At 40.1% G+C, this 132782-nt stretch overlaps 3 protein-coding genes across 4 annotated transcripts; 1 reads left to right on the top strand and 2 right to left on the bottom strand.

Annotated features, from left to right (window-relative positions):
- Positions 1-461: 461 nt before the first annotated feature.
- LOC101486462 (polycystin-1-like protein 2) lies at positions 462-45016 on the bottom strand. Of its 2 annotated transcripts, XM_076875368.1 has the most exons (40): positions 44278-45016; positions 43570-43728; positions 43300-43485; positions 35911-36021; positions 33431-33578; positions 29685-29914; positions 29335-29525; positions 27600-27816; positions 26832-26974; positions 25187-26687; positions 24260-24405; positions 23998-24159; positions 23254-23391; positions 22861-22992; positions 22559-22683; positions 21381-21501; positions 21127-21258; positions 20366-20479; positions 19708-19822; positions 19422-19612; positions 19108-19338; positions 18542-18643; positions 16131-16309; positions 15661-15807; positions 14623-14822; positions 14319-14530; positions 13942-14128; positions 12619-12859; positions 10640-10880; positions 10372-10468; positions 10158-10280; positions 9790-9975; positions 8372-8702; positions 8104-8237; positions 7770-7897; positions 6544-6704; positions 6210-6420; positions 4947-5048; positions 4693-4824; positions 462-978 (listed from the first exon to the last, which is right to left on the bottom strand). In XM_076875368.1, the coding sequence occupies exons 1-40, from the start codon at positions 44558-44560 to the stop codon at positions 775-777; spliced, it is 8094 nt and encodes a 2697-aa protein (XP_076731483.1). In that variant the 5' UTR covers positions 44561-45016; the 3' UTR covers positions 462-774. The 2 variants fall into 2 exon arrangements, with proteins under 2 accessions (XP_076731483.1, XP_024661069.2); XM_024805301.2 differs by lacking the exons at positions 43300-43485; positions 43570-43728; positions 44278-45016 and adding an exon at positions 38455-41421.
- A 14609-nt stretch (positions 45017-59625) lies between these two features.
- tmem163a (transmembrane protein 163a) lies at positions 59626-122633 on the bottom strand. The gene is made up of 8 exons (XM_004566005.4): positions 122101-122633; positions 115317-115436; positions 77499-77542; positions 76355-76446; positions 71803-71899; positions 65167-65278; positions 62651-62792; positions 59626-62470 (listed from the first exon to the last, which is right to left on the bottom strand). Exons 1-8 carry the CDS (start codon positions 122300-122302, stop codon positions 62410-62412), a joined length of 870 nt encoding a protein of 289 aa, XP_004566062.1. The 5' UTR covers positions 122303-122633; the 3' UTR covers positions 59626-62409.
- A 627-nt stretch (positions 122634-123260) lies between these two features.
- On the top strand, positions 123261-131688 carry acmsd (aminocarboxymuconate semialdehyde decarboxylase). Its single transcript, XM_004566004.4, has 10 exons — positions 123261-123505; positions 124449-124493; positions 127861-127957; positions 128047-128096; positions 128269-128505; positions 128646-128739; positions 128908-129003; positions 129177-129349; positions 129567-129665; positions 130046-131688. Exons 1-10 carry the CDS (start codon positions 123449-123451, stop codon positions 130106-130108), a joined length of 1011 nt encoding a protein of 336 aa, XP_004566061.2. The 5' UTR covers positions 123261-123448; the 3' UTR covers positions 130109-131688.
- The last annotated feature ends 1094 nt before the right edge of the window (positions 131689-132782 follow it).

Genomic DNA, 132782 nt, shown 5'->3' with positions numbered 1-132782 from the left:
TCTTGTTGACCCTGCAGCTTATGTTACATTTAAGACTTTTGCTTTTCTGATTTGCCTAATTTATGTTACCTTGAATTTACTGGTTAGTTTTATGCACCAAAAACTTTTTGGTTAGGTTCATGAAAAGTGGTTGGAATTTAAATATCTCAAAAGTGCATGAAAATGTCTTTTAAACCATCCAAACATGACAAGTGAGAAATGAGATCCATCACTGATGTCAGAACCTGACAGTCTGCAAAAGACGAAGCCTCTCCAATGATGCCTGCGTGTGTTTGGCTGCGATCTGCTTGGTGATGGACTCTCATCTATTTTGCAGTGTCTGTGGATACTGTGTGAACAAACCAGTTTCAGTAAGCTCGACCTGCAAGGACAGCGTGTTTTAGAGAAATCAAAGCTGTTTGGGGGATATTAAATGAATAACAGTGGTTATTAGACACAAACACATGAATCACACACATGAATGCATTTTTCTCTTTATTTTAAAGCTGAAACATTGATTGTATGATTACGAGACACATACAAACTATATACTTACAATATATGTATGAAATACTCATATAGTTCTTATGTTTTTGGCAACCTGAGTATCATCGTTGCAATAAAAACAACACTGAGTCCAACATGCTCTAAACATCTTATTTATCTCAACAAATAATGTATTTCTGTGTGTTATGATAAGCTATTACACATATTCACAAAACAGTGCAGCATGCTCTCGAGAAGAGGGAAAAAAGGATAGGAGAGAACACCGTGGAATAAAAGTACAGTACGTCCTTAGAGGTTTACGTATTTGTCAGACATCTGAAAAATGTTGGAATCAGGAGAAGTGCTTAAGATATTTCTGCTGTTATTTTGGGCCAAGCCACATCCGCCGCTCACGTCGGACTCCCGGGTGTCTTTTGCATGTTTACGTTTGATGCCAAAAAGACTGTAGATTTTCATCAGCATCAGGTCGACAATCTCCTCCTCTTCAGAAGGCTGGGTAAGGAAGCACAGATTCAAAATCCATAATAAAGTACTGCAGATGGCGAGAGCTCTTTTGACCATTTGCACATATTCGTGCAAGTTTGAAATACAAATCCTAAAATGTGGGTGTACAGTTCAGCTCCTACGGTTATTTTGTAACAATAAAACCGCTGTGCTTCCTCACTTACATCAATGTTTTCCCTTTGTAAAAGCATATATTTTAAAAATAGAAATAAATAAATAAACCATGCTGGAACTGAACTGTTGCTGTGACTCCTGTTTAGGAGTCCCACTCAGCGACTTAGAAAACCATTAAAAGTTAACAGAATGGACACTGTCTGAATGCAGAACGCTTTAATTAACACTGAGAATTACACCTCAGGTCGAAATCGAACTGGCAGAAACAGCCTGCTGGCCTGGAGGCAATTTTTGGTCAGTTTGATTCTGCAGAATATTTTTAACCTGGAATCCTTAGTGAAAGATTTGATTGCATTCTCTTAGCTGTCTCAGTTAAACTGTGCAAACAAGTATCACTGACTACTGAATTATGTAATGTCTCTTAATTGCCACCAGTGAAATAGATCATTAAAAGCTTTTACAACCCTCCAAAGTGCCCTGAGTTAATCTGAATAATTGCAGTTATGTAACATTGCACTTAAAAAAAGAACATGTCGGGTTCAATAGTGGACAGTGGTTGCATACAATTGTTTTGCTTTGGCAGAAACTTAAACAACTAAATTACAGCAACACAACTTATTCATATTCAATAAACCTGTGCATTTTGTGTCGATAAAACATGATTGAAACATGTTTAGATGACGTAAGATGAGGTCTTGGAATATTTTAATCCTTCACATTTTTGTCACTTTATTCCAACACTATTCACTAACTTTTATCCTAATACTACTTGGTCACTTAAATACTACATGTTGTATGTTCAATGTTCAACAAAGTCTAGAGCAGGGGTCTCGAACTCCAGGCCTCGAGGGCCGGTGTCCTGCAGATTTTAGATCTCACCCTGGGTCAACACACCTGAATCAAATGATTAGTTCATTACCAGGCCTCTGGAGAACTTCAAGACATGTTGAGGAGGTAATTTAGCCTTTAAATCAGCTGTGTTGGATCAAGGACACATCTAAAACTTGCAGGTTTTAGATGTGTCCTGGAGTTCGAGACCCCTGGTCTAGAGTCTGGTTAACATAAGACGTGAAGGGATTTACAACAACTTCCACCCTTCTATCTTTATCTGGGCTGCAGGGGCATAACCAAGAAGTGATAGGGTAAGAGGAGGGTACACTCTGGACAGCTCACCAGTCTATCCCATAGAGACAAACAACCATTTGCACTCACATTCACACTTATGGGTAACTGTGGGAGGAAACCAGAGTGCTCAGAAGGAACCCACTGCAAACTAGCCAGATTGTGGATTTGAACCCATGACTTTCTTGCTATGAGGCCACAGCACTAACCACCACGCCACCAATCGAGGTTTAGCAAAAGTAGGAAAGCTATGATTTCAAGGCTTGATGCAGAATTTTCTGTACCTTTTTATCCTTGACAGGTTAAACCACAATAATTAGCAATAGCACACATGGTGTGTTTATAGTTGTCTGCCTCTTATAACTCCAACGATTTTCCTGCAGTTTGAAATCTCATGTGATCTTGTGACTTTCGTGACAAGTGAGAAACTCTTACTAGATCCTATCGTGTCATCTCAACAAGAACAAATTAAGCTGTTGAACTTCATGCAGATACTACATGATTTAATTACGTTCACCATAGAAACATGAAATTATTTTCTTCAAATCACAAGTTAGACTTTTGTAAATGTAACAACCACTCAATTGCATTTTTTTCAGTGCATTTAAGCAGAAGCTGCAGAGTTCACAGTCTTTCCTGAATAAGAAGTCAGTACTCTTCCTGAGATAAATACACATTTCTATCAAAAAGGACAGGAAGCAGACAACATGAACGATGGTGGAAATAATAAAATTCACTCTTGCACTCACAGATTACGGGATACTTTGATGTCATTACCTAAAGCTACTGGCTGCTGCTCTCGACTTCTGTGTAAAGACTAAGTTGTGTTTTCAGGAACCATATGGGCTGTCTTACTCACAAAGTGACAACTTTAGAAATGTAATCTTAGCGTTTTCAGATAGCGAGCCAGACGGTTCCTGCCTGACAATATCAGCATTATCTCCAATCCCATCAGTGCACACAGCAGGCTGCTTCTGTCTAACAAATACCAACAAACAGTCTGGACAGCAAATTGTAGCTTAAACTAGAGTACAAGGAAACCTTTTACAGGAATTATTGCTAATTAGCATCATAAATATATATTTCTCAGACATTCACAATCATACTTTTAAACTGACTTCACTTTTTTTGTCGTCTTTTAGCTGTCGGGTCTCTGCTGATGAATAAATGTTCTGTCACAGAAGCAAATTCTCTTAATAATTACTCTACGAGATCATGGTGCACTTTACTGACACGACAAAGCGTTTGCCTTCTCTGCTTTTACATAACTGACACCCATAAAAATGGAAGCAACACAGCCAAGTGTTAGGAATTTGTGGCTGTTCCAGTTTGGTTTCATGACTTTAGTGTTTTATATTTTGAGTTTGACTTTTAATTCCTCAACCTTTCAGTTTGCGAGTTACAGCGCGGTTTGTATTTCATTTACTGTTAAAAACTCACACACAGAGACTTCTGATTGGATAATAAGGAAGTCTGCTTCTTGTCCACTCAAAACCTGAATGTAATGATTTTGTGAGGTGCACTCGTCTGGCTTTTAAGCTTAAATTTCAGTGAAGTTTGCCCATGTGCTTAGGAGGTGCATGACTGGGTAAAATTTTGTTGCATTTAGATTTTTAAAGAAATGGGAGATGGTTGCTGCCTGTGGCCTGGAAACAGCTGGAGTAAAATGTGGATATTTGCAAAGTAAACTTAAGAAATCACACAACAGGAAAAAAAGTGCCAAGAACAGACTGACAGTGTCAAACCTGCAGCTTTTTGTAGGACATGTCATCTTTTCTCTGGGTACACTTTACACTGGGAACCAGAGTTTATTGAAAATAAGCAAATGTTACTTCTTTTTCTTCTTTTGGCACCTCAGCCTATCGCTTCTATGCTCTTGTGACACATCAACCCTCTGAACATCCTCCTTCACATCTATGGGCCTATTTTTCAGGTGTTCCTCATGGCAGCTCCTTGCTGCTCTGATTTAGTCTGAACCAAAGTTCCATCCATCCATCCATCCATCCATCCATCCATCCATCCATTCGCTTCCACTTATCCTATCTATACATTTCTTTAGATCCACAAAGACACAGTGAAGCACAAAAAGGCACCTGTGCTTTTTTGTGGCATGAAGCCACACTGCTGCTCACCGATGATCACTTCTCCTCTTAACCTAGCTTCAGCAACTCTCCTATGTGATCAACTTTATCCCTGTGTAGTTACAACAGATCCTCTCATCCCATTTATTTTGAGAACTGGTACACTTCTTTTCCTATTTTCCTCTCACTCGCCAATATTGTCTCAAAAAACCTGGTTAAAAAGTCCATTGGGCCAATGCTCAGCTTTTATTCCTCTAGAGCAACAATATCAGCTGAGTTATTCAGTAACATTTAAAATGCGTGAACAACTCAACTGCTACTGAATGATTAAAATTGTATGGTGAGGATAACTAAAACACAGAAAAATGATCCTGATTTTTGTTACCTTGTGGTATTTTTGCTCCTGATTGAATGCCATGAGGATCACCGAGAGCAGGAGATTGAGCACCACGAATGTCACAAAAACTATACAGGAACCAATGAGTAACCCACCAAGCACAGGATTGCTGGCCAGGACCTAGAAGATAGTGCCTCAGTTAGATGTTATTACCACTTTGAAACTAACTGACCAAATTGGAAATGACAGAAAAAGAAAAATGTTGACTTAATGTGTGCAAATCCTGAGACGATCATTCTCACCTCATCATAGTTAAAGATGCCTATCTGCAAACCGATGAGAGTCATGAGAGCATCCATGAAAGTTTTATAAGAGGATAGGTTCCAGCCATAAATCACGTTACACTGAAGGAGAGAAATTACCATTAGATCAGCAGAAGGACCGCTGAGCTCATTCCTGCCCATCATGGATTTCAATTTTCATTAAATAATCTCGGCGATAATGGAGTGAGGTTACTTGATTGGTATTTCACGCACCGTTTAAAGCATAATGACACTGTACTATAACAGAATAATTAGTTTAAATTTACGAATGTAATGAACACCACCTGCCCCGGCTCTCCAGTCAACGCTCATCACTATTCAAGTCCTCTAATGCACACAGTGGAAAAGATTAGCATCAGCTGTCCTTTTGTTTTGGACTTTTATGTAATTTATCAAACTACTGGATGGTTTTAATTTAAATTATATTGATTAGAGCAGCGGTCCCCAACCTTTTTTGCGCCACGGACCGGTTTATGCCCGACAATATTTTCACGGACCGGCCTTTAAGGTGTCGCGGATAAATACAACAAAATAAAACTAGTACCGGTACCGAAAAAAGAAGATTTATTCATAACACACGTGAAAAGACCCAGGAAAACCAAGTTAACGATAAAAACGATAACAAAATGACGCTGAAAACCGATAAAAACCCTGAAAACCATACATTTTGCACCTGAGCCTCAACTCTCGCGGCCCGGTACCAAACGACTCACGGACCGGTACCGGTCCGAGGCCCGGGGGTTGGGGACCACTGGATTAGACAAAGTCAGATTTTTCAGTGTTTCCAAAGAGTTGAGTTCTTGACTTTTAAAACATTGTTTATTTTACTAAAAAGTGTATTTTCTCAAATTATTAAGATAAATTAATCTTTTTAATTAATTTTCAGAATAGATATATTTTTTAAATCTTTGTATTAAAGGCTTTAGAGAACATTTTTTTGCTTTGACTGAGCAGCACCGTTAAATCTGAGAGAAGTTCTCTTTTCAAGTTGTCCAAAGTGTTATAGTTTTCTCCTCAGATACAAGGTTTTGAACAAGCATTCCCCATCTTATCTTAAAGACCTCAGAGTACTCTTCAGTGGAACCAGATTCAGGAGACAGACACTGTCTCTACTTTTAAGATTAGGCTGTAATTAATAACCCTCCCGACCGCCACCAAAAAGCGTTCTGTTCTTGTCCATGTAAATACAAAATTATTTATTTGCGAGGAGTCAAGATTTGGTCAAAGGAACCAGATACTTACTGCAATGGAATAAGCCAGCAACATGATCACAATGCTCAGAAGAAGACCGCTTATGCTGGTCCAGGCTCGCTGCAGTGCAGCTGTGATCATGTTCATCTTTGGGTTAAGTCTAAGCAGGTGCCACAGTTTGACAGTGGCGAGCAGGACCAGGAAAGCCATCAGATATTGAAAAAGTGATTCTGATGTGCCTGTCTGGTAAAAACTGACAAACCTATAAAAACAGGAAAGATGTGGAGTAAAAAAAAACAACCCACCAAATAACACCAAGCATGGGAGAGGCATGTTTTTGCAGTTAAACAGCTAAAATTAAAGCAGAGTTTTACGTTAATCTCACTTGTCGTTGTGGTTTTGGTAGTATGCTATATCACGGTTCGTGATCAGAGTCCTCTGGATAAAGGCGGCCACGGCACTCCAGCTCAGCAGGATGATAGAAAGCTCCAGAAGGTTCCATTTGTTCTTGAAGTAAAGCCAGCGCTGCTGCTTCATTAATTTCCCCTTTCCAGGAAAAGAAGTGAGAGCAACAGCTCTTATGTAATCCAGCAGGGGGTTGTCTGCATGCTCATGCATTTGTTGAGGTTTTAGCAGGAACACCACCAAACATATGTTGACAATTTGCACAAATAAAAGTGCTGATTTGTCCCATGATGTCCAAATGCATGTGAAAATAATCTGATCATATTTAATGAAAGTCTCAGTGCTCACATAAGAGGTTTTTAAGTATAAGCATTTACTGTATACTGTTTATCTAACCCTAAAAATCTTTATGAGAGAGCAATACAAAGATAGATAAAAATAGCACATTTATGGATATTTAGGCTCCTTAATAATTGAGATTATATGTTGTCTAAAGCTCTTACTGTAGTTAATTTAACATGCAGTCTTTGGGACTTCCAGGTGAATTTCAGAGGGGGTGTAGCTACATGACATCTTGACAGATACAGAAAAATAAGCTGTGTGCTTATGTCACCATAATAATCTTAAGGGACTGCAACAAAGGGCACACAATAGGAGCTTATTGGCTCAGAAATTACAGTTAATGGTCGACACCCACGATCACAATGAGCCTGAATGAAGTGAAACGACGTGATTAACATGTGACTCAGTGATGCACTAAAAAGCAAAAGGATTATTACGAATGACAAATAAGATTAATGCTATTATATCAGCATCAACTTTGTAATTTCCTCGTAATTACAGTACAGTAGAGCTGCACAGCATTTGACATGCTCTGATTTAGCTGCTAATTGCTTCTGGATTAACAGGCAGTAACGACTTAATAAAAAATGATTAATAGAAACATGCAGAGTGGCTTCATTGACTGTTCAGCCTCACGACACTCGTAGTTAATCCACGTTAGACTAATTCTTGCCGATCACAGTAACAAACAGTAACTGCTCACTCTCAGGAAAATAATGGTCAGGAAACCAAAAAGTGATGATGATGCCATTCTAAGTTTGTTTAAACCTCATTGGCTAAATGAAGTTAGTCTATTTAACTGGATACATAGAAAACAATATTTGGAACTAGATTCCATTATGTATTAATAATGTTTGTATTTACCTGATTGAACATGTAATAGAGGATGAAAAGCATATAAATGATCTCAGCGGTCATAATGCAGATGTGGAGGCCGTCACCTGGCAGGTAGAGATGAACACTCTGCATTTCACTGTTTAACTGAAAGGCTCCTGCAAAGTCAGAGAGAAGACTTCACTTACATGCGTACAGCTTAATGTGATCTCAATCATAGGCTGTCGGAGTTCTCAGTATGAAGGTGTAAAAAGGGAATAAATGTAGATTGGAGTTACATATGAAAAGTAATAAAGTCTGATGTGTTATCCATTCTACAGAGTCTTCTTTAACAAAGCTTTAGATGCATTACAGTTCTCCTTACCTACAGCAGGGGACTCCAGCAAAAGCGTGACAATGCAGAGGAGATTCACATTTGCATTATAAACAGTGAACTCAACAAAGATGGCCCGCGTGTAAACATCGAACCACATATTGTTGAACAGATAGTCGAGGGTGCTGTGGATAAATATTAAAGAATTAATGTTGTTAATATATTCCATATGTTCATTTTAAAACCAACCAAGAAGACTATTAACTCTCAGACAACACAGCATCTTGGGTATTCTTTCGATTTTTCTTAAGGTAGAGACCTGGTTGCAGTTTGTAAATCTGGGCCGAGCTCCACTGAAAAGCCTCCCCCTCTGTAGAGCGCCAATTCTCCCCAGACGGGGTAAGCTCTGAGTTGAGAGTGTGTCTGGTACGTCCAGGGACTGGAAATGCTTGCAGAGATGTTATTTCCAACAGACGTGTTCCAGCCAGGTCCGTAGGAGCCCATGTCCTCCGCTTCCCATGAATATGGAGCGCTACAGCCTGGCACCATCTTTAGCATGGGGCCTGCAATCTCACACGAGTTCTTCTTCACTCTCAGTTGACGAAGACGTGCATTTCCCAGAAGCTTCGAGTTTCCATCAGTGATGAATCCTGGAACAGTATTTTACATTTCACTCTTATTGTCATTTATTTTTCATTTGAGTAGGCTACGGTCTTTTTAGGTCGTACCTACACGCACCTGCCCAGCTGCAAAGATCATTGCAGTTCAGGATGAGAAACCTTTGTGTAGCATGTATATATTTATAGATTTAGCTAAAAGGTTCAAGTCAAAGCACTCTAACATACGCTGGGAAAACTGTCATGTGTCTTGTGTTGACAAGATTACAAAAAAAAACTAGACCTCTGACCTTCACCTCAAGATCTGAATGTGTGTAATCCTTTTAGTTGATGCACCTATTTGAAAGTCCTAGCTTATCTTGTTCTCAAGTTATCGTGTTTACAAAGTCGGGTGTCCACGCTGCCTGCCCGACCACCTGGCAGGGTGACAGCAGTACTCCACCAACCTTTAACGGCTGAGGGATAAAAGGGCACATGTAAAAAAGAGGCAGGAAATATAGAATAATAGATAATAATAATCTGTACTTCCTGCACCAAAGTTCAGATTTGATATCACTGCAATCTCAGTGAAGACTTAAGGCACAATATTTAAAATAATACACAGATATTAATGAAATGACACTTGACACAAAACAGTTGCTTTGACATAAAGCTGGATTAATCTGTTCATGTGTTCTGCTTTAATAAACAAAAAAGTCTTCTAAAACTTTTATGAAATAACAAAACAAACCATCGAATCGAACCTCGAACGAATTCACCTGTTTGTGTAGATATGGTTATATCCCTTCTGTATGTTCTGCTATTGGAACGTTCTAAAAAAGGTTCAACACTAACCCTTAAAAGTAAGAACACAACTACACAGTGAAGCAGAACAAACAGCTTTAGGTCAGAAATCATGACTCCTTGTTGAAAGTCATCAAATGCTTTCCACTTCCACTCTGATAACATCCTTGTATGGACTTTTGTTGCTCTTTGCAAAACCATTTCTCCCATAGTCCTTTGATAACAGTCTACTGAGCCTGCAGATTAGAGGAGGTGGCCAGTAACTGGCAACGTCTACAACAGAGATAAAAGCGAAGCCCTGTCCTGTTTGACTGTCCTTTTTGTAACAAATATTTACCTGGATATTGTCCAAAGAGGTTACTGAGTAGAGATGTCTTGGCCCAGTTGAATACATCTTGAATTGCCATGGTGGCTGGGGCGTTTCCACAGAAGCTTTGTTTAATGTGTGTGTTTAGGTAAAAAGCATTTGGATCTCTCTGGCCATGTGCCACCAGCAGCAGCATCCACAGGAACCCCATGTAGACTGAAACATACAGGGGGATTAAGTCAAACCCAGCATTAATTTCAGGTCAGACTTACAACATCCCTGGAAGATAAGTTGTAGTCAAAATTATTATATTTTTTCTGCAGTTTCTGTCATTGATGAAGATTTCCTTCAATTTGTTTTAATCAGGTTAATTCGCAGTTCTTTGTGTGTCTACTTACTCAGTATCTCCTTGATTAGAGCAAAGGCTTTCTGTTCCAGCATCCTGTTCCTCCTCATTTTTTCTACGTCTGCCAGAGGCGGCGGCTCATAAACACTGCCATAGCGCACAAACATTTGTTCACCTGTGGATGAAGTTTGTTGCCAAAGAAATGTTCAGTATTTAAACAAAAGAGGAAGAAAGTATGCTTTCTAGAGTTTTTCTTGATATTTTACCGATATTTCTGTGGTTTCTTTCAAATTGAACATTTTGAAAATCTTCCTCGTCGACTTTTTTAATCACAAGAGCAAAGAAGATTGCAAAACAAAGCACCTGTTTTGAGAGGCATGAATAAATGCAGTGGTTTATTTCGAGTAAATATTTAAATTTACAAAAAATTATCTATATTAGAAACGTTAAATTATAAGAAAATTGTGTAACTGAAATTTTAACTGTGCAGGAAATCTTAAGGGTATGTATATAACAGACAAATGTTCTTCTCACCTTCAGCGGCTGAATAAGGAGGACACTCTGAAAGAAGGAAATAACCATGGATACCAACCAACTTATGGAGCGCGGTTTTCCAAATTTCAAGCCATACAGCATTGTGAAATAGCCTGATACGACACTGGTTGCGATCACCAGCAGCCAGCCAAAAAAAATAAACCACCAGGGTAGACCTCCGTGACAGCACGTCCTTTCTTTCTCACCGCCATCGCCATCAGTGCTGTCTGACGGACTGGCCCTGTAAACACGGAGCGACAGAACAGCAAGTAAAATTACATTTCCTTTCACCAATATGAATTTCAATAGCATTAACATGTAACTTTACAGAGCAACGAGTAAAAATGTTTTTGCAAAGTAATAGGCCATTATCCTAACATCGTGTATACATGTTTAAATCAGTACTGCTCTCCATATTATACTACTTTAGGGCCTTTACCATATAAAGCACCGTGAGGTGACTGCTTTTGTGATTTCCTTCTATATAAATAAAACTGAACTGAAAAATTGAATTGAATATGCTCAATAATGCAGAGGTAGGAAGTACAACTATTTTGTTAGTCAAGTACTTGAGTATTTATGTTCAGCTGTTAACTTTTACTCTCTACATTTTTACCCAAATATTTATACTTTTCACTCCTCACATTTTCAAACCAGGCTCATTACTTTAGGTTTAAGACAACTGAGGGAAGTTTTTATTTCACAGCTGCCTTCAAACATCTGAGTGATCTGAGGCTAAATGGTGGAAACAGTAACAAAGAAAAGTAATCCTACTGTTGTATCTATCACTGGGGCTTTACACATACAAAGAGATCAAAGAAGCAAAAGCTTTTGATAACTCATATTTTTTGCATCATTCATCACGCTATAGTCAGGGGTTAAAGTGGGCTGGAGCATTGCACAATTCCTGGCTGCAGGAGCGAGCATAAAGGGAAAAGAGGAAAACAGAACAGGAAGAAGAGGTTCATGCTCAGAGTTAGGTTACATGAAATGTAGCAGAGATGAATTTGAATTTGAGCTGATGACACATAGATCCATCATCTGAAACTGATCGAGTAATAGCACAAAGTTCATTTAGCTTTGCATAAAAATACTTGATATAAATGTGCTTCAAAGAGCTACTTTTTACTTTCTCACTTTGAGTACATTTCAGAGCCTTTTTTTTTTTTTTCATCTTTTACTTGAGTAAAGAAGTTGAGTCAGCTTTTTCTGGAGTGTACTTAATACTTTACTAGTATTTTTTTAAGAACCTGTACTTGTACTTTGGCACTTTTTCTACCTCTGCAGATCAGCAATTCGACTTCAGTTGTTTCACTCATAGAACACCCATTTTGATGATTTAAAATTTAAAGTCACAATCTTGAAACTCTCATAGATTTTATTGTTTATTTTTGAAGTTTTTTAATAGCTTACTGTGCAGGCTCATGCATATTTTGACTAGTGAAATTTTGTGCTCTAGCTCAACGTATTTTAATGATTGAATTGTACTCTATTTTGATTTACTGTGAGTTTAAAAATGGTGTTTGTTGGTCCTTTTTCTCATATTGCTTTTGTAGTTTCTTTGATAATTCTTACAGAACATTGCTGAGGTTTTGTTATTGCTTTGATATGTAGGGACGTCTGTCTTTTTAAAATACTTTGCACACAGGTGCTGGTTGAGTGCGAGCCAGGGTATTTAATCTAGGCTGTGCATGTGTCAGTCCCTGAGGAAGACTTTGAGTCGATACACGTTGGTGTGTTTTGCTTGCTGAGAACAAATTTGTTATATGATTTTATCCTCAGAGTGCCTCAACAACCCCCTTCTTTGTGTTGAGTTTTAATTTTATCAATTAAAAGCGTTGCAGTGACTATAATAATTAAAACAAAGACATACAGCAGCTATAACTGCAGTTAATTCCTCCAAGATAAAATAAAATGTTCTAGATGGATGTGACATCTAACTGCACCAGCGCGGTCCTCTTACAGAGTGACTTTCATACGTTTTGTTGGTGGGTTCATCTGGAACGCCTCTGTTGGATGCAACGAGTTGATCTTCAAGCAACTCCTTCGTGCTCTGGACTTGCTGCAGCGCCTGTTTGTAGCTGTGTGGATTCGGGAAGCCTGAGGGACCCAGCTGACTCAACTCACTGTCGATGCGACACAGTTGTCTGTACAGATACTGGCTTTTGTTTCTGTTCTTTTGAATCACCCCCTCTGCCGATGCTGGATAAGCGCTGCTATCTGAAAATGTACATATGTTATTACTTGGAAATCTCAAGGAAGCACATGATATGATGTGTTCAGAAAGCAAAAATTGCTTTGTTTGCAGAAATGTGATTGTTGGCAGCGTTTTCAAATTCTGTCTTTATTTGTTTCAAACAACCACTTTGTCATATAAGCAAGTATCTTCTGAATGATTTCAGAACTCTGCAGTGTCCGTCCTTTCAGGCAAATTTTCATCTTTTATGCCTCTTTGAATTAACAGCTGATTAAAAACAACGTCCATCAAATTTGTAGCACGCCACTTAAATTTGCTTTGCATGTTATTTAAAAGCAAAAGAACTGACACCAAACTGTTTGTGAGACCTTCTGATATGTAAGTACTAATTTGACCCTTAATGCGAGAGCTGTGATCATAAAGTTGTCTGACTACACTTGTGAAAAGTCCAAAGGTCGAGTTAGCTGATCTCCCCTCTGGTTTGTATCCAGAGGCACTCGAAGACATGAATCCTATTCTACGCACTCGTATGTGGTGCAGAGTTAACATGTAAAAAATTTGTGTCCAACTGACCCCGGCTTCAAACCAAAGTACTTCTCAGTAGACCTCACCCCAATGGCAAAGCATCGCTCGAGGAAGATGCAGCATTCACCATAAATTCATTTTCTAGGCTCAGACAGTCAGCGTGTTCTAAGGTAACATCCTAAAGAGCCATGAAACCGAGAAGATTTGCTGTACACTGCTTCAGTGTGGTGTGTGCTGATACTCAGTGGCACGCACCACAGTTGAAGAGGCAGGTGATTTTGGCCTCAGCAGCACAATCATTCATCAGCAGGCGCCAGATTTGGCTCCCTGCAACTTTGCTCTTGTTTTTAGAAAGCTACTTGCACTTCAGTGGCCACTTGATCTCCTCCAGTGTGTCACGATGTCCGTGCTTCAACTTTATTTTTGTTTTTCTGAACAGTATAATGTTGAAACTGATATAGAAGTACCCAAGAATATGTTCTTAACGGGCAGGTCGCGCAAACTTAAATAAGATGGGGGTTTGGGGCAGTGTTGCAGCACTTTTAGTTGATCATGATCAATTATTAACACGAGAACTCACCTGATAGCTGAGGCTGTGTTTCTGTCTCGATATTTTCACTAGCTGTGTTATTCTGTGTGATTAAGTCTTTCAACACAGAAAGTATAGCATTGACATCATTTTCTTGTCCAGGTACAAACTTAATCTCCTTGCATGCGACGTTGCTTTTCATCGTCTTAGAGAGCGAGTGGGCAATTCTTGTGATGTCCTAAGAGGAAGCACATTCAATACCGAATTTTGATACCAAATGAAGTGTATGCACATTAGAGAAATTCTTCTAAACCCACAAAACCATCAGTATTTGTAACACGTACAAAAAGGTTTGTCATAAGGCTTGGGTGCCAGTTTAGCAGCACCTTAATATTAAATGCAGAAACACAAAAACAGGAAACACCTACCTTAATGATAACATCTAAAGACACTCTGTTAGTCATGTCCGTTGTGGCAGAAGAATCTTGTGTGTTCTTTTTCTTTTTTTTGCGCTGGCAACAAGAAAACTCCCGAGGACGAGTGAATCTGAAAATACTGACTATGAGGATATTGACGGGAAACATGATGAGGGAGCTCTGAACTCCAATCATGAACTGCTGCCAAGTAAACTCAAAACTTCCTGAAAATACAAATGGGAAATAGATTAATTAGATTTGGACTTTTTTACACTTTTTTAAAAGTAAATTTAATGGCAATACATTTTTGATGTACCTAGGTCCATTACTTGGTCAGAGGGATCTTTTGGGATCCCATAAAACATGATACTGGTTAACATGGTACAGAGCAGCAGAGAAAAACAGCAGGACACTCTCTGCACACAGGTGAAGTGGCTGCTCGGTGGTCGACTGATCACCGAAATCCAGAGGTGTCCGTCATTGAAATCCTTTGTTGTCTTTGTGAAGAACAAATTACTGAAAGATAAAAGCAACATTGTAAAAATCAAATGTTTTAAACCTTCATAAACAGCTAATTAGTGATGGATTAGCATCACATTTTAATCTTTTTCTAATTCCTGTAAAACACTATTGTAGATCTGAAGCATTTGGAGGTTTTAGAGCCTAAAGAAAAGCGAATAATCCCCACTAAATCACCAGATCAGCGCTTAAACCAAATATTTAGCTACTCAACTGGGATGAGAAGAAAGTGGCAGCTTTTACTGGGTTTCATTTCGTCTTTGGAAATTCAGCTAAATTCAAATAAAACAATAAATTGTTCTGTAGTCACATTTTTTTATTCTTTCAGCTGGTTCCCTTAGTCACCATGGTAGATCATCTGCCTCTATCTCACCCTATCCCCAGCTTCTTCTGTCACACCAACCCACTGTATGTCCTCTATCACATCATCCATGAATCTTCTCTGTTGTTTTCTTCTTTTTCTCCTGCTTGGCAGTTCAGCATCCTCTGTCCAGTGTGTCCACTCTCCCTCCACCTTGCATTTTAATCATACCTGGGCCTAATAATTTCTTTCTGGTAGCCTTGTGAAAGTCCACAAGCACTGGTAGATTTTTCAACGAGTTGAAAAGTAAATTCTGGCTGCTGCTTTGTGAAAGTGAATTTCATTAAAAAAAAAAATGATAGTTTACCCTGCCTGCTGCAAACATAACATTATCCAAATGGAACTCCAAACCATGAATTCGATTGAATTTGCATTTGATCAGTACTCCCAATCTGAGTTTCATGTTCAGCCTCTAGACAGAGTGCTTGTACGTGTAATTCTGCTACCAAACGTACCACCAGGCTTTGCGCTTACCTGAACCTTTTTAGATCCATCTCTGTTGCAGCAGGAAATATTTTATCGAGGGAACAGTCATCAATGTCTACCGACAGCCAGGAATTACATAGAAAATGCCATTTCTCCTCTGTCTGTAAATCCTGCACCATGACATTGCCTACATACCTGAGAAAAGGCAAACAATGTAAATGCAAGATGCAATCATGTGACCTCTGCTTTGCTCCACGTGACACCCACAAAAGTCAGTAGAAGACATATTACTTAAAATGACAGCTGAATTGCATTTAAAGACCATGTTTTCCTTAAAAAAGCAACAATAATTATCTTTAAGATCAGTGTAATTGGGACCGGATTCACACTGTATTCACCTTAATGTCCAATCATTGTGGTGTTCTTGGTCAAACAGTATGTTTCTAATGACTCAGAAAATACCATAATTGTCGAGATGCCTTTCTTTTGTGTGGTTGTGACATTTCTTTTTTTCCTACCAGGCAGAATGGCTTCCTGAATTGTTGTGCCATAGTCTGATGCCCTGCAGGTCTCCCAGGGAGAAGGGCGTAGTTAGCAGGAACATGTCCACTGCTCCCCTTTCAAACACACGTTTCTTTGAATCTGTCAAGTGGTGAGGCTCGCTGTGTCCTTCTGTGCCCAGCAGAGTAACTGTCACCTAAAATAATCAATTTTGTGCATGAAAAGTATAAAACTGAAAACAATACCATTCTGATTCCATATATGAGAGCAATGGTAGCGCCTTAGTACTGGTTTAAACTGTTTCTGGCAATATATTAGGGAAAACTTCAAATAGTAATAGAAATACGGACTTGATCAATTTTTGTCTGTTTCATACAGTTAGAATAACCACTGTAAAAATAACAATTAAGATTTCACTGTGTGTAAGTGTGAGAGTCTGTGTGCAGTGCATATGATACACACAGTGCTGTGCATGTATTTATATTTTGCTAGGAAACAGGTTACAGAATTTCATTAAACATGAGCTCGTAACATGCTAACATGCTAACAAGCTCGTAGGTCAGTGTTAACAGCAAGAAAAACATCCCCGACGTTAAGACACACAATGTTTTACCATCATTTACAAAACTGGTAAGATGTTAGCAACAAGTAGAAAAGTAAGAATTTACCAAAATACTTCTATTCAGTCTGTTTTATTAGTTTCTTTACTTTCCATCCAGAGGAGTTGCCACCGGTTGGACATTAAAAAATGCATGTTTAAGCTCCACTCTCGTTAACTTTCTTCTTCTTCTATTCTATCTGATGAGATAGATATTAAAGCATGTGCATGTGCCTTTTCTTTAATATGTAATTGCATACATCAGTCTGGGAATACAGAAAAGAAAAGACACAAAGAATGTACTTTTTCACATAAAGTTACTGAAAGAAAAAAAAATCACTGAAAAGTTAGTACAGACAGAAAATACGAGTGATGAGATGAGCAGCCTAAGTGATCAGTACAGAGCATGTGCTGAAACCCAAGTGCAAATCTGCCTGTAGCTTAGTGTTAGCAGAACATGCTAAAAAAACACATATATTATGGGGCCTAATGTGTCGGCAGAAAGAGCAGGTGTATGAAGCCCACCACCTAACGAAAGCTGAGTATTCACAAGCCTATTTTAGAACTCGCCCTTAAGATGGAGCTGATGGAGCAACCCCAGAAGTCTTTGGTTATTGAGTGCTTCACGGTGTTTCACTGCCAGCGAAACATGAAGAGTTGCTGAATGGCGTATTGTGTGTTTGGGTAACACAGATGAAAAAGTTCTTGTTTGTGGTGAACAGTGTTGATCAAGTTACTTGAAAATATTAATTAGTTACTAATTACTGATTACTTCTCCAAGATGTAATCCTGTTACTTTACTGATCACTTGTTTTCAAAAGTAATTAGTTACTTTATTACTTAGTTTATAAAAACATGAGACACAACCTCAATACATAATAAAGCGAAAGACCTTTCAGCCCAGTTCTTTTTCTGCATAATCCATCATTATGTAAAATGTAATCAAATGAAAAAGTCTCTCTTTAAAACGTGTTTTATTGGTTTTAATCTTTTAACTTTAAGCATCAAGCAAAAATTTAATTATATGGAATATTCTCTGTGAAATGTGTTTAACATTCAAACCTATTTTCTGCATATTCCAGCTTATAAAATAAAATAATGTTTTGTGTTTGCACTCACTCTTTCAAATAAAATCTAAGACTCAGCGGCACTGGGTCCTGTGGCTCTTAAATCTATTTTCATCTATTTAGCAGGAGTGGGGCGGGTGGAGGTTTGCCCGGTGCCTCAGCAGTCATGTCAGTGGGAGGATCCGGGGATTTCTCTGTGAATTTCACATTCCCGTGGTGGTGTGCTCGGTGCTTGCTCAGATTTAATGTTTAATTTTTCGCTGTAGAAAGAAGTTTTTTTTTTCCACGCAGAGTGAACAGCAAACGCTAATGTTTTTGTCACTTACAGAATCAAACTCAAAGTAATGCCAGTACTTCCAAGCTTTAAACGCCGCATGGTCGTACCTTCTCTCCTGCACTCCATATTATTCATTGTTGATCTGCACATGGACGTTGCTGCCACGGACGTCGCACGCTTGTACGTCCTTGTCGTGAGACACGCTCACAAACAAAATCACGGTTTAGTAACGCAGTAACGCAGGGTGCTTATGGGAGAAGTAACAGTAATCTAATTGCTTTTTTGGCAATAGTAATCCCTTACTTTTCTCATTACTTGAAAAAAGTAATCGGATTACAGTAACGCTACTGCCCATCTCTGGTGGTGAAATTGTAAAAAGATGAGCTGCTGATAAGCAGACTGAAAACAGAGAACGTGCATCTCATGATGTTTCCACAAGTCTAAAGTAACTTTGTGATAAGTGTGACTTTCACTGAACACATGTACCTGAGAGGAAGTGGAGGCTCCTATACGATGCCCGGTGCAGACACTCAACAGGTAGCGATACTCATCCATTGGATCATTGTCCTCCAGCTCTGTCACCTTTACCTGTTATTCAGCCAACAAGCAAAAATATTATATGGACATGAGATGGAGACGCTATTCCCAAACAGAAAAGCTGTTCACATATTAGCGTTCAACTATCTATCTAGAAACTATCTATCTATCCAGAGAGAGAGTTCATGTAAGAATATAGAAGATGCAGAGAGATACAAGTGTGTATTTTAGAAGTGGCTGAAATGACCTTAAGCTTCAAGGATCAAACAGATGAGAAGTGAGCTACAAAGTCTTTCTAGCTATTTTCTTTATTCTCTAACTCATACACCTCCAGGTTTTCACAACATCAAGCGTCCCCTGGAGCCTAAAACACAACTGTTTCCACAGAAAACACCTCAGAACAACTAACATATAAGTTGTTGTTGTGTTTTTTTTAAGATATATGATATTCCTAGGAAACAGACAAGCCTTTTGTTATTTTTAATCTGTTCTTCAGTCCACGAGAGATGCAATACCTTGACTGTGTCTTGAATATCTTTTCGTCTTGCCCACATGAGGACCAAGAGATATGCCAAAAAGAGTGCCGCGACGAAGCACACAACCACAGGATTATCGGCAAAGGTTGCAAATAGCTCAGCAGTGCGTGACGGGTCGACAAGGTTGGGAGTGACAAAGAAGGAGTTCCCAAAGAAGGTGAGGTGGTTGCAGAGGCACTGGGTTTCTAAATGCGTGGTATTGGCACCAACCTTGAAAGACAACAGCTTATATTTCCATTATTGTTTAAGCAACGCCTCACTGTACGTGTAGCAGATTGAAATGTTGCACTTACTCTGCATCCAGATTTGCTCCAGTCCAGTAGTGATTTATTCCAAAATTGACATGAGGTTGTGATGGGCGTAATTGATAAACTGGCATTTATAGATTTTATACCTGGGCCCACTATGGGTCTCACAACAAGATAATGCACTCCAGTGTTGCCCTTTAAATCCTCAGGGTGCAGGAGCCATGTGTATTTCTCCTCTGTGCAGGCACATGAGACACAGTCAAATCTCACTTCAGTCACATTAGAAGTGGAAAAAATCTTGTCACCACAATTAAGCAAAGGCATTTCTTACCTTGTGTGGCTCCCTGCTGAGGCATCTCTGTTGCCGCTACATAATTTGTCTCAGTAGGGTAGTCATTATAACCAAGGAGGACTTTGAAGGGTAAAGGAACCTTTGAAGGCATCATCTTTAAAAGGTTGGACATGCAAGACAAAATCTTATGAATGCGCAATCTAAAATAAAATCATGAATTTCCTTCATGAAAGAATAAAGAATATAATTAGTAAAACTATGATTGGCTGCAGTCATCATAGTGCTACAGTGTAGCAAAGATATGAAGTTTTAGGGAGGGTAACAGCGTGGCTCTACATATTTGACATGACAATCTGTCAGCGGTTAATCACTATGACATTAATTTACATCAAATAAAGATTCTTCTGATGTAGGTGATGAAATGTGTCAGAAACTGGTACATATATTCGTGGTCTCCAGGAGATGACCTGCAATAGCTGATCTTTTAATGCAAAACTGCCATGTAAAAATTTTCTTTAGCCTTGTCTTGTAGCTACACTTTCTGCTAACAGTTAGCAATGTTAGCATGGTCACAAGCAAAAGTCACGCTGAACAGAATGTAGCCTCTGTATGTAATGTAACCATAATATAACTGTCCACTAAGCATGTTTGCTTCTTCTAATTTCAGGAGTCGACATAAAAGAACAAGTCACTGAACCTTTAGAACCAGGGTAGAGTTCGCTGAAGGAATATCAATAACCGTTGTGCTGAAGTTCCCCAAGTCCAGAATAGTGGTGTTCACTTGTTCTCCAGCAAACCGTGGAAACATGATCTGAAGTCAGATGTTAGAAAGCAGTTATCCACTGTTTCAAAATGTAGCCACTTTAACATATTTTAAACTTGTAAAATAGTTACATGCAAGTAACATATTAATTAGTACTACTACTACTATTAATTGTACTACTATTTAAAAGTAGTAATCCCTCCCCAGAACTACATCAGGCCCTTTTCTATTATATAATTTTTTTTGTCATTGAGTGAAAGTATTTGCATAAGTATTTAATCCTCAAGTAAAATATGACTTAGCACTTGGTGGAGAAATTGAAAGCAGTAAAATGTTTCTTGTAGGTGGTCACCACCTTCTCTCACATCTAGGGAGGGATTATAGCCCAGTCCCCTTTACAGAAACTCTCTAAACTCTCCAGGTTTCTTGGCTTCTTCTTGGTGACTCACAGTTTCAGCTCTCTCCCTAGATTATCAAATTCTGGAGATTGGTTAGGCCACTCCATGACCTTATTGTGATTCTTTTTTAGCCAGTGTTTTAGCCATTGATAGGAATTCTGGCCAACAGATTCACCATCTTCACTTCTGTCACAAAACTATTCTTAATATGCATTTCTCAAAAGTCCCCAGAAACAAGTCCTCTCAAAAGGAGATTGAAAACAGTAAGTGTGGATGCTGTAATGTTGCTACACTGACCTGAATATCCTTACTTAAGTTTTCCACAGGGATAACAGACCCTTCTTTTGTTGTGAGGGATAAATAACCTATGAATCTGCTGATGTCCCATCCCACCTTCCAACAAAATGGGTTTACATCTAAGTTCAGCATCTGAAAGTGTAATTCAAAGATCAGGTCAGACATTAGACGTTAGGATGATTGAGCAAAATTGATTTACACACATGTACATATCCACAGCACAAACACTCATAGGCACATGGGTATTGACGTACTCGCACATCCACTGGTTTGTCTGAAGGAAGTATGGTAGTGGGTAGTTGTGGGAGAGAAAATGTGATGCAGGTACAGTTGGTAATATTTACGGAGCCTGTGTACAAGACTGCTGGTAAAACTCTGTAAGAAAAGATCAGGAGATCCACATTAAACATGTGCTTCTCTTAAATATTAGTTTGCAAGTTTAACAGCTCTGGAATCAATAAACTATTAATATACAAAGTAAAATGTGTTTTCATTGCGACTTGGCTACTTGTAACCACGTTATGGTAGTTATGTTAACAACTGGAGGGTACATAAATGTGAACCACTGTCACTTCAAAGAGGCTCAGTAAGAGATCCTTTTACTATATAATGTTGTCAGTATAATAAGCCACTGTAAAAACAAAACTGGATTCAATCTGGATTGTCACAGATTCTGCCTTTACTGTAGTAAACGGATATTTTTAGGACATAGTCACTCCTCAGCGCTTTCATAGGTGCCACACAACATTGTTTTATGGAAAATGGAAATGGAAAATGTGAATGTGGCACTTACAAATGTGGATTGTACAAGATGGACATTATATTTCTTCATTTCCATTTAATACTTGTACAGCTGCTGTTATTGTGTATATATATATTTATATTTCTTCATACATTCTTATATATTTCTATACTGTGTATTGTGTATTTTGTTGTACAGTTATTCTATTTTCAACTTTAATTTATATATTTTATCTTATTCTTTCCCAGTTAAATTTACCCTTCATTCTAATTTGTGTTGTACAGTTATTTCATTTTTAACTTAAATTTTTATATTTTATTTTGTTTTATTTTATTCCTTCCTAGTTAAATTTGCTCTTTTTAATTTTTATATTTATTTCCTATCTTATTCATAGCTTTTTCATTTTCCTTTAGGTCACGAGCAGTTGTGTAAGCATTTCACTACATATCGTACTGTGTATGACTGTGTATGTGACAAATAAAATTTGAATTTGAAACATCTGTATTTGCTGAATTTTCCATGTGGTTTATGCAGGTTTTCCTTTATTTTGTCACCCATCCGTAGACAGGTGACTGTAGGCTTCAGCTTTTTAGCATACCAGCATCAGTGAGATTTTTCCAGTTCAAATTTCTGGGACATGTGGTTAATTTTTGTTTGATAACTTTGTCTTGCATTCGAAGTGAAACTTACCTTCTGACAAATACTTTAACGTGCGTTTTCTGAATTATGCTTGAGTCCTCATTGAGCTCCATAAAGACCAACATCGCACTCTGTATATTGTACAGGGCCACAAGAAGGCCATCTGAGGTGATTTTCTGCAACACACAACATTTAGAATAAGAAATAAAACTGATTTTAAATACAAAAAGGTTTTTTTTGAAGAGACAGCAGATATTGCTGGGAAGTGATATTGATTTGCATATCTAACATTAAAAGCTACCACGATTCCCCAGAGAAATAAACACAATCAGTATCGGCCTCATAAGACTCACACTGGGACAATAGTCGAGCATGCTGCTTATGCCCTCCACAATAATGTTGGCTGTGGCAAAGACTTCAGTTGCGTTTAGATCCATGTGGAGGAGAAATGAACTCAGGGTTGCGAACAATGATGCGGCCCTTTCCTGAAGGTGGAAATTAACTCACAGTCACAGACATGTATTTGGGAGAAATTATGAAGATATTAACATTTTTGAATTGTCAAAAGCTTTAAAATGTGGTCCTCATGTCCCACCTTTAATTTTAAAAAAGCCCTGTCCACCAAACATTTACTTCCCATTAAGAAGGGAGCTACAGTGAAAGCAAAATACATCGGTACGCATTGCAGAGAGATGTCTACAGTCCTTACTGATGGATTCCTCCTTTTTTGAACTTCTCTACAGTACCTGTGCTGGTGTATTGAGTTCAGTCCCTTTCTTGACGAGAGAAGCAAGTGCTGTGGCTAACACCTGAACGTCTTGTAGAGTTTTGTTGAGATTTTCATTTACTATAGCAATCAATATGTCCAGCATCTTCTGTCGAAGCTTCAGACACCAACAAAATAAATGCATAAAAAAGTGACATATTAGAATTTTACAGTAACAATGTTGTTCATTCAGATTCAAACATTTCCTGATTCACAGAGATGGTTTTTCCTTTCCATCCACCCTGTCTGATTAAGTTTGGAAATGAGACTTGTGTTTTCTTGAGAAGCTGTCAAAAAGATGTAAAATTACACACAGAAACTTCCTTTGAATGAATCAACTGTTGGGCGGCTCCTAAAGCATGCCCTATTAAAGGCCTGTACACACTGACTGCAATCTGAATACACAACAACAAAAGGAAGAAATGGAGATTCTGGGTTCATCCAAATCTCACAACAAAGAAGCAACAGAGAAAATTTGGTGGTTTGATTCATAACTGCATTATGACTGTTTTTGTACATATTTTAGGATGTCAGTGGAGCTGTCCAGACTCTTTTTGCAAAATTACACGGTTGATGTTAACAGCTGCATTAACAATACGTGAGCCTGAAAAAATTTTAACCCATCCGGTGTGTAAAGGCCTTAAAAGTTAAAAGCTTGCTTAGCCCTGCTGGCAGCACAAGGCTCTTCACTGGTCCTATCCTTAAACAGGATGAGATTTGCTACCTTTTGCCTATCTGCTTGTCCTGCAGGATCAGATTGGTCGTTAAGTTCATTGGCCACAGAACTGAAGAGTTGTCCAGCGACTTCTGGTGACAGCTGGCCTTCTGCCTTTAGCTGATCCAAGATGTTCTCTATTGAGCTTAAGCTCAAAGTTGAATCCATAACCTGATGAGAAGAAAATATTTTATCACAGTACTACAAAATCAGAGCATTTCCGTACTCTGGATCTTTTCTCGTCAGTACATGCATCCTATTTGTGGCATACCTGTGCAGTTATAGTGGTGCTGAGTACTGTTTGGCCTTCACCCGTTGCAGTTGCCAGTATATTCAGTTTGTAGTTAGAATTGCTGTCTCCGAGAGGAAGGAAGATGAATTTTACTTCATTGCTCTGACTGCATCGCAGAGTCTTACCTGATAAGGTTCAAACAAGAGAGTTTCTATCATTATTAGATTTCTAGTGAAATATACTCCATTGTGTTTGTAGCTAAATGAATATTATGAATATTTCAGTATTGGATTATTAATCACACTACTAGCCAATCACATTATATGGTGCTACGATAATAGTAGCTGCATCCCTCACTTGCTTACCTGTCGCTGTACGCATTTGAGCCCTCTGTCACCTGACTTCCCTAGCTGTTACAGGTAGGAGTCATGTCACTACTGCCTCAGTCTGAATGGGCTACACTTTGGTTGAGTGGTGCTACTCGTGTTTTTGTGGAGATCACCTGTGGATTATTTCTCCGGAAGCCTTCCATCGATTTCTGGTATGTTATTTTGTGCCGTATGTTTATTGTTTTACTTGGTAGTAAATGCGTGTGTTTTTAGGCTGTAGCTGCAGAAGCCTCCTATTGGCCACGTCGTTTGCAGATTGGGCAACGCCGTTTGATCAGTAGCGGAAAGTGGGGTGAGTTGTGCCAGTTTTTACTTAGAGTGACTTTACAGTGAGGCCTTGAAAGGAATGCTTCTTTCTATAATATGTACATATATTTCAGGATCTAACTCATCCCTGGGATCAGTCACTTTGGATTGTTCTACAGTGCCACCCCCGTGTTTCTATGGATCTTTAGAAACACAACTTACCGCTGGGACAAATCGCCCCACATGTTAAAACAACGTGGAAAATAAATGCCACTGTTAAACTTAGTTACATCAGTGTCTTAAAAGATTTTGCTGATCCAGAAGTACTTACTCTGAGTGCTGAAACAATACTGACAGTTAGAGCAGGGATTTTCAGTATTGCAAGTTATATCAAAAGCATCAAGGATTGTTCCACTCTGTGGAGATATGCTACATGACAAGCCACTGGAGCCATCTCCATCCGTTCCGCAATCAGGTCCTCCCCCTCCCCCTTTTCCGCAGTCGCCTTTTCCGCAGTCGCCTTTGCAACAGTCTCCTCCCCCTTTTTCGCAGTCGCCTTTTCCACAGTCGCCTTTGCAACAGTCTTCTCCCCCTTTTCCACAGTCGCCTTTGCAACAGTCTCCTCCCCCTTTTTTGCAGTCGCCTTTTCCGCAGTCGCCTTTGCAACAGTCTCCTCCCCCTTTTCCACAGTCACCTTTGCAACAGTCTTCTCCCCCTTTTCCACAGTCGCCTTTGCAACAGTCTCCTCCCCCTTTTTCGCAGTCGCCTTTTCCGCAGTCGCCTTTGCAACAGTCTCCTCCCCCTTTTTCGCAGTCGCCTTTTCCACAGCCGCCTTTGCAACAGTCTTCTCCCCCTTTTCCACAGTCGCCTTTGCAACAGTCTCCTCCCCCTTTTTCGCAGTCGCCTTTTCTGCAGTCGCATTTGCAACAGTCTCCTCCCCCTTTTTCGCAGTCGCCTTTTCCACAGTCGCCTTTGCAACAGTCTCCTCCCCCTTTTTCGCAGTCGCCTTTTCCGCAGTCGCCTTTGCAACAGTCTCCTCCCCCTTTTTCGCAGTCGCCTTTTCCGCAGTCGCATTTGCAACAGTCTCCTCCCCCTTTTTCGCAGTCGCCTTTTCCACAGTCGCATTTGCCACAGTCTCCTCCCTCTTTTTTGCAGTTGCCTTTTCCACAGTCGCATTTGCCACAGTCTCCTCCCTCTTTTTTGCAGTTGCCTTTTCCACAGTCGCATTTGCCACAGTCTCCTCCCTCTTTTTTGCAGTTGCCTTTTCCACAGTCGCATTTGCCACAGTCTCCTCCCTCTTTTTTGCAGTTGCCTTTTCCACAGTCGCCTTTGCAACAGTCTCCTCCCCCTTTTTTGCAGTCGCCTTTTCCACAGTCGCATTTGCCACAGTCTCCTCCCTCTTTTTTGCAGTTGCCTTTTCCACAGTCGCCTTTGCAACAGTCTCCTCCCCCTTTTTTGCAGTCGCCTTTTCCACAGTCGCATTTGCCACAGTCTCCTCCCTCTTTTTTGCAGTTGCCTTTTCCACAGTCGCATTTGCCACAGTCTCCTCCCTCTTTTTTGCAGTTGCCTTTTCCACAGTCGCATTTGCCACAGTCTCCTCCCTCTTTTTTGCAGTTGCCTTTTCCACAGTCGCATTTGCCACAGTCTCCTCCCTCTTTTTTGCAGTTGCCTTTTCCACAGTCGCCTTTGCAACAGTCTCCTCCCTCTTTTTTGCAGTTGCCTTTTCCACAGTCGTCGTTTCCGCAGTCTCCTTCCCCTCCATCTCTTTGAGTTATTGTAGCTGAACGGTTAGCTGTGAGTAGAGCTCTGCCAACTCTAACATGCTTCTTTCTCTGAAAACACAAGCATTTATAAATGTCAGGTAAGGTAGAACAAAGGTGAGGATGAGGGTTAATATTTACTTAAAATATTATTTTGTACAGTTACATTAGAAGTACAACTACACAACTATAAATTGGATGGACTTCTGTAATTACCCGTCTGTTGTTCATTCCAAACAAAATGTTATTTTGATCGCTGGGTTTAAAGCCTAAATCTTTATCACAAGAAGCAGATATATTCAGCACCACTTCAAGAGAGGAGAAGATGTTCCAAACTCTGAGTTTTGCTTCTATAGAACCTGTAGAAAAACACACGGAAAAAATCAATGAATCAGCAGTAGAATCTGTAAATATTCATGTTTCAGACATTTTGACTGACATCAAATTCGGGTGGCTGTAGCTCAGGAGGTAGAGCAGGTCATCTACAGTCCTAATTAGGTTGGTGGTTTGATCCCTGGCAGCTCCGGTCTGCATGATACCAACCCAATGCATCCATCAATGTGAGTGAATGTGTATGAACATAAGTTGTAAGTTGTAAGTAAGTTGTGTAAAGCACTTAGAGTGCCTAGGCAGAGTAGAAAATGAGATGCATTAACACTATGGAATACCTGTGTTATCAATTTCAAAATACTATATCGCCTTATTCTTAGATTATCATTCACAAGATTTTTGGAGAACTTGATCTTTGACCTTGAGGTTGAGGTCACCAAGATTTAAACTTGTCTGAGACTTTTAATAGATACACTAATTTGAACATCCTATGTTGCTATTTTCTTGAGTTATCACATTCACAATCTTTGGTATTCATGATGCCCGCCCACCTGGCAGAACGACAACAATACCTTCAATTAGCCTTTTATGGCTGAGGGGTAAAATGCACTACATAAGAAGCAGTCCATTTACCATTTACATTTTAAAGCTCACCTTGAATTGGGTTTTCAGTTTCAAACATTTCCTTTCTGGTATTCATTTGTCTGGTTTCAGTGAACAAGCCATTGTTTCCAGAAAGAGAAAACAAGAGCATCACAGGCTCTCCTCGTACAAGGGAAACATCAAAAATAATAAATGGGGAATCTAAACATTCATCGCCCGCTGTCAACACAGAGGCCTGAAGTCCAACTATTTTCTCCAGAACACACACCTGTGGGATAAGCAGAATTACAAAGCAGAGGAACACATTAATCAGATAACAGAAGCAGATAACACGTTAATCTGATAACACATTAATCTGGCAATTAGTGTTTACTATGAAAATACATTAAAGATACATTAAAAATACTCTACAAAGCATTTTAATTCAGTAAGAAATTGTCTGATAAAGAAAAATCTTGACATATTAAATTGTGACTGTCTATGAGAAGAATAAAACTGTCATGGTCTGGGTGAGTGCGGGGTTTTTCCACTCTGCTGGGCTCCACGTTCAGGCGGAGACTCCAATCAGCCTTCACACCTGATTCCAATCAAGTCACCAGCATATAAGACCAGCGCTCACAACAGACCTCTGCCAGATCTACAGCTAACGCACTACCTGCCTGGGCGTTACGCTTCTCAAACTGAACTGCACCTATCTCTGTCTGGATGCTGGTTTCCTGATATCTGGTTGTAACCCCCTCAATCGTGGCACTTCGCCCGCCCACCTCCCTGCCAGGCCTGTTGCTACAAGTGTATTCCAGACCCTCCTTGGACCTCTAGCATGCCACTTTCACCTGCTATGTGTAAGCCATAACCATCATAGTTGAATCCACCGACTGACATTCACTAGACTGCCACTGACTGCCTGTCTCTTCTCGTTATAGTGACTCTGTGTACCTCCACCCAGGCCGCTGCCCCTTTTCCCTCCCCAGGATCTGGTCACAAAATCTAGCATCTAGTCTAGGGTGTGAATGGGTGGATGACTGGACGTGTAAAGCGCTTTGGGGTCCTTAGGGACTAGTAAAGCGCTGTACAAATACAGGCCATTTACCATTTAGTCATAGCGCACAGTCTGAGCTCCATGTTCCATAGTCTGGCCTCTTAGCCTTCACAGTCCATAGCCTACATTATTTCCTGCTCTGTAATTAAACTACGCACTGTAAATAAAGCACTGTATTCACTCCAGTTTTGCCTCCCTCTGTGTCTGCATTTCAGTCCACACTCACCGCCTGGCCCTCTCGGCCGTAACAAAAACTTCCAATATATTTCCAGAGTTTTTGTGCCATGCAAAGAAGAGCAGGTGAGCTGAGCTTCCTGTTTACGGAGGTTAGCTGGCAGCTGAGTGACATCAGACCTTGTGGTTTAATTTTGATTAAACTTAGATCAAAGGCACATTTTCACACTATGTTCCTTGACTTAAAATGACTGATTACCTTAATGGGGACAGCAGGATGAAAGTGCAGACTTTTAAATTCATAGTTGGTATGAAAAAAAAAAAAAGAAATAATTGTGAATTAAATTGAGAGAGATGTTCTCGTCTTCCCAGTTATATTTCCCTAATTATCTTAAAGAAGTTTTATAATTAAAGGTTAAATTTAATTAAGAATTTTAAACAGTCTAATTTTTCAATCAGTACTCAAATTCTTTATTCATATGAACACCATGCTCAACAGAAACCTGGGGATGATACATCATTATTTTTGTTACTGTTGTACTAAAAGAAGACTATTAGTTTGATTTACTGTACCTGCAGGTCTTTGGACACTTCAAGGAATGTGACCGTGTTAGACGCATAAAGTGTCAGATGGTGGCAGCCAGACCCGAGCTGCGTCACTATTTCTGATGTTACTGTGACGTTCTGGGGTTCAGTTCCTCTGACCACAGATAAACCGGACAACGGCTTTTCATCAGCTTTGATTCTGTAGGTCACATTCGTACCTAAAGAATAGAAAACAAATAAAACTTAAGTGACAGTAAAAGTCAAACATGATTTCGGGAAAAAAACAAATATATACTCAAACTAAAGCCGATGCTGTTATGTAGAGATATCAAAATTTCAACTTAATTATTTGATATTAGGTTCACTTTGGTACCTACCTGCTTTTACTTCCATTTGAATATGAAAGGCTTCTCCACACAGGGCTTTGCAGTTGGTTTCATAAAAAGACAGGTTTCCAGCATAGCACTTGATAACACCGATCTCTGCAACAGGCTCTTGAATCGTAATTATTTTCTGAGCAGTAATGTGCATTTCACTGCAAGTGCATTCAGCTGCCACAATAAAGGTACTTGGATGAGTGTATTTGTGCACCACACTGCTCTCCAACCTGAGCAAATTCAAAAACAGGAATCAGCGTGTTCGTTTGAGTAACACTATTTCAGATATGCCACACAACCATTAAGTGCATCAAAATCAAATTAAACAAACAGCCATTAGCATCAAATGGTTTTTAATCCCAGTGTAATGGTGTAATGTGTCATAAAAATTATTATTATTATTATTATTATTTTTTTTTTTTTTACTATTTAATTTGTAAAAATGTGTATACACACACACACACACACACACACACACACACACACACACACACACACACATGTAGGAAAATATTTAGTATACACATCCAGAAATGCATACACTATTATATATTGTACATATATTTATTAGTTTCAGGTTGGCCATTCTTGTATTTTGCTCGTTTGTGTTGTTTTGTTTGCACATCTCTGTTGCTTGTGGGGCTCGCACACAAGAATTTCACTCGCATGTGCTGTGCCAGTGTGCCTGCACATGTGATGTGACAATAAACGTGATTTGATTTGATTTGATTTTGAAAAATGAAATCTTCCCTGACTCTTAAGTCTTTAACAAAATGTTGTCTGATATCACTGAAAGACTTTGGTACTTTAGTTGTAAGTGCAAATTCAAAAGATGTTGCATGTGCTTGTTCACAACTGAACAACAACACTGAACCAGGGGTCACTCCAGGAAGATCTCTATTCCTGACTCCAGGGTGAGTTTGCTGGTAGTCAAAATCTGTCAGAAAAAGGGTGATGCACTAAAAATCTTCTCGAGGTTGCCATGGATTGCTTGCAGATCGCCACAGTTACCTGCAGACTGGAGCGACTCACCAGCTACTCGCTGAGTACAAAGTGCCCAGATCCCATGGGTGCAAAACAAGCCCAAATCATCAGCCTTCCAACACTTTGCTTGACAGCTGGTAGGAGGTGTGAGGTCCTGATATGCTGATATATGTTTGGGCTCTACCAAATGGGTGGCTGTGCATTGTAGCCAAACATCTCCAATTTGGTCTCATCTGGTCAAAGAACATTGTTTCTGAAATTTTGCAGTTTGTACAAACATACTCCGTGCTGCCATGTTCTTTTAGAGAGAAGATGATTTCTCCTGGCAACCCTTCAAAGCCAGCCATGCTTCTTCGAATTATTCTGTCATGAATTTTAATGTTATGAACGTTAGCATGTGGCCTGAGACCTGTGGAGTCTTACAGTAGAATGTTTTTATTATTTTTGCGCAGTTTCCTTGGGGTAAATTGACAGAGACGTTCAATCTTGTGATCGTTAATCAAGTGCTTTCCTGCAAAGAAGCGCAAGGATATAACATAGAAGTCCTCAATCCTTTAGAGAATGCTCGACATTCAACTTGTTTAAGGCACAGGTTAAAAACTGGTTATGGACAAATCAAGTGTGTGATCATGTATAAGTTGTATAGTTTTAATGTTTTATTTGGGAATAGAACGGTGTGTATGTGTGAGTACTTTTAATGTTTTATGGACAACAGATGGAAATTAGCCCTTGGCTATAATCTGGCATGTTTACATTCATGTAATTTATTTTACATTTATGTTCATTAACATGCACTGTCCTAAATAAATTAAATTAAAGTTCACCTAATGCCTGTGAGTATATCATAATGGTTTTCTGGACATTACACACAGAACGTCTAATAAAATTTTTAGGGGTTTTTTTGGCGATTTAAATGGGAGAAATTGGGTGAATAATGCAGTTCTTCAAAAATAACTGAACTTACATCTGCTGATCATTCCTGCATTTATTCCCAGTACCTTTACTGAAAGTGGCTGCAGTTAAAAACAGGTATGCAATCTAGTGGCTCGCTTATTAATTTCCATTAGGCATTCAAAAAACATTTATAAATAAAAACATTAAATTTTTAAAACATCCCTTTCCTTGCAAAATAAGACATCTTGCAGATTATCAATATGTGACCTGTTCTTAAGGTTTACAGATTCAGGTAACTTATAACGCTGATGGAGATGGTAGGCCTACACAACTTTCCTCCAGCTTTTGTACAAATGACTTTGATAGCAGCATGGTCCAACTGAAGTGCGGTGTGCCTGTTTGTATCATTACATTTCATGGTTAAATTCAACATAAGGATGAAATAAGTTGCACATTCACTATGATACAGGTGATGATTGTGTGGTGAACAGATGTAGCAGATCCAGCTAAAGATATAATGGATTGTTGTGGTTCACACTTTCATAGTGAACTTTGTTAAACTTTCACCAAGCTCATGTTGTCACATGTCAGAGCAGTGAGACCGATTACACAAACAATGCTGACGCAGGCTCATGACACGCTCAACTGTTGACTGATTTTTTATTTATTTTGTAGACTGCATTGCTTCTTCTAAGTGCTGAGCCTTTTATAGCTGAAGCGTCAAAACCTTCTCTGGCATGTTTCTGTTGCTGTGCGCCTTGTCAGCTCTGGTAAACAAATTACTGCCGGCTGACGTAAAAGGCATTACTACCAGTACAGCAGTGACTGTCGCCACAGACACCAGGATTCAAAACTGAAACTGTGCCCTCCAAAAACAGGAAATACAGATTTAATCACCACTGATTAACTGATTACGAATGAGCTTGAATCTAACAGATGTTCATTTCTATATGACAGCCCCACACACCCACCCACACAAATGTAGTATCTAAAAGCACAAAAAGCCAATGGGATGCATTTGGGAATCACAGGAGGTGAGCTGGGTGTTGGCGAGCTGGAAACTGGAAACAGAGTAGATTGATTGGATTAATCAGTCCATCTGGTGAATTCCCCTGCCAGATGGACTGAAGACAATTGGCAGGTGATTTTGACACAGTGTTAGGAATGATGGGGAAATTTTTAATTTCTCTACTTTGTGCATCTTTGTCTCATCTGTCATCCCTCCATTCATTTTCCTCCTTTTGTCCAAATCAGGGTGGAGCCTATTTCAGCCTATCCTTCCGCCTGTGACTTGGAAATCAGTCTGATTATTTTATTGAAGGCTCTCTCACATTGTTGAGCAGAAGAGGAGGCTTGTCCGAGGAGCTACAGTTGTATATTGCAAAACTTGTTTTTTCCTGCCGTGATGCGTGAATGAGGAGTGCTACACCTCTGTAACATACAAACTATCCTCAAACTGGGAGTCTACACAAAAAATGAGGGGTTTTTTTCCATATCGAAGAAGAAATAACTGCTTTGCAGAGGAAGCAGCTGTGCCGCATAAATGTATTGCCATTGCTTTTAAATAGCAGCCTGGAGCAACTGTCTCAGTATGTTAAGTGCCAGTTGCACTGACTCCTTGCTCCTCCTTTTTCATCCTCATCTCCTCTGCTCGTGTCTCAGGTACGATGGACTAAGTGCACTGAGAGGATGCCAAGGAAAGGAATCAAGGATGTGCAAAACTTAGTAACAAGAAAGCAGGATAGAAGGCAAAAACAAAACTTTGACACCTACACAAAAATAACTAACCTCATGTGGAAAATAATGCAGAAAATGTTCTTTAAACTCATGGCTGAAAAAACCTAAAGATTATTAATGTTGATACTCACCCTTTTGGATTGTTCAAATTAATTACATGGCCATCTCCTGTGTTCACTCTGCAGCTAAAGTTTGTCAGGGGTGAATGTAAAAGCCACTTCACGTGGATTCTGACGTCACCAAGAACCACAGCGGTGGGAGTAACTGACAGTGCGAGCCCTGTGGTGTGGGAGGATGACCAGAAATGTTACAAAGCGCTTGTAGCCCAGCAAGCAAAAAATAGACAAGCACAAGATCTCAACAGATAGAAGCACAGATACCATAGAGGTTATTTAATGCAGGAGCATGATCTGATTTTAATGTGATCTGAGCAAAAAAATAAGAAGACAGCCCAAAGAAATAAACTGGAAATGCAGCCTTTGTTGTCAACTATAGATTGGTTTGTACTTTTTTTTGTTGGGACTGATCATATATATATTTCTGGGGTCCATGCCATTTAATGATGTATAAACAACCGAAATTACTTTAAATTAAAAATGCAGGGAGCTGAGAATTGGAGTTCAGTCGCATTTTGAGCTAACTGTAGTGTTTCCAAAAACAGCACTCCAGTACTAAACTCTACACGAATTAAAGACCTGAGTGAGCTTCTTCAGATCTTGCTGGGGCACAAATCTCCCAGTTTGACTTTATTTCAAAGATGCCAGTAGGCTGGTTTAGTTTCAACTTTCTAAAGTAGATAGTGGGAAAACTGGAACCTTTTTGTCATTTAATCGTTTCTCTATTGCTTAAACACTTCGGTGTTGTATTTGCCAATGGGAGTTGCATCTTTATCAGTAGGAAACGTTATGACAACACAGCCAAGAGTTCAAAATCTATGTACTCTGTCACATTTCCTAAAGCCTTCCAGCAGGACAGATTGTCATCTTTGCCTGGCCAATTCTGGCCCTCCAGCCTTATCTGTGACACCCCTGGTATAAGCCATTCCTGTCAGGTACAGGTAACGTGACTGAGCCTAGAGTTTGCACAGGCTCATCGTTGGAAAAACACTGTCTGGTCTGATAGGTCTCAATTTCTGCTGTGACATTCAGATGTTAGGATCAGAATTTGGTGCAAACAACCTGAAATGATGGAGTCAGCAGTTCAGGTAATGCTGTGGGGGATATTTTCTTATCATACTTTGGGCCCCTTGGTACCAGCTGAGCATCCTTTAAATGCCAAGGCCTACCGGAGAATCACTGGTGACCATCCTGTTGTAACCACAGTGTATCATCTACTGCTGGTGGCTTCCAGCAGGTTAACACACTATGCCACAAAGGTCAGATCAGCTCAAGCTTGTGTCCTGAGGATGACAACGAGTTCACTGCACTCCCAGGACCTCCACAGTCACCAGATCTCAATCCACTGGAGCACCTTTTAGATGTGGTGAACAACATGTTCACATCACAGATGTGCAGCTGCAGCAGCTGCGTGATGCTATCATGTCAAGATGGCCCGACGTCTCTGAGGAATCTTTCCGTTTTGAATCTACCGATGTTGAGATAAGGGTCACTGTAGAAGCAGACCGTGTCTGATAGTTTGACCTATAATATAACTTGTCAGTGAAACATATAAAATGAATTTCAGTGTGAAGCTTGGATTGTTTGTTTGACATTTACCTGAACAGCTGCTGCTGCCAAATAAATAAAAAAAACCCTCAGTACAGCTAGTCCTTTTCCTTTTTACGTTGCTATTAACATTAACAATCCATCTGTTCTGTCCAAGAACTCCAGTAAAGTATGAGAGTGATGAGAAGAGATTGTGCTCCTGTTTCTGAGTAAAACTTTAAATTGCTCATCAAAAATTTGGAAACAATTGGAGATAATTTATCTGAATTTCAGGAGCGGGACCAAGGCTCCAAACACACCCCTTCTGGGTCTTATCTATATATGACCCCCCAGTTCTACAAGATGTTCATTCTCATTTTCGTGCCCCACCCGCCCCCCTTTTTTTCTTTCACTTCTTCAGTTGTCATTAGTACATCGGGATCTGCCAGGCGAGACGTCGCTACCGATGGAGACAAACTCAGACCTCCATGAAATGATAAAGTTATGTTAATCTTCCTACTATGAAGTAAAGTGTTTTATTTCTGAAACATTTTTACAACTGTCTTTGTGCTATTTGAGGTAAATAACGCTGTTTTAATAATTCTCCGTGGTTAAACAAGTGGGAGAACTTCAAATCTTTGTAAGCCATATTTTTATCTTCACACTCACCAGAAATGAAATAAGCCACAGAGTGTGAGAGAAATTTATTGGCAATGTTTTGAGAGCTAGATTGGCAGCATTTTTTAATTGGGGTTCTAACGCCTGCATCAAGCATCATCAGCCATAGTTAATCTTATTCTAACACTTTACTGGCTCCTAACGACTCTATTTAGTACTCTAAGTGGGAAAATTAAACAGATGGGATAGAAAAGAACAGACACACGCTGCCCTTCATGGATTTAGGAAGTGTGATTCCACTTTAGAGGGAAAAAAAATGAAATTAACCTGAGCACAGAACCGTGACCTACCGTCTTTGCAGTGATAGTCCACAGACAGGTAGCTCTTCAGCTGAGGACAAGGGTCAGCAAAGGAGTTCGCAACTTCAGCAATCTGGCAGACCTGTCGGCCGTGGCAACGAGCTGGGAATCACAGAAGAATATGATTAGCTGCTGCTAGCACACACTGTCACACGCACACACATGTACGCTCCAGTGGTTTCAGCAGTGTGAAAAGTTTTGCATCTGTTCATATCTTAGTTCATGCTTTGACGACAATATGCTTCTTAGCTACCAAAATCAAAGGCAAATAAATCCCTTCAACCTCACGCACAGAGAGGGGCTTCATAATCTTGAGACGCTAAAAAATATGAAAAGAGTTGTGATAAACTTGAGATTATACTTATGGTTTGTAGAAATGAACAATATCAACATTTTAATGCAATGACTGGGCTGCAAGAGAAACAGCAGCACTGATGTGTTTATGCTGTGTTCATGTAACATTTTTTAATCATAATTATCCATCCATCCATTGTCCAATTCAAGGTTAAAGGGGTGCTGTCTCAGGGCAAAAGACAGGGTACCCTGACAGTCTGTATCAGGACTAACAAAGAGAGACATGCTCACATTCATGCTGAGGGCCAATTTAAAATCATCGAAAACTGCCAAATGTGTGTGTATTTACTGCAAATGTTAGTTATGCCAATTTAACAACAAGAAACAAGAATATAGCCAGTATATTTTTTGCCGTGTACACATCTACTATTTGGCTTTACCAAAGATCGATGGCCTAAAACGTTGATTCTGTATATCTGGACGTAGCGTTTTCAGCGGGAGAAACGTCACTCGCCCAGGTGACTTCTTCAGTCTCAGCTGACTGCAACTTTCCAACATTATAAACAGTACATTTGTACAATAACTGAAACCAGCACCACTGAATGAACAATGGGCTGTGAGGTCAGTTTCATGATCATTAATATGCAAATTGTCATGACCATTGATCAGCAACTACTGATCAAAGATCATTGATCCATGGCCATGAGTCCCATTCACAGAGAGTTGGGGAATGGCTGCAGTCACAGCATTGTAAGATGGTGACAGATGTACCCTTAGGCCCCCTCCTCGATTCAGAGATCGTCTTTCCCTTTTCACGTAACTGGCCTCCTTGACTCTGCGCTCAAACCAGCGTTCCTCCCTGTCCAGGATGTGCACATCCTCATTATTGAAAGAGTGTCCACTGGCGTAGGTGTAAATAGGCTGCAGAGTCCTGGCCTGACGAGGTAGCTCTTCTGTGTTGTGCCAACCGCTTCACCAGAGGTTGTTTGGTTTCCCAGATGTATAAATCCTGGCAATCCTCCTGGCACTTAACAGCGTACACTACGTTACTCACCAGATCCTTGAAGGTTCATTCAGTGGTGCTGGTTTCAGTCACTGTGTAAATGTACTGTTCATAGGGTTGGAAACCTGCAGTCAGCTGAGACTGAAGAAGTCACTTGGATGAGTGATGAGAAGTTTCTCGTCACTCAAAACGCTACAAGGTTCCGCATCTTCCGGGCAAGGACAGAGAGACTCAAGAGGAGCTTCTATCCCCAAGCCATCCGTGCCCTAAACACACACACCCGCCCTCTCACATCATCTATAATTGACTGAGACAGGACTCTCTTCCAGACACTCTAAACCAAGGCACAATGTACATTTCAATTCCTTTAACTTTAAATATGTTTATATTGTCTATCCTGTAAAATAGTCAGATGTCTATTCATATTAATGTACAGAATTCACCTGCTTGCTGCTACTACTGCACATTCACCCAGTGTATATACTATATGTATGTATATATTAGGGGTGCAACGATACTCGTATCGATATTGAACCGTTCGATACAGTGCTTTCGGTTCGGTACGCATATGTATCGAACAATACAAAATTTGTAATTTATTTTATCAACTTTCCTTCTGACGATGCTGTCTGTGTTGAGCGCTCAGTAAATCTGCGTTCGACTACTCAGCCTAGGCTGCACTGTCGAGCGCAGATCCACTGAGCGCTCAACACAGACAGCATCATCAGAAGGACGAGCGCAGGGCAAGCTAGCGAGACAGAAGTTAAGCTCTCCTTGCAACATGGCAAATTGAACCTTCCCCACCCTCATTCAGATGTGGCGTTTGGAATTATTTTGGTTTTCATGTGACGTATGACCCTGAAGGTAAGCGCGTCATGGACTAAAGTAAAACAGTATGTTGGATGTGCCACGCAATGCTCAATTACATGGGTGGGAACTAGTGTGTTAGCGAGCAGTTAGCTCGTTAACGTGTTAGCCGTCTAGCCCCACGCAGGGGTAGCTCGATAACGGAGCACTAGTGGGAACACAAGGAATATGACTGCACATTTACGCCGACATCATCCTAGTGCAAAGACAAGTGGAAGCAGACAAAAACAACAAGCATGCATGTTATAAACTTTACCCGAGTCATTTAGACAGCCGTTAGCACATGATTCTCCTTATGGGGACCTGATATGTTTAATATTGTGGCGAGCTCAGACAAGGAGGAGAGGGAGGTGTCGTTTGGTCTTGCTTACCGTGAGCTAGCCAGGGAGCACAGCCGTTTATTGACATCTGCAGAAGAACACTGCCGCTAGCTAACTCCTCAGCGCGGCAACCGCACAGCAACAACAACACACAGAGCGCCCTCTGACCCCGGAAGGACACACCGTCGCAGCGAGAAGGCGTCACCCGTCACTATGGCAACATAAACAAAACATAACTGTACAAACAGAACCCTGAACAGCCCTGACCCGCTACATAGCCCCCGCCTAAGGGGTCAGTCGTCCCCGACGACCCCATTGCCCCACACAAAGTCCTGCAAATGTCCAGATGCCTTCTTTTGGCGCACCGGCCGGTCACCACCGGCGGGGGAAAAGTCACTCGGGTCAGAACATGGGGTGCCACCATCATCCCACTTCTGACACTAATGTGGCGAGCTCAGACAACGAGGAGACAGAGGTGTCGTTTGGTCTTGCTTCCCGTGAGCTAGCCAGGGAGCACAGCCCTTTATTGACATCTGCAGAAGAACACTGCCGCTAGCTAACTGCTCAGCGCGGCAACCGCACAGCCACAACAACAACACACAGGGCGCCCTCTGACCCCGGAAGGACACACCGTCGCAGCGAGAGGGCGTCACCCGTCACTATGGCAACATAAACAAAACATAACTGTACAAACAGAACCCCGAACAGCCCTGACCCGCTACAATATGCTGCTGAGAATATAGCCCAGAAGAAGCGTATAGTATAGCTTTTATTTTGGAAAGAGCCATTTCTCTGTAATAAACTCTCTTTTCCAAAGATGAGTGACTCCTCAATCAGATACAGGTGTTACCGCGCCAGATCCGCGGCCCCGAACCGTAGTAAGGAAACCTCTGGCAGTTACTTGAAGGTTCCGTAACTGACTCGTAGCCGGCAACAGCTTACTATACAGGTCAACTCCGCTAGCAAAAAGATCGAAGGAGGCGTAGGAAACTGCTTCACCGAACTTTATTTCTTCTCTAAGGCACGAACACAGCGTACAGTGGGCTGAAACAGTTTACTCACAGCGAGCATCGCCGACACAACTCTGGCTGTCGAGGGAGTTATTATATTCCTTTTATTTATTTTCTTTCCGTCTCTTCTGTAGCTAACCGTTACTTTTTCCCCTTCTCCGCTCTCTCTCTTCACACACACACACCAGGCAGTCCCGCTACACACATCCCGAATACATTTCCCATCAGGCTTCATCCTTAAAGGGCCATGCCTGTAACACAGGGCTTGCAAAATCGGGCTAGCGATTTTTCCAGTCGGGCTACCAAAATCTATCTCTGCCCTGCCCGTCGGGCTATTGTAGGAAGGAAAAATATATGTCAATGCTTTTGCATTCTTTCGGAAATGTAGCTGGGTAATTATGTCATTGGCATCGGTGAGCCACTGTCAATATGTGACATATTGAAATCGCGTTTGAATTTGCGCTTGTTTTTTGCTTTCACTTTGCAAATATCCAGGTGCCTTCTTTTGGCGCACCGGCCGGTCACGACAGGCGGGGGAAAAGTCACTCGGGTCAGAACATGGGGTGCCACCATCATCCCACTTCTGACACCAATGTGGCGAGCTCAGACAACGAGGAGACGGAGGTGTCGTTTGGTCTTGCTTCCCGTGAGCTAGCCAGGGAGCACAGCCGTTTATTGACATCTGCAGAAGAACACTGCCGCTAGCTAACTCCTCAGCGCGGCAACCGCACAGCAACAACAACACACAGAGCGCCCTCTGACCCCGGAAGGACACACCGTCGCAGCGAGAAGGCGTCACCCGTCACTATGGCAACATAAACAAAACATAACTGTACAAACAGAACCCTGAACAGCCCTGACCCGCTACATAGCCCCCGCCTAAGGGGTCAGTCGTCCCCGACGACCCCATTGCCCCACACAAAGTCCTGCAAATGTCCAGGTGCCTTCTTTTGGCGCACCGGCCGGTCACGACCGGCGGGGGAAAAGTCACTCGGGTCAGAACATGGGGTGCCACCATCATCCCACTTCTGACACTAATGTGGCGCGCTCAGACAACGAGGAGACGGAGGTGTCGTTTGGTCTTGTTTCCCGTGAGCTAGCCAGGGAGCACAGCCCTTTATTGACATCTGCAGAAGAACACTGCCGCTAGCTAACTGCTCAGCGCGGCAACCGCACAGCCACAACAACAACAACACAGGGCGCCCTCTGACCCCGGAAGGACACACCGTCGCAGCGAGAGGGCGTCACCCGTCACTATGGCAACATAAACAAAACATAACTGTACAAACAGAACCCCGAACAGCCCTGACCCGCTACATAGCCCCCGCCTAAGGGGTCAGTCGTCCCCGACGACCCCATTGCCCCACACAAAGTCCTGCAAATGTCCAGGTGCCTTCTTTTGGCGCACCGGCCGGTCACGACCGGCGGGGGAAAAGTCACTCGGGTCAGAACATGGGGTGCCACCATCATCCCACTTCTGACACCAATGTGGCGAGCTCAGACAACGAGGAGACGGAGGTGTTGTTTGGTCTTCCTTCCCGTGAGCTAGCCAGGGAGCACAGCCGTTTATTGACATCTGCAGAAGAACACTGCCGCTAGCTAACTGCTCAGCGCGGCAACCGCACAGCAACAACAACAACAACACACAGGGCGCCCTCTGACCCCGGAAGGACACACCGTCGCAGCGAGAAGGCGTCACCCGTCACTATGGCAACATAAACAAAACATAACTGTACAAACAGAACCCTGAACAGCCCTGACCCGCTACAATATGCTGCTGAGAATATAGCCCAGAAGAAGCGTATAGTATAGCTTTTATTTTGGAAAGAGCCATTTCTCTGTAATAAACTCTCTTTTCCAAAGATGAGTGATTCCTCAATCAGATATATTTATTTTTTTAATTATTTTTGTTTCAGCAACATTAAATTTAAAAACTGTACTTTTGAGTTAAAATATATATTTATAATTTTAATAAATGACAAATTAAAAAGGCATGAACATTTTTTTTGTATCGAAAAAATATCGAACCGTGACACCAAAGTATCGAACCGAACCGAACCGTGAATTTTGTGTATCGTTGCACCCCTAGTATATATATATATATAATGTTCTTCCTCTACACACACCCCCCCCCCAATTTTTGCACATGTCGAGGAGCATGTCAGGCTACATTTCACTGTGTGTTATACTTGTATAACTATGCATGTGACAAATAAAGAACCTTGAACCTTGAACCTTGAACATCCAGATGAACAGAATCAACTTTTGGAATTTACTTACCTGGATGATTGAGCATGCATCAAGACAAAGACTAAAGGTTTTTTAAATCCTGCTCTTCACATACGAGGAATTGAATTTTCAGGCCCCATCTTATCTTAATGACCTTGTAGTACCATATCACCCTATTAGAGCACTTTGCTCTCGCTCTGCAGGCCTACTTGTTGTTCCTAGAGTATTTAAAAGTAGAATGGGAGGCAGAGCCTTCAGTTTTCAGGCTCCTCTTCTGTGGAACCAGCTTCCAGTTTGGATTCAGGAGACAGACACTATCTCTACTTTCAAGATTAGGCTTAAAACTTTCCTTTTTGCTAAAGCATATAGTTAGGGCTGGACCAGGTGACCCTGAATCCTCCCTTAGTTATGCTGCAATAGGTGTAGGCTGCTGGGGGACTCCCATGATGCACTGGGTGTTTCTTCTTCAGTCACCTTTGTTCACTCTCTATCTGTTTATACACTTCACTGCATTTAAATCATTAGTTGTTATTATTATTAATCTCTGGCTCTCTTCCACTGTGCGTCTTTGTCCTGCCTCTTTCCTCTCACTCCAAACTGCTTGCGTCAGTTTTTCCTTCCCACTGTTACCAAGTGCTTCCTCACTGGGGCTCATGTGATTGTTGAGGTTTTCGCTGTATACAGTTTGAGGTGGTTGTTATTGTGATTTGGTACTATAGGAATAAAACTAAATTGAATTAAATCGAACTAAATTTTCACAGATAGCTTGTTTTAAAAAGATGATTTGATTGGACCATATCTGGTTTCTGGTTGTTCTAATTTTGACAAGGAATACCAGAAGGCTTACCAGACTTATGGATGTAGAAATTATAAATAGCCAGTAAAGCCTGATAAAAGGCTTTTGTTTGCAGTTGAGTGAAAGCCATGAATATTCCAAACTGATACTTTGAATGGTGGTCTGCAGTTAGTCAGTCATTTTAGCTGAGGCACATCCGCAGCATAGTAGATAAAAGGTGGGACAGTGCCTGGTACTAATCCATATGTAGAAATGTGCTTTTTATTGTATGTGTTTAATGATTTTGTACGTCACTAAAGATGCTATAGATTGGATGTGCAGTTTAAAAAGGTGAATGCGCTCCAAACCACAATGCGTGCTGAAAAGTCCTCCCAGTGCCCGAACAGGATGAAATGGAATCAACGTTAAACGATGACAAACGGCCGCCTGCTTCAGTCATCAGTTAAATTCAAAAGTCAATATTTACTCTGATAGATGGAAATCATCTATGTATCTTTACTGACAATTAAGCTTTTAAGCCATTGTTGTTTGCGTTCTTACGTAAATGTCCCGATGGGCAATTATCTTTACAAAGAAGGGGCTCCAGTGAGACAGTGTGTTCTTTGTGATGTAAGAGATAAGGCTTCTATGTGGATAGAATTTCACCACAGTTTTCATTCATGCAGAACCTTTTATAAGGCGCCAGTGTTTGTTTTCCTACCCGAGTTCAGCAGGTTTAATGAGAGGGACCATTATGACGCTATGATCACTGTGCAGATTAGACCGCTCGCACATAAATTAGAATTACAAGATCAACAATGAAATAATGATGAAGTTATCTCTGTAGTTGCTGCACTCAGACGCCATTTGACCGTGTTTTACCTGTAATTGATTCTACAGCGTCCGCCCAGCTGCACTCATGTTGTGGGGATGCTGGTGGAGGGAACTTGGATCGACAGTAATGAATACTCTTACGACCGTAGAAGCCACCGTCTATCATCAACACCTGACCCGAACCACACTGCAGAGTGGTGTTACGACCCTCACACACAATGGTTCTCCCAGACTCTGAAAAGATTACAAGGCAGTGTAAAAGTAATTCTTCGTATGGAGTGATTCAGTGTGCAACACAGTCTTCGTCAGAATACTTACCAAACTGGCAAATAAAACTCCGGTTTTTGCTGCAGTTGTTTCTGGCCTCCCAGTGAAAGCCCGAGTTTCTCAGGACGTAGCCACAAGCTGCTCCAGGCTCTGGACTGCTCACCCACTTTGAATATGTGACAGGTGAACCATCGAGCCAAGAGAGATGACCTGATGATGCAAAAAAGCCATGAAAGCCCACTGATGAACATACACGCATCAATAATGCATCTAGAGCAGAGCTCATTCAGTTTCTGTTACCATTTGGGGCTTACAAAAAGTTTATTATTATAAACTGTGGTCCAAGTTGACTCCAACTACTAACCTGGTGGGTGTAAGTTGTTTTTTTTTTTTAAGTGTACTTTATATTTTTACTTTGTGCAGAATTCTCAATCAGTGTGTTATATGAAGCCATTTCTCTCTATGCTGTGAAAATCTCAGTGGGAACAAATTTACCATAATTTGTCAGACTGCTGATTTCCTAGCTCTTTGTATTGTGCCGTGTTTAATCTGAGCATTCTCCACCATCCGAGATACAGAATTGATTTTCTGATTGATTTTCTAACCACAGGAGAAGAGAGCATTATCAGTGCAGTAAGAAAAAGGCGTCTTTGGTCGTTTAGTTGCAAACGTTTTGTTGTTAATGTTTGATTTAAAGTCATCAGTTAGAGGTCTGCTGGGAAATATCCACTAACAATAAAAACAAGTGTGACTTTTTACCTTCAGCAGATGGTGCCACACCAAACCAAAAGTCTTCCTTAGTGTCCATGTGTCTCTCGAGGAAGTACTGGGTGTCCTCGTCAGGGATAAAAGCAAGGTGTCCTCCATTCCCCTCACACCAAGCTTGAGCACTGAAGAAAGAGTGCCGGATACCCACAAATTCGAAGCAAGAGCCCCCGAAAGCCCTTTGGTGTTCTGGACAGGTGACATTTGTCTCATTTTCAGCCAAAGAGTGACAGCTGAGTGTCATCAAGATCAGCAGGTGCAAAATTGCCTGGCACATCCGTTCTGCTCTCACCTCCGAAATCAAAAGTTAGTCTCACTAGTTCTCTTATAGCTTTTCTTGGAGGTTTCAGGTCTGAACTGATGTTTTTAAACACAACCGAGTGACATCCTACAGCTGAGCGTGTCTGACAGAAGCACCGCTCACACACCCTTTTGTAGTTACTGTAGAACACTGTTGACGTACTATACTAGCTTCAGAACCAACGAATGCATTTGCGTTTGTTACATAAACAGGAACAAAAGGGAATATGAAACTGATTACACAGTACTTACAAAAAAAATGCAAGCCTAGTAAGTCTGAAGGTTTACACAACGAGTCATCGCTATGTTAAAGAAAAACGAACAATTAAATTATGTTTTACTTCATTTTTTTTAGTTAAATAGTTTCTTTTCACCCACTAATGAAACTTTTTTTAAAGTACACATGAGTGTGTGTGTGTGTGTGTGTATTTGTCTTAAAAAATCACACTCTACAAAGACAGAGAAATGTCAACCTTATTTTATATTTGTCTCTGCAGTAGTTACAACTGATATAAGAAAGTGTTTTTCACTGTGATGAATCCAGAGATAATTATTAACCTGCTGCACATTTCATCCCAAATCTGTCCTAAAACCATTCAGCTCATAGTTCTTCGTCCACTTTCTAGTCATTTTCCACTCTGTTGTCACACTTTTTCAGCAAATAGCTCTAAAAACCATGTTACAGTATGTTCTGTAGTTGCATGTTCTGAAGCATTTAGCAGCTACAAACTTAACTATGTTACATTTTGATAGCGCCTGTCCATCCAGTTTTTTTTTTTTTTACAAACCTGAGTATGTCTTTGACACAAGAAAACCACAGTATATCTTTCACAGTAGCTTGGATCAATTGGGTGGACTAAGAGCAGCGCTGCACTTTGATTGTGTCATTGATTTCACAGCAGGTGTGAATTCAACCAAATGACCAAGAATAATGGACATAATACCTATAGTCTCCAGCTATCCACAGCCCTGTTGTGGCTTGTAGTTACAGTAATTTCAAGAACTGCAATGACAGGACACTCGGATCCTTCAGGATGTAAAATGAAATGCTGTCTGTCTGTCTGTCTCTGTGCCTTGGTATGTCCCTGAATCCTGGGATGGGTATCAATGCCCTTTACTAAAACTGTTTCTGGGCAGGTTTTTCTGTGTGATGGTGCACATCATCTTTCTAACTATCACTGGGGAGTGCTGTTATTGTGGCTGGTGACACATGAACACCAAGACCCAAGGTTTTCCTTAAATCACTTTTATGTGGTTTACCTTCCACTGGTTTGAGTATTGTGGCTGATCAATGTTACCTTTTAAAGAGCAATAAAGACCTTCAGCTGTAATAAAGCGAGAACTGTTTCTGAAAAGATGCACCAATATTTTATATTAAATTGAGGCTTACTTTAGAGTAACTCCCAAGGATGTTACTGATTCCCGTAAGGAGGCACATTTTACATTGGAATTTTTTTTATTCAGGAAGATAGTCTTGAAAGTAAAACTGCAATTTATAAAGAAGGTCGGGTACAATAAATATCACCTTTCTATTTAAGCTGCTGCCTTTTTTTAAACGTTCTTATGAGTCACTTTTATATATTACTTGGGATGCTGCACAAACATCTTTCCTCACAAATAATTTTCTCTCCACAGTTGCACCTACGGCGAGTCTTCCTCACCCCCTTTCTTTCCCCTCGTTTCTGTTCATCTTTCATTGTGAATCTGTGTTACTGTCCTAGCATGTGTCCTTCTAATATGCTTCATTTAATCCTTGATGGCTTTTCATTACAAATGCGTGACTGAACCATTACAAAAGGCTTGTTTGTAGTGATTCACTGCTGCGAGCTAAAATTCCGTCTTTACATCCTGGTCATGTGTGAGCAGTAGTCATGTGCACCTGCAGCCACTGTGCTTTGTAAAAGGCTTTTAGCCACTTAGAACACCAAAAGAGGGCGGCTTTGTTTCCAGAATGAATGAGATCCTGCAACTCTGCTGCAGTGATTCGATCTGTGGAGCTTGGTTCTGCCACGAGTCAGAGATACTTGAACGTCTTCTGTGTAGGTTGTTCTATTGTTTTGTCATTCACCCAATTATTGCAATCATCTTCTAAGAACACAAACAGAAAACATGGAAACACAATGAGTCACGAGCAAGTTTTCCTACCAAATTATGGCAGGTAAATTCAACCTGGTAAACCTGGAAGTTTATTTTGAACTTTTGAACACGTTAAGCTGCAACACACCAAAGCAAGCTAATGCAACCAGCTGACCGGGTCTAAAGTTGAAATTCAAATATTGAGACAAACCAGTTGTTTCTTGTATACAACATGGGAAGTAGCAGCTGCAGTTTTTTACCTTTAATGACCTTTCATACTTTTAAACAGTCAGTTTTATGGTTTACTTAAATATAGAGACCTCCTGTCTCCATATAAAAAGAAAAAAAAAAAAAAAAACAATAATAGAATAGTAGAACAATAATAGAACTAATCAGGCCAAGTTTTTCTCAAATAACTAGGAGAAATTAAATGTAAAATGTATTCCAAACAAAAGACTTGGCTGTCAGGAGGTTAAAAAAATTAGCTTTTTAAATGTCAAAACTTCTGTCTTCCCCCGCGTTGCTGTTCCTTTTGTAGCTCAACGCCTAATGCTCAATACTGCCTGGCCATTAAGAATGCAGGCCGTGTTCAATAACAGATGGATGTGGACGTTCTTGAACCTGTAGACTAAGAAATGGAAATGAAACACTTTAGTAAAAATGGGCACAAGAGCCAATAATAAAGATTTTTCCAATTGTGCCGGGAACAAAGCCATTTCACCCGACAGCTGATGACATAAATCTGTGTGTGGAGGTAAGCAGGTTTATTCCATGAGCTGAAATGTCGTGTCCTGCTTCACATTTCATGTCTTCAGTTCAGCCTTTTAAAAAAACGGCAAAAGGACAACTGGGTGTTAAAAACACTAGAAGTTTTAGAGGAAGCCTACATCACAAAAATGATAGATTTGATGTTATTATTTTTTAAATAGAGAAATAAAATATTTTGAGAAATGATTTCAGTTGTAATTCTTTTTTTTAATCTTGGCCTTTTCTTCCGATGTTTTTGTGTCTCTCTTTTTTTACCGTCTGCTGTTTGCTTGATTCTGTTGACTTTTGTGCCTGTTTAAGGTTACTTCCTGTTGTATTTTTTAATGCGCATTTCTGCGTTTTAACCTTCCTCCTTTGTTTCTTTTCCCAGCCTTGCTTTTATCTTAATTGACCTGTTTCCTATTATCTTTATTAGTGCTTATGTATCTGTCTGCCACCTGCACCCAAATACTTCCTCTTATTATCTTCTGGCTTCTCCGGTTTATTTTTTTCCTTGTTTATCTGATTGGACTTTTGTATTGCACATTTTGTTAAAATGAATTGTTTTGGAATTGAATGTTTTGCCTTTTTAAGTTATGAATTTATGTTAACTAAGTACATTATTTTTCAGTGATTCCAAACACACTGCCAGTGCAACAAAACCAAAAGCCTACCAGGATGGAAAAGCATGCAATGGAGCACTGACAGTCCCCAGATCCTGGACATCAACATTACTGAAGCAGTGTGGAATCATCTTGACAGAGATAAGATAAAAAGGAAACCAACATTCAAATAAGAGCCACGAATGTCTTCAAGGAACTTTTCAAGAAACTATTCTTGAAGATTACTTAAAAAAATGACGAGGATCCTTGTCTGAGACACTTCTTACTTTATTGAGGACTAAAGATAGAGAATGCTGACCTTTATCCACATTAGAATTATACAAACGGTGTTTATGCCTAATGTCATCTACTGTCATGCATGTTTTCACATATTTAAAAAAAAAAAATTCAGTGCAACTTTTTCCTATTTTCTGTCACGAAATTTGAGAAAATTTCTATTCTAGGTATTAGTTATTGTTTCTGTCATATCTCCTCCCTCTTCAGCACGTTTTGAGCACCTTTAAGGACAACTGCTATCACTGCCACTCAGTTGACATTCGGTATATCTCTTTTAAACCCACAGATGTTTCTAAGCTGCAGTCCTGAACAGGATTTAAACACTGTTAAAAGTTGGATAGTTCACAACTTTCTCCAACTTAATGAAAAAATGTTATAAAAAGGAAGTCCTGGTTTGAGCCCCTGACAGAGTTATGGTCCCCCTGCAACAACTGCTAAATTGTCTCTCAGGCGCCTTGGGGTAATTTTAAATCTGCTTTCACTTTTCAAATCTCAGGTTCACTCTTGTTCACTTAAAACATTTTTCCAGACGAAGTACCATAGTGTCACGCTCTGAACTGGAGATTATTATTCATGTGTTTATTTAATCATGTTGCATTACTGTAACTCACTGTTCACTTGTCTAAGAAAAAACTGCATAGAACATCTGCAGAGCTCTTCATGGACAAGCACCAGCTTACATCAGTGGACTGCCATACGTCCCGAGCAGGTCTGCGAGGCCATGTGATCAGGGCCGACTTGTTGTACATCATACAAGGCTGAAAACTAAAGGTGACAGAGCTTTTGTCACAGTGGCCTCCAAACTCTGGAACTCTCTCCCTCTGAGCTTGAGATCTGTGCACTCAGTAGTTTCTTTCAAGAAACTTCTAAAAACTCAACTTTGTAGACTTGCATTCAGTCGGCTCTTTTTCTGTTTTTATGCTCTGGTAGTTTGTTGTGAAGCACTTTGGGATCTTTGTCTTGAAAGGAGCTATAAATAAGACTTTACTTTAGTTTACTTTACTCTCTTATAGGTCTGATTGTTGGGGTTTTCTCTGCATTGTTGTCGGCTCTTTTCCTTGCAATATAAAGTGCTTCTAAGTGACCGTTGCAATTTTGTGCTACACAAATAGAATAGAAAGCAGATGTTTTTGCACCTCTGGAGCAGTCGGGTGTGCGTGAACTCAATGCCAAGGAGGAAAACCATCAGCAGTGATCTTAGAGAAGTCATTGTTGTTGCCCATCAATCAGGAATGGGCTAATCAGACCATTTTCAAACTATTTAAAGTTTATCACTCTGCAGTGAGACAGTATTCACAACTAGAAAACATTCAAGACACCTGCCAACCTTCCTAGGAGTGGACATCACAGCAAATACACCTCAAGGTCAGACTGTGCAATGCTCAGTAAGACTAATTAGCATGGTAGATAAAATGATAGATACAATTCATAACAGTACAAAAGGAAAACACCATAGGAGCTAGGCATGTAGTAGTCATTGAATCGACTATGAAGTCCTCCGTATACCAAAATATTCTCACGCTTATGTGAGGCCATCTGTCTGACAGCTGAAGCTCAGACAAAACTACATCTGCAGTTCAACGATTCCCAGCACAGCAACAAATCTACAGAAGAATGAGTGAAAAAGAAAACAGTCCAGGTGCTGCAATGGCCCAATAAACTGAAGCATTGCTGTGAGGAATCGTGTGCCTCTCGATATCGCAAAATGAAAGGGATTAATATGACAAATTAACACACTAAACGTTCAGTCTCAGCCTCCCCACTTGAAAGAGTACGACGTAGAATTACAGGCACTCTGGATAAAAATGGAGTCAGAGAATGAAAAAGGTCAGCTGAGAGTTGAGATGATTAAGGAGCTGCTTTCTCCATCTGCAGGAACAAGTGGCTAACTTAGAGGAACTCCTGGAGCTGAAGGTAGAGAACAAAATCCAACAAACTCCAGATATATAACAAGACATGTTTTAATATGGAAACTTTATAAAACCAGATATCTAAGGTAAAGGTATTTCTTATTGTTTCAGACCTAAACTTTTTTAAAATACGCATTTTGTTTTTAGATGAGTTTGCCATGTTTCCAACCATTTATTTGACCAAATCTTAGTGCTACTGGGAGCTCAGGTCTGTGCAGGCAAAGGATTATTAGCTGTGGTCCATCATCAGTTTGTGTGTGTGTGTGTGTGTGTGTGTGTGTGTGTGTGTGTGTGTGTGTGTGTGTGTGTGTGTGTGTGTGTGTGTGTGTGTGTGTGTGTGTGTGTTTAAAACATCACCTTATTGACAGTAATTAAAATACTAAGTAATAAAAGTACACTCATGAGTAAATTAATCTAATAATGTAAAATATAACAAATCTTATCTTTCTTTTGTCTGCTGCCACCTTTGGATGGATGCCCAGTGTGTGGAGAAACTGAAGGTAACAAATGCCATCTGTAGCTCAGATGGTGGAGCAGGAAACCGAGTAATCGGAAAGTTGGTAGTTTGATCCTTGTCTGCCCCAGTCTGGATCCCAAATATCCTTTGGCAACATACTAACCTGAAGGTACTCTTCGATGCATCCACTGGAGCATGAATGTGTGTAAATGTATATCTTGTGTAAATGGGCAAATGAGGCAAGTTGTTCAAAGTGCTTTGAGTGCTCATTTAGAGCAGGAAAGTGCAGATATATAAGAACCAGTACATATCTGGGACTCTCCACCATTTGACCTTAGAACTGAAGAAGCTTCTCGGATGAGAGGTGAAACGTCTTCAAGTAACTTAAAGAAGTCCAGACGCTTTTCTTTGCAAGCTCCTTAGACTACGATGACCTGGATGACTGAGAACCTTCACAGACATAAGAACCAGTACAGTTATCATCTTTTAATGGTAAACTATCAGTTAGTAGAATAATAATCATCATATGGTGACTGTCTGGTCAATCGTGTTGTCGGTACTGCGAAACAAATCAGTTGTTTAAATTTTTTTGTATGGGGTGAAAAAATGAGCAGTAATCTCGCTGGAGTTTCAGTTCTTTTTAATTGGACTCTTGTTGTGTTGGTCTTGATTGTGCACTTTAACTATATTAGGCTAACATAGATGAAAAACTAAAAATAAATGTGATTAAAAAGTAGTTAACTGAAAAAAGTGCAAAACTTTAATAATGTGCTTCACTCTGTTCCCAGTAATGAAACATATCTGGAGGACTAACCCTTGCTGGGTCTTTGTGCTCCATCTTTATCTGCTTCAGAGACCAAAGTGGTTTTAAACTCACATGTTTTCTCAGTTCATCTCATCACATAAAGGACATCCCTCAGGTCTGAAAACAAATATGTTGTGTTTCATGGTGTTTGAGCTGGTGTAGCTACTCGTATTCCTTTCTCTTAGATAGCACTGGTGTCCTGTGCTTTCAGGATGTGATTAAATGGTTCCTTACATTAAAATAATGCTCAACAGTAACAGACGCTAAACAGTTTCTGTATCAGATAAATTGCTGTAGGGACTTTCACTGCATTCTGGAGACAGCCAGAAATAAAGTCCCCATCTAGCAGAATAACAAAAACTAATCTGAGGTCAAAGCTGAAGGGTAAAGAAAGTTTTTGAAAAAGTGCCTGCAGTTAGATGACCACGTGTAATGTCATCTCGGACAGGGGAATAACAATAAGCCAGCGTCTGAGACCATGAAAGTCTGAGTCGGCTGAAGATCGTTTCAGAGATAAAAGCTGATGTCAGTTAAGAAGAGACTGAAAGCAGAAATGCGACATTAAAAAGGATCGTGTCATGTTTTAGGAAACATGAAACCAGGTTCAGAGGATATGAGAAAGAATAGGTAGACAGTAGAAGATGATAGTATAAAAATAAAAAACCAAAAGCGCTGAACGCTCCAACATTTTAATTATGACAAACAGAAAATTAAAGATGCCAGGTTAAATAAAGTTGCACTTGTCCTGGTCCTCAGCTTTCTGCAAACGAGCCATGTGTAGGTGAGGAACAACGAGCTGCTGGACCAGCATACACCAGACTTAAGTCAAACTTGTCCTCCATGGCTGAATGCCTGCATATAAATTCAAACATTCATTTCTGTATTTTGCTGTATTTTGAGTGCATTTCAGCATCCTGATCCTCATATAGACTTGGACTTACTAACTCGCTCTTATGGAAATTCGAATGCACTTTTTATTATTAAGGCAGATAGATGGCATACACCGAGCCAACGAGTCAAATAAAGCTAAAGACATGTGCCCACACTGATAGAGGAAAGTAACACTGCAGCAGTTTTGTGGACTGTAAGGTGAAAAGTATAAAGTTTTGCTTTTGTGTTTCTACTGTGTGTGCTGTGTGTACTTTGTTGCTCTTTCCTTTGGATGAACTTGACAGATCTGATCTTAACCGCGTCCAATCTCCTTGGGCTGAACTGAGACTGATGGCTTAATGTTCAACACAAGCCCCCAACCTCACTGATGCTCTGGTTGAATGGAAGGAAATCCCAGTCTGTACTATCTGGCTGTTAGTAATCCTTCACAGGAGAGCGGAGACTGTTATAGCAGTAAATGTATGCAAATCCACCTGGAACATGCAGTGAAGGTTTACAATGCTCAGACGTCCACATAATTCTTCTGTTTCAGTTTAGTTAGTTTATAGCATCACTGTGTAATTGTTTGACAGCTGAGTAGATCAGTATGAAGGCAGTCTGATTTTGCTTAGGTTTATAATTGTTGTGCACAGGTGCGCTGGTGTCTGTCAATCAGGTGCATGATTCATGTGTTGGACTCGTGGAAATGAGCCAGACTTCAGTCACGCAGCCTCAGCCTGAAACCAAATCTAACGTGACCATTTGGTGGCCTTGATCTGATCCCAGCGCTGTTCTACACCATGTCCCAGACGGCTCTGACTGTCTAGCTATAAGAAAGACAAAAAAAAAAAAATTAATATTATGTTTGTGTCACCTAATATCTTTACTCGTTAATGTCACATGTCAGTCCTGCAATAGACTGACAGCCATCTTTCACCTTAAGACAGCTGGGATAGGCTTTTAGTTAAAGCTAAAGATTGTGACTTGTTTTGAGGAGCCTACACACCACCAACACAGACATTTCTGACTTTGCGGCACATCATCAGCTGAGAAACTTCCTTCTTTCAACTGCTCACTTTAGGTGTTGCAAGCCTAAAGCATTGGAAATATTTTGTCTCTTCATGTTTTCTTTATATTTTTATTTTTTTTATCTTCGTTAATGGGGCTGCAGGTATGGAGTAGTCTGCAAGTTCAGAGGTGTAATCCAGATTATTTGCATTGAAGTTCTTTTCAGCAAAGTTCCACTGGCTTTCTTTGCCATTGCATGGAAGACTACAGAGGATTATCTGGATGTTCATGCCATGGATGATGACAGTACTTTGATTCCTATGTGGAAAACCACGACATTGTCTCTGCAACTGATGTAAGGATCTGAGGCGAGCAAATTAAGTATGAGTTTCAAAAGTTATCAGTTCGTAACTGCTTCACTGAAGCATGTGAAATGTTCAGATTTGCTATTTGTCGTTGAAAAACTCTGTATATGTATATAAATAATTTTTCTTTCTTCTGACCTTTTTAAAAATATTATGAAGTCCTGAAGCTGTAACATTTATCAGATTGGGCTTAAATATTTAATGAGGGAGACTTATTAAAGAGGACCAAATCAGAAGCTAAATGTCTAAAAAGAAAACACAAAATCACGGAGATAAAATTTACCCAAAGTACTCACGATTGGACTGCGTTGCTCATTTCAGTCTTCAAGTTCATTAATGCAGGTTTTGAGATGTTTGACTTTCACATCTTTGACTTGAAATGAAAAACAGCACAAACCTCGACTACGAAGAAAGTACATCCTGTTTCATTTCTAAAGTTTTACACACAATCAATACGTTCTCTCTCAGACGAGTGATTTACATCAGTCAGTGAGAAAAAAAAATGGTGTTTCATATTAGAAAAATCCTTGAATAATAAAATACTGTAGAGGTTTAGCTTTAAGGTTTTTATGACAGGATAGATTTATTTATTCTAAGGATAGAATGAAAAACAACATAATTGATGTTATGTTGTTTTTCATTGTGCTTTTGACTGTAGTGAGTATGTTGCGATAGTACTGATTACAAACCAGCACTGCATCTTTATAATTCGATGTAATTATCTGCTTCACTTGTATATTTTTCTGTGTAATTAGGGGCATATATACAGGACATACAGCTGACATAATAACATGAAATTGCTGTCCTGTGGACCCTGAAAGAGCGGTGTTACACAATTACTGTCAGTTTGAAAACAGAAAAAATACATAACCAAAGAAATCTGAATTTCTGTGAGATAGTGGCAGCTATAAACTACTGTCAAGACAATACAGATCACATAATCATATTTTTAGCCGGGTTCAAGGGTACCTCTTCATTCGACATGCATTCATTTAAGGATACAAAAAGTCAAGAAGAAAAAAGGTTTCAAACAAATTATGAAATTTGATCACCTGTATAACTGAGCTGCAAAGACAACAGTGAACTGTATCATCTAAAAGTCTGCAGGAGGAGAGCTGCTGCTAGATTTGTTTGTCATTTATTATCCTGGTGTTGGGGGCCACCATGTGGTGATAGTAAAGAACTGCATCACAGTACCTTTCAAACATATGAATAGGTTAATGATGCATCAGTTCATAATGTATGTATCACACATTAATGCATACATTAATTAATCCGGGAACTTAAAGTGTTTTTGAGGTGTCATTGGCACAGGAAGGGCCCGGACAGTTTCCTGACCCTTAAGTTGCAACCTTCACATTTTTCAAAGTAAAGTCCGACATCAGAGAGGTCAGTGGTTATTTTTAGTATTGAGGCATTTGTTATGATAGATTATCTACAGAAAATAGAGTTTCAGTAGCCAGCCTCAGCAGAGCCTCTGCCCTTGACTGCTGCCCGACATGCACCCATCACCTACTGGGGCCTCCTGCGTGTGGTGAGCCCACTGGTGGGTGGGCACATGTCACCTCTTCAGGCAGAGTGTAGAATAGAGCTTCTCCTCAAAAGGACCCAGATGAGGTGGCTCAGGCATCTGACTAGGATGCCTCCTGTGCAAGGTTTTAGGGTAGGCCCAGGATATACTGGAGGGATCATGTCTGACTTGGGAATGTCATGGTTTTTCCCAGATGAGCTCGAGGAGGTTCGTTCCAGCTACTGATGCAATTCCCCTTTGGTGTTGCATGTGGTGCAAGACTCAAAAGCAGCTTTTGTCTATTTATCCATTTATTCCTACAGCCACTTCTAAGCAGAGTACACTCAATGTTCTGGCCTCATGCGTAGATGCAAACAGCTATTCATGCTCACATTAACGCCATTTACCTTATACCTCGAAGTGCATGGAGTACATGGAAGAGAACAGCAACATGCTCCAGCTAGGATATGAATAACAGAGCTTATTAAACCTGTGTGTCAGCACTGCTTTGCGTCCTTAGTTCTCTGTGTGTGAAACTTACCATTTTAGTATTAGGACCTCATGACTGGATGCACAGATGTAGTTGGGGCTTCCAGCAGTCGGCTCTCCAGTTTTTCAGCAGTGTGAGATCCTAGCACGCTCTGATTCGCAGCTCTGCCTTTAGAGACTTCATTAAAAACCAAATAGTCTTACGGAAAGTATGAATCTACCTGTTACAGGGATGTTAAAAAAAATCAAACAGTGTAATGCATATCTCTTTACACACTACATAAAGATCTGCTCCAGGATCAAAGTACAACAGCTTCTCACATATGCAGTTCCAGCTGGTTGAGCAGGTGTCTTCAGGTTTCATTCCCTTTTCCAGGGGATGGATGTATGAAGCTATGCTTATGCGTTTTTCTACCCATTAACTGGTTTGTGCAGATTTCATGCATGCAAAAAGGCAGGTCGAGGTCAATAACATGAAGTGAAGATCAAAAAAAGAAATAGGTGGAGATGGATTCTTCCATTCTCCTTCACTTCGTGTCTTTGGGTCCTTCGCAGTGAACTTCACAGTCGATCATGAATCACTTTTGCTTCAGTGCTTATTTTTTTGTTTGTGTTTCCAAAACTGAGACAAACAGAACCCACGTTCCTTCCTCCAGTGAAGCACTTCTTCTTTGATGTTGTCTTAATTGCCATGTCTAATAACTTGAGATGCAAGCGATGATTTTATATGCAAAAGGTGACATAAGTGACTGCCTACTTACATTTCTTGACTAAAGATTGGAGCAGAAATGAGACTCGTGCATGTGCACCAGATTTCATGATAAGTTCTACAAAAGTGATCTGTGTGTAGACGTGACTGGAAAAATCTGAAAAAAGAGTGCCTTTGCACTTTGCTGCCTTTTGTGCATACACACAATTTTAGATGTTAATCAGTACAGAATCGTTTGCATTTGGAAGAGTTGGGTTTGGAGGTAGATTTTAAATGAAAGTCTAGACTCATAGCTCAGAGACTGACTCCTAGTTTCTGTAAAGTCAGCTTTCCAGCCCAGCAGGAAAGCTGTCAAAGCTCTAGACTGGAGTGGTTACATGAATAGCTTCGGTGCCATGATTTATTCCTCCTAGAGGCCTATCTGCCAACTAAAAGGCATTAAACATTAGTCTGTGAAGTTCTACTCCTGATAGAAGAATTCATTCACACTTACTTGGTGATGTAAAAGTGTTTTACAACTGCTATAAACTCCAAAGCAGACACAGAGATAAATTCCCATTTTTCTGTCGTCACTTTGTGGTGTTCTTAATGCACAGGAGCCTTTGCAGAACAGTGTGCGTGCAGGTCGGAGATGATGATGATGATGCAAAAGTGTGAAATGTAATCATAGGAGGTGAGAAAATACACTGAGGTACAGAAATGACTTCTATTAGTCTTTAACCCTCTCTTTGCTGTTTCTGTGCTTCAACACACAGAATCCAGCCTCAGGGAAACACAAGTTAGTGTACTCCTGTTGGCTTTCTCAAGCCTCGATGAATGTGAGGCTTGTGTCAGGGAAGGGCGTGTGGTGTAAAATCTGTGCCAAATCAAATATGTGGATCCAACTGCTGTGGCATCACCCTGGGAAATAAGAGAGTAGCTGCAAATACTGCAAAAAAGAAAAAGATGAAAAATTAAGAATATGATTGTTGCAACACCACCCACACACTGGTCAGCATCCACAGTATAGAGCAGCTCAGAATGACAGCATGAATACTGGATACAAACACACAAGTAACCTGTAAAACCATCAGTGTAGACACACGTTATTTTACATTTATAGTTTAAATGTAAAGTGACATTACATCACAGTAAGACTGTGTCTAAATTATTCACAACAAAGCAAACATTGTACAGATGACCTTCAAAGCCTCTTCTGTAATGAGTGTGATAGATTTAAGAACTCTTTCTTGAGCAAAACCAAACATGGCAAAAGTGCCAAAAGTAAAGTAAAAACTTCTTGTAGTAACGCTTGACAGGTCTGATATTTACAATTTTAAGTATATCAAGTAGCGAGTCAGCAGGATCACTGATTTGATTATTAAACTTAACACATTGTTAAGGTAAATAGTTTTACTTAAAAAAACAAAATTGTTATTATAATATCAAGTACTGCTTATTAAAAATAAACACTTAAAAAGAGACAATATAACATGAAGTATTACTTAATTTAAAAGGTTTTCCCTTATTTTAAGGTAAACAGCATAAATTAGGACATTTTACAATAAACCTAATCGATTTATCCTCACAGTTTCTATTTTATTTTATTTTTGTGTTTATTTAGTTTTCCAGTGTTTGAAAGAGACACGACTGTGCGTCTGTAACAGTGACAAACATCTCTGCCTCTGAACACAAACACACAAGAATCAAAGTCTAATCATCATACGACAGGAAACAATGACAATAATAATTTGGTGATTTTAACTTAAATACTTGTATTCAACGAGTCCGCGTGACAACCACCACAAACCTGATCTTCTTGACTTTGTAATTTGTAAATGAAACAAGTACACACAAATATACTCCTCAGTATGCAGGAAAACTGTTAAAAAATTCCCATTAGCGACGTAGTTAAATTAAGTAAGAGTCATTTCTGTGCTGGAGTCATTATGATTTTCCATTTTCTAATTAGATTTTATTTTAATTTATTTTGACTTTTTTCAGTTTACTGTGGTTTCAGTGAGTTTTCACAGTGGGTTTGCTCATTTCAGTTTAGATTTTAATGGTCCCAGTGCTAATGTTGGTCATTTTTAAAGAACAAAATTAATATTACATGGAGGAAAGATTTTAGGAAGTACAAGAAAACCTTTCTGAAAGCAGTTGATTCCCAAAGCTCCAAAGCTCCTCCTCTGGCAGGTTGTGATTATAAATTTTAGCAGGCAAACAAGAATATTTCCTGCATATTTTTAGTTTATATTAGTTTGTTTTACAAGTTTCCAATTTTGTAAAATTATTTCAGTTTGTTTTCATCTTTTTTCTAAACGTCTAGTTTTTATTTTTGAATCACCCGTAATGTTTTTGGTTTAGATTTCATTAGTGATAAAGGTTTTTCATACAGTACTTACCATTATTGTCCATTTTTCATTTAAAATCCTAAGAAGCACTCAGCTGCTCAACAATGACGTCTCGCTTCTTGCTTTAAAACGAATGACTCAGGATTGTTGATGATTAGGCAGGATAAAACTTTATTGATCAATAAAACATTTCTCTTTGACAAAGAGATATTTCATTGTTTCGTTTACATAAATAAATAGTGATTACATCATCTGCAATACCACCAATGTCGATATTGTACAAACAATTATGTCACATAGTCTTGATTTATTGTAAATTTGGTTGTCTGTGTGTGTGTGTGTGTGTGTGTGTGTGTGTGTGTGTGTGTGTGTGTGTGTGTGTGTGTGTGTGTGTGTGTGTGTGTGTGTTTAATGCATTTGTAACCACTGAAAGTGTAAGGATTTTTTACAAGCCCATGCAAAGCCTATAGCAACAGAGGAGTGGTTAGTATTGCTATTATAATCTCATGAAACTCTGCAGAATTGATAGTTTGATGCCTTTTCTTGGGTCAATGGGAAGTTCATTCATCATTACAAGCACACCAAAGATACACACATTTCAACAGAGCTGACAAATGGTCTGAATGATTTGGCACAGTTCATTAAGCTACAGAAGTGGTCATATTTCTGACATGTTTCAATGAAATAATGAAATGGTTTTCGTGTATCATGCCATTCTTCAATTAATGAGAGGTTTGTGCAACATATCATAACAAGATATTCATGTTTCAGGGTTCCTGTTATTAAGAGAGATGGAGAAAAATGAAAACAAAACATTTTAGATGACTTAAACGCAACTGCAGTGATCATCAGTTACATTTGACATTTTTGGCATTCAGTTGTTGCACAATCCCCACGACTGGCAGCAGCGAGTGCAACACTTTCAGAGACTATCCGTTGCTAAGGAGGAATCGAGTAACCAGGGCCTCAGTCGCAGCACCCGGACTAAACATTAGGGGGGTTTGAATGCACACAACAGATGTGGCATGAAAATAAAAGCAAGTGCAAAGAAGAGAGGTAGAAAGGATTTTGCTGCCAACTTCAAAACAGTGTCCACTTTATCCAACATAGCAGTTTACTTTAAATGAGCAACAGAGCTACTGTAAAGCATGATGAGTTTGTTCTGTGCCTTACACTGTGGCTTTAGCATGTAAACACTGAGCTTTGCTAGTAAAAGCCATTGTAAAGATTGTCTTCTATGCATTAAAGAGGGAGAGGGGCATTACAAATCAGTGTGCTGTTGGTGAGTAGAAATGGTGCGAGCTGAATCACACCTTCACTTTATATCTTAATCATATTCTTCACACAATGAAACTAAAGATAATACCAATAATTCTGCACCACGTCCAGCCGACTCAGAGTTGATAATTACAGTGCAGAGTGGATGTAGGCCTCTCCACAGCCAGTGCCCAAGGCTTTCAGCTGGGGATAAATTTACACGACTGAATATTAATTAAGACTGCTGTTGTGACAATTCCAGCCACAAGAGGGCGCACATACATCATGGCTCCACCAGCTGAATACTGAATATGAGTCTATATGTTGCTTTTAAATGCCCAGTTTTTACATGCTTGGTTATCTAATATCTGAGCTTGTAATACCTACAGTATTATAGTAAAATATTAGCGATTTGTGCTAGCAGGTAATATGTGGACGTGATCACCTGTAACTTTTTCAGCATGTTAAAGAAATTGTTTTTATAAGTGAAGTTTGCCTTGGACAGCATTGCTGGAATCCACCTACATCCAGTCAGATATTTTCACCTACAGTGCAAAAAACTTACAGTAAGACTCATCATTTTATGTCAACGATAATCTACAGTAATATGTAAAACGACATTTACAGTATATGCACACTACGGAGTAAACATTTGTAATTATACGCAACATTGATCAGTCTGTACTTTAACTATATATTGTCTACTCTCACGTCAGCCGTACAGCACTGTGACGATGTGTGACCTTTTGATACTGATGCACCCAAACAATGCGGCGAACATATTTACAGACCGTGTGCTTCGTATTTACATTCCATTCATTGCACGGAGTAATGACTGATAACGGAATGGAAACATGCAGGACAAAGAGGAAGCACAGACGAACACTGTCTCTGCCAATGACATTTTACAGGCTGTGTGATCTCTGACACTGTGCTTAGAGCCACCGCTGCTTTAATGGTTCAAACATCGTGCTTACAGACAAAATGAGGAGAATAAGCGGCATTAATGAACCTAATAAATCCCAGACCAAATTAACAACATAAACAAATGGGTTTGGTGCCCATGTCGTCACGATTCATGAGTTTTAATTGTTAGTCTGAACACAAACATGTCTGCTTTTCCTAAAAATGACTTCACTATAAGCTTTAAGCAAAAGGTTAATTAAATAAAGCACAGCCTAAGGTTAGTCAGACCACAGCTGAGTGACAAATTCCACATCGAGCAGTCTGTGTAGCATTGTTTTAGGCTGCAAGCTGCTTTGGAACCCACCATCACTGCTCCTACTCTTTGCCATACTTTCTAAATTAATGCTATCTTTGTTGTTCTGTGGCTCTGGTACAAATTGCTGCACACAGAAATAAAAAATTTTTCACTTCTAAAGTGATCCTTTCTGAAATATTGAGCAGAGTGTGCAGTGTAATATAAATGGGAGAAATACATTGAGATTTGTGCTCTTATGTTTCATTTTATGACAAGTGCTTGTACTTGGTGTCTCCAGTCCTCTCTGTTTCTCGTTAGCTTTAGGTGTAGCGTTCGTAGGTGCTTTTGTGTTCAGAGGTAGCAGCATTTGCTGACTCAGCATGCTCTGCCTGAGTCTCTCTCCCTGCTTCCTGCTTCCTCTCTCGCTGTCTTCCCGATACAAACTAGGAGGTAGAAAGGCTGCACTGACATGAGGAGGGTGATGACAAGTTTTCATTTCATCTCTGTCCTATGTGCTTTACGATAACCAGAAAACTACAAAATAAATAACGAAATAAGTTAGCCGGCAGCCTCCGTTTATTACAGGGTCACAAATAAAACACGTTCCTGAAGCGAGTTTTGGGATAACATGCATTATTTTCACTTAAGCAAAACCTACAATCTTTCCTATTGGTTTGAAAAAAAATTCAGCTATGGCTTCAATGATGTCCTCTTAGCAGCAAGTGATGTATGTCCAACTTGAACAAATCCAAAGCAGTTCTTGAATATTTCTTCTGTTTTGTGTCATCGTTTCTTCTTTTTATTGGTGCTTTATTGTACAAAACGCAAAGACGAGGAGAAATAATCAGAAATACTTCTTTTATAGGAGGATACTCTTCCATCACGTCCTTCTCAGAATCTCTCAGGTCTGTGTGTGTGTGTGTGTGTGTGTGTGTGTGTGTGTGTGTGTGTGTGTGTATGTGTGTGTGTCTGACACATGTATTAATCTTTAAATGTATGTACAGTATGTACAGATTGTGTGTGTGTGTATGTATACATGTCTATGGGAGTGTGTACGGTCCCTGTCAGTGTGTAATGAAATGTGGATGAACAGGTGTATGAAATACAGAGAGAGGCGGGGCAGGAGGCACCCAGGTGTGCAGGTGCGTGAGTATGTTAGAACCTGCTCGTCTGGTCGGCACACAGGTCTCTCATTCAAAGCGCTCGTAGTTCCTTGTCTGTCTCACACGGGGAACCATGTCCTTCAGGAGCCTGTGGGCAAAGAAACAAATTCTAATTGTAAGATACGTCAGCAAAAATGGCCGTTCATGCAGGCGCAGGTACAGAGCTGCTGAGCTGTATCGGTGCCATTAGCATCGTGTAAATAATGCCTTAATAACTATAAAAGATTAAAGATTTCAGATTAGACACTGCTGCTGCTTCATGTCTTACTTGACCCCATATGCCAAAATAATAAGTCCCATTAGAACTCCAATGGTGGCATCCAGAAACCAGACGTCAGTATGATGCTTGAAAACTTCGGCGCTGATTAGAATGGAAAATCCCATGATTGCTCCAACCAGAGAATTAAACCCTGAAAAACAAACAAATTTAGGTGAGGACAAATAAAAAACAACATTTCTGTTAACAATGACAGTCTTTTCCTGACCTTAATGTAGTTGTTTTAGTTGGACAGATACGGTGAAATGAAGGACCAACATGTTATGTGTGGTGGTGGTAGCTCACTCCGGGCCACAAGGGCTGGTGTCCTGCAGGTTTTAGATGTGTCTTTGATCCAATGCAGCTGATTTAAATGGCTAAATGGCCTTAACATGTCTTGGAGTTCTCCAGAAGCCTGGTAATGAACTAATCATTTGATTCAGGTGTGCTGACCCAGGGTGAGATCTAAAACCTGCAGGACACCGGCCCTCGAAGCCTGGAGTTCCCCACCCCTGATTTAGAGGACCTGGTGAGAAGCAGCATTCCCTCAGAGAAAGGATTAACAGGTGGGATAAAATATGAACATGTATCATCTCCATTTCACTTTGAAACACAAACTAAATGTAAACTTGTATGTATGATCTTTAAGTTGTATCAATATCCATTTTAAAGGATAAATCTGAAGCTACAGCTGAGCTTATGTATATTCTTCTGGTAGGTGTCGGATCAACATTTTGCAGCTGTTTTGAAGTCCTACATAAATGGCTCCACACTACATATACTGTGTTTGAATGACCCTTTATAGTGGCTGATGTTGTTCTTTATAATTACATGTGTGAAAGCTAGCACGGTGGGTTATTGTCTTGCCTGCAGTAAGTGTAGAGTCTTGTGGGAAATAAGAGGCTCAGAGAACAGCAACCTCAGGTTTATTGGATTGATGCCCTGTGTGTTTTGAGACCTGGGGATAGCAGTGTGTGTTTGCCAGAGACACTGTGTGTGTGTGTGTGTGTGTGTGTGTGTGTGTGTGTGTGTGTGTGTGTGTGTGTGTGTGTGTGTGTGTGTGTGTGTGTTTGTGTGTGTATGCTGTGCTTTTGTTCAGCTGAGCACGTGCCTACGAGCAGCGGGTCATCACAAACGACATTTTTTTCAGTTCATTTGTGTTAGAAAGTCACACAATAAACACAAGCAGGCATGTTCTGGTTTGCAATGTTTGTTTCAGCTGCGTGTGTTTTATTTCCTTTGGTTTAATGTGTTGGCACAAATATTCTGCTTCCAAAGGCTTTGATGGTGCAGATGTTTTAAAATGCCACAGTCGTTTTGTGGGTTTGAATTATTATGAATTGATCTAAGAATAATAACTCTGTTCTGACTTTTCATTTTAGTGACGATTTTTAGTTTTTCCTCATTTTGAGTGAGTTCATAGTGAGTTCTCTGTTTTTGTTGTCTCCATCTCATTGATGTACCTGGTTATGTCCATGCTTAGGTTAATCTCCAGTGTCAGTTCTCTTTTTTGAGGGGTATAGAAAGAGAGATTAAGGGGTTAGCGAGCTTTGTCAGACTTTTCTGCGTCACAAAAGTGAGTAAATCACGTGGTAACTTCTGAACACATAACCTGATTCAGGTCATGGGTTTTGGGTTAAAATCTGCAGGAAGTGCCAAGTTTTCACAAATTTTTTATGTACTGTTTGAGTGCCCTTTCATGTGTGTGCACCTGTGTCTCATTCAGCCCTGTCCTCCTGTAATCTGTTATTATTCTGTGCAGCTTATCCTCAGACTGTCTGTGAATTGCTGTTTTTGATACACTTTGTTAGTTTTGGACTTTTTTGTTTCAGGTGTGTCTTTAAGTAATTAGATTCTGAATCCTGCGTCCTACATTTGGGTGCTGGTTCCTGCACTTCACCACCACAACATGACAGAAGCTCAAAGAGCAGATAAAATATGGTGCATACACTTAATCCAAGAATATTAGCTTCCTCTGGCTCACCTAAAACCCTGGAAACTTCTGACAAGTTAATGCATCAGTGATACTAATCCACTCATAATTAATGTCATTCTGAAAGTGGCCACGATGCTTCATGAAAACTGTTGTGTATTTTGTAAAACTCTCGTATTTTTCATTCTTGTGTTATCTGTGATATCATTAGAACTTTGATACGTTTGCTGTTGTTAGAAGAATTTCACTTGGTAGTTAAAAATGTAATCATACCAGATGGAAAATGTTGGGTTTGAACAACTTAATTACGATTTTATTAATTCATATGAATATACCAAATAAATGCACATGTTTTAACTCCACTCTAAGTCTCCCTCTTTAGGGACAGTGTCTTCCCTCTTGATAATTCAAACAACTGAAAGTTGCTTATGCTTTAAGTCACCTATCTAGTTATCTAGTCCCTCGTGCTCTTCTGTTGTGTTCTTCATTTATTTATAGTCATCAGTGTCCGTGCATGTGCGTGTGTGTGTGTGTGTGTGTGTGTGTGTGTGTGTGTGTGTGTGTGTGTGTGTGTGTGTGTGTGTGTGTGTCCTACCATCAGTGATAAGTGCCCGACTAGTCAGCACTCTTCCCAGCATGAACTTGGCCACAGCCAGCACAGCACATGTGAGCCCACTCACTATGGACACACTAAAGAGGAAGTCGTCCTGGGGTGAGACACGAGAGACAAAATATAAGAGAATATGGCAATATTTGTAAAAGTATGCAGAGTGAAATTAAAGGTTTCATTCTAAAAAACAAACAAAAGTTCAGCAAAAACACAGAGGGAGCTACTGTATAGCTGCAGAGCAGGAACCAACAGATTGTGTGACCCATAAAGCTTCTGTCAGCTCAAGCATTATTAATATATACAGGCTCGCCTTGGTGCATCAGCCCAAGGTCATACAGATGAAGTGATGTGAGCTTTGGGTGTTTTCAGGTTGTGTCTCAAACAGACTCAGCAAAAGAAAAAAAGGAAAACGCTTGACTCGAGAGCATCCACCTTTCAGATTTAATTGACCCGCAGCAGGGACTGAGAGCCGGAGATGAGAGGAAGAGAAGAGCCTAAAGGACACGTCTGAGGGGGAAACAGCCACATTGTTTTTGTTTTGACTTTGCTGTTCTCCACCAGATTTAAAGTCACAGCTATATCAAACATATCGGGATATTATAAAGCGGCATAAACTACCTGCTAATAAAACCCCAACTGTATTAGAAAAACATGCACACAAATCAGAGTAACTGCACTTCAACATTTAGGAAAACTAAAATTTTGGAAACGGCTGATTCCATCCTCCTATTTTCAGATGTTAATCTCACCTGCTGGAATCTTTTGAGTAGATTTACAAAGTTAAATTAAAGGCATTAGGCCTAAAATGCTGTTGTGGGCGAGTGAAAAACAGACGTGGATCTAACAAATGTTTTTTTATTGCAATTAATAATAAACTATAATTAACAATCAATAGTTGGCTCTATGTAATGTAAGGAAGCAGTGATCAATGTCTTTGCTAGTTAGGTCTCTAAAACGAATTTGTTTTTTGTGTTGTATATATTTAGCTGCATTTGCTGACTGATACTTTCAGTCTTAGTGACTGATTGGTATCAGTTTGTTTTATTACAATACTAAACAGATGCTAGTAGATGATCAGTTTGACCCCATGTAATCCCAGCAGACCCTCATCCAGTTTCAGAATTGTTGGGAAAAGCCACTCACTTGTTCCCTTAGAAGATGCTTATTAGTTAGTGTGCAGAGAATCATTTTTACAAGGGCAGCATCGTACAACAGCAACCTTTGCAAAGAACAAGAAGTATTGCATTGTAAGCAGATCTGTCCTCATTTTATCCACTGTACAGTTTTTGTAAAGTACACCCTCTTTATGTATTGCTTTATATATAATTTATGTATCAGGATATGATAAAAAAAAATTAGCAGCTATTAAAATGAGGAAAATAAAAGCTCAGATGAACAGCAAAACAAGCAAAACACATTACACAGTGATTAAGCGAAATAGAGGAACAGTGTTTGAAAACTAAATACACTGTTTGCATAGAAACCAAGAGAAGTAGCAGAAGTTTGTATGAGTTTGTAGGTGTGGACCATTCAGCTGTGTGTTAACACAGTGCCAAGGAGGGGAGACATCAGTAATACAGACACTGAAGACAGTCTTCTGAGGTGAGGATTAACCCAAGAGTCAGATTGTGCAATGCTCAGAGAAACTGCAAAAAACCCCAAGAGCTACATCTCAAACTCCACCGGCTACTGTAGCATGTTCAGGGTTAAAGTTTATGAATTAGAAAAAGACTGAACAAGTATGGCTTCAAAGGGTTACCAGGAGAAACCCTCTCCTCTGTGAAAAAACAAGGCAGCACAGCTTAAGTTTGCAAAGCTGCAAAGGACTTGAGCGCCTTTGTGTGGAGCCACTGAGGTGACCAAGTGTTCCAGAGTCAAATCTGTCTGACATGCTGGTGCAGATGGGGTCATGCAACAGGACAGTGATTCTAAGCACAGCAGCAAATCTACAACAAAATGTCAGAAAAAAAGATTTAAGAATTAAGATGTTGCAATAGCCCAGAGTCCAGATCTCCATCTGATTAAGATACTGTGGCAGGACCTTAAAGAAGAAGAATGACAAACGTCAGTGAACTGAGGTAGTAAAGAAGAGTGGGCTAGCATTCCTCTACGACCGTGTGAGAGACTGACAAAGTTGTAGAAACAATAATTTCTTCCAGTTATTGCTGGTAAAGGTGGTTCTACAAGCTCTCCAATCATGGGGTGTACTTCGTTTTTCACACTGCTTTTTATATTTTGGCTCAGTGTTTGAATAAATAACTAACGACCAATATGTCCCATGTTCGTTTTTCTTAAATCTGAGGTTAATCTCAGGTTGCATTTACATAACTTTACATACTTTATGTCCTGATATGTTACATTTTTAGCCATCTGTGCCTTTCTTACTCCTACGTATTTGACATAGATGGAGTCACTTTTGTCCTTTTTCAGAAATCTGACCACACTGAAGTATTTTTGCATTTCATGAGATAAAAACAATCATACAGTTATATATCTATAAAATATATTTAATATACATTAATGTCAGCACAGTCTTGGTCTGAGACCTTTTTGTGGTGCATCTGTAGTGTTTGCTTTCATAAGGCAACAAGAGGTTTCCTTTCCATTGCAAGTATCTCCCAATAAATCCATAATTAAAAAGTAAATTTCACTTATATCTCTGTGTAAAGTGGATAAAAAGCAGCCTGTCTGTGACTGCATGGTGTGTACTGTATGTATGTGTTGCATGGCTATGTGCTGCTCTCTCTCCCAAGCACAGAGCTGGTGGGGGCCAATCTCATCTCTCTGTGTTTAATCAGGCACTAGACACCGACAGCCTGCCATGAGAGCGAAACCAAGGACGTGACATGAATCCAGATTCCCTTTCTGCAACCTGCATTTACACAATATGAATTTACAGACCAGTACTTGTTCTTACTTACTACTGTTTTTGCGGGGGTGTTATACTGAATGTGTTAGTAAGGAGAAAACTGGATAAATAAGAAGAAGATGAGATCCTTCCATCCTTCAAACTCCTGTATTTAACCAAGGAAAGAAGCCAATGACAGTGTTTACATAAAAATACAGAGCCAGATGGCTGACATCACTCTTAAACAAACTGATAATTAACCAGATGTGAGTTATTCACTGAGAACCATTCATTGCTTTTTATCCTCTTACAATGTCAAATACACCAAGAGGCCAAATATTAATAGAGTACATGCATGTTTATCATAAATATAGAGCCTGAAATGGAACAAAGATTGATGCTGAAAACACGAGACACGTCAAAGAAATGTCCCAGAGACAGGCAGCGGTAATCGGCTCGTGCTGCTGTCAGGAAGGTCCTCTGAGACCAAACAGACAGAGTTTCTATTAACATAATGGCACTGAAGCATCACACACAGGCTGCAGAATAGATGCAGCCGTCTCTTGGCTGTACCCACTTCAATCTGTGCTAAAAGGGGCTTCAGTGACTCAATTTTTGTTTTACTTTTTATTTATGTTTTTGTTTTTTCGCTTTATCCCAGTTCAAACAATTGATTCTCATGTTGTTTAATTCATTGTTCAGACTCTATTGATATGCACAGCAGTTACAGTTTTGCTCTATGTGTCAGTTTTCTAATTGGTCCACTGCTGCTGGCTTTTAATGTCCTGCTAATTTATGCCACTAATGAAGCAGTTGGTACAAAGAGAAGATTCTCTGCCTGGAATTGAACAAATTAAGACCAAAATGTGTCTGGGTCTAAATGATCTTAACGAGATGAAACTCTGAGGTGAATACACGTAATAACTATTAAGAGATCACATGAAAAAGCACAGAGTAAATGCCAAGAGCAGTGACTCTTCTGGAACATTGAACAGTTACATGCATGCACTTGACAGATTATGAAATGAACAACGCCCAAAGAATAGTCCTGTAATAAATTCTTGTTTTGTAGCATTTGCAACGTTTTGGTGTTGGGAAGTTGTTTTAGAGAAATGTTAAAATACACCAGCTTGGAAAACAAAGATTTTGGTACTGGCAGAACTTTTCTCATCTGTTATTATCCAAAAGGAAGACTTTTAGATTGTGCTGCATTTATGTTATTTAATTTTATTAAATCAATGTTTCTGAGACAAAAAGGGTGTTTGTACACTAGAACTAGGTGTATACCCCAAAATCAAAAAGTGCCTCACTCCATTTCTTGCACCCTGGTGATTCCAGAGCATCTTTGTGAGCTGGATAGATACGTCGACACGCTGGTAACCTTTATGGACATCTGAGTTGATGTTGGACGAATGTCATTAGCAATCACTGTATTGTTTTTCATGTCATTCATGCATTAATTAAACTGCAGTTTGCATGTAAGTGGTTTAATAACTTAGTTGTGATGCTTTACAGCACAGGCACAACTCTACTGCAGTCTTTGCATGTGATATTTTTCCTGCCCTATATCCAAAATATTTCTCTCCCTCTTCTCTGGTTAGTGAAATGGACACATGGTTAGGGTTAAATCATTTACACACCAAGAGGGTCTCAAAGCTGAGAGTGAGAAACATTCTCAGTCTGATGGTGAGAGAGCTGGGCTGTACCCCAGCAACAGAAAGAAGAGACTATTTTGGGACCTTATTCATACTCCTACACCTCCAGAGAGCGGTGGTGGGGGAGGTGGAGCTGGCATTAAAGAAAAAGAGTGTCTGTGTGTGTGTGTGTGTCTGCGCATGTCTGTGTCAAAAACAAAAAGCAAACAAACGTCAGGTGGAGGGAGACATAAGCTCTGACGTCAGAAGAACAGCAGCGGAGGGCTATAAAAAGAAACCTTACTCACAGTGATGTGTGTGTGTGCTGCTCTGTTTGTGTGTATGGCACTAGAAAATAAATCATTATCCATCATTACAAATATACACAGATCACAAAAAACATCCTGTTTATGTCTATATCTCCAGAACTGCAGCTCTGTGAGGTGTTCCCGGTCTGCAGCAGTCCGTTTCTATTAGCAACAGGGTCACGGGTTGCCAACGGTCACTGAGCTACAGCTGCAATAAAAGTTCATGCTGGTTCTCATAAAAGCCAGAATACACAAAGCATCAGAGTTTGTTGTGTATGGAGCTGCAGACCAGTCAGGGTGCCCATGCTGACCCCCGTCCACCACCGAAAGCGCCGACAATGGACACGTGAGCATCAGAACTGGACCACAGAGCAATGGAAGAAGGTATGTCAGTCTGACGAATGATGATTTCTTTACCGGGTGACTGTGCGTCACTTACCTGGGGAATGCCTGGGAACAGGACACACCATGGTGTACCTCCTACCTAAGCATTGTTGCAAATCATAAACATCCTTTCATGGAAACAGTACTCCCTGATGGTTGGTTGGCTGGATGGCTGTATCTATGAAGCGCCTTGAGGCGACTTATGTTGTGATTTGGCGCTATATAAATAAAATTGAATTGAATTGAATTGAATTGAATTGTGGCCTCTATCAACAGGATAATGTGCCACCAATCAGAAATGGTTCAGGAATGATTTGAGGAACACAACAACCAGTTTGAGTTGTTGACTTGGCCTCCAAATCCCCCAGATCTCCATCAAATTGGGTATCTCTGGGATGTGATGAATAAAGTAGTCCAATCCATGGAGGCCTCACCTCACAGCTAACAGGACTATTGCTAACATCTTGGTGCAGATACCACAGCACACCTTCAGGGGTCTAGTCCACGCCTGGACAGTCAGGGGATCAACACAATATTAGGCAGGTGCTCATAATATCATGCCAGATTGGTGCATGCATGTGAATGTGTGAGTATAGTATGTGTTGTGAGCCACACACTCTAGTCACATGTACTTTTTCTTTAAAAAAATGTATTATCAGTGCACAAAGACACAAAGGCCAAACATTAAAACATTATTCATAATATATCATAATATCAGAAAAGATCACCATTAGAAAAGAGCCACAGCCAGTTCTGAAGTAAACAGTTTTTTCATTATTGAACTCAGTTTACTTGTCATGACATGTACTGAAAACAGATTAGATACACTATATTAGAGCATGATGTCTTCTGTGGCTTCCCAAATTGGAAAAAGTAATTTTCACAATGCCATCAGAGCGGGCTGTTTCCCAGAGAAATGTTCTTCTATTTGTTGAGCTGGTCTTACTTCACTGTGATTGGCTGAACTATTTCAGAGTTCAGTTATTAGACCACATAAATGGGACTAGTGGAGAGTGTCTATTTATCTTTCAATATATTTTCAGTTTTACTCTGAATCTTTTTGCAGTTTCTGCCAAATAAATGCCAAATCACTCGCCCACGCATCCTTTGAATCCATTGCTTTAAATTGTTCTCTATGCAAGATTTAAGACAGGCTTTTTAAACCCACTCACTATGCAATGAAAATGTATCAGTCAATATTGGAAAGTTATGCAGAGTTATGAAATCAGTGTTCAGAATATATATTTGAGGGTTTGTCAGACCCGACAACAGTAACAGTAATATCTGGTTGCATTATGTAAAATACTTTTTAGGGAGGTTAGGGAGAGACAAAAATCACAATTAAGTCAAAGCTGTAACTTTCCTTTATCTAAATTACACAAAGAAAGTGTCGGTGCAGTGTGAGCCAGCGTCTGTGTCCATATAGTGTGTGTGCATGTAGCCTCACCACTTTGGGGGGCATCCTGGTAGCCAGATCGTGGATGGCCTTTCCAAGAATACAAATAGAGGAGAGAACGAACACAACCCCAAGGACGACACATGCTCTGCAGACAAACAGGCAAAAGAAGAAGGTATGACGATTACTGATGTTGTAATAACCCAAAGGAGCTTAAAGGGGAGCAGCAATGCTTTCCTAAGGTCTTATTATTTTTACATCCATCATGATTGCTGCTTTTGCATTTCACAACAAAAACATCTTTCACATAATAGTTTCAGTGTTTGACAGACATTTGACAACATCTTTACATTCTTTTATTTTTAGTGATATTTGTTAAAAACATGGCAAATAATCAAAAAGTTCCAGCTACTGGAACCTGCACGGGTAAAGTATGAATGCATGAAAAATGTCAACGAGCAAACAAATAATGGATGTGCAGAGATGTTGCATAGACACTTTAACATGTCTTGATCACACAGGGCTAATTAGGGGAAGTAAACAGCTGGGAAAAACACAGATGCATACAGTTAAGGTAATGAGATAGAGGAAGTAAAGGAGCAACTATTACAGAAATACAGCCGGAAATAAAAAATAAATCCCAAATCGAACTTAACATACGGGAATTGACACAGGAAGTGGAAAGAAAACGTGGAGGGAAATAAATATATAATAATACAAACAAGCAGAAGGACTCAAAATATATAACAATATGCACTAGGATGAAAACTGAGCCAATAAACAAACTAAAAAAAACAAATAAAGAATACTAAATAAACAAAAACCCAGCACCCAAGGGCCAAGACTGGGAACCATGAGGACATTATTTTGGTCACTACTCAGAGCTCATGGCCATTGGAACATAGACTGACTGATGGCTTTGCTTTCACACTCATCTCTCTTCACCCCATCAGATCAACGTAGTATCCTCATTACTGAAAACACTGCACCGGTCCATCACTTGTTCCACTCTCACTTCTTTCATGAACAAGACCCTGAGCAGTAGCGGTTTTTGGCGACACGGGCGTTTGCCCGGGGCGGCATCACGGGCAAAAAAAAAAAAAAAAAAAAAAGATTGTTCGTACTCATGCTGCCCCGACATCAGCCAGCGCATATTGGGAATGCCAGAGGCACCGATCGGCTTTCTATCGCCCATTTGCTGGGAGTAAGGGCGCCCTCCGTGTGCGAGGTGCGCCTGCTGCTTGTGGCACAGGGAGGAGAGGGCGGGGCGGCATCTAATAACCAACTCGCAAAATAAAACAAAATAAAACAAAATAAAAACAAGCCAACAAACACAAAACACCAGACATCATGATACAGACTTATAATTTGCACAGATGTTTTTTTCGAAATTCTATACGTGAAAAGTGAGCGCGAGAGCCCTCGGTGCGCCTGCTCGCAGCTGAAGTCAAAGTAAACTTTATTGTCATCTCCGCTACATACAGTGCAGTATATAGAGAGATGAGACGATGAGGCTGCAGTTACAGCAGTAAACAAACAATATATATCTATAAGAAGAGTAAGAAAATAAATATACACTTTAGGACTCGGGGTAAAGGGATCAACAACAATTTCAAATTTCAAATTTACAGTTTGATGATTTAAAGTCTCACACACAACCTGTCGGCTGCTTCCAAATAGAGCACATTTCATTCATAATGTTGTAAATCCAAGCCCATCATGTATTCATGATTTGAATCCTGGGTTGTGTGAAATCTCAGAAATACACCTTAGACAAAGTGAATCTGTGAACTAAGGTGTAGGTGTGTTAGATCATGTTGTGGTGATCCTCGGGTTGAGGGATTTGTGTTCATACTGGAGTGCAAAATTAAAACCAGTGGAAGATGGACAAGAAAAGTTCAAAGCCATCAGGTGCTCAGTTTAGAAAAACTAGAAAAGAAGAGGAGGAGAAACGATACAGGTAAGCAGATGTGTGATTGGATAATGGCAGGTCATCCTGAAACAATCAGAATCAGAATACTTTATTAATCCCTAAGGAAACTATGCGTGTTAGAGTTGCTCCAAGAAGAAATGGTAAAAATAGCAACAGTAACAAACTAAACTCCAAACAATACATTATGTTACAGATTTTACACATTTAAGAAATAGCACTAATCAGATCAGTCAATTATAAATATCAAGGATTAACAGAGGGGATTATAAATAAATATCAAGAAAATTGGCAAGAATATTACATCAGAGTAGAAAAGAGCGTGTGTAAAAAGGGTGTAACTATTGCAGGGGTGCCAGAGGGAGTGCCCAGGGCGCCAAACAGGCTAGGACCGCCACTGACCCTGAGAAACCCAGGGCAGCAAGTTGTCCCTATGTTGAATCATATTGGGAGGTGCCTGATGAAGAACCACAAAAATCTGAGAGGTGATCCTGAGGTCACTAAACCTGTCTAGAAGCTAGTCCATAAAGGTGGGATTAGAATGATGACCTCAGTGGCACTATCAGTAGTAGTAAGCCTATCCTTGCATCTTTTACATGAACCAATCTCCAGGAAGTAAAACATCTTGCCTCATTTGCAATGATATGCTCACACTTTTTTCTACTTTTCTAACATTACACTTTAATTTTCTACAGAAAGAACATTAATATAATATAAATTGGGTGTTTTGTGGTTTGTGTGTGTCTCTGCATCCAGCTGACAGCACTAACAGAGAAAAAGATCCCGCGTGTGCATGTGAGTGACTCCGTGTGAGTTAATGGACAGTGGAGAGGCAGCTCGGTCTTTCATTATCTGTAACACCTCTGAGCTACACAGAGGTGTTCTTGCAAGACAAACAGGGCTCCATACAGCCTGACAGCTAATTGATTCATTCAGCTAAGCCACAGCAGCCCTAAAACCTGGTGGATTAACGCACGTGTAGCAGTGACACATTTACAGTAACGACACACAGTTAATGGCTCATCAATAAGGATTCACTTCTCTCCATCCTGCAATTTAAGAAGCACCTTTTCTGAAATTGTTTAATCTGGGTATACTGAACATAAGCAAGAGCCTAACGGGGAAAATTATTTAGACCTTCAAAGGGAAGATTAAATTAAAGCTATCGTGGCAATATTCTCTCTACTGGAACTACGGATTTTAAAATTGTCAAGTATAAAAAAACATTTAAAAAATCCACATAAAATCAAAAACAGACTGCAACAATTTGCAAATCTCATAAACCCAAATAAAACATAGAAAACATAGCAAATAAGACACTCATTTTGAACTTGATGGAGCAACAAGCGTCCCTTCTTCTTTGAAGAACTGTGTAAACGTCTGCGAACTGAGATTCAAGCTGCTCAGCAGTCCTGAGTCTTCTTTGTCATATTTTTCTGTGTCATGATGCTCCAGATGTTCTCAGCTGGTCCAGGTCCAGACTGCAGGCAGGCGGGTTCAGGACCCGGACACCCGAACAGTTTAGTATTGTCTTGCTGAAATATGGTCTCATCTGGAAAAATGTCATCTTCATGGGAGGACATGTTCCTCTAAAACAGGGCTGGGGGAACTCCAGGGCTCAAGGGCCGGTGTCCTGCAGATGTGCAAAACGCACATCTGCCTTTCCAGGTGTGCAAGCATGCATGCTTTCCAAAAATAATTTCCACTTTGGATTTGTTTGGACCTCAGAACACTTTTCCATTTTGATTGAGTTCACTTTAAATGAACTTTGGTCCAGAGAAGACAGCTGCCTTTCCAAATCCTGTTCATGTGTGGCTCCTTCTCTCCATGTTGGAGCTTTAACCTGCATTTGTGGATGGCACAGTGTGCTCCTGAGTCCATGCGGTGATTTCTATTGAAGAACAACGCCTGATGTTATTGCAGTGCTGCCCAAGGGCCCAAAGATCAGAGAAAATATTGATTTTCAGCCTTGTCCCATTCACACAGATATTTATTCTAATATTCAGAATCTTGTGATGATTATGTACTGCAGATGATATTTATAGTCTTCATAATTTTCTGTTGAGGAACCTTATTGTTCTACTATTTGTACATGTAGTTTATTTGCAGTTTAATGAACCTCTGCCCATCTTTACCTCTCATAACCTCTGCCTCTCTAAGATGTTCTTTTTATATCATGTTACTGACCGGCTGCCAATTAACCTCATTAGTTCGTCCATCTGTTTCTTTATAGCACAACTTACTTTTCCTGCCTTTTCTTCCCCAGTCCCAACTTTGTTTGAGTTGCTGGCATCAAATTCAAAATGAGCTAATAAACATATTTTTTATGAAATAGTAAAATTTCTCACTTTAAACATTTGATATGTTTTCTATGTTTTATTGTAAATAGAATATGAAATCACTGCACTCTATTTTTATTTATATATTACATAGGATCCGATCATTTTTTAAAATGTAATTTACTACAGAAAGATAAAATCATATGCATGAAATGACTGGATTGCAGGGGAATGGGTGAAGTCCTTTCACAGCAGAGGTGGGATTCATGGGTAAAAGAAGCCAAAGAGTAAAGATGAATGAACAAATAAATAAAACATACAACACCTGTGGTTTGAGAGTTGTTTATGATTCCACCCTTGTATCGTTGATCAAAAGATAAAGTTTTGTACTCACATATACTCTCTGTGTGCAGAGTGCACAGCTGCTGCATTGCTGTAGCGCCACAGGACGATGGCTGATGACATGACATCCAGCGTGGCATCAAACTACAGAAACGAGAAGCAAGTAATTAGAGAGAAAGAAGTGAGGAAGGTCAAAATTATCCATTGGACCTATACCACGACTCTTTAAATGATCAGATGTCCAGTAAGACGTGTAGACAGCTTTAAATAACTTATTTGTGCTGAAAATAAAACCACTTCATTCTGAAATCCCGTGGAGGAGAATAACGCATTTATTTCAGCACAACAGAATTTCAGCGGGCACATGAACTGACTCAGGTTATGTATGAATAGGGATGAGTGGATGTAAGGATTTAAGAGTCTCATTAAGGCTTATAGTGGAAAAACTGCAGGAACCACTTTCAAGTCTGTGCACCACAAAGAGCGAAGTGTTGATGTTTGGCAGGAAAATCAAAGCCATAAACATCATTAACGCGACAACAGTAGCTTCATGTTGGATTCAGGACTTCTCAGGGAAAAACTTCTCTCCCTGAAGCCGGATCACAAAATAAAATCGTTATTAGTTCATTTTCAAATCATAAAATGTAAAAAGTAAGAAAAGGATGACTCAAAGTCTCACAGAGCTATCGATGATAAGCTGCTATGATCTAACCTCTTTGCATTGGGGCACATCCTCTTATTTTCTTCCTGCTTCTGTTTTAAAACTGTCATCTGCAGCCAAGCAATTAAACTGCTAATTAAAATCCAATCTTTAAGGAAGAGATAGCTAGCTCTGCAGATTATGGTTTATAATATTTTAATCACATTAGGCTAATCACATCTCCCTCCCTGGGCCCGGGTGTGGATATTGTAATTTTCACCTTCACTGCCATTACGTCATATTTTTATGATAATTCTCAGTGATTTCCTCCTAATAAGATTTCCGCTGTGTTCTAGTGGAGATCTGTTTAGCAAACACAAGAAGCATTTTGACATCCAACCACAGCGCCAGCCTCCAGTCCCTTCTCTGCCCTGTTACCTTGGAGACAAAAGGACCAATAGGACTTTGGTACTGGGATTCATTAATAAATCACTAGCACCCAAGTTATGACTAATTGATCAATGCAAATAGAGAGAAGAAAGGGGCGGGAACTTACGGCGAATCCAAATGCTGACGCGCTGTGTCTCATAAACGATACAGCTGTGGAGAGAGAGACGGACTGTTTACATCATACAAGTCTTTATCCCTTTTTAGTCACACTAACATATATGCACATGTGATTCAGCACATGTCACATGCACGATCAGTAGGTTTGTGACGCTAAGTGGGAAACAATGTGTTTATTAAATCAGCATAACAAAATGAAAAGCGACTGTGATTAGATGAGTTATTTCTTAAAAAATCAACACTGATATTCATAAATGTTCTTCCTTTCTATTGAAATCACCAGCACCTCTCACATGCATACACTATATCACTATATCTAGAAACAGGAAATTAAAACCACTGGGTTAACCTGAGCTGGAGTTCAATCAATAAAGAGTTGAAATCTAAATCTTTGTTTATTGTATTCCGTCTTTTTGGCAAATGATTAAGCAGAAAATGCAAGTGCAAAAAAGAACAATTACATTTTTATTTATGATACCACTTATGACATGTGAGCAAATTAAAGGAGTTCTTGGCAGGTTGAACCTTCATCTGATCCAGATTTTTACAGCACTGTCCTTTATAGTCTATAATCCTACTCAGTATCATCCAAAGCAGAACAACAAGCATTAAAAACTAATAGAAAAACACACAGCTCATGTATGTCCATCTGATGATGCTCCAGGCCATCCGAGTTTGATACGTGTAAACTTGGCATGATTAACTGTCTATTAACAACATTAATGATCGGCTAACGCAACATGAAGTATCCCTCGAATAGGATTAAAGGTTTTGTCATCCTTTATCTACCACACCTGTGCTGTTCATCTACCTGTCCTGGTGTGCTGTCCCCTCTTTCTGTGTGAGTGTGTGTGTGTGTGTGGTAGTGCATGTGTGTGTGAGAGAGAGGGAGACTCTCAGGGGACAGCACATGGTCAGTTTAATCACCATGGCAACAGGAGATTTGAGGGCAAGATGGCCGTTGGTTTGAACTCAAAGCTTTCATCTCCTCTTCGCCAAGTCTTTCCCTTGGCTGGTATCTCCTTTTCTTTTCCTTCCTTCTGGTTTTCTTGTCATGTTCCCTGTTTTATATATATATATATATATATATATATATATATATATATATATATATATATATATATATATATATATATATATATATATATATATATTGTAGCGGAAGCCTTTTGGCCATTTCTGAGACTTTGATGCTTCACAGTGTCAGGTAGGATGTGACCTTATTTGACAAGCTTTAATGACTACAACTGTGTTACAAACTTTTCAATTCTTTTGATGCCCCCAGTATGAGGATAGGATCAGGCTTAGCTGTGCTACAGCTATGCCAACACTGTGGAGAAGAAAGGATGGAAAAGCTGAACAGGAGACCGAAGATAACACGTGGTTGCTCACACATATGCTGTCTTTGTGTCTGGTTTTGTCCCAGATAGCATCACCCAGATTCTCCTCTTCATTATGAGTCACGTTCACCATCTTTCACGATTATCTGTGCCCTCACGTACAAACTGTTTCACATACAAAGTTTATGAATCTCTGGGGCTCAACCAGACCTCCGACCCATCTGTTGAGTCAAGAGAAAAAGTCGAACTGAGAATGTTTGAGAAAGCTAACACAGGGAAGTCGGACAGGTGGTGACTCCTCAGTCTGTATATACAGTCTGTCTACTATGTATATATACAATACATTATCCCTGGTCCAACATCAAGCTCATAGTTTGTCTTTATTTGAAAGGAGTTCCAGTAGACTGGACATTTCGTCTGAGTTGAGGTAGCTGCATTGGGTTCATTTGGTGACTACACTGTCTCTGTTGCATTTCATAGACAGAAATGATGGCATATTTCATATTGCCATGTGATTGTGCGTCATCATGTTCGCTGTTAGGCATGTAGGAAAGTGCAGGTCGGACACAGCTGGATGGATGGTATCGAGCGTGTATGTGTGTAATGATTAGGGTCTATGTATCAGTTTTAAACTTTAGTTTTGTTAAGCAGTTATATTTGTGACTTGGTGTGACGACTTCACTACCCTTGTGTCAAAACAACAATCAGTGGGGTAGCCGAGTACTCCCCCGCACTGTTCACTAGTTTTTATAGCTCAGTGCTTTGTCCATGCTCATCCTTTTTCCCAGTTGTTGATAGTAAGGTCCTCTCTTCCTCTGGGCTCTCTGTTTACCTACAAGGTGATGGTGGCTTGGCTGGAGAGACTTTTAGATAATCTGTTCCTGGATGTAAAGGCCACCATGTCCGATGCTTCAAATACAAACTTTATGAGGTGCAATCATCCATTTTCATTTTATTACACAGTTTTAAATACAAATAACATCTGTCCAGGACATCTTGGGAAATATCTGACAAACATGCGGTTTGAGAAGTACTGCCCATCACCAGAGGAAGCTATAACAAAGGTAAAGACGTACCCACACAAGAAGGTAAAATCACCGTAGGTATGTGAGGATAGTGTTTTATCACTGATAAGACCCAGACAGGATGTGGATGTGACATCATCATGATTCCAATAACTTAACCGGTCACCATCACCATTAGTTTTTGGTCTGGACAGTACAGTTGAGAGCCTATATTCTACATTTTTACTTCAGTGTGGGGAAAAGAAAACATGTGTAAGATTTTCTCAATATCCTGGAGATGCTCTAGTATCGCGCATCATCATATGCAATTCTACATTATTAGAAAATTAGCTGTGGTGATTGATTCTGTGCTTGGTGCCAGAAATTCAAACAGATATTATTGAAACTGCAGCATATTCAGAAGCAAGAAAAGACTTTTTTGTAATATATGATGCAATCTTTAAAATAGCCAAAATGGTTCACACAGGATAATTATCCACTGAATAAGAGAAAAAATCTGCTTACATCTGCATCTCTTTGAGGAACTTCTCTCTGCATAATATCTGACCTTCTGTCTTCAAATACAAACTGTAAAGCTAACAACATGTTCACTGAGGAAGCAGTTTTCACACATGTATACATACAATGAGCCTGAGATTTTTCTGCTGTATTTAAAATGTATTCAGTGCTTCAAAGAACAGATTCGTCATCTATTAACTCATTTGTTATTGCTGATATTATTCCTCATTCATCATATTTGTCTTTCACTTCATGCCCCCCTTTAATTAAACATGCACTCAGATGAAAAAAAAACCAGAATTCTCCCCTAAATAAAGCTGCTAATTTTTAAATAGCAGCCTCTTTCCTCTCCCAGCATGTATTCATTTCTCCAGTTTCTGCTCTCAGGCTCATTTGGATGTGCCAGCCGTCTGTGTGGTTACCGCCTGCCAGCAAATCGATGCCTCTCTTGAGGTGAGCAGACACGATTCTGTGTAACATCCTCTGGGTTGTTAGTTAATCAGGGAGTCAAGCATGCATGACCAGTGCTAACAAGACTGGGGAAACAAAGAGGGAAAGCAAAGCAGAGTATGGTAGAAATGGAGTAGAAGAAGGAGGATATAAATGAGAAGGAGGAGCAACTAAAAGAAAGGGGGTACATGCTTACAAGAGAAGGAGGAGAAGCAGCGGACTGGAAGAAAGATGCAGATGTGAGGATTATATAGAGTCCGGGGGAAAATGGGAACGTGAATAAGAGCAAAAATGTGTGTGTGTGTGTGTGTGTGTGTGTGTGTGTGTGTGTGTGTGTGTGTGTGTGTGTGTGTGTGTGTGTGTGTGTGTGTGTGTGTGTGTGTGTGTGTATTCATATCTTCCAAAGATTGGAAGTTTACTTAGATACTTGTGGGGACCAACAGCCCTTATAGGGACAAAAATGCTGGTCCCCACAAGTTTAAAGACATATGTGTGACTCAAAATGTGGTTTTAGTGAAAGGGTTATAATTGGGTCATGGTTAGGTTTACGGTAAGGGTTAGGTATTCGTCTTTCATGGATACGGTTAGGTTAAGGGGCTAGAGAAAGCATTATGACAATTGGATGTCCCCACAATTAGATGTGTGTGTTTTATACATAAAATGTTTGCACAGAGAAAAAAACCTGATAGCTTGGAAGTTCTTAATTGTGATTCTTCTGTGTTGCAGTATTTATTTTGAGGAAAACACAGTTCTAATAAGAACAGTCTAACAGTCTGACAATCTTCTATTCTATTTGCTAATAGTCCACTTTGATGTCCTGTCAACACCTGCATACCTCATAGCTGTAGCAATGGTTATGACTTGGCAGCAGTAAAAACCTAATTATCAGTGAGTTATACAAGAACTGGGGCCAGAGCCAGCACCAATATATTCTCTCTCTCTGGCTCTCTGGCTCTAGTCTTCCCTTGGCACTGATCACTGATTATAAGCAGGACTTGGATGAAGCAGCATCTGATCAGACATCACTTCCAGACCAGGCTTTGAACTCTTGGGGGTGTTGAGGACCAGCGAGCGAGACATGGTGGAAGCATTCATAATGACTACCGGTATTAATAGTTTCTGAGCTCTGTTGTCCTCTGCTTGAGGCAATATGCAGAAATGAAAATATAAATGATAAAAGCTTACAGACTATATTGGACAGACTTCCCCCTTTCTAATGGTTTGTTGGTGCTCTTTAAAGCTCGTTTCCTTTGGTTTCTGCTTGGTGCAAATTTTTCTTACTGCTCTGACTTTTCATTGTTAAAATGGTAAATGGTCTGTATTTGTAAAGCGCTTTACTAGTCCCTAAGGACCCCAAAGCGCTTTACACATCCAGTCATCCACCCATATTCACACACTGGTGATGGCAGCTACATTGTAGCCACAGCCACCCTGGGGCGCACTGACAGAGGCGAGGCTGCCGGACACTGGCGCCACCGGGCCCTCTGACCATCACCAGTAGGCAACGGGTGAAGTGTCTTGCCCAAGGACACAACGACCGAGACTGTCCAAGCCGGGGCTCGAACCGGCAACCTTTCTATTACAAAGCAAACTCCCAACTGTTGAGCCACGATCGCCCCTGTTAAAGATTTTGCCTCTGTGAGAATAGCATGCAGCTAATATTGGACTTTGAATAACTGGACAAAAGAAGAAGAGTCGTGTTTTCTGCAGAAGCAAAAGAGTTGAGAGTGATAAAGTGGAGTGCATAAGGTGAAGTCACTGTGATGTCGACCGCTGGTTTGTAAAATCCCCCCACTACAGCACCGAGTCAGTTGCATTCAGCAGCTGACTGAGATACCAGTCACATGAACTAAAGCATGCCCTGTTCTCTTACAGATGTCTATGTGATAACATTATATTTTGCAGTCAGAGGAGTCACCCTCTTCTGGCCAAGGCACTGCTGCTCTGATGCCCACAGCATGTCTGTATTTGGATAGAAACTGAAATGAAAACAAGACCTCAGAGAACCTCACAGAGGTATTTACTTGATAAAGAGAGCTCTGGAACTTGTTAGACATCCAAGAAGGCAACATTTCTATCAGATCACCAAGAAACAAATAAAAGCCATCTGGCCTTTGTGACAATTGTTCAGAGGGGAACTAGTGAGAGTGACAGATTGTAGTTTTGAGCTTTCTGGGGTGAAAATGAGCTCTGCAGAGTGTAATGCAACTAATGTGTGAGCTATCTTTGTCACACAGGCTGATAAAGGATAACTGTATAAAAGATAAAGCAAGCAGATATACAGCAAGTCCTCACTGCGAATTGACTGGTATTGATGTTTTTTATTGATACAGTACTATCATTGATTGGGTGTGGTTCCTTATTGATTGCTTATTGATGTCTGATCAGTTTTCAAAACTGTAGATCTACACAGGTTTTCAGCATCAAAGGAACTGGTTTCTTATCTCAGAGTGAACACAGTGTAGAAACAGAATAAAAGGCTTGCTCATGATTCACACAAGCGCTGGTAAAATAAACTTAATAGTATTTGAGGTAAACGGTGCTAGCGATTGGACAGTTTTGGCCTGGTTCTGAACCAGAAGTCCCATCTCTAGTAGCAATCACTGGAGTTACATTAGCTCCACCAGTAATGTGACCTTCCTGAATTTTCCCTGTCAGGAAGTTCTGTATGATGGGCAGAACTCAGAGGACGTAATGTAAAATGAAAGCACAGCTTTATTGCTGGACACAAAAATAAACATAATGTAGGTCAGGAACAAACAAGACTAAAACTGGAGAACACACGAGGAGAGACACGGACCATGAGAACACAACAAAGATGCAAACTCACAGATTACACCAGAGTGGAAACACCTGGAGAAAAAACACAGCTGAGCTAAATCTAACGAACAAGACAAGGGAAGCAAAACTAGACATAATGCACACGAAATGAGAGACTATCAAAATAAAACAAGTAGTAACTGAACAAAGAAACAGGTGGGCAGACTCGATACAAAGACAAGCACAGAGGCAGACTTCATACAGGAGACGCTGAGGACAAAACACAGAAACGAGACTAGGACAGACAGGCCATGAAAAGAAACTAACATACTACTAGACTAGAAATAAAGATGAACTCAGAGGCACTAGGAAATATTACACTTGTAAGACAAAATAAAGAACTTGAACATAAATTATCTCCTAAATGCAAATGAATAAATCGTGAGTTCACAAAAAGCTGGACACACTGGGTGAGAGAGCCAGGACCATGTACCATTGGTTAAAGCTGATCTGTAAATATCTACAATGTTAAAGCTAAGAATCTGCTTCATTCTGGTCAAACTGCTGAGAAATACAGTGTATATCCACAGTGGCACTTTCTACAGCAAATGCTTGTTATCCATCAAATCACCTCTGTTGCTGATTATACTGGGGGGAAATTCTGTATTAAATTAACAGAATCATTTGCAACCAAATAGAAGCATAATTATGTCCTCCCCTGTGTTCCTCAAGGGCAAGAGCTCAATTTAGGGATGTGAAAGTCATTTTACATCACACAGAGGAAAGGAGTAATCTGGGAGACTGAGAAAAAGGCAGAGGAGGGATGAGAAGGCAGCAGCACAGGCAGCAGATGGACAAATAGAGTGACACAGTGAGACAGCACGGGTGAGAGAGCAGCAGACAGAGAAAGGTGAGAGATTAAAGTGAGCGAAAGATGAGATTGTAGGAGGCACTCTTGCACTGCCAATCAATGCATCTCTGAGCTTCTAATCTAATCGAGGTGACTCATCTGTACTTTGAAAATAACTCCCAGTAGACTCGTATTGAAGTTGAAGATGGTTCCAAGATGAGGACAGAGATTCAGAGTGGTTGAATCGTAGTCATGTGGTTCAAGAGCAGTTAATTTTATTCCTTGAAAACATGGTCCTGGTAGATCTGTTATTTGCACAATGTAATGACGAGATGGAACTAGCAAACAGAGGCGGGTACGTAAAGAGCCAGAGGGAGAGGGGAGCAAAAAAGCTGGACAGGGAGCAGAAGGAGGGGAGAGGGAACACAGAAGGGGGCGAGCTGACAGGGAGGAGGAATTATGCATCATTATAGTTGGACGTAACAAGATTTTTATGCAAATCCACCTGTCTGAGCATAAATTTTGCAGTTCCAGTGGAAAAGAACATTTTTGTTTTACTATCTGAGGTGGAAAGCAAAACAAACTCTGACTAACAATGCTCAAGGTGACCTGCTGCAAGGCAATTCAAAAGACTCGCACTGAAGATGAAAATAAATTCAAAGTGCAAATGCAAAAATGTAGAATAGTTTTTTGTCTTAAATTAATTTAAAAGAAAATAAAATTTCATTGAATGTAAAGTGAAATATTTCAAAGCTTTGTAGCTCATAGCAGTAAGCTAAGATCTACATTTACACTCCACAAGTTCATCAAAGAATTGAACAAAACATTCACTCAAAATATGACATTATAGATATTGCACTGATTGGGAGGACGTGCATGTAAAATGATAACAAAACTTTTGGAGGTGGGGCTAAACTAGGGAAAAAATGTACTGGAAAGTGTTTTTGCTAACCCGAACCAAGACACTTGTATCCTCAAAAACGTCACTATCGCTGTCAGCAAAGACGAGTGAGCTTCACTGACTCACTGACTCGTTCTAGGGCCTCCTCCAGGATAAAGAAACGTGGACACTTCTCACCCAGCATTAACAGCTGAGGTAAACAGCAACGGACTGACATTCATAAATGGACAGGAGCCAGAGTTGTTTGTCCTACAGTGGCCTACAGCGTAATAAAGCTGATCATTTTAGCCTCCATTGATAGTTTTCCTGTTCATTACAGCTCTTGAGGTTTGCAAAGTGATTGGTTGGATTTAGCTTTGCTAACAGCTGCGACTGGATCACCACAGGATGACTTTATGGTGATTACATCCGTTTACTCTGAGACTCTGTGGGAGTCACTGTGAGTCACGATATAAATAAACACAAACTACTAACCTTACTACAAAACATATCGCCTTTCAGAAAACTATTTTGTGAAATGTAACCACAGTTTATAGAAGACAGGAGTGTGACTTCAGTAGATACACCTATTATTAGATTCATGTCTGTGTGTGTATTCCTTTGTGGTTGTTACTCTCCACTGGGGCAGGAAGTTAAAACAAAAGCCCTCAGGACGCTGCTTTCACATTAATTAGCAGCTTTAAGCAGACAAACAAACCCTCTGATGGCCATTCACAGACCCCCCCCCCCCCCCCCCCCCCACACACACACACACACACACCAAACTCTAAAAGCACATCTACATAAAGTATCAAAAATTAAGACCTTTAACCAAAGAGCTCGAGCTAAATTTCGATCTCCGCACACAAACAAAAACACGACCCTTGCCTTCTCGGCAGACACATCCGACATGGCTGCGGCCGTTTGCTCAGCTGCAAAATATTCTGTTTAATAATTCAGGACCTACTGCTCAGCTCTGCACTATGGCTGAGTTCACCCTGCGGAAAACCCTGCTGGGATACTTCCTTTCTCCCGCCGCCTCTCCCCCTCAGTCCTCTCTCATTTTAACCTCTCCCTTTTTTCTGTCCTCCTTCCTCTCTTCGTCCCCTGTGGGTGGCGCTCTTGCTCTCCCTTTGTCTCTGCCTACCTTCTAAAGGAGAAGTCATTCTTTGCCTCTGTTGCTGCAGTTGTATTCATCTTCCCATTCTCCTTCCCCACATCACCCCAACTTCGTTTTACTATTAATCACCCTTTTGTACTCCCTCCCTTCCCCCCTTTACTCTCGTCCACCACTCCTGTCTGTTTCCATCTCTTTCGTCATGCTTCTTAATTTGTCACTTTCTTCACTCCTCTGTCCATTTGTTCTTTCCCCATCTTAAGCCGTCCTGCCTTGATTCGGTACCTCCCTGCGGGGCTCCCCTACTCCCTTCATTCATCAGCGCTCTTCTCTCACTGTAGCCCAGCAGTATTGATTTGCAGCAGGGCAGAGCTGCAGTCGATGGGCACAGCGAGGGAGGCGTCATCTGCGAGCGGCTTGGTGCTGTGGACTCACGAGGTTTCATGCAGAGATTAAGTTAGGGCAAGCACACGGCTGGTTGGCCTCATGCTTCCGAAACACCTGCAGGTTTTAAAAAGCTTCATCCTGGAACCATTTTAAAAGCTTTTAGGTGGGGTTCAAGGATTTTCTGCAGCTTTCCTGCTCAATGCCAAGAAAGAGGTGTCACTGGTACGCTAGACACGAATGTGTTTAGAAAGAAATTAAAGTCCAGCAGAGTCATAAATGGATTGTGTTGGTACATAAGACATTTCTAATGAAGATTCTCTTAATTTCCTTTAGCAAGGGAAATTACTGTGCTGCAGGTAGCCAAGGGACATCCTGTAGCAAATTATGAGGCATCAAACAAGATTTCCTCTCAAGGTCTCCGCTGTGACCTTGAGGCATCATTAAGACCTTACTTAAGAGACTCCCGAGACCTTGGAATGCACTTCCACCAGATCTCCAGGCTACAAACTCTCTCTGCTTTAAAATCATGTTTTAATACCCATCTATTCAGAACTGCACACCCTTCATCATGACTTGATCTATTTTTACCTCGATTCACTTTTATAGTTGTTTTTTATTTTGTTGTTGTATAAGGCGACCTTGAAGGCCTTTAAAGGTGCCTGTAAATGAAATGTATTATTATTATTATTATTATTATTATTAAGAATGAGACACTTTAAATAATTAGACATCCTACGTTCAAATGCTTTCTACATCACAGTAGAAAGCATTTGTTCGAGACTAAACCTTTGCCAAACTGAGCAGATTCCAACTGTTCAAACCGTGTGTTTTTTATTGTTTTCATTTTTGTTGCCAACTTGGACATCCTTTGCTAAAATCTGTCAATCCACCACAGAAAGTTGACCACAAAACAAAGTACGACTAACTGTGGGAACTCAAATATAGTGTTTCACTTGAACTGAACAACACAGTTGTCAAAAAGCAAAAATATCATCTAGCTGTCAAAGTGCGGCAGTGTCGGGGGCAAGATGTTGGCACAAATGCAGGATTCATTCCGAACTCTTTAAAAAAACTGTAGCTGACAACGTGTTAGCATTCCGAAAACAACGAATCTCAGGAAAACAAAGAGGGCGAGAGGAGACTTGACATATCTACACAGGGTAATGAGGTTAGGGAAAAACAGGTGGGAACAAATCAGGGATAACAAGACAAAGGAAATTAACTCAATGCAAGGCACACAAGACAAGAGACTACCAAAATAAAACAGGAAATAACTTTCACTGAAGCCCGAACAAAAAAACACGGAGACAGGACAGGAGGTTATAAACAGGGTGAGAACCAGATTAAACAGCTCTACTGAAGGAGGTAATACTGCTCACCTGCATCTGATGCAGACACTGTGTAACTAATTTACTTCTGTTTGGCATTAGCTGCATGAATTTCTATATTTTCATACAGTTATTTAACTTATTTAACACAAAAAACAATATAAACTTTGTTTGCTTTAAATAAATGCACTAATCACCCTGTACACTAATTACAAGAAAGACTCACAGGAAAGCGTTTCCTGTGGGCCCATTACCACTCCTGGCAAGCCCATTAAATAATCTCCTCACTGCTTACTGTTTACCTAACTAATTTATTTGCTTTGATAAGACTCGAGCCTTCAGAGTTCCTTGTCAGGGATACAGTGAGTAATAATTAGTGGAAATCACAGAGCCAAACTCGGCAGCTGCTGTGGTTAACTTTGGCCCGTAAGTTCCACTGTGAAGTGAGTGGGAACAACTGCTACAGTCTGACATGTAGACAAGCAACACTGTGGCACATAGATAAACACGCTTACAACCAAACCACCGACATACACGTAACCTAACAAATTTCAGATATGGCAGGATGGATTCAGCTGAGTCTGACTGTCTGTTTTAGCCCTGCACGGAGACACCTGATCCCCTGCACTAGCTTGAATGTCTGATCTCCCGCCAACTCTTTCCCTCTCTTTCTTCAGTGAGATACATGCACTTGAGAGCTACAGTAATTTCCCAGCCTCTCTTTGTATCACTATTACTCAATTTCCCCTGGCACCTCTTCCTGAGAACATTTTCCATCTATGCTGCTCGAGTAAAACAAGATACAATGAGTTGCAAAACCCTCCTCTGTGCAAATGAAAAAGCTAAGCAGAAGCCTTCTACCGCCAATCTGGATTTATGCATGAACAGGACAGGAAATTATTCACATCCCTGTACTGCTCATTTAATGGTATGAAAGCCTGCAACTTTAGATACAACTTTATGTAGATTTGTATGCAAATATTAAGCACACTGTTTAAGGTAGTATGCTATACTTTTAATCTAGATACAAAATGTTTATTATCTGCTTTGGCATTGCCTATTATTTGACGTCCAGTGGACAAAACAAACAAACAAACAAACAAACAAACAAAAAATCCAATGTGTTCACACTGTGTGTACTTGCTAGTCTATTCAATACATATGTCTCTGTCACTGACCTTGAGGAGGTGCTGATTCAGAGATATTTCAGGTGAGGATTCGTTTTCATTGTAGCGCAATAAAAAACTGGAGGAAGTAAACTGAAGATAGAATGATATAAAATAACATGATGATGCATGCATTCATGCAAACCTCACAAAGTAGCACCTACATTTAACTAATAGAATAGAATAGAATAGAATTTATTGTTGTTATAGAGGTTATAGACTGGTATCTCTTCTAAACCCATTAAAAAGAAATTTAACAAAATTAGTAAAAACTAGACATCATCACTCCAAAGGGAATAATTATATAGGGTGAAATATATTAGACTGTTAATGGATGGTGGTGTGGTGGGGGTTGATGGAGGCCCCAGCTCGGGGGGAAAACCTGAATTGATCGTTTGCTTGATGGCAAAAGTTCAAATAGAGGGTGAGCGGGGTGTGAAATGTCTGAATTGATTGTTGCTGCAGGCCTTCTTCCTTAGATGGTTTGCGTAGACATCTTCTACATGTGGGAGCTCCAACCTTACTCCATACGTAGGTCCTTCAGCTCGGCAGCTGCACAGCGTCTGTGCCACATCGTGATGCTGTTTGTAACGATGCTGCAGATGTTTCTGGGGGAGCTGTGCTTGTTTCAGCTTCCTTAAGAATAACAGCCTCTGTTGGGCTTGTTGGGCTTTTGTGCCCAGGCTTCAGGTGTTGTCAGACTAGATGGCAAGAGCCTCTCAACACTCTCTGCTTCTCCCTGTATGTGAAGGAGGAAGTGGGCTGTACTTTCTCTTCTCCTGAAGTCTTATAAGTGTTAAGATCCACAAGAATATTTTATAAAAAAGTATGTAATTAATCATGCTTTATGAGTTACTCATCATGTTTGTCTTCATTATCAACAGCACACATTCCAAGCTGAAATATAAGGCTGTTTTGTCTGTTACACACAAGGCTGCCTTTGGCATCGATGACTTAACGCACTATCCAAGTAACATACAGTATTGTGCAAAGGTCTTAAGCCATTCATCATTTCTATATATTGAGGTTGGAGTTGGTTTGTATACCACTGTGGTTGTTTGGCTTCTTTCCTTTTTATAAACTTGCTGGTTAGTTTTAGACACTTACATGGTAATTACGTGGAGTTAGGGAAAGATTATGATTTGAGGGAAAATACACATATTCACAACACTGAAAGTTTAAAAACGATAAGTTGGGATTGACAGATGTGTCTGATTAACAGCATAGCCTGAGGACTCAAACTATCCCATCCAAGGATAAATGAGAACCCACTGGTGGTTTCACGTTAAACAACTAAACAGTAATGGTAGTGAATATTGTTGTAATTATTATGAACTAAGCGAGTCACCACTTTAACAGAAGTTAAAGAGGTGACTCTTGTATTCTTCAATGGATGGTTTCAATGCATGAAGAGCTGCTTGAATTCGTTATAATTCATGTGTAAAGTGTCACATCCTTGTGTGTACGCTGTGAGTGCGACTTCGTCTGAATATAAGTTGAGAAAGTTGGTTTGCTGTTTTGTTTTGTTTGTGAAGAACTGAGTCCTAAGCAGATCCACAGTGCTGATCTCCTGTGCACCTCTGACCACAGCGTATATCTCCCACAGCTAAATAATGAGCTCTGTGGAGACTGTTTTACATAATCAAATTGAGACATGCAGACATACAGAAATCTCTGAGATGCTCACACAAGCAACTGCACACACACACACACACACACACACACACACACACACACACACACACACACACACACACACACACACACACACACACACTGTGGGCTGCTATTTGTGGGAGGTAGGGGAAGATTATTTCAGCTGTCAAACACCAATTACTGTGATATTTTTGTAGCAAATGATAAAAAATGTTATGAGCTGAATAAAGTATTAGAGCTGTAAACGTCTCATTAAGGGTTCTCACTGTTATGCAGCCATGTGATTCAGTCGCAAAATGATGCAAATAAAAATACAATTAAAAAGACTTGAGGGGTCACTCGCCCCCTGACCCAACACTGACCCAACACTGCTTTGAATTTTAGTTTGTACAAAAGTATTTTCTCTAAAAAACAGTGGATTATAAAAGCAGACAGGGAACTGAGGCTACAATTGTCTAAAGAGCTTGGAAAGAAAAGCTACAATTCACACAGGTTTGTGAAAACTGGAAAGTAGAAGACAAAACACTGCCAGGCGTGATGAGTTTCGATTTCTTCACTGGCACTGTCTGAATTTGGTGTAAACAGCATGAAAGCACGGATCCATCTTTTTTTCTTCCTTTTTTGTGTGTTATGTTTGATTTTTCCAACAGGTTTTAAAAGTTTCTAATGTGTTCAATTCATACAGTTGGCCAATTAAGATTTTATTTAAATCTATTGACGATTATAAGGAACTGACATACCCTGAGAGAGTATCCAAACGTCACACAAAAAGCACCCAGTTAACCTACAGATCCATATCCAGGACCTGCTTAATGGGCGGTGATAGTGCCAACCGCTGCACCACCTTTCCAATATGTCACTTCTTTGATTTAGTTAGAAACCAGTGAATTATCAAAGAGACAAAACATGGCAGCTAACAGAACAGCTCAGGAGAAATGTTGATGGAATGGTTTCAGGGTTACTTTGATCAGTATTAGTAGTGTGCTAATGCACCCTTAATCACCCTTTGAGCTTTTGGGTGCACATAAACAAGAGCCCAGACTTCACACACATATTTAAACACAAATAGTTGAAAAATCCTTCTGAATATTTACCATTCGAAGGAAAAACCTTTCTACCCCATCTGACATGAGAAAATACTTCACTTATTTACAGGGAAATCCTTTAAGGCCAGTAGACACCAGTGAAATTGCATTTACTGTAAATTAAGGGCCCTCAAGTAAGCTGTAACCAAACCTGTGAGTCCTGATCTTGAAAGACAATCACCTACTAGTCATGTCAGTGGACAGTCTGAGAGTTATGTGCGGTTATGTGTAATTTTTCTGGTACAAAAAGTTGAGGATTACTGATTTCTGGATGCACAATGTGACAAGCAGTCCTTTCATAGCAACAGGCCTCCTGTTTCATCATCATCATTCACCGTGGTAACAACAGCACAGAAGGCGCCGATAGGCTCCTCGGCTGAAAACACTGTGTGATGAATTGGATTCAAAAGTGTGTGGCAGCTGAGGAAAGTAATTGAAGCCAGTATAACTGAAACTGGATGAAGATAGTGCAGCAGTACAGCTTGAGAAAGGATTTTAACACTTGTTGTGATGATACAACTCTTCCACACAACCACAATACTCCGTTCTCCTGAGTTTAAAACAAAGAAAAGACAGATTCTTATTATCACGGCTCTGACTTATCTCCACTACATTTGAATGTCAGTAAATGGTCCTGCTTTGATAAATTTCGTATGAATCTGCTTAAAGAATCATTTGCACTTCAGTCTACCTCACATCACAGCCCAGTTTCACTCATTCAAACAGGTCTGCACCAACACACAGTTTCATCTTGGTTAAAAATGAATGAGGTGGGAGTCATGACCAGAAACTATTTCCATCTATTCGGATTCAGAGTTGTCGCTTTCTGCGATGGATTGGAGGGGTGTATCTGACTGTGAGCTGGTCCTGTCATAACAAAGTAAAAAATACTGCACTTCTGGCATCTTTGAGAAGGTACCACACGCCCTGTCCAACATCTCCCTTTAATTTGCACTTGTAATTCCTTAAATTAATTAAATGGTTCCATAGCTTTCAACCTGCAACCATGTCTTTGGGGTGTTGCCATATTTTAATTTGTTGGTGGATTAACAAGTTATTTATTTCTCTTGGGACTAAGTCTCTTTCAGAGGCAGCCCCCAGTGGCCACTACTGGTACTGCAGTTTTTAGCGCCGCTTCAATCATAAGCATTATTTTCTTGTTTTTTTAAATGCTGAAAATATAGCAAAGGCATGATACTGTGGTTTTCAGTAACTCAATATTAAATGCTTTATTTATTATACATTATATTATAGACTATATTTGGCTTATAATGGCCTTAATGAATACAAAATAGTGACACCGAGTTGGTAATCTTTTTTGAGGCCCTTAAACTATTCTTAAGTGTCCAAGTTCATTCAATCCCTTTTATTTACTCCTTATACATGTCTCAGTGGTATCCTGCATTAGAATTTGATGAGGCACTTTTCCTAAACCATTACACTATCTCTCACTCACATTTTGTTTACCATCAGCTGTTAAAACCACCCAATGGAAAAAACAGAATCTATCTCGACATTTTATTTGTTGTAACAATCACAACTGAGACTGAAAGATGAAAAAGAGGAATAAAAAAACCAAAATGTTTTGCTGTTACAAGCACAAATATAGGTTGGTGTTAGTAACTACCAGGCAGTCGTGCTCATCTTCTTACACCTGACTTTCAGGGACAATAACAACATGCAGTTTTTGCACCGTGTGAGTTGTGTATCATCACGTAGTGTGTGCTTGTCCTAGCTGAATGAGGGAGACGCTGTATATACAGTATGTACTTTCAGTGCTGCAGGAGCTGGGACACCTGGCAGCTCGAATTTCATTTCTCATTTTATTTTACATTTTTTTCTTGGCATTAAGTGAGCTGAGGGGAAAAAGAGACACATACCTTAAGCAGTGCATGCACCATTATCCACACCCCGCACAACAGAAACAAGATGAAACAGAAGTCTTACTCAAAGCGTTTCTGGCTGAGGTGCAAAGGTTTACAAGCCTGAGTGACAGTGATTGTTGTTTTTGGTGCTTCCAGTTAAGGGTTCACTAGAATTTTGTCAACTCATTCTCACCACATGTCTGATATAACCCCCACCTTCAGTGTAAAATCCATTCAGTGTCTTAGTGTCGTGTGTCGTGTGCAGGCTGTCGATTCACTAGAACATCCTGAGCCACAGTTATAAAAGACTGAGCCTGAGATTGTGAAAGAAAAATCTATTTTTGGTTTATTGGCCAGGATTACGTTTTTACACACATGCATGGACACAGACACACAAACACACACACACACACACTTGAAACAGGAGACTAATTTGTACTCAATTTTCAGGGACCTCTTGTCGAGACAGCCAAACCTACTTGCATTCTGCCTGTAAGTGCCTTACCCTGTGTTATTCTGTGTGTGTGTGTGTGTGTGTGTGTGTGTGTGTGTGTGTGTGATGACGCCCTCAAACCTTTGATGTTCAAACTGCAGCAAAGATATCATCGACCAACAACCTGATATTATTTTTATATGAAAGATAAACTTGGCACAAAAAGAAAGGATGTTTGTGATTGGTCGATTATTTCTTTGCTGTAACTATGCTACTTGGCAATAAATCTGATAATCTCCTCTGGAAAGCTTGTTTATTATTATTATTTAAAAGGAAAATGCATTTGTAGGTTGAGCAGCAGAGTTGAGTATGTTGCACCCATCAAAAACTTGCCAAATCTTCGCTGCTAATGCCAAACAGCTTATTCTGCTGTGGACTCTTATATCGTGTCATTTCGATGGATGAAGTCTGAAGAAACAAGACATATTGGCAATTTAAACATTTTTTAATTTAACAAACTGGGGCCTCAGTGACATGTGGAAGAAACATAAAGAGGAACAACAGCCTGGCACCTCCTCCTCATGCTGATTGTGTTGGTCACTCTGGTACGGACAGCACGCTTAAGCTGATCACATAACTGTTCAAAGGGGTGGAGGTCAGGACTGCAGGAAAACCCCGCTGTGGGATTGCCAGTGGTTGCAGAATCTCATCTTGATATCTCTGCACCGAGAGTGCCTCCAATGACAGCAAGCCTTGTTTTTCCAGAGAGAGAGAAGATGACCTTCACCATCACACTGCCTCCACCAAAAGCTGTTATCAACATAGTGTTCTCCATGTCTTCTCCATACTTTGATCCTACGACAAGACAAGGAAATGGTCTTCTTCTTTGGATGTCCACTTCGCCGCCTGTCTCTGACACCTTCTATTATACTGAACTTAGCCTTCAATTTGGAGAGGGAACAACGGCTCACTCAAAAAATGCTGCAAAATGGTTTAAGTTGCACTATGGCACAGGTCTATCCAGACCAGTGAAACAGGGACGCTGCTCCAAAATGCTACAATCAGGCACCTAGATAGATAGATAGATAGATAGATAGATAGATAGATAGATAGATAGATAGATAGATAGATAGATAGATAGATAGATAGATAGATAGATAGCATGTACCATGAGTGGGAGGTGGGTTACTGTCTATTCAACACTCACAAAGAAGCTATTATGATTCAGCTGTAGGGAAAACAAATGATCCCAGAAACACATAGAGTTCCTTTGTTAACTATAGATTTTCCATGGAATGTGTGTTTAGCAGGTGGCTTTGCAGCCTGCATGAGTTCCCTTTGATGGAAAAAACTGCATAAAGTTCCTCCACAAGAACCAGAATGTGTACATTAATTTCCAGAGACTTCTGTTCTCAATTTACCGGTCGATCTACGTCCCTACCCTCACCTATGGTCACGAGCTGTGGGTAGTGACCGAAAGAACGAGATCGCGAATGGCTGGCCTCTCAAGAGGGGCTCAGAGTAGAGCCGCTGCTCCTCCACATCGAAAGGAGCCAGAGAAGGATGCCCCCTGGGCGCCTCCTGGGTCAGGTATTCCGGGCATGTCCCACCGGGAGGAGGCCCCGGGGCAGACCCAGGACACGCTGGAGAGATTATATCTCTCGGCTGGCCTGGGAACGCCTTGGTGTTCCCCCGGCACAAGCTGGAGGAGGCGGCTGGGGTGAGGCAGGTCTGGGCTTCTCTGCTTGGGCTGCTGTGACCGTGACCCGGCCCTGGATAAGTGGAAGAAAATGGATGGATGGATGGATTCTGTTCTAAATCTAGTCTTTTGTTAAGGGATGAATAAATAGCCTGAATGCTAACATTAAAGGGAAAACTGAAGGTCGAGTATTCATCTACAGGCATTTCATCCACTGTATAAATGTACTGTAGCTAAAAACTGCACCTTTGCAAAGAGAACATTTTAACGTACTATTCATTTCCTGAACCACTCAAACTACTTCTGAATTCACCACTTACTATCATCAATGCTCAAATCAGTCTTTATATAACTAGATTTTTTCAAAAGAGATAAAAGTCCTGAACTCTTATTCCTGGAAATGGAGGTACCACTAACATTCACCAGCGTTGCTCCAGCTGCTCCGTGGACAACAAGATAAGCTATCTCTGTCCACATGTTGTGAACTTTATCAGCCCTTTACTTCTTCCCCTCTTTATCCTGTCACCTACTTATCTTCATATTCTCTATCTGACTGCACTTCCTGGCCCTTGTGTGTTCTCCCATGCACAACTTTGTATTCTGCGCTAACATAACCCTAACAGGTCTAAGCCAGAATGATGAAGGAAGAAATTGAAATTACTCTGCAGAATGAAGATAAACGACTTGCTCGTTCTTTCTCGCATTCATTTCCTCGCTCCCTCATGTCTCCAATAGTATTTACCTGTTCCACCAGCTCAGTGGTATAGCCTCAATAAAACATTCATGCATTAAGGGGAAAATTAGGCTTTCCCAGTCGCTTTTCCCTGAGGTCAGCCAAGTCAGCATATAATCTGTTCCCTGGAAACAAATTGCAGAATGAAGAACCCCCGGCCTGTTGGTAATGGATCCAGTGCAAGCATCAGTTTACCATTGATCACACTGGACCTGGCTGTTGGGTGTTCTTGGAGCTCTCCTGTTTGTTCCACTGTGTTATCCCACTGCATGAGGAAAGAGGGTATCTAGTATAAGAACGCATATAAAAATGCACTGCTGCTTTCATTCTCACTACTGAATACAGTGAAAACTGTTATTCTTACTCTCCTCAGATCAATCAAAGCAATTTGTTGAATTTCTGATTTTTGTTCATAACCAGTGAAGTATGTCAACATGCCTGGATCACTTCAGCGGTTTGTCCTTCACTCTGTAGGAAACAACAGTAAACTTTTTGAAGGTTATTCAGTGGTGATAAGTGTGAAACGTAAAGTCCTCACAAACGTTATGAATGTACTTTCAGTGATGTACCAAACATGTCAAATGTTAGATTCTGTGTTTTGCAATGTATATGAGACATAAATGTAATTTTGCCTGTGGCCTGTGATGTTAACTACATTACATGGACATAAAGTATTGAGCCACACCTCTCTGAATTCAGATGTTTTCAGTCCTATTTCCATATATGTATGAAAGCAAGCTGCTAGTCATGCAATTTGACTTTGCAAAAGAAACTGTGGTTCTTAAGGCAGATTTCCAACAGTCTGCTGACTCAGTAACTGCAGAGTCCCAGACCTCCTCTGGCATTAACATGAAAACAAACCTGTGCGTCAGGAGCTTCATCGCATGGCCGAGCATATCCTGTAGGTGTAAGGTGTGCAGGTCCCGCTGCTTTTGTCCATATACTGTAGACTGTTTCAATGCCAGTTAAATAGACACAATCCTCCTGAATAAAACGCCGCTGAATGGCACTTGCGGTGTTGCTCAAAGTACCAAAAAAAATAAACGTGAACATCTCAACAGCAATCGTGACTCAGTTACTCAATAAAAGCATTATTGTAAGGAGCTTCACATAAGAACTATTTTCTGTCTATTGAATTACACACAGAAATTCAAACAGACACGTGCAGCTTACTAACATCACAGCGCAGACAAAATTAAGACCATTAATCGTTATATTTTCCATGTTGTCACAACTATTACATGCCGATGCATGCTTAGGAGATGTTGTTGGGTAGAAAGAACTTTTCTGCATAAGAAATGCTAACGATGGTCATGGAAATGCTGTACAGAGAGATATGAGTGATATGGCACGCTGAGTAGACTTTGAGAGTCATTTAGTGACTTTGTCCTCTTCACTCCGTGTGGGACAAGGCTTATCATCATCTATCACAAGTGCTAAGCTGTTCCAGGACCAGAGATGGGCAGTAACGCGTTACTTGTAAACGCGTTACTAGTAACTTGATTACTTTTTTCGAGTAACGAGTAAAGTAAGGGATTACTATTGCAAAAACGGTAATTAGATTACCGTTACTTTCCCGTAGGAACGCTGCGTTACTGCGTTACTAAAACCGTGATTGTTTTGCGAGAATGTCTCATGACAGTGACGTAAGCGAGTGCGACGTTCGTGACAACAGCTGTGTGCAGATCAACAATGGATCATATATCGAGTGCGGAGAGAGTATGAGCGTGCAGCGTTTAAAGCGTGGAAGTACTGACCTTACTTTGAGTTTGATTCCATAAAAAGTGACAAAAACATTAGTGTCCGCTGTGCGTGGGAAGAAAACTTCTTTTTACAGCGAAAAAAACCCCTAAACTTCCAAGCAAGCACCGAGTAGCTACGACGTAATGGGAAACTCACAGAGAAACTCGTGGGTTCTTCAACTGACCGCGGCACACCTGCACCAGGGTAAACCTCTGCCTGCCCCACTCCTGCTTTACAGGTGAAAATAGAGCAACAGGACCGCTGAGTCTTTGACTTTATTTATTTTCTGCTGTGTTTTACTTGCATCTATTTGAAAGACTGAGTGTAAACACAAAAAATATTTTATTTTATGTGCTGGAATGTGCAGAAAATAGGTTTAAATGTTAAACTAATTTCTTCCAGTCAGAGAATGTTGCAGATAATTAAATCTTTGCTTGATGCATAAAGTTAAAAGATTAAAACTAATAAAACAAGTTTTAAAAAGAGACTTTTCCATTTGATTACATTTTGTATGATGATGATGCAGAAAAAGTAGAATTGGTCTGAAAGATCTATCACTTTATTACCTCTTCAGGTTGTAAATCGTGTTTTTAAAAAGTAACTAAGTAATTAATTACTTTTGAAAATAAGTAATCAGTAAAGTAACAGGATTACTTTTTTGGGGAAGTAATCAGTAATTAGTTACTGATTACTTTTTTGTCCAGGACGGTCAAAAGCCAACTGCGGCCCCACAGGCTGCAGGTTGGGCATAGAGGTTACAACCCCAACCTGTAAGAAAACCTTGTCTTACAGAAACCTAAGAGCCATTTAGCTCCATTATACTTAGGAGGATGTAAATGCATTTACAGTGGGTTGTTTCAATGTGAGTTCACCAATTTAACTGATATTAAGTTCAATTCAATTCAATTTTATTTACATGGCGCCGAATCACAACAACAGTCGCCAGCTAAAGCTGCTACAAAGACAACCCCAACAACTCCATCAGACGACCCCCTATAAGTAACCAATTGGTGAAAGTGGGAAGGAAAAACTCCCTTTTAAGGGAGGGGCGGCCATGTGCTGCGACCAGTTTGGGATGAGGGGAGGAGGAGGAGATAAAACTGTGCAAGGTAATAACTAAAGATTAAATGTGGTGTATAAACACATAAAAAATCATAAACAGAATTACAGAGCAAAGTAAATATATGCAAAAATTATGATGTGAACCTGTAACTTAATTAGAAAATGATTGTCATTCTTCTTCATCCTCTCTCGTGGACTCCAGAGTATTTCATTAAGATGTGTGGTTGATGTTTTGAACCATTAGGAAGAAAAAAAAGCAAACTTCCTCTGCTCAGCACTTGAGTAGCTCACATGGGATTGAACACAATGCTGCCTCCACTTGTGTTACAGGCCGATTAACTGAGCTGTCATTAATATTTAACGATATTCACAGGACTGCTTTTCTCATGCCTAGATCACATGCAGCTGCACGTGACGCAAGACGTCGAGCCAGGAGGTGAAGCTGTGGGCCTCAAACACAACGCCGCAGCGAATAAGGACAAATTAGCTCCTGTTAAGTCTCTGCATCCTAACCACCGGTTTTCTGTTTGTATATTTATTTTCAGCGCATACCTGCTTACTCGTGTTGTGAAATGCTACACCCTGACGCTGTACTGCAACCACACCATGTGACTAAAACGAAACATCCTGAACACACTTTCACTTTCTCTCGCAGTCTCTTCTGACACTTTCTTTTTTCTGATCACACTGCACCACCCCACTTCTTTGGCTCATCAGTGAGGTGCAAAACTAGTCAAGTGGTGCTGACTGATAAAAGATGGTGTGAGGCTGCCTAGAGAGGCTGTCCTATAATTATGCTGCAGATGGAGAGTTTCTGACAGCCAAGCAAATACACAGATAAAACACTCCATGGCTTCTGATAAAAAAAACGCCAACCCAGAGTTCCCTGACGCACCAACAGGAGAGCAGAGGTGTGGCGGAGAGGTAATTTTACGAACCCGAACGAGCTGTTCACCATCACTGTGGAGTTTTCTGGTTTGCAGTGTTTGACAACAGTGGAATCAAACTCATTCAAATATTAAAGGTGTGTGCCTAAACGTCAGTTTGCCTCAGCTGGAAAATAAAGTACCTCTTACTCTGCGTCAGCCCTGCAGCATTGTTAAAACAATTTCTCCTGAGCCGCGGATCGATAGTGCACTGTTGCTACAGTGAGGTAGGATATCTTCTGTGGCTTCATCTTTAAAATGGCATCAGGAAACTTTACATATCGGCACAAAGCAGTGCCTGTAAGTAATCCAGAAACAGCACCTCGACCAGAAAGATAAACCTGAGACGTTAGTGCACTCACAACACTTCACCTCTCTCTGCACAGATTTTTAGACTTCATACATCCTTAAAAAACTGGAGTAAGGCTTATTCTTACTTCACTTCCTGATTTGAGCGGAAAAATATGTTAAAAATTAACTTCAACAAACTCTATTTGCCATTAGCGGATAGAGTCCCATTAGCCACATCAAACCCAGGAGGCAGCGTGGTTGTAAAACCTGATTAATGTAGTGTGAAACCTAAACAGAGGCCTGTTCAGCGTGACTAAAAGGCTGGGATGGACAGGAGTACCTTGACAACACTGGAAACAGGTTTAAAAGGTTATTACAAAATGCCACCATTTGTAGTTGAGGAGATTGCAGTGAGTTATACACAAAAGGCATGTTTGACTTATCAAATTTATCTAATTACTTAATCTAGTTTTTTTTTCTTTTTTGTGATTTGCTCAATGTTTCCACAAACAAATTTCTGCATTAAAAGGAATTGAATGAGAGTGAGAAGTTCATTTCTCTGTGTCTGTTTTCATAACAGACACAGAGAATAACTTAGCTCAGAGCCAACTGACGACTGAAGTAGTTTAATACACCGTGCATGACCACATGGTATCCACTGAACATCAAGGGTTTGTAGGAGAGCACAAGGGTGTGCATACAAAAAGACACGCACACGCTATTGTTCAAAGGACTCGTACATAAAGTTACACAATGAAACTAAACAAGTGCAGCTCAAGCGTAACAATCCTGGAAGACGACCATTTATAATGACGAGCAGAAGTTCAAAGTATCAAAGCGAGAAAGAAAGATGCTTTGAAAGTGGCATAGTTGCTGGTGCTACACAAGCACATCGGAAAATTTCAGAAACTGCATAAAACCCCCATAAAACTCTTGTGTTTATGGAGAAATGTCCAAAATGTATCCAGTGAGTGAGCAGTTCTCTGGGCAAAAATGCCTCGCTGTAGCCAGAGGCCATGAGAGAACAGCCAGACTGCTTCAGGTTGAGGGCAAAGTAACTCTGACAAACACTTTGACTTATTTTGATTCACAGCCAAAGTATGCAGAAGAGCATCTTTGAATGAAAACATGTCAAATCATGAAGCAGATGGGCTTCTGCAGCAGAAGACCACACCAGATGCGACTTCTGATAGCTGAGAACAGGAAACTGAGACTACGTCCACACGTACACGGGTCTTTTTGAAAACGGAGATTTTCTGTTTTCGTTTTAAAAAATAATCCCGTCCACACGTAAACGCAGAAATGAAGGAAAACGCTGCTATGAACATGCCAAAGCAACAGGTGGCGATATATTCCTAACCGTGCAGAAATGTTGGCCAATCAGAAGTCTAGAAGCCTCGGTGGGAAAAAGTAAACAAAGCTGGGGCGTAGAAGCAGAACCGAGTCGTATGTGTGGAGGGACAGTAACTGTGTGTGTATATATAAACATTTAAACACTGCAGAGAGAACAATCAACAGTAACAGTATTGTAGAAATTCATTTCACCGAAACAATAACGTGGCGCACACTGTGACGTCAAAAAATGCGCACACCTTTGACGCTGCGTTTTCTCCGTTTTTCTCGTCCACACATAAATGCAAAAACGGAGTTTTAGAAAATATCCACCCTGGCCGGAGTTTTTAAAAATCTCCGTTTTCAGTGACCGAAAACGCCGTTTACGTGTGGACGAAAGGTGCAAACGCATAGAAAAATCTGCGTTTTCAAAAATACCCGGGTACATGTGGACGTAGCCTGAGACTACTTGCTTCTGCTCACCAGAATAATAATAATAAAATAATAATACATTTTATTTGAGGGCGCCTTTCAGAAACCGAAGATCACCTTGCAAGAGAAAAAATAAGCAAATAATAAAAATAAGGTAGAGTATTGGAAATAGGACGAAAGCACGGCTCCATCCTGCCTTGTATCAATGGTCCAGGCTGGTGATTGTTGTGTAACGGTTTGGGGGATAGGCTTTGGTACCGGCTGAGCAACATTTAAATGCCACAGACTGCCAAAGTATTGCTGCTGAGCATATTTGTCCCTTCGTGACTCTAGTGTGCCCATCTTTCAGGACAAAACTCAAATGATCTCAACAATAAGTTCACTGTACTCAAATGATCTCTGCAGTCAGCAGATCTCAGTTCAACAGAGCACTTTTGGGATGTGGATAAACACGAGATTCACATCATGTATGTGCAGCCAACAAATCTGCTGTGTGATGCTTTCAGGTCAGCGTGAGCCCAAGTCTCTGAGGAGCTTCCAGCACCTTGTTGAATCAGTGCCATGAATAGTTCTGAAAGCAAAAAGGGACTAGACTTTCTGGGTGTTCCAGTGAGGACAGCACACAAACAGAAGCACTACTGCGGGTTTTGCCCTGATTTACTAATAGATGTAGTAAAATTACCAAGGCTCATAAAGGAGAAAAATGTTTTAAAAAGAGAAACAACTGCTGTTCTGGTTGGAGGGGAAACAGTAGGACTGTGATTTATACCTCTGACATTATTCTCAGCCTAGTAGAGAGTTCATAAATGGCTTTGGAATTACAGAAAGGCCTGAGTATAAATACATACACCGCCCACAGTGTGATACATACAGATTTATGCACATGTAACTAAACGTCCAGTCAGTAATGATTAAGAATCGACTTTGAGCATTAAAATGATCAAATCCTTGACATTAGTGTGAGCATTTCAGGACAAGAGAGATAAGAGAGATCTTTATTATTACTCTGTAAGTATTTGCACTGATTCTACTGCTTTAAGACATGTATTAATAACCTCAGCCTACATCATGCGGCGTCATGTTGGGATGTCACACCTATATGTGCGCGCTTATGTACAGTGGGCCTAATTGGTCTGCAGACGCTTGGTGTTGAAGAGGAGGAGGGGAAATGGGATTGAAGCATCTGGTGTGAGAAACTGCTGATAACAACCTCAGTGCTGCAGTCTAGGATCTTCAAAGAGTGCAGATAGCAGGGGATCTGTATATTGTGACAGTGTGGTGTAATAATGCGGTATCCCTGCACTGTGTTATGCACTGTGGCCATCTCCCTGTACAACGCATCCACTTAACACACTGTTTGCTGCTACAACTACACATGTTTCTTTTCCAAATATTTATTTATGAGTGACTTATGTATGTATGTATGTATATATATGTATATATTGTACTATTCTTAGTTAGCGTATTGTCTGTCTTGTCTTAATGTTGGTTTAAAATGGAGCACTGTAACAAAAAATAATTTCCCCCAGGGATCAATAAAGTATTCTGATTCTGATTCTGATTCTGATAGTTTTCATTATAAAGAGAAACATGGCAGCTTACAAGTGCATCTCACTCTTAAAGCCTTGTGCATTAACCCAAAGTAATTTTTTTTATTATTATTAATTTGTGTGTTTTTTATAGAAAAAACACACAAATTAATAATAATAAAAAAATCTGTAACTGTAATGAAGAGCAGTTAAAGAAACTGCAATAAAAGCGATAAGAAATAAAGAATATTAGAGATATTTTAGTAAGAACCAACTCGCTGGAATATTTTTAAATGGTGTATTTATATTTGCTATTAATGTCACTTTCTTTGTTTACATCATTGGAGTCTCTCGTTTCTGTTGTTAGTTAGGTGTTGTCTCACTGCTCAGTTCAAGCTGTTTAAGCTCGCTTGGTAACCCATTCAAACCAGTGCAAACAAACCAAACAGAGCTCATACGAGCTGCAGTAAACCCCAGAGATCCCATTGGCGATTAGTGAAGACTTACCATTGGCCATGGCCAGCAGCTATCAAGGGCAAAGGACTAGTTTTCTGCGTGGCTGTTGCAATTTACAGAAACAGATATTGTTTAAAAGCTAATAAAAAGCCAAATGACTGTCAGATAAAAGCTGATTGACTTCAGCTTGTATTTCAACAAACATGTTTCCTCATTTGCTCTTTATGAAGACGGGAAACAAGTCTGTGCAAGCTTGATTACTCAAGAGTTCATAATAATAATAATGGACTCCAAAAAGCTTCTGTCTGTGTGGAGATTTAAAGCTAGATTATGCTATTTATTTATAATATTTAGTCCAGATTATATGATCTGCAATTTTAACAATTATAAGAAGAAGTTGTTATGAATCTGAATCTTTAATGAATCTCATAAGTCAAGAACACTGCAGGGGCCACGAAGTGATGCATCACACAATAGAAGCTATGCAGGACAGCCGCCGTAGCGCCCCTGTAACCTTACTCTATCCCTGAGAAGTCAAAGTACCCTCGTCCCCATTCTGCCAACAGTAAGATACACCAACCCGCTGAATGCAGAGAATCCTACACAGAGCAGTTCCATTCATAGTATAATTGATAGTGAATGGTTAAGAGTCTCAGCACATGCCATCAAATTATGACGCGCAAAGAGAGCATTATCCTTCTCACAACACAACACACAGACACGGCAAATAATGGGACGCTTGACATTTAACAAGATTAGCATTTCAGCTAATCTGTGGCCTTAGCCCAGTTTGCTACTCTCCATTGTTTTACTATTGTCTGATAATCAGAAGCACCTGAGGAATGATGAGTGTAATCACTAAACACTGCACAGATACGGAGGAACTGAAAGCATTAACTGTGGAAAGGAGTATCTGTGATTTGACCTGATATGTTTATAATTTACACGGGTATAAAAATAATGTTTAGAAAACAGTAATTTGAGGCAAATTACACACTTCAAAGTCCAAGTACATCAATCAACCCTAAAATCCATCTTTTAACATAATAACAAGCTTCCATTCCAGCATTTGGCTCATAAGTAGACAGGAAGGCTGAAGGCTCAGAGAGTTTAGATTTAGCCCTAAAAGTGGTGACTGGAGGGGAAAAACTCAACGATCACTGAAATGGCTCTTTTGAAATTACATATTGAATCTGTAAATGTTTTATGAGTTAAACAAAAAAACAGACTGAACGAACGGAGCTCAAACACAGATGCAGAACGCAACACCTGCAATCTGTTCACATTCAAATAATGCTTTCATTTGCACCTTTGTGCCGGCAGAGGTAAAGGTTTCGTAATTATTTAAGTAAAGATCTTGTTTGATCATATATGATCAGAGTGAATAAAATAGATTAGTTCCAGCAGAAGTAGAATATACGGCACTTGAACACCCAGAACACCAACATAAATAAAAAATAACTTGATGGGTGAGTTTAAAGCGTTCTTAGATAAACATATACACACACACGTACACAGAGGTGTACTAACAGGCACATTTCTTAGTTCTGTCTGCGCAATACAAAATTCATGATCTGAATGAGCCCACAGATGGCTGCCAATTTCATACCCTGACATGCTTTTTCTGAACATTATGTTCATCTGTGCATGCTTTTCATTGTGCAAGTCCAGCAAGTCTGCAAGTACTCGAATTGGAAAAAGTTATTCTTTCGGGACTGAAAGCCGGGACGACAAACAAGGAATTTTTCAGTATTTATTCTGAGCCTAAAAAGACAGCAGCAAGGATTATACAGTCCATAGAAGTTGTCCTGTCGTGGCATGTGTGGCATAATATTTCTGACACATTTAGCACTGACAGACAGAAAAAGACGACTGGCTGACGCTACAATGACACACAATGACCATTTGGACCAGGAGATTAAGCCTCATCCAATTACTAAACTCATCCAGTAATCACATAAACAATACACATCTGGGGGGCTACATAAAAATAGAAACTCCTACCAAGTCCGTGTACGATAATGGGAGCGAAGGCAAAACAAACAACAGCAACGAAAACGCCAATAGAAACAGACTGCAATTGGGAGCGAAGGTAAAACAAATGAATAAATGATTGTGTTTTCTACCCCGAGGCTCCGTGGCGACAGGGGTGGGGTCGAGTTTTCAAGTAAGGTGGAGGCAGAATAAAGGAAATAGAACATGGCGAGTGGAAGCTTCTGAAGAAAGAAGGTCTGGGTGGAGAGGAAGAGGAGGAAAAGTAGGAGGTGATGAGGGCCTGGGGGAGTAAAGTGCAGAGAGAGGCAAAACTGGAGCAAGAGAAGGAGGGAGGAGGGAGAGAGATGTATATTAGCACGCCTGTTTCTGCAGTGACTGCCTGGATGTGATAAATGTCCTGCAGATAGCAAACAGATATCGTACAACTCAACACAAACGTCACTTTTTTACAGACTCTGCTGTCTGTGATTTACACTTTCAGTCATTTATTCTTTGTGATGGTAACATGAGATCTATAATGATAGTGAGGTACTAATGAAAGCGTCAAATGAAACATGAAACTCATGAGGTTATGACTGAATCCTTACAGGAGGTAACACTCCAGCAGAAGTGTTAAAAAAGCACAACTTAAATAACTACAATCCGGTGACCAGCCACCGTTACACATTTCTGCCTTAGCTACAAATGTGGATTCATGTCGAGCACCGTCTGTTCAGATGGCTGCGTGATTCACATCACTCTATGAAAGGTTGTCATTATTCTTTGTTTAGTTTAGTGTAAATAAATTTTATTAAAAGACCAACGTCGTCAGGAGCTGTGTCTGTGACCCAGCATTTTGAGTTTATTTTATATTTTTGATTTCTTATGTTATATTGGAAATATGTAAAGTTATTGTGCTATTTTTTTAGTTGGGCTTGTGTTGTGTTGTGTTTAGTCTAGTCTAGGTTTCATCTATGCCCCTGTGTTTGTGAGTCTTTTCCTGTCTTCTGTGTCCGTCTGTCATGTGTTTCATGTCTACATTTCTCCAGGTTTCCTGTTTTATTTTGAAAGTCTTATATTTCCATGTTCGTTGTGTTTAGTTTTACTTTCCTTTGTGGCATCATGTTTATTTGTGTCAGCTGTGTCTCCCCGTGTTTCCACTTCCCTCATTACCCTCCTCTGTATTTAAGTCCTCCTTCTGTTCTTTGGTGGGTTTTCTGTTTGTCTTTATGTCACAGAGTTTCTGCTTCCTACTGTTCGGGTTCATGCTCAAACTCACGTTTGGATTATTTCACAGTTACGTTTGTTCCCGTTCAGTTTCATGTTCTTGTCGCTCATCGTAGTTTTCACAGTCTAGTTTTCCCAGTTGAGGTTTTCGTTTTCGTTTTCACTCCATAAAAACACCGGCGTTCTCTGGCCGTGACAAAAGTCTTGTTTTTTTCTTACACATGTTTCACTTTAACTGCTGAATTTTTTAAGAAGAGATTTTCTGAAAACTGGACACCACAGTGCTGTCAAATTTGCTTAAAAAGGAGAACATTTTTTTTAGGGAGGATCTTAAGCTATAGATTTAACACATATTGTCGTGGTTCTACGACATATTGTCGTAGAACCACGACAATATGTCACAAAACTAAAAAGAACCACGACACAATATGTCGTGGTTCTTTTTAGTTTATCTTTTTAGTTTATCTTTTTAGTTTATCTTTTAGATCATTTATTTTCTGTGATTTTATTGGTTTTTAATGGTTTTGTCTTTTTTTTCTAGCTCTCTTAGTTATTCTTTAGTATTTTGGTAGTTTCTAGCCCTCTGGTTTTGTTACTGTGCCTCCCTTGTGTTCCCCGTGTTACGTCTAATTATCCTGGTTTCTATGTTCGTGTATTTCCTGTTTTACTTTGACAGTGCCGTGTCCTATGTTAGAGTATTCTGTTTCCTCCCTGTCTCGTGTGTGTCATTAGTAGGGATGGGTACCGGTGTCATGGCACCGGTTCTGACATAAACGGTAGTAACCAGACCGAAAAGCAGCGCACATTTCGGTGCTTTATTTCGGTGCTTTTTTTTCCTGAGCTGTGATACACTTTAGATTCTAGCCAATCATTTTACGTTTCCAAGGATAGTAGGCGGGGCCAGGTACGTACGTTCTGTTAGAGCAGAGCTACAGATTAAAAATGCCCAAGGCGAAGCGGTCAAAAGTCTGGCTGTACTTCACAGCAAAATATGCAAACTCAGCAGCAACAAGTGCTTTAAGCTGATACTGTGATACTGTCAAAGGAGGTAACACCTCAAATCCGATGAAACACCTGGCGACGCATAGCGTTTTTTTTAAAAGCCCAGAAATGCGCTGTATTTGACAGCTTGCTGCAAGACCTCACACCGAGCGCATCTACTGCGGGCGGGTTGCCTGTTATGCAACATCCCCCAAAAACACGAAGAGGAGAGTCCTGGCCCCTAGCCCTGCCAGTGTAGCAGAAATGATGACGGATGATGGTGGCAGCAGCCGTTCTTCTCTGCGTGAGTAGCTAATTTACATTGAGTAGGCTAACCACGTTATTACATTAATGCATGTAAGGTGAACTAGCAAACATCATCATAGCTACATGCGGCTGTCCTCTTGTTTGATGGCAGATACTCCCTTCACCCTGGCTAAAAAGGCTAAAATGACCAAAGAAAAAGTGGAAAACAGTTAAACATGAGAGGTTTAGGACAAAGTTTGTGTTTTTTCCATTGTTTAAGCACTGCTTCCAGCCAAGAGTGATACCATATATGCCCCATAGCTGCAGAAAAGGCTAACATTGTTATATTTTTACAAAAAACAGCTGAATATGAGAGGTTTTTGGACCAATTTTGTGTTCTCCATTCTTTAAGCACCGGTTTGAGCACCGTTTGAGCACCGGCACCGTTTCAAAAGTACCGGTTTGGCACCGGTATCGGATAAAACCTAAACGATACCCATCCCTAGTCATTAGTCCCCGCTGTGTTTCCCTCCTGGTCCTCGTTACCCTCTTGTGTATTTAGTCCTCTGTCTTCCTCTGTCTGTTGGTTTGTCTGCCTTTCTCCCCCCGTGTTTCCATGTTTTAGGTTTCCTGTTTTCAGACGTGACACATATTGACAGTTTTCTTGAATATAAAGGCTGTATTCATGGGAATTTTAAAAAAAAAATCGTTCTCCTCTAGGTCTTCTGGTTTTATGAAGGTCTTTCAAAGATTTTCTATGAACATTAGCTGCTTGTTCGCTCATTTTCAGTCCAGTCCTCGTACTTGTACCTGACCGTTTTCAGAATCGTGTTTGTTTTAGTTCGTTAAGCCCCTTAATACTGACCTATGAATCATTCAAGCATAAAAAATGCATCATAAACCAAAGCTGTGTCTACACATAACAAAATAGCTCATTTTAAATCGTATCCTCGGGCGCTTCGCTACAAACCGCTTCTTTTAAAAAAACTGAATTTATGAAGATGATAAATGCTAATGCTAACAGTGTGAGAGGCATCAAACTGTATGTTTTAACCAACAAGGTGAAACTAAGGGAAAAATCTGCAATATAAACCCTTTAAAGACAAAAAAAACATTTATACTGAAAACTATTATTTCCAATAAACAAGTTACACAGCAGAACAAGTTTGTGATACCTGTATTCAGTCAAGAGAGCATTATTTAATCGAGTATTGCACTGAATGAGTTTATGAAGTCAAAGAAAATGGGCCTGAGTAGAGACGAGCAGAGTTTAATCTGTGACATCAGTCAAACAGGGGTGTCATTGTGCCTTCAGCACATGTCAAAGATTACAAGTTGGTGCAGAGGTTGTGCTACAGAGCTACGTTTTTTTTCTGCATGCTGGGCTTCAGCTACTTCTGTCTCCAGCCACGCAGTCGTGGCACACATAGATATCCATAAAGTGCTGGATTATTTATAACTATGTTGGGCTTTTGCTTTATGTATCTGGGTTAAATCACAGTAATTACGCCCCGACTGCATGAAGAGAAAGAAGGAAAAGTAAACAAGAAGCACAGAGGAAGACAGAAGACTGAAGGAGAAGCTGCTGAAGACAAATCTATTTATTTCTGTTTCCTGCTGTCTTACTCTTACTCTGCTATATTTATAATTTCACAGTATTTTAGTAACATTCTTCCTCTTTTATGTCCTCTACTTCACATCCTGTCACTACCGCACCACCACATTTCCTTCTTTCTTCTTCCGTCTTTCTAAATCTTGCTTTGGCGTCTTCTCAATCTCAGCTTTATTCCCCTTGGCCATCCTCCTGCTTTAACCCTCTTTTACTCATTTCTACCACAATCTTCTGCTTGCTCAAAATTTAAATGGCTGTTGGCAACAGGCCTGATTGATCTCGTGGCTGCCTATTAGTGTGGAGGCCTATAGCCTGCTCCTAAATGTCCTAGAGGCACTCTGAAAATCATTCCTGTTGGTGTGCACTCAGTCCCTACTCTGAGCGTGGAACAGCTTCTCAGTGGACTGCCTGGCAAGCACCATAAAATGTACCATATGGCAGAAATCCTCTAATACTAACAATTCACACGAGAATCTTTAATCAAAAACACTTGAAGGCTTTATATGTTTATTATATGCTGGTTGATGGCAACACAGAAAAATCAGTTTTCTACTTGAAGGAAAGGTGTGTGTTACAGTCACGCATGATGCAAAAACACCTGACTTTTACATGTAAGCCTGCAGTTCTTGTCTCCAGTCATAACAACACATCAACATAATTCTCAGTCCACAAAACTAAAAACTAAACAGTATGTTTTCATACATTGTGCATCCATTTTCAATGAATACAACAAAATTAAGACTGGAGTAGAATTGATTTGATGCTCTGTGCATCATATGAATACTGTACTAAACTGCATCTAATATTATTTAAAGACTCATATTTTTACATATTAGTCATGTATATTTGTGTAGAGTGAAAAAAATGAAAGTTGGAGAATGACAAACTACTGTGAAAACTGTTTATTTTTTCAATACTTATCTATTTTATCTATTTATTTTATTTTAAAAATAAATTTTCATTGATTTCATCATCCTGTATATGAATATCAAAGTACTTGTCCATCTATCAGTGTGATTACCAAGATATAAAGGAAATGTTGTCGTCATCTTCTAGTTTCCTGTGTTTCTCAGTCACTGAGTTCATATAATTACCTGCTCACACTCTGCTGGACAGCTTAAAGCACAGAGATGTTCCTGCTCCTTTCTCTTCTGGTGTGGTCTGTGCTTTCTCTCTCAGTCTGATATGTCTGATAAAGCCTCAAAGACTTGTACCACTTTCACAGGTGAATACCTAACCACAAAAGGCAGCTTCTCAAGAGAGGTTGCAAGCTCACCCAGAGCAGCCAATCATGACCGAGACATTCGAGAGTCAATACAATTGAAAGTAAAGCAGAAGAGGCTTGCAGTGAACCCTTCTCCTTTCTAAATGTTAAAGTGCTGCTAAAGGTCACGGAAGGATAGAGGATTATTGCAGATTTCCACAGAGAGAGCTGAAGACAGAGAAGAAGAGGAAAAGGAAAACTAGAAGGGCAAAAGCTAAAAGGCTGGCAAAAACAGGATCCAAAAACGGAGTTTTGTTTAAACATGTCCACTTCAGGAAAACTCATAAAAGCTATATGACAGTAGATATTTTGCTTGTGACAGAATCAAACTATCTTTTGCCTTTGCCAGCAAATCACAGAGAGGGAAAAATGAGTAAGGAGGGAGCTATATGCTGAGAAAACCCATGAAGATGAAGTAAACAAAGCAGAGTGTAAAGAAATACGTTGACAAGATGTAAAACATAAAAAATGGAAGATGGTGGGCCTGAAAGAGGGAGAAACTAGGGCACAAGCAGGAGGAAACGACGCGCTGGTATTCTTTAAAGTTGAGCCATCGCAACCACTAAATCCCCAACGCCGCCTGCCAGGACTCATCACGCCCGGTCCTGCCTCGTCCCCTGGCGCCATCGTACCTTCCAGAGCTTCATTCATTCGTCCATAGCCATCTGCCTCTCTTCCCTCTACTGCAGGTGGCAGGAGAGGAGGTGGAGAGCAGTGCATTCATACTTTAATTTTCTGACCAAGTTCCCCTGACTTGTCTTCTCAGGGCTGCGTTTAGGAGACGTGGAGGTAAGCGCATCTACACATCTGGGTACCTTCTGCTCTCTTGTTCTTGTTTTTCTCACTCTCTCAGTTTAGAAGTTCATTTTTTAGTGGGTCATCCTGTTCTTCTGCTGAAGTCTCTGTTCTCTGTGCTGAGAGTCAAACAAAACACACACACACACACACACACACACACACACACACACACCATTCTACATTTCGCCTCTTTCTCCTCATTCATCCCTGCACTAGCTTCACTCTGTGAGCTGTATTAATTCATGCCAGCATTGACAATATAATATTTATTTTTTTCTCATCTTGGTTTATTTTTACACATAGAGGTTGTATTTTTTTTTAAAATGCACTGAATGCTGATTACTGTGGGTCTGAAGAAGAAGTGCTACTCGTATCCAGATTTCATCAGCTAATTAAAACTGTGTTTTAATTATGAGTTGATATCTGTATTATAATATCCTTTTAAATATAGGTAGCGATTTTAGGACAATCTGTGTGGAATAATCTATTCAGCATGTTTTGAGGAGCTATGCTAAATGACCAACAACAGCACAAACGAGAGCAAAAATAACCCGTACTACTGGATGTTGCATGAAAGGCAGACCACACCGTCCTCCTCCCCTGCCACCTTCTTCACCTCTTTGGGGATGATACCTGCTGGCCATAACACGAATATTCTGTCCAGTGTCTTGTGAGTGTGTCTTCAGGTCTCCTCCATGTTATCTCACATTATCTTTAAAGAGAGCCCAAAAACTCTTTAGAGGAGACTTTGTTTGCTAAATGGATCATTATCCATAGCTAAGGACCGAAGCACATTTTTACCAGTAAATCAACAGCTTTGTCTTTGGGCTTCACTGTTTTAGCTAATCACTGCAGACCCTGCCCTGGCCCAACTGTTGCCCACTTCGTTCGTCCAACACTCATGAGCAAGAATGCAAAACACTGCTGCTTATTCACTTGAGACACCAGCTCACTCCAAACTGGAGTGGACAAGCCAGCCTCCACCAAAGTGGAGGTGCTAATTCTCCTCTCTACTGCAAACCCCATCTACACATGTAGCTCCTGCTTGGAAAATGAGCTTGTGCTTCATCAGTATTTACTTGAAAAGACAAAAGGCTTGAAAAGGTTGGGACACATCACAACTTGAATCTTAGCAGAATGAAGAAGCAACAACCCCTTTGTCACTGCAGACTGCGCCCTCACACATCCTGTAAGTCATAAGACAAGAAACTGTGTTGAAACTGTTGCACGCAATGTGAAGAACTTCCAAAAGCAAAAGCCTTTTTGTTCAAATCAGATGAAGTGAGTTTTAACTGCTGAGTGTGAGTTAAATAAGTAGTTAAAGAGGCATGAAGACAGTGGAATAGTTATTACAGCTCTCAGACTATATTTACTTCCATGTTAGACATTATATCGCTTACAAAGGCTTCGAGGATAAACCTGAATTTTGAAAAAGTAAACTTCTGTCAGACTTTATTACATGATTTGATGCTGACAAATTAGTTTTAAGCCGTGTAATTCAGAGATTATGAAATTACTACAAGTGCAGCAGAAACAGACGTAACCTCTGCAGTCTAGCTATGATGAAGAAACTGTTTACATCGAGCTTGCAGAATAATAGTCTATTTATGCCGAATCCTCACTTCAGTTTTTGTAAACAAAAAGTTTTATAGTGAAATTACAGCACTGTGCAAAAAGTCTCAAGCAACCCTAATTTCTTTGTATTTTGCTTCAAAACAGCCAGACTGTCTATGGACATTGGCTCCATGAGTGAACATCTCATTTTCATTTCAGACAAATGGTTTGTTTGTTTGTCTGTTAAACACATTTAACACTGACTTATGAATCATGAAGCATAAAAAAGACAACAACAGACAACAACAACTCAAATGTTTGTACGGTGATCAAAGCCTGTAGCTAAAAATTCAAGCAGTTTCACAGCAACTCCTGATGTTTTCTTTGGAGCAGTAATGTGTTCAGTGCTCCGTCACTTGGACTCTGGTGTTATATACAATAGCTATGAATTTCTCCAACACAACAGCTGACAGAACACATCTGGTGAATTAATATCAGTCTTTGTTGAACCAAACACGCAGCATCAAACCAGAATTTCTGAATTAAAAAAAGGACAAACTGCTACAAAACACCAGCAACAAACAGCAAAATGTAGCGTTTAAAATCAATTTCTGAGATTCAATCACTTTATCATGTCAGCACAGGTATCAGACGCGCTCTTTGTGGTCATACACTCCAGACATGTGTGATCTGTTCATGTCCATTTCAAAACAGTAGCAGATGAAATGTGCTGGGCTTCAATTTGCTTCACTTTTATAACTGGGAAAGCTTTTAGAAATGCTATGAATTTAGCGTTTAAGCGCTTTAACTACGGAATCACTGTTCATTCATCAGCACATTTTTTATGGCTTGGTATGTTAGTCACATCGTTTCTCCTTTGTGTATGGTTTGGTTAAATCCAAAGTGCTAAATGGGATCTTTGTCATGAATTAAACCAGAAAAAAAACGTTTTAACATTATACAACTAAGTATTTCAATCCTGAGTCTTTTCCAACTCCTTATGAGAGGGTTTTGTTTTTTTTTTTACTTTAATGTGAGTTTTGACAGTAAAGTGAGAACTAAACAGCTCTATAGTTGGTAAATATGGCAAAAAATAGCAAAGTCTCACTGAAAGCTGCCACAGCCAGAATAAGAGTGACGACGATGGAGAGCCAAGACACCCAGAGCGCCTTCTTCCTGTAGTTCTGTGCTTCATGGGGCTTCAGGCGCATGCTGCTCTCCAGGAGACCTGCAGTCAGACACATAAACTCTGTTACAAGGACAACTCTCTCTTTTTTTGTCTCTGGTTTGCAAGGTTCATTTAATGAAACACTTTGTGATCAAAGGTAAAGTAGGTGGCAATCTGAGTTATTAATACACTTAAAAAGGCATTCAACTCTCTTTAACCCTGAGTAATTAGTTTAGTCTACTGAAAAAAAGCCTAAAGGCAATCATGTGTCTCTGAGTCCCACAGAGAAGAAGTGTTAAGATGAAATCTTGAAGATACAGAAAGATATTCTAATATAGTTTAATTCAACATTTTGCGCAAATAACTGGACTCGGGGTGTTTAGTACAGAGCGCTCAATGTAATAAAGGTTTACTGTGATCAGTAGAAAAAAAGAATAAAACAGAGCAGCTATAGCACAGTATGCTGGAGTTTTCCACAAAACTACCCGCTTTGTTTCAGGTACACTTTCAAAAGGGTGTCCGGTGGAAAAAACTCCTGGGACCACTGATGTGCCCTACTTTTCCAGTACATCCTTGTATAAGAAGAATCTCAGATTTCCTTCAGTGTGAAGGAAGGTCACTGTGAAGATCCATTTAAAAAGTTTCAGTGCAACACCATTTATAATGACTCAACTCCAAATGGCCCGGCAGACGTCTTCGTGGGTAATTATTATTGTCTTCTCATTCTATCACCTTCCAAGAGAGCATTAGAGGTTCATGGAATAATCTGGAAACACTGAACGGTAAACCGCAGCTCGTGTATGAAACACATCAACAGTGTCTGATATTCACCTTTCTTTTGAACCTCAACAGCACCCGTATCACTCCGCCACCAGCACTCACAAATTCAAAGCGTACGGACGCAGTAAAGTAGCTCCTGACTTTTAGTGTTAATATCATTGTTATTGTGTTATTGTAAATAACTAAAACTAAACTAAAACTACATTTAGACATGAAAACAACAACTACACTTGTGAAAAAAATGTAAACTTACTGAGACAATTTTCTTAATTTGAAAAAACTAACTAAACTAAAATATTGTAGCGGCATTTGTTAGCTTTAGTATTTATTAGTTTCATAGAAATGGAATAAATAATTCATGTATTTTAAATAAATCAAACTGTGATATTTTACAGCTTTATTGGACGGATTTATCAGGCAGCCCACAGACTACAGAGATGTGGTGTTAAAGAAAAAGAGAATAACTCTTGGTCTAGACATTCACATGAATTTCAGCCCTGCTGTGGTGTGAGACTTCCTCGCCTGAAGTCACAGACTAAACAGCCCAGATTCTGGACTGCCTGAAGCGTTTTCATTGTCATGAAATGTGAGGATGGCTCTGCAGAGGCATGCATTATTTATAAGTCTGAACTTTTACATCCAAAAGCGATTGTAAGGCTGTTTTCCTTTTTCTTTTTTTCCTGAAATGTGTCCTGGGGACTGTCACAGTCATCACAAAAACAAGTTGAGAATAGAAATTAATAAAGGGAAAAACGAGTAACTGTCAACCTGTGAACTCCCTGAGCCAAATGTTTGGAATGCAACTTGAAATCAGCTTTTGAGATTTGCTTTAAAATCGTCATTAGATGACAGTTTATGCATAATTAGTTCATATTCTCAGTTATTACTGCGATATTAAGAAAAATGTATATTTTTCCCACGCAGTAACACAGCTCTGTGTTTAGCCTTTATTGGAGCTGAGACTTTATTCTTCTGGTCAACTCCAATCTAAAGGTTACAGTGGTCACAAGCTCAAAACTCCCTTTAAATGGCAACACAGAACTGCGTCACAGACGAGGGAAAATCTGCTGATAAAAAGCTGACAAGTCATAAGATCGTTTCATAAAGTGAAAGTGGATTTACTAAAGGACACGCCTGATGGCTGAACTTGTCTTCAGTGGTGCCAAATTAGAGAAAGAGGAGAGATATGTTGGGGCTCAAAGATAAAAAATCATCTTTGAAAGAATGATGAACATTAATGCGGTCAGACTGAGCAAGCGCTTTGGTGAAATCCAGAACTGAATTCAAAATCCTGCTCCTCACATACAAGGTCTTAAATAATCAGGCCCCATCTGATCTTAATGACCTTGTAGTACCATATCACCCTATTAGAGCACTTCGCTCTCGCTCTGCAGGCCTACTTGTTGTTCCTAGAGTATTTAAAAGTAGAATGGGAGGCAGAGCCTTCAGTTTTCAGGCCCCTCTTCTGTGGAACCAGCTTCCAGTTTGGATTCAGGAGACAGACACTATCTCTACTTTCAAGATTAGGCTTCAAACTTTCCTTTTTGCTAAAGCATATAGTTAGGGCTGGACCAGGTGACCCTGAATCCTCCCTTAGTTATGCTGCAATAGGTGTAGGCTGCTGAGGGACTCCCATGATGCACTGGGTGTTTCTTCTTCAGTCACCTTTCTCACTCACTATGTGTTACTAGACCTCTCCTTCCCACTGTCACCAAAGTGCTTGCTCATAGGGGTCATATGATTGTTGGGTTTTTCTCTGTATGTATTATTGTAGAGTCTATCTTACAACAGCACCTTGAGGCGACTGTTGTTGTGATTCGGTGCTGTATAAATAAAATAAAATGAAAGTTGAAATAAAAATTGGTGACAGTAGGAATGAAAAACTCCCTTTCAACAGGAAGAAACTTTCAGCAGAACCAGGCTCAGGGAGGGGCGGGGCCATCTGCTGTGACAGGTTGAGGTGAGGGGAGGAAGACAGGATGTGTAGAAGAACACCAAATGTTGTTTACTGTCAATCTGTCCATGTTTTAATGAATTCAACTCAATTCCATTTTATTTATATAGCACCAAATCACAACAACAGTCAAGGCGCTTAATTGGATCCCTTCAGATTCACAGAATACATCACGCCGCACATACCCTGAGTACATCCAACAGACTGTCAAATTTCCCTTCAGTTTCCACAACAGCATCATGTTTTCAGAGAAGCTTGTTGCTCAGCAGTCTTTGTTACAACCACATTTCAGAGTCGCTAAGTGACTCTTTCGCCACCGATGCCGTGACGTCAAATCAAATTAAGTCCATTACTTTTATTTGACTTCCTTTTTTAAATGAGACCTCTTTTCTTTTGTGAGTCTCCAGCTCACCCTGCACACAGGCTTTTCTTGCTGCCACCTAAGGCTGTTAGTCTTACGTGGGTGCAGACAGAAGGAGACAAGTCAGATAGACCATACAGCAACTCAGATATAATCCCTCACCAGATTCCCACCAGTGAAAGTTACCAACTGTTCCAAATAAAGCTTTGGTTTAGTTTCCAACTTGGTCCAGACTATACAAAAGCAGTTTGGACCCTAATAGAGATAAAGATTGTAAAACTATGTCTTTCAAAAGATACATTATAGCTTCAATATCTTTAATCAAGACAGAAAAAAGCCCCCAGTCTGCATGTAATTAGTTTATGAGGACTTAAACTTGATGTATTAAGTGTTTGATATCTTTTATGGATCTCGCAACAATAAGTTACTGATCAGCATCAAACTTGTGTTTGTGTTATTGCAAAGTATAAATTACAAAGTATAAATTTGTCACCATGAAGGGGAAAACAGCAAAACTCCACCTTTTTTGGTAACACTGTGACGCAGAAAAAAAATTATCCCGTGACTCATCGTAACTAATCTTTTGCTCTAGCTGCAACAGATTTTGTTTTTAAGGCAAATGATCAAAGGAAACCAGAAGAGTCACATGGACTGTGCAAAACGGGAGATGGAAATCATCTGGACGACTGCCATCAGAGCAAACTGTGGTTTCTGTGTAATATCATTGGGACAAAGATCCATAAAAATGACTTTAAACCAAACATGCATGGTTTATCAACAGTTGTAAAAGACCAGCTAAATGCTACAATATCAATGAATCATGTTATATGGCCTATTTTATTTTATATTTGTTCTGAAGAAACTTTTCTTACAACCTGAGCTGAATGTGTTGTAAACAAGGTGCAAAGAGTGATTTTCTATGGATATTGTATAGTGCCTTTCCATTCTATTAGAGCACTCAAAATGATCATAAATTGCACCAACATGAAGTGTCTTAGTCAAGTGCTGAGCTGCTTCTAGACTACCCACTAGACCCCTCTCTTGAGTTTGAGTGGAAATGTATCAGCTTGAGATAGACACGGTAATTAGGAATAACTTGTATTGATTTTAAGTGACTTTAAAAAAGGGGGCAAAATTACCCATAACAGAGTCACCGGCTCTGTATATACTTCAGTGCAAAATCTTACTAAGTAATACACTGTTTTATAAATGACAAATAAAAATGACATGTGTTTTTTTATTGTTTACTATCAGTTAAAAGATAATATAATAATAACATCTGCTAATCAGTTAATAATTGGTTTGTAAACCATCTATGAACATTGGATTTATGGCATTTATAAAATTGTAACTAACGTTGCAAAACTTAAAATAGTAAGAAATGCTCTTCAGTAGCTCTGTGAACGATGTTTGGTAATTTAAAGTTGAAACTGGTGTTTTTTCAATACTTGAATTAAAGACAAAGAGTAAAACAGTGAAAAAAGTAAACTCAGTTAAAACCTTAACTGGTTAGTTAAGGTTTCAACTGAGTTCACTCAGTTAAAACTGAGTGAACTCAGTTTACTCTTTTACCCTCAAGTCTTTTTAATTGTATTTTTATTTGCATCCTTTTGCGACTGAATCTGCATAACAGTGAGAACCCTTAATCAGACATATCCAGCTCTAATACTTTATTCAGCTCATAACATTTTTTATCATTTGCTACAAAATATCACAGCAATTGGTGTTTGACAGCTGAAATAATCTTCCCCTACCTCCCACAAATAGCAGTGTGTGTGTGTGTGTGTGTGTGTGTGTGTGTGTGTGTGTGTGTGAGAGAGAGAGAGAGAGAGAGATACTGAGGGGGAAGTGGGACAGCATGGTAAATCACTTTGCTCACATGATCTCCAGCTGGGGGATCAGACAGGAGGCATGTGCTCAACATCTCCTCGTACTCTGACTCACACACAAGCTTGTGCGCACGTCTCTCTCTCAATGCTCAACTCCTTCACACCTTTCTCTTCTAAAAATGATGAACATCAGCCACACAGCTCAAACAGCAGATTACACATCTCCCATATGAACACATACATGAGGAAATACAAGAGAGATACTCCTGAGAGGGGTGTGACAAAACTGCTCCTAACCTTTTGTAACCCTGCTGTAAGCCTTACTATCATCGGTCATCAATATGTGCACTGTGTCATGTGTACATCTTCATTAGTAAGATAGATATATAGACAGCATTATTACAGGATACATTTATCATTTATGCAAATCAGAAGTGTGAAGACAAAAAGACTGGGGGAGGGGGGGTGAACGAGAGGCTGTGAAAGTGAAAAATACTGAATGAGTGTGTGTGCATGATGTACAGCAGCAGTGCTTAAACCACCATGCATCTGTTTCACTCGTTTCTTTGTTTGTTTATATGAAGTGTCCTCTTTTTTCTCTCCTTACAGATTTTTAATATTGCTAAAGTAATTACTTTCATTTATATCGCCTTGTTTGTTATCATGAGCGGTACCACGGCATTGTAAACATATCCCCACAAATTTATGGTCCGTTTTTGCAAGAATCTAAGACCTGCTGTTTGGGTTCATTGCAACAGCGCCCTCTAATGGCTGCAGTTATAATCAAAGGGACAGCAGTTTAATGATGTGGTTGCACAGCCATCGAGTCTGCACAGGATGGAGGTTAAGGTTGACAACAATGACACTAGACACAGAAGACTGCTGTTCTTTTTCCATTCCAAGCAGGAAGCCACTGTTCTGTTTAACAATGACTAAAAACAAGAGTCTTCTAACCATAACCTTAAACTTTCCATAAACATAAAAACTAGAGGCAAAGACATTGGGAAGATTGTTCAGGTTTTTTGGTCAGTTTTCTACAAAAAAAAGGTGAATTTAACTGACGACAAATAATATTTTTAATACACACAATGTTAAAGGTGTCTGTAGTTCCAGTTTGTTCTTCTGCCACCTGATGTGTATCCTAAAAGCTATTCCAAGCTGGAGTATCAGTCTTGTCTCATCATTCAGTGTGATCCCAGACATGGATTTCAGCTCTTAGAAATAATCCATCAGAACATTAAAACATTTCAGCAGTTCATTATTATTGCAGACATGCTTGATCACATTGCAAGACTACTGGGAGAAACAGTATTTAATCAGCATGTCAGCAGATCCAATAAACATTCTTTATATTTAATAGAGTCTCAATTACAATACAGGCAATAAGTTTATTTTTTGTTTTTCTCTGAAGAGTTTTTAAAGTGATTAAGAAAATGCAAAGGCACACTGGAGGGTTTGTGAAACATATAAACAACCAGCCTCTAGTTGCATGTCTTTTTAAAAAGGCAACTTTTTCCAGAGGCAATGTAGGCCAATGTCTGCGAATGAATGAATGAATGAGTCTAAGAGCTGAAGCGATTTTAAAGCTTTAAACTTCACTTCGAATTTGGTCATTTGGTCTGGTATGAATCCTGCTGATGAATGGTTGTCATTTATTATTCAAGGAGCAGACTAAAATATCTCACATGAGTAAAAATAACCATCCCATCCCCACAGGGCACACACACACACACACACGCACATGAGCATCCATAACTTTCACAATGCATCCCCAAACCTGCCATAGGTGTGTCAAGTTACCTTCTCCCTCCACCGTGTCTGTGATTTTCATCTCCTGGCCCACGGTGAATGACTCAGGCTCCGTGGGGGTTTTGGCTTGCTGGTGATTGTGGTTGGTGAAGCCATCCGGGGCGCACTGGCCGTTCCGCACCGTTGCCGGGCAGGGATCCACAACAGTCGGGTCTGGGACGGGGTAGGACTCTTGGGTCACCTGGTCTGTCATTCTTACTGCGGTTGTTTTGCTTTCAGTCTCAGAGGAAGATGAGGATGATGGAAAAAAGATTCACACCGGTTCGATAAGTGCAGCAGCCATCCAGCGCGTCCAATATGCCACCGGTGTCGACTCAGTTACGCAGAGGGGAGAGAGAAGAGATGGCGATAAGACAAGCTGGGAGATAACGGATTTATCTTCGTAGCATCAGCAGCGAAGCAACTCCCTCTGAGAGAAGTGAGCACTGTAGGATCAGTGCAAAAACCCTGCTGGCTGAGCCACTTAGACACAGTTTAGGGTTAGATGCGACAAAGCGATAAATTGCAGAGATCTGCTGTGAATCAAGAAGGCGGTACCTTCAAGTTTCCCCCCTCCTCCCCTTCCTCTTTCTCTCCTCCTCCCATAATTCAGCTCTTAATTCAGAATCAGTACATGCAGTGACATCTGCCCCGAGTTAGCCAAGCATTTTTACACTTTCTCTTTGAGTTTGCTGTGATTTATACGCACAGGAGACCTGTAGCCCAAAGCCCAGACCTTTACACATTCAATAAGCTACCGAGCAACTTAACATTACCCTGCTGCCACAGATGTCCTTAATGCACGTTAGTAAATTGTATTTAACCATTGTGTTTTCTACTTATATTTGTGCCAGTATGTTTATGTTATTAAAGGGTTTTGCATCATGTGAGGGATTATTGCCCTAAATTCGATATGCTTGCATATTGACAATAACCAGTTTTGGATCTTGAACCCTGGCAGGTTGACCAACCTTAATCAGCCACCAGGTGGCATCCTCGAGCAGCGATATGTGCAAGCAATTAAATAAAGTTGGCTAATGAAGGTCGTTTCAGTACATTTCAAACTGTGCAGGCTAGCCACAGAAATAAGCTGCAGCCATGATGTGAAACCAAAATAATCAATTAAAGCCATGAGTGCAGAATTCAGGCTCAGTGTAACGAAGGCAGACAGTTAAAGGAGCGGGTTTACAGCCTCTGCTCTGGTTTTCTGTTTCTTTCAAAGATTGGGCAATAAATGTCCCAGCAGCAGACATTGGTCATTGGTTTCAGGCTGGGGGTGGGGAGTGAGTGTGCCCACAGTTTTTCCCAGGATACCTCGGCCAGCAGACCTTTACGTTTTCCGTGAATAATAATCATAAGGATGAAGGTTGATATTCACAATCATATTTTACCAAAGGAGTGGCCCGACCTGAAGCAGGTAGGAACTGTCACAGACAAGATGATTTGACTTTTAATGTCACGGAGCTCCAGTGTTAAATAAACCCACAGTCTGTAGATGAGATCTCACGTGAAGTGGGTCAGTGGGTTTGAGAAAAACATCTTTGTGTCACTTCCCTGGCACATGGAGCTTGAACCGGGGCTATTAAATGCTACTAACGTTTAATATATAGACTTTTCAGCTGGCTTGTCAGCAGGGAGATTAAAAGTCCACTGCATAAATCTGTCCTCTATGGATGGTTAAACTTTAATCAATAGACCTTGGACTTGGTTTATCTGTTCCTGCCCTTATGTCTTTGTCACTGCCTGGCTAATCATTTCCCACATTTAAAGCTGAACAGAAGACATGAGCTAAATCGTGTCTGTAAGAATCTTTTGCAAAGAATGTGATATTTAAAAATTTATGTTGGCTGGAGTTGGTTAAAGGGCCCTAAGCACAACATTATTTGAACTTGAGATCAAGTCCACAGTTAAACTGGCATGATGACATTTCATTTAAAGCAACCTTTCACTGAAACAGCTTCTTGGGGCCACAGATCCACACATCAAACACGGATGTAAAACCCATCTTGCAACTGGAAAAACAGAAGCTCCTCAGTGGCATTATCCAAGTACACAGTACAGCTGATCTGCATGGGTATGAAAAGGGGCTTTTCTGCTGTATTGCTCACGTAGCTCATCTGCAGCTTCATTTGTATGCAAAAAGTGTCAGCATGCTCAAAAGGCAATATCTTTTAGGTATTCAGGGCACTGGAGTGGCCAGTCCTGTAGGATGATGACCAAACCCTCACAGATGGGATAACAAAATCTACATTTTCTATCAGAATGAAACAACAAATATGCAATCAAATATATGGCTGATATTTATATGTGATGCTTTTAAACTCTGGGTTTGTAAAACCTGTATTTTTTATGTGTTTCAGAGGTACGGCTATGATGGGTTTGTCCAGCTTCACCATCACTGCAAGGTAAGTCACTATTTCCTCTGCTTTCCTGTGCAGCTACAGACAGGGTGCAGGTGCAGGAGCACTTATGCACTGCACTACTTTGTTGAACACACAGCAGATTCATCCCAGCTGGCGACTGCACCCACCCCGCAGACCTGCCAGGCTGGTCCTGGCTATGTGAGCAACTGCAGAACTCAGCGAGGTGACACAGCATCAGTCAAGTGATTCGGTTCAAACAGCCGTAACGCAGCCCGATACAGAGCAGCTTGGCAACTTTTAGCCCCAAACATGGGCTGAGCATTTTAGTAACAGCAAAGTATACTTGACAACGAACAGTCTATTCTTCAGAATTAATGCCTAAACTTGGATAAGCAATGAATTTGTGCTTGTGTGCTTCGTATTAAACATCTTAGAGGAGTCCAGGCCTTTTGGATTCACCCAGAACATTTGCAGTAATATCAACTGTCTGCTGCCATCATGTGGCTCAGTTTTGTTAGCAAATGTAAAAGTTACAACATGTGCTTTAAAACCTAACCTAACACAAACCTAATTTCAAAAAGGCTGGGACACAGCATGAAATGTATCTAAAAACAGAACGCAGTGATTTGAAAATCTCATAAACCCATATTTGATTTACAGCAGAGCATAGAAAACATATCTGCTGCTTAAACTAGGAACACGTACCATTCATTTTGAATTTGATGGCAGCAACACATCTCAAAAATGTTAAGAAAGGGGAGATGGGGCCATCTTTTCCACTGTGAAGCGTCCCGTCTTTATTTGGTCTGTAAATGTCTGGGAGCTGCTGGACTTTTGGAAGAGGAGTGTTGTCCCATTCTTGTCTGGTGGAGGATTCTAGCTGGGTCTTCTGGCAGTCCCGTGTCTTCTTTTTAGATTTTGATTTCATGTGCAAAATATTTTCAGCTGGTGAAGGTCTGGACTGCAGGTACAGCAGTTCAGGACTCAGACTCTTCTACTACAAAGCCATGCTGTTGGAATAGACACAGTATGCAGTTTGGCGTTGTCATGCTGAAATATGCAATGACTTCCCAGATTAAAGACGTCATATCAATAGGAGCATATATATGTTCACCTAAAACCTGTATATAGCTTTCAGTATTGATGGTATCTTTCCAGATGTGTAAGCTGGCAATGCCACAGGAACTAATGCACCCCCGTACCATCACAGATGCAGGTGCTTTAAGTGGGTGTTGAAAACCAGCTGGATGGTCCCTCTCCGTATTAGTCCAGAGGAGGAAAAGGCCATTTTTTCCAAAAGGAATTTAAAATTTAAACTAATCCAACCACAGAACAGTTTTCCATATTGCCTCAGTCTATATTAAATGAATGAGGACTGATGGCTGATGTTCACATATGGCTTCTTCTTTGTATCATAGAGCTTTAACTTGCATTTGTGGATGACACAGTGGCTAGAAGTGTTCCTAAGCCCAAATCACATGCACTGATTTCCATGACAGAATCGCCCCTGTTTTTAATGCAGTGCCACCCGAGGGTCTGAACATCAGTGACATTAGCACAGATTTTTTTGTTTTGTCCAGATTCTCTGAATCCTGCTTATATTTTGGAATTTATTGTTGAGGAACATTGTTCTACTTGTAGACTTCTGAGAAGGTCTTCCTGTCTAAGATGCACATATTTTATGTGAATACAGGGAGTGCAGAATTATTAGGCAAATGAGTATTTTGTCCACATCATCCTCTTCGTGCATGTTGTCTTACTCCAAGCTGTATAGGCTTGAAAGCCTACTACCAATTAAGCATATTAGGTGATGTGCATCTCTGTAATGAGAAGGGGTGTGGTCTAATGACATCAACACCCTATATCAGGTGTGCATAATTATTAGGCAACTTCCTTTCCTTTGGCAAAATGGGTCAAAAGAAGGACTTGACAGGCTCAGAAAAGTCAAAAATAGTGAGATATCTTGCAGAGGGATGCAGCAGTCTCAAAATTGCAAAGCTTCTGAAGCGTGATCATCGAACAATCAAGCGTTTCATTCAAAATAGTCAACAGGGTCGCAAGAAGCGTGTGGAAAAACCAAGGCGCAAAATAACTGCCCATGAACTGAGAAAAGTCAAGCGTGCAGCTGCCAAGATGCCACTTGCCACCAGTTTGGCCATATTTCAGAGCTGCAACATCACTGGAGTGCCCAAAAGCACAAGGTGTGCAATACTCAGAGACATGGCCAAGGTAAGAAAGGCTGAAAGACGACCACCACTGAACAAGACACACAAGCTGAAACGTCAAGACTGGGCCAAGAAATATCTCAAGACTGGTTTTTCTAAGGTTTTATGGACTGATGAAATGAGAGTGAGTCTTGATGGGCCAGATGGATGGGCCCGTGGCTGGATTGGTAAAGGGCAGAGAGCTCCAGTCCCACTCAGACGCCAGCAAGGTGGAGGTGGAGTACTGGTTTGGGCTGGTATCATCAAAGATGAGCTTGTGGGGCCTTTTCGGGTTGAGGATGGAGTCAAGCTCAACTCCCAGTCCTACTGCCAGTTTCTGGAAGACACCTTCTTCAAGCAGTGGTACAGGAAGAAGTCTGCATCCTTCAAGAAAAACATGATTTTCATGCAGGACAATGCTCCATCACACGCGTCCAAGTACTCCACAGCGTGGCTGGCAAGAAAGGGTATAAAAGAAGAAAAACTAATGACATGGCCACCTTGTTCACCTGATCTGAACCCCATTGAGAACCTGTGGTCCATCATCAAATGTGAGATTTACAAGGAGGGAAAACAGTACACCTCTCTGAACAGTGTCTGGGAGGCTGTGGTTGCTGCTGCACGCAATGTTGATGGTGAACAGATCAAAACACTGACAGAATCCATGGATGGCAGGCTTTTGAGTGTCCTTGCAAAGAAAGGTGGCTATATTGGTCGCTGATTTGTTTTTGTTTTGTTTTTGAATGTCAGAAATGTCTATTTGTGAATGTGGAGATGTTATATTGGTTTCACTGGTAAAAATAAATAATTGAAATGGGTATATATTTGTTTTTTGTCAAGTTGCCTAATAATTATGCACAGTAATAGTCACCTGCACACACAGATATCCCCCTAAAATAGCTAAAACTAAAAACAAACTAAAAACTACTTCCAAAAACATTCAGCTTTGATATTAATGAGTTTTTTGGGTTCATTGAGAACATGGTTGTTGTTCAATAATAAAATTATTCCTCAAAAATACAACTTGCCTAATAATTCTGCACTCCCTGTATGTTTCTGGGATCATTGCAGTCAGTTATTTGCAAGTCTCACAGCATCACAGCTTTTCAAAAGTAAGGTTGTAACTGACCAATAACACAAAGAAAATCTGTCCAAAGATATTAAAAGAAACTAGAGCTGATAGTGGTCTTAATGTTGTGTTTTAGGGTGAAGCAAAGATGATGAAGGATGGGAAGGTTTTCCGGGTAATACAGGAAAACTGCTGGGATCCAAATGCTCGCATAAAGGACATGGATAAACACGGTACATGCGCAGACACAAATGACACAAAGTTTGGTAGTTTCATCCTTTAATCAGTGACTAAAAGCAGCATTTCTTTTCACGGCCTGCAGGTGTCACGCTGCAGGCCCTTTCGACCGTTCCTGTGATGTTCAGTTATTGGGTAAATGCACAGCCAGTCACAGCAGATTTGGTCAAAAGCTGTGTGACAAAGTGGTGTCTACTGTGTGTCAGATAACTGAGTTGTGCCTACCACTAAACTTTGCAATACTACAAGCTGCTTAATGATCTTCACAGATATATTTGTGTATATTCATCGTGTCTTTTGATTGCAGGCTAAGCCTCACGACACACTCGATCTCTGTGTGCTTTTGAATGACGACTTGGCTAAGACAGTGCGTAGCCAACCCAAGAGGTTTGTGGGCCTGGGCACGCTGCCCATGCAGGCCCCTGATTTAGCTGTGATGGAGATGAGGCGCTGTGTGAAGGAGCTAGGCTTCCCTGGGGTCCAGATTGGGTCGCATATCAACAACTGGGACCTCAATGCCTCTGAACTGTATCCCTTCTATGCTGTAAGACTTTACACACTTGCATAATAACATGGGGTTATTGTGATAGTGTTTTTTAATTATGCCTACATTGGTTCCAATCATTTTTCTTTATAATTATGGCCTAATTTCTTATTCATTTCTTATTCTGATAAACACTACAGGAAGCAGAGGAGCTGGGCTGTTCCATATTTGTCCACCCATGGGACATGCAGACAGATGGGAGGATGGCAAAGTATTGGCTACCCTGGCTAGTGGGTGAGGAGGATACTGGAGTGGGAACAGAACATACTGACTATTACATCTGGTCCAGCCAACTAAAAACAACACTAATATTAAAACAAGCCAGCTTTCATGTGCTATTTAGTGCATTGTGATGGAAAAATAATAATGTTTATATGTTTTTAAATGTTTTTCTTTCCTTAGGTATGCCATCTGAGACAACCATGGCCATTTGCTCGATGATATTTGGTGGTATCTTTGAGAGATTTCCAAAACTGAAAGTCTGCTTTGCTCATGGAGGTATAAAAAGATAACACCATGCTTATCATTTAGTTTACTATTAATATCACAGCAGTATATAGAAAACATTAGGCAGCCAAATTTTCAATGTATTCTTCCTTTATGCTCTTCCCTTAAGATGAAATAAGTGTGTTGATATTTGACGTTTAGTGCCTGTGTTCACGTGTATCCAGGTGGCTCTTTCCCATTCACTGTTGGCAGAATTGAACACGGCCACAAAGTCCGCCCTGACCTTTGTGCAGCTGACAACGATGTCAGTCCACGGAAATACCTCGGTTCTTTTTACACCGACTCCCTGGTTCACGATCCCGCCTCCCTGAAGCTGCTCATTGACATCATTGGAAAAGTGAGCTGGTGTCCAACATTCATTCATTCCACGAGTCACACCTCTTTGGTGGCGAGAGAGGATAGATTCAAAACACACTGAAGAGTACTGACTAAACACAGAGAATGTGGACTGTGAGAGTGTATGCTGATGTGTGGAAACACTGATGTTTTCAGGATGGAGTTATTCCTGCTTTCACCAAATCTTCATGTGCTAAGTTCACATTTTCCTGTTCCAGGATAAAGTGATGCTGGGAACAGATTATCCATTCCCACTTGGTGAGCTACAGCCAGGATCACTCATCGAGTCGATGGATGTGTTTGATGATACACTAAAGGTAGCATTATTTTCCTCTCGTTTACTTAAGCAGCACAGGAGAAAGGGTTTGTCATCATGGTGGACTCTACCACACATGGAAAGAAAGGAAAGCCACCCATTGTACATCATGTAAATCCTGAACCATGTTTATTGAACACTTAACAAAGAAAACAAAACCAAAGAAAACTCTAAAACAAATTTAACAAATATATGTGTTTTCATTTGTGTATGTGTGTATTTTTCTTTAGATTTAAAAAACAAATCACACTGATGATATAGAGGCCCCCCAAAAACTCATGTATCCAATATGATATACTTGGCATTACAGTTTTTTTGTATATTTTAATGACAGATTTTTTTAATATCTTCAAAATAATGACTCTCTCTTTTGTATTACAGGATAAACTGCTTGCTGGAAACGCACTAGAATTCTTAGGACTGAAACGGGAGCTTTTGATGTAACATGATACTGAAATACCACCAATGGTCATTAAGTACAAAGGATTTTTTTTTGCAAATATTTGTGTTTGAATGATTTTTTTTTAAAGATTCTAATTATGGAACATTGTTATTCATGTTTATCATCAGAAGGTAAGCATTGTACTCATAGAAGAGACAGCTGATGTTGCTATTTTCAGAATGTAAAAATGTAATGTTATCACTCTAAGTTAGAGTAATTACGGTATAGTAATTGTAATGTTGTAAATGTAACAGGTTTTTCCATCTGTTTGAAGTTGCAGCGTTTCAGTAGGCTCTAAATAAAAATGTTAATATGATGCAATAGGCCGCTCTGCTGCTTTGCTTCTTCGTCACTTGTTTTTAAGCAGTATTCTTCTTTCTTATAGTAAAATAGCTTTGGACAGATTCATCTCTCGGGTCTTTGCTGACATGGACATAATCAGTGATGGGAATAACGGCGTTACAAGTAACGGTGTTACTAACGGTGTTACTTTTTTCAGTTACGAGTAATCTAACTAATTACTATTCCTATCGTTACAACGCCGTTACCATTACTAACAAGAAAATGCAGTGCAAACAAGTGGTTGAAGCTGTCCTCAGCTTACCGCATCTTATATCAGTTGCACGGAAGTAGCTGTAAGTAATCTCCCGCGGGCAGCAATCACTTTCTGTCCGACCATCACTTTTTGGGACAACACCTGGAGCTAAGGGGCAAAACAATCATATGAGTGCTGCTGTTTGACTGAGGAAGAATAAAGTAGTCGTGGTAAGCCAATCACATGACCACTTCAAGATGACAAAACAACAAGGTGATATATACCAGTTTTTAAATTGTGTTGATAGGCCACATAAAAGAGTCATGATAAACAATATATACGCAGCGTTTTTTCCTCAATAGTTTTGTCATGTTTACTGTCTAAGGACAGCGCAGCAAGCACTCTCTGCTTATGAGCAAAAAATTTAAAAAACAAAACAAAACAAAAAACATTTGGTGAAAAATGTCAACCAATCAAAAAATGATATGGCAACATGACATTTGGTTGTTTAGGAAGAGGGGGAAGTTTTAGGAGTGACAGCGAGAGAGAGAGATAAAGACAGCAGAAAAAGAGAAAGAGCGAGTTTTGAGATGTGAGAGATTTGTGACGTTTAGTGTGTTTGGAGTGTGTAGTTAATGTGTTGTCTTGTGTAGTTAGTGTGTAGTGTTGTGGATAGTTTTGTGTTGTGTGTCAGAACAATGAGGCGACTGCTGTCTCCAGGTAGAAACAGGAGTGATACACCTGCTGCTGTCAGACCTGCAGGTATCAGGCTGTGATGTTCTCCTTTATAGTGGACAAAAATATTTGGAGTGGCACAAATAATTTGTGTGGCATCTTATTGAATGCAGAACAGCTGATTGTTCTGTAAATAGTTTGAAATGGTTATTTAATAAGGGTAAAATGTAAATGGCTGCAAATAACTTTGTTGTTTGCAAAACTTGTGCTTATGATTTTAAAATTGACAATTTATATTTGCATTTGAAGTTATGAAATATGATTCATTAAACATGTTTGTGGTTGTTACAGTAAAAAATATAACTTTTTCTACTCGGAGTTTATGTTTTTTGTCTGATTTTAGGTCAATTGTGTTAATAGAGTATGTCAAAATGAAAACATAACTGTAAATTCAGACACGTGAGGTTGTGCTGAAAAGAATGATACCAAACAAGGCAAAGTAAATAGTTTTTAAAGGTAAAATCAAAAGTAGTTAAAAATGGCCAATTATACCCTGGACCCCAGAGGGTTAAACTTTTTTTTTTTTAAGTAACGCAATAGTTACTTTTCAAGTAATTAATTACTTTTAGAATCTTGTAACTCAGTTACTAACTCAGTTACTTTTTTGAAGAAGTAACTAGTAACTATAATTAATTACTTTTTCAAAGTAACTTGCCCAACACTGGACATAATACAGATAGGAGTTTTCGGCCTGCGACTTCTTTTGTTCGTTACTTGTCCAGTTTCCTCATTGTTTATAAGGACACACTGCATTGGACTGCAGCTAATAACTCTTTGGGAATCCACTTGTTGATACAAAAATATCATTCCATCTCTGTCAAACTGTGTTATTGTTTCCTTTTTAGCACAGCTTCAACTAAAGTGGGAAGAAATTGTGTGTTTTTGTGAAAAGCTGCAAGTACGAAAGTGCCTAAAGATACAATTTAAAAATAGCTTTTTGTTGTTATGTGTGGACACGACACTGGTTCATCTCTTTGGGTAGATACAAATGGTCAGGTAAAACGACTGGACCAAGGACAGAACAAGCAGCCAATGTCCAAAGAAAAACTTTGAAAACCTTCAAAGGTCTGGAGAACTATGATGAAAGACCACTTCTCAAAATGACAGTACAGTCTGCTGTTAAAGTTTTGCAACAGCTACCTGTCATGCTTAGATTTCATTTATAATGTTTGCATTTTACTCTTACAGCCTTAGAGGGTGAAGCCCCCACTTACATGATTGAATGGCTTCACATCCTACATTACAAGTCAGGTTTTTAGGGCCACAGATCAGGGCCTTCTTATGATTCTGCATACCTGTCAGAAAACGAAGTGATTGTGACGATATTTGGGTCGTGCTTTGTGTTTTATGTTCATTTTGGTTGCTTATATGCATCTTGTGTCATTGTTATAATATTGATTGTTTCT

This window comes from Maylandia zebra, linkage group LG16, assembly GCF_041146795.1.
Source record: "Maylandia zebra isolate NMK-2024a linkage group LG16, Mzebra_GT3a, whole genome shotgun sequence".
Lineage (NCBI taxonomy): Eukaryota > Metazoa > Chordata > Actinopteri > Cichliformes > Cichlidae > Maylandia > Maylandia zebra.
Note: the sequence above shows the minus strand (reverse complement) of the source record. Positions and strands in the feature narration are given on the sequence as shown.

Excerpts from the sequence above, each read along its gene's own strand:
- acmsd (XM_004566004.4), top strand. The coding sequence starts at position 123,449 with ATGAAGGTTGATATTCACAATCATATTTTACCAAAGGAGTGGCCCGAC. Across the intron at positions 128,506-128,645 it reads AACTGTATCCCTTCTATGCT|GAAGCAGAGGAGCTGGGCTG; the intron begins GTAAGACTTTAC and ends TAAACACTACAG. Across the intron at positions 129,666-130,045 it reads TGTTTGATGATACACTAAAG|GATAAACTGCTTGCTGGAAA; the intron begins GTAGCATTATTT and ends TTTGTATTACAG.
- LOC101486462 (XM_076875368.1), bottom strand. The coding sequence starts at position 44,560 with ATGTGCCAGGCAATTTTGCACCTGCTGATCTTGATGACACTCAGCTGT. Across the intron at positions 26,975-27,599 it reads AACTGAAAACCCAATTCAAG|GTTCTATAGAAGCAAAACTC; the intron begins GTGAGCTTTAAA and ends GTTTTTCTACAG. Across the intron at positions 19,339-19,421 it reads GGAGCAAATCTGGATGCAGA|GTTGGTGCCAATACCACGCA; the intron begins GTAAGTGCAACA and ends TTGTCTTTCAAG.
- tmem163a (XM_004566005.4), bottom strand. The coding sequence starts at position 122,302 with ATGACAGACCAGGTGACCCAAGAGTCCTACCCCGTCCCAGACCCGACT. Across the intron at positions 77,543-115,316 it reads TCTGGCTGTGGCAGCTTTCA|CTGTATCGTTTATGAGACAC; the intron begins GTGAGACTTTGC and ends CTCTCTCCACAG. Across the intron at positions 62,471-62,650 it reads ATTTTGGCATATGGGGTCAA|GCTCCTGAAGGACATGGTTC; the intron begins GTAAGACATGAA and ends CTTTGCCCACAG.